The 139,710-nt window shown below is 40.9% G+C and overlaps 4 protein-coding genes across 5 annotated transcripts; all 4 read left to right on the top strand.

Moving 5' to 3' along the window:
* Positions 1-8,871: 8,871 nt before the first annotated feature.
* LOC125378835 lies at positions 8,872-11,918 on the top strand. Its single transcript, XM_048394800.1, has 3 exons — positions 8,872-9,030; positions 10,478-10,678; positions 10,966-11,918. The coding sequence occupies exons 1-3, from the start codon at positions 8,872-8,874 to the stop codon at positions 10,978-10,980; spliced, it is 375 nt and encodes a 124-aa protein (XP_048250757.1). The 3' UTR covers positions 10,981-11,918.
* A 6,345-nt stretch (positions 11,919-18,263) lies between these two features.
* Positions 18,264-22,680, top strand: LOC124152327 (ependymin-related protein 1-like). Its single transcript, XM_048394094.1, has 6 exons — positions 18,264-18,471; positions 19,249-19,353; positions 20,607-20,691; positions 21,461-21,631; positions 22,102-22,190; positions 22,528-22,680. Exons 1-6 carry the CDS (start codon positions 18,346-18,348, stop codon positions 22,576-22,578), a joined length of 627 nt encoding a protein of 208 aa, XP_048250051.1. The 5' UTR covers positions 18,264-18,345; the 3' UTR covers positions 22,579-22,680.
* A 38,782-nt stretch (positions 22,681-61,462) lies between these two features.
* Positions 61,463-70,019, top strand: LOC124152325 (mammalian ependymin-related protein 1-like). Its single transcript, XM_046525220.2, has 6 exons — positions 61,463-61,719; positions 66,038-66,163; positions 67,156-67,240; positions 67,678-67,851; positions 68,468-68,556; positions 69,085-70,019. Exons 1-6 carry the CDS (start codon positions 61,579-61,581, stop codon positions 69,139-69,141), a joined length of 672 nt encoding a protein of 223 aa, XP_046381176.1. The 5' UTR covers positions 61,463-61,578; the 3' UTR covers positions 69,142-70,019.
* A 4,496-nt stretch (positions 70,020-74,515) lies between these two features.
* Positions 74,516-132,404, top strand: LOC124152364 (kinesin-like protein KIF20B). 2 transcript variants are annotated; one of them, XM_048394093.1, is made up of 35 exons: positions 74,516-74,619; positions 76,941-77,170; positions 77,594-77,852; positions 78,718-78,905; positions 79,686-79,797; positions 80,099-80,326; positions 81,517-81,628; positions 82,532-82,603; positions 82,916-83,062; positions 84,681-84,846; positions 85,241-85,343; positions 85,986-86,080; positions 87,213-87,352; positions 88,490-88,661; positions 90,109-90,273; positions 91,055-91,144; positions 91,727-91,816; positions 92,094-92,186; positions 93,101-93,226; positions 94,748-94,877; positions 101,440-104,639; positions 105,328-105,480; positions 105,937-106,117; positions 107,257-107,382; positions 107,962-108,180; positions 109,102-109,220; positions 110,159-110,263; positions 110,530-110,658; positions 115,000-115,167; positions 119,151-119,282; positions 122,376-122,549; positions 124,384-124,473; positions 125,597-125,702; positions 126,811-126,953; positions 128,491-132,404. In XM_048394093.1, exons 2-35 carry the CDS (start codon positions 76,949-76,951, stop codon positions 128,578-128,580), a joined length of 7,845 nt encoding a protein of 2,614 aa, XP_048250050.1. In that variant the 5' UTR covers positions 74,516-74,619; positions 76,941-76,948; the 3' UTR covers positions 128,581-132,404. The 2 variants fall into 2 exon arrangements, with proteins under 2 accessions (XP_048250050.1, XP_048250049.1); XM_048394092.1 differs by having other exon boundaries at positions 126,766-126,953.
* Positions 132,405-139,710: the final 7,306 nt, after the last annotated feature.

Here is a 139,710-nt window from a genome sequence, read left to right as displayed (position 1 = left end):
GGTGTTCGGTATGTACACGTATGTTCAACTGATACAGCTGTTTGTATATCTTTACAATAAATGAAACAACAATTTCAATGAAAAGAGAAATACTGTTGATAAATCGTCACTTGCGCTGAAAAATGAATCGTGTCGCCAAGGCGCGCTAAATGCAATGTTTATTCCTAACACAGGATACATTACCATCAAAAATATACTCACGTAATAAACTCTGTTGACGCAATTTATTCATAAAGGTACGAAACAGTTATTCCGTTAGTCCACAAAGCGATCTTAACGGTAACACCCGTATTTTTACATAAAATTTACAAAAATATAGTTATTTTCCAAAGCACTCTCTTTCTTCGTGATGTGGGTGTTTTGAATGTAATGACGTCATCATGCAAGGGGTGACGTCTTATGTTTCGTCACAACTGAATCATTTTGGATTCGGAGAAGAAAAACTCTGTACGGAAGTTGTTCTGATACATATTCATTAAACCGTTTTCAAATTTGCGATCGCAAGGGAAAATGCTTATGAAGACTAGTATTCATAGACAGAACAAACCTTGAAGCTTTTCGTTTATCATCCAAAACTGGCTCCAACGGGAGATATCCTTGCGTAGATCAAGCGATATCTACTTTACATCACAATGCTTTGCAGACCATTGTGACGTCATTTGTTACCATGAGGTCACAATCAAATGACATCACTAATGGCCCTGCTACTGAAGCTGTTAGAAGCATTTTTTACACTTAAGACACTGCTTATTATTGTCTACAAACTGAAAAAGTTGGAAGAATGATGTTGGATGATAACCGAGTGTCTTTTGATATCAAATATATGAACACGAGTTGATAAAGTGGAAAAACTCCGACATCACTTTCCAACCCCCTACTCATTTCCTTTTCAATTTATCACACTATATAGCACTCAAAGGAAGTTAAAGAACACCCAATTCTTTCATGTTACTATATCAGTTAATCTGTCATGAATGACACTATCTTTCATGCTTTGACAGATTAACTATAGTACTCTGGAAGAATCGGGTGTTCTTAACGTCTTTTGAGTAGTATATATGTGGCTTAACTTCCACATTACTAAGACAATTACAGGAAAATCTATGTATGAGATGGATTTCAAAGTTTGATTATTTCTGTGTTCCATGTGTAGTCAGAAGTGTATTTTTTCACTACGTTCTAAGATTTCACATTTAGGGGAGTAATCGCATCACGAGACTCAAGCAATGATAATAATAACGTTCAATTAGTTCAACTTAATGGGGACTCAACATCTGAACAACATCATAGCCGTTTAAATATGCACATATACTTTTAATTCCCAATTCATCGTGGATTTGAGGTGAGCTAGGTATTTGAACTATTCGCCCAACTCAGTGAGGACCGCATTTGAATTCCGAAGTTTTTCTCCTCACAGAAACAGCATTCGTTTAACATACCATCTTGTTGGTTAAGTATTTTGAAGTTTTTTTTGAGAATGTCGTTGAACTTGTGTAACATGTTTTCGGTGCTCCTTTCTGTGTCAAGACGCACCTGTTTTTAACGTCTTTGGCTGAATTCCGAGACCACGTGACGGGTCAGGAAATAGACTGCTGACTCATCGTCCTGTATCCCCACACTGAACCTGTCTGACAACATGTCCGAGGATGTCCATCCCATTTATTAGACAATCACCTTTTCATTCATTTTGACCACCAACGCAAGACGGTTTCTTTGTTCTTTGGCCACTTAGTCGTGAGCCGACACGAGTGGTAGTAAGCCGACATGAATTAGTTGATCCTGCCTCTGTGTTAATACTTACTTTGAAACACATGTGCCGCTTTATATCATAGTGTGTTGTTTCAAGGAAAAAATCAGCTTGTGAGATGTGAGATAAATGAACTGGACTGAACTTTATTTACACTCAGGCCTCTGTCAGCAGAAAATATTTCAACAACATAATATATATATATATATATATAATTTTCCAAATAGGTCGTCATTAAATAACAACTTGTATACAAGAAAGGATAATTTCGATAATTTCACGGAAAGTAAGTTTGCCCCAAAACCTATCATTCTCATAGTGGCGATGTATGATAGATGGAGTCTTCCAAGTTCCCCGTATACAATGAGTGAGATTGATGTGCTCTATCATGCTTGTAGTAGTGTTATGCTGTTAGAATTAAGAAAATCGAAGTGTGGTGTCTCGCATTAATTAAGTGACCCATTTTTGTTTAGGTATCCGTGTTCGCATGATTTTCGAGACATATTACAGGTAATTTCATGGTTTAACAGTATATTTTGGTATATTACATATCAACACGATAAGTATGCATGCTGAAGAACAAGGGAAGGACCAATCCCCTGCTCCGTCCTACCATCCCGTGCATGTTGAAAAACTCGGAAGGTCAAAGTTGGCCGAATCTTTTTCTTTTCACATTTAGTTTTGAAAATGCTCTGTTACGACGTAAATTGTAATAAAAAGGTAAATTGTAATACTTGCAGCAAATTGTAATAATTTTGACGTAAATTGTAATAACAACGTAAATTGTAATAATATTTGACGTAAATTGTAATACGCAAATTGTAATAAAAAATTACGTAAATTGTAATAATCTCTACTTGCGGTAAAATGTAATAAGTTCTTACGTAAATTGTAATAACCTTACTACCGTAGTGTCCAAGACGCCAATTGACTAGAAATGATCTTTGTCAGTTGAGCTTGTGTTTCACATGTACAATTCGAGAAATACTGTGTATGATGACAAACGTACAAAACTGTTAAGTTAGGGATGGTTGGTATAGGCTTTATCGTACAATCGTCATTAAAGGGTGGTATCAACATAGTGAAAGACATTTATTGGAAGTGATGTGATGTCTGTGGCATGCTATCATCACGTAGAAGATACTACCATCTGCGTAGAAAATACTATCATCTACTTAGAAGATACTCTCATCTACGTAGAAGATACTTTCATCTACGTATATGATAGTATCTTCTACGTAGATGATAGTATGCCATCTAGATACTATCGTCCACTTACATACTTTCATCTACGTACATGATACTGTCATCTAGAGTATGTAGAAGTGCAATCATATATGTGATACCAATGACATAGAGTTCACATTTACTGTCATTACATACACACCTACATGCGCTCACACACACACACACACACACACACACACACACACACACACACACACACACACATACGTACATACGTACATGTATACACACATATAGTGTTTGTGTGGGGGTGTTTTTGTATGGGTATGTAGTGTGTGCAACACGTGTTTGTGTCTGTATCTGTGTGTGTGTATGTGTGAATGTATGTGCGTGCGTGCGTGCGTGCGTGCGTGCGTGCGTGCGTGCGTGCGTGCGTGCGTGTGTGTGTGTGTGTGTGTGTGTTTGTGTTTGTGTGTCTATGCTAATGAGGCCCAATCTGAGGTTTCTTAGATAGTTACTAGTCTTTTCATCAGAATTTTAACAAAGTATGTTGTAATTTCATTACAGTGCTTGTTGTTTGTTGGAATTACTTTAATCCTCTTAAACCCCCAGAGGAGGTTATGCTTTCAGGGGATTATTGTCCGTCTCAAATTAGTGATAAAAAATGAAAAACGTATTATCTACGAAGAATATACTTATGTCTTTGTTGGACATACTTTTGTCTACGTAGAAGATATTTGCTACATTCTAATTCGTATATCTACAGGTTTGTGTTTCTATTTTATCTTTTAAAATATCTTACTTTGTTCATTTGTAACATTTTGCATAACCTTTAACACATACACAAACATACATACATACATACATACATACATACATACATACATACATACATACATACATACATACATACATACATACATACATACATGCATAAACACATACACAAACACACACATACATTCATACATACCTATGTGTGTATGTGTTTGCATGTATGTGTGTATGTATGTGTGTGTGTGTATACTGATGAGGGCATAGTATCGGAGATAAATATAATTTGGTTTCTTAGTTAGTCACTATTCTTTTCATTGGAATGTTAAGATGGTATGCTATAACTTCAATATTGTATTACAGTGCTTGATGTTAGCTGGAATTATTTTAATCCTCTTAAACCCCGAGAGAAGATTATCCTCTGAGGTAATTTTTGTCCGTATATATGTCACAAATTAGTGATAACTTATGAAAAACGTAATTATCTGTTTCGAAAATTATGTACCGCATTATACGTGAGGTACCATATTTGGTATCAAGGTTGTTTGGCGCAATCAATCAACGATTGTCGAGTTTAATGATCTTAGAGTACTCTTCGTATAAGGTCAAAGAGAATATTTACGTTAGTGACAAAACCCTTTTCATAATAGATTTTCCATCCTTTCAATTTTGATCAAAACAAATATATTTCAGCAATAATTGATTGCAACAAATTTTATTATACATTCTGATGCTCTTTGAAACTCAACAAGACATGCCCGAAGATACCGGATATTATTTTTGTATGCTTTGAATTATGATTTCGTGCCGTTATCATGATGGATTCTGTTTTTGTTGTTGGGGCAAGGAGTTATTATCCCAGCAAAAGTTGTCAGTAAGTTGTTGTTAGTTCTTCATGACATGTGAAAGGAATCCAGACAGTTACATTTATTCATTTATTTCATTAAATATACTTCTTGTTGTGAAAGGAAATATTTTATGCTATATTAATTATCCATATGTTAATCATATTTTGCTACAAATATTGCATAAGTTAACATGGTTTGCATTTATTTATTATTATTTCTTTATCTGTGAGAAGTTCACAGAGATCGAGAATACACAATATCTAATAGTATATGCAATGTAGGTAAAAAATATCCACGCCCCTCTTTTGATATTAATAAAAACATTGTATATAATGTTATGTATTAAGTATTCTCCTTTCCCATGCATGGGAAATCTATGCTGCATTTGCTGACGACTGTTTTTTTTCATTTGACATTGCACAGGAGATTTGTCACTCATTTGATGTATTTGAATTCGTCGTCAAAATATAATACAAAACACACAGAGTATTTCTCAAATAAATAAGAAAACTAAGTTCATTCTAGTAATTAATCCTCTTCTGGACAACCATAGAAATGAAATTCCAATGCGTTTATATATACATATAATTATACAACAATTCACGATAACGACCTCAATCCTCCCCCACACCCATACTTTAATGACAATTGTACGATAAACCCTGTACCAACCCTGACAAGGATAGGTTCTAGTCATTTAACGCCTTTGACACCTAAACTTATAAGGTTATTACAATTTACGTAAAAAGTTATTACATTTTACCGCAAGTTGAGATTATTACAATTTACGTCAATTTTTATTACAATTTGCGTATTACAATTTACGTCAAATTTTATTACAATTTACGTTGTTATTACAATTTACGTCAAAATTATTACAATTTGCTGCAAGTATTACAATTTACCTTTTTATTACAATTTACGTCGTAACATGCTCCTATTTTTCAATTCATTTAGAAAAAAAACTACTTTAAATTTATCTTTGCAAGCATACATCTCCTAATGATCAATGTTATGTAATGATACCAGGTATTCGTGAAAAGGTGAACGTATCCTGTCCCACCGGTAGCACCCGTCACAAACACATGCATCAGCAAATTAAGTTTTCCCCAAGGGCCCATGCCCCCATTTCAACCCTCTTCTGTTGCATTGCTCCTTTGGTCATGTTTTCAAAGTTGGGAACTTTAAACAAAACCAGTTTTAGTTCTTAGTTGTGTGCCACGATAAAGGTATGTACCTTGTACTACAAGAGGTATGGGCCCGTGAAGACCCGGGTTAGAATTTACAACCCGTGCATGTCGTAAGATCGCGACTAACGGGATCAGGAGGTCATACTCGCTGACTTGGTTGATGCATGTCATCGTAACCCAGTTGCGGAGATTGATGCTCATGATATCAATCTCTGGATTGTCTGGCCTAGATTCGATTATTTTCAGACCGCCGTTATATAGCAGGAACATTAAGGAGTTCGGCGTTGAACAATAAACTTTCCCAACTTCCCGTGCAATGTACATACACAACTATGTAGGTAATGCGTCTACCTCCTCAACTTCCCGTGCATTGTACATACACAACTATCCAGGTAATGCGTCTACCTTCTCAACTTCCCATGTAATGTACATACACAACTATCTAGGTAATGCGTCTACCTTCTCAACTTCCCGTGCAATGTACATACACAACTATCCAGGTAATGCGTCTACCTTCTCAACTTCCCGTGCAATGTACATACACAACTATCTAGGTAATGCGTCTACCTTCTCAACTTCCCGTGCAATGTACCTACAGAATTATCCTGGTAATGCGTCTACCTTCTCAACTTCCCATGTAATGTACATACACAACTATCTAGGTAATGCGTCTACCTTCTCAACTTCCAATGTAATGTACATACACAACTATCTAGGTATGTGTCTACCTTCTCAACTTCCCGTGCAATGTACATACACAACTATCCAGGTAATGTGTCTACCTTCTCAGCTTCCCGTGCAATGTACATACATAACTATCCAGGTAATGCGTCTACCTTCTCAACTTCCCGTGCAATGTACATACATAACTATCCAGGTAATGTGTCTACCTTCTCAACTTCCCATGTAATGTACCTACATAACTATCCAGGTAATGCGTCTATCTTCTCAACTTTTCAGGTGGTTGAGTCATAAAAACTGAGACAATTACGTGACAATTACATGGTGGATTAAACGTCCCAGACAGCAGGCTAAACATGCTATAAATCAGACCAGTCTGCAATCACTATTTGGAGTTTTATCTGACATTCTTTCAAAAGAAAGGCATCGTGGCTATTCCTTGAATGGTTAAAGATTCTGAAACAAAATCTTTGAAATTATGATAAAAAATTAATTAAATGTTAAAAGAAATTAAAAGTGATACGTAACTTAAATTTAATAATAATAACAACAACAATAATAATAATCATCATCAAGTCAAGGCGATTCATTCAATTTTACATAAAAAAACTATTTTCTCTCAAAGTCTGTGTCTGTGTTCGTTACATTAAGAGACATGGCCCGCTCACGTGGTCGAATAAACTGTTTGTCACACTCGTTCTAGTTCATACCTCTACTTAAGACTATACATGTTTATCTCCGTTTGCGTCAGATTGATATGATGGGATATTTTACACGGCCCATTTATTAACTTAGAAATTCGTGGCGTTCATGCTATGTCGAGCCAATTCAACCGCCTCTCCATCCGATAACAATTGACAGTCCCTATTAACTTTATCAAAAGCCTTTAAAGCGTCAATAAAACAGACAAACGTTGGTTGTTTCGACAGTTCCCGTATGTGTAACACAGCGTATAACGTGAATATGGAACACGTTCATAAGACAAGACATCGTTGTCTTCTTTCCATTTACTGAAGCCTGTAGTTAGTTCATCTATGGCAGATTAAATGTGTTGCCGAGAAAAGGTATTAAGTCTTGAACTAAGTGTTATTCAAGATGACAGGAGGGTGCCTACACTCAGGAGGACAAAGGGTTAGCGGTCTATTTCCTGACTCGTGTCGTGATCTCATAAAAAAATCAGACAAAGGCGTTGCACCACTAAGTTGATTCACCGAGAACATTCTCGAGATTTATACTATTTTAAAAACTCTTTACCTTCATCGTAAAATTGCCTCCTTAAATACTTTATAAACCTTAAGTAACGTGTTGGTTCATTAAAACGAATGCAGCTTCTATGAGAAGAACTTGTATGGAGGTATTCGAATATTGTATTCCTCGTGCAGGGGGAATATGTTTTAATGTTTTAACCGCAGGCTACTTCCCCTCCTTATAGAATCCTAGAACGGGCATGGTTATTAAATTCATTGGAACAGTTTTACGAGGGGCATAATTGTTTAATGCGGCACGTATTAAGTTTTATGCCGATTATATTGGTCCCGCGTTAGTTTTATACCATCAGCCGGAGGCGAGTGGTTTTAAACCTTAGGAGGGACGCATAAAACCACATGTAACTCTACTGATACTGCTACAACGACTTTATTTTGCGGATATATTTCAGGATAAAAACAAATTGAAAATTGCTTTAAAATATTGGTTTGATTGAGAGTTCATTTGAGCTGTGTCACGTGACTTTCATAGCCAAGTAAACAACGTGTTTTTCATAAAGATCACTTGAGGTGAAATGGGGTTTAACAACGCGGTAGATTATTGCACTTATATAGCGACATGCATGCACGTATGTGTTAGTGTGGCTGCTGGTACAGGTCCGGACCGATGCCGATTTTATAGTGCTAGCACACTGAGATTTCATGCCGCAGTTTAACATGAATACCCCGACTCCGAGCCCACCAGTCCTTGCTTTAGCCCCTTTTTGTTGAGTTCCAGGAAGGGTAACAACAAGTACCATCTTTTAACGTCTTTTGCTATGACGCTACCGGGGACCGAACCCCGGACCTTTCGCTCTCCGGGCGGATGCTCTACCACTAAACCACGGAGGCGGTCCAAGATCACTTGAACCGATCAGATCTTAAAGGGGCACTTTAAAGCAATTCCCTGGGACTGGTTGTTGACTTTGTTATTGTTGAGTACCCGGATGATATAGAAGAAACCTAGACTAGTTCGCAACCTGTGCTGCGCAATTCGTAAGCGCATTTGTCACTTTTATTGATAGTATAAGGGCGTATGGTCACATTGAAATGAAATACAGTTTTGGTTGACGAAGTTTTGATAAGTCACTTGTTTGGTAATTGTGCGATTTTCATTTACACTATTTTGGCTTGCAACACAAAGTAAATATTTCTCCTGAGCATTGCTTATTTTATCGTGTTTATATTTTTACAGTTTTATGGTTGATACCGTGCGAGGTGGTCAGCACTTGTTTTATGAGGGGGTCAAGTTTCGTTGTAAGAAAACGGTCCGTGAGAAGAAGTATTGGAACTGCGTTGTTGCTGCCTGCAGAGTGTCGTTGATCACTGAAAACGGCATTCTTCAAGCGGCTTTGCAGGTTAGAAAATAATGCACATGATCATGATGATAATAATCTTAAAGACATAGACTAAAAAGACTTTGCTTAACAAACTATTCAGTTATTTATTTTACTTATTATTATTACTTATTTTTAGATACCACAGGTATTTGTCACATGTACGAGGGGTGTTCATTAAAGATTTCCCCTAAACCACTTAGGGTTATCATATTTGGTTGAAATTTCACATGTGTAATGATACATGTATCTATGGGTTATGTCTAAATTTGCAGCACCGAACTACTAATCTTACCACTTTTACAGATGTTATGATCGAGTAGGGTGTGACAATGGAGCCAGTAGAATACCGAGCAGTGATTAGGTTTTTATATTTGAAAGGTCGCACACCAAAAGAAACTTTCGATGAAATGAAAGCAACTTATGGGGAAGATGCCCCATCATATGACGTTGTTAAACACTGGCATCGCCAGTTCAAGTGTGGTCGGACATCTGTGGAAACAGCTGCCATTCCTGGTCGCCCCCATTCAGCCATTGATGAGGACACTATCCATCAAGTGGAGACCGCCATTTTGGCAGACCGACGTATAACTGTTCGCCAGTTAGCACAAGATGACAATTTGAACATGCATAAGGTGTCTGCACGATCGATTCCCAGGTTGCTCACACCTTTCCAAAAGCAGGAACGAGTCAATTGCTCAAAGGATCTTTTGGACATGTGCCAAAAAAACCAGGCAAACCAGACTTATCACACAGGATGAAACATGGGTCCATCACTATGATCCTGAGACTAAAGTTCAGTCGATGCAATGGAAGCATGTGAAATCACCACCCCCAAAGAAGGCACGTGTCCAACCGTCTGCAGGCAAGGTCATGCTCACGGTGTTTTGGGACCAGCACGGAGTAGTGATGATGGATTTCTTGGCAAAGGATACCACAATTACAGGAGCTTATTATACTTCACTGCTGCGGAAATCGCGGGACGCTATCAAGCTTAAGAGGCGTGGCATGCTGACCAAGGGTGTCCGTCTCCTGCAAGACAATGCTCCAGTACACAACTCTCATGTTGCCCAGACAGAAGCGCGGTCCTGTGGCTATGAAATCCTTCCACATCCTCCTTACTCTCCTGACCTTGCACCATCTGACTTCCACCTCTTTCCAACCATGAAGTCATTTTTGAAGGGAAAACGTTTCACAGATGACGAAACACTGATTTCTGAAGTCAAGCCCTGGTTTGAGACGCAAAATGAGGGCTTTTACAAGCGAGGTCTCTATAGTTGCATAAAACGATCGGAGAAGTGTGTAACTCTTGGTGGTTCCTATGTGGAAATAGACTAATACCTATGCCAAGTTTCATTCCACTAGGTCCATCGGAAGTGGGTCAGGCGAAATATTTAATGAACACCCCTCGTATGTATAAATTTTGTTTATAGTTAATATTAGTTAAAATGCAATTATTTAATTGCAGGTGAACCATACCCACCAACCTATCCCATATGAGATGGAAGTGGAATCGTTCAAGTCCAAGCTCATCCACCGTGCTAAGACGGAAACAACGCCGATTCCAACCATATACGGAGATGAGATTTCCAGACTTCGCCGCCACCACGACGTAGTTCAAGACGACCTGCTTAAGGAAATTCCTTCCTTTGCATCCCAGAGCATAAATGTAAGGTTTTATTTACCACCAGTAATGCTTTCACAATCAATAATCTTGCCAAGTTTACATTCTTTGCTCTTAAAATGAGGAGCAAGCAGTTGTCCATTATATAAACTACTAATTCTACCACCATATGTATATGGTCTCAGATACCCTTGTACGGATTAGTATTGATATTACTACATGCACTTGTGGCGCAACATGTTTGAATGCTTGAATATATATATTGTAAAATGGGCCTGTGGCCTGATTTACTGAAATAAACCACTACTACCACTTCCTTTGCATCCCTGAAGACCATTCTGTACTGACAACGCCACAAGACCCTTCCCAAACTTCCTGCTACCCGACCTGAGATTCATCTTGAAGGACAGTGGACATTGACCGAAGCAGGAGAACACTTCCTTCATCGCATCGACAACGACATTCTCATCTTCACCACAAGCAAGAACACTGAGCACCTGTGTGCAGCAGATGAAGTGTTTGGTGACGGCACCTTCTCCTCGGCTCCACGACTGTTTGAGCAGATCTACACACTGCATGCTGAATTCCAAGGCCACATGTTCCCGCTTGTGTACTGTCTGCTCCCGAACAGGTCCGAAGATACGTACACCAGGACATATGAACATTTACGTCTAATGGCTCAACAGCAGAATTATAACTTTAATCCAACGCTATTTCAAAGAGAACAATCCAACGTAGAAGTCGCCAATCAACGAATTGAAGCCCACTGGTAAGCACCTACCAGAAAGAGAAGATACCGGCTGATTGACAACCGTCTTCAGGCTCTGAAAGACAATCTCCTCAACAACGTCATCGACGAAGTTGAGTACACAGATCACGTTGGTGACCTGATCCACTTGGAGTGAATGACTTGAACACAACGTGTATGCCAGTGCAACCGCAAATTTATTATAGAATGTATTTATGTCTTTACCATTATATTTTAAGATATAAGTTATTGTTGTTTTTGTAGAAATTATAATGTACATCTATGAAATATTAAAGTATTAGAGTTATGAAATTTGTTAAATGTAAGTTAAGTACTTTTGTGCAACTATACTATACTTCAGCATCTAATAAATTACTACTGTGATTACGGTATACGCATTTCTGTGTTTTTCTTGTAATTTGAGAGTCCCGGTATAGCAATATCCCGTGTTTACTGTAGCGTTACCAGTCTTACTGTAGCTTCACGAAAGCGAAGAGATTTTAGAGTTGATTATGGCTAGGTTTCGCTCTTCCGGCCCAGAACCGTTTCAGGTGTTTCACATAGGTGTCAAGTCTGAAAGGTCGACTGAGAAAGCCCACGTGACAACTATTTACATAACGTCCACGGTTCCTAAAAAATCCATTGAGTTAGATAGCAATGAGCAAGTAATCAACGTATTATCGGTTAACCCTTTGAACAAAGTATGTTGTTTTTACATCGGCACTTCACGCAAGGATATGAGTGTATGCCCTTTGTTTTAGTAAACCTAGACATGTAGACACTCACTTTTGACATATCCACCGTGCAAGATAACAGTGATTAATCAATCAATGTATTTTCTGTTAATCCTTTGATGACTACGAACGATCCGCTGATTTAAAAAAAGTAAATCAACTGATCATTCATCTCTTGCTGGGCTGTATATTACATAACACACATTTCACCTCACTTCAAACCTGGATTTAGATTGAATAATTACCCCAGACACAATAAATGCCAAATGGGAAGCTTCCTTAGGCATTCGGAGTGATGCTACCACTTATTATACCTGTAATAAATTCATTAACTGAGCATCAAGCGAATGACGACAAATACACAAGTGTAGGGTTATACCAGGAAATGGATGACAACAAGGGAGTAGTAATCGTATTATCGCCGCAATCCGAAATCCAAAAATGCTTTCACTGCATTGATACTTTTTTTAAACTATAACAATCAGAGGTATTTCCAAATGACGACAACCGATGAGCTCCGCCGTTCTTTTTGTCTGTTTGTTTAGGCTGAAGAAATTAATTACCATGCGCCCTTTGTCGAAATCGTTATAGATCACAGTTAACCAATCAGTGTTCAAAAATGGGTAAAACCAATATTGCCTCCAAGTTTATTTTGCTGTTCTTGCAGACGGTAGCCCAGATTCTTGTCACGCTCAGTTGCGTTGCGTATCATCCGGGTACTCATGGGGGAAAAAACAATAACAAAAGTCAACAACCAGTCCCGGGGAATTGCTTTAGATCAGTGCCCCTTTAACATAGAGGTAAGGCAATGTCGCGTTCACGTCCTTACAAGAACAAGCCAAAGGAGTAAGCATAAACTACGAAACGTTGTGTTCCTCATAATAAAGAACCTGACATACATAAATCCTCTTCCATTACGAGAAAATAATTAAAAGTGCGAAAATGTAATCGAAATAACGAGAATGTTGCCTTTGTTATTGTTTTTCCCCGTGGATACGTACACAGATGATATCCTTGAAATCTCGACAAGTTCGCGACCTGAGCGCATTTGTCGTTTTTATTGAAAGTACAAGGGCGTAAAAAAACAAAAACGAAACAAGAAAAATACAGTTTTGTCAAGGAAGTATAAAGGAATTGTTGGCGTCTCTCGGGAACGCATCGGTAATAGTGACTTAGTTTGCTTGCTTGGTATTCTGCGAGTTTACACTTTTATTTTAAAACACATACTTTCACCTGAGCATGACTAATGGAAGCATGTGTTTTTGTTACAGTCAATGTGTAAAACAACTGAAATGTTCACTTTGGCAATATACAAGACGCATAAATATTACGCTTATTTTACAAATTGACTGAAATATATGTCCATTTGTTTTGTTTTAATTCATCACCTATCGACAGATAATGTTAGGATTAAAAGGAAACGAAAGTCAATGTACATTTTTATATTGTTTGGCTTCTAATCCTTGCCCAATCTAATCCTTGCATAAGTTATATGGACCTATATTTCTCTCAATTTGTAAATTAGACATTTTATAAGCCGGAGTGAATCACATTTTACACATTGAGTGTAACATATACATGTACACGTCTACAAACAAAAAGGCCTGTTGTCTGTCGCGCATCGAAGAACTTCCCTTCGATAAGGTAAAGGAACCAGAATTATTCGGTTCACTCCTACGGAAAACGAATGAAAACAAATGCAAAAATTCCAACCCAAAACGTCAGAACATCCGACCGAAAGTTATGTGTATAACATTAGGCACTTACCTTGTTCGTTTTTTTTTGCAACTGATGACGTAAGTCTGTTTCATGTCTGACACATAGGTGCCAAGTCTCCCTGGTTAAATGAGGTAGCACACGTGACAACAATTGTCATGATGTCAACGGATTATGTAAGAAATCAAAATAGACTATATAAATCTATGTATGAAACTATTTTCAGAAGACATGGGTGACCCATGCACAACCCAACAGGCCTACAGAATAAACTTGACGCAACGGCTTGACTCTTTTGTAACTTTAACAACGTGTTATGGGTGTGAAGCATGTGGCCCTGGTAATGCAACGGACATTGGAAATATTCACCTGAATGTTTTTAAAAAAGAATTGTAAATGTTATCTTATGCAGCAGTCTACGGAGAACTGAGCGGTATCATATTGGTATCGTTACAAATGTTAGAATGATAAACTACAGTTTAAAATGTTAACTACGAATTACTGTCTGTTGACATCGGCAGTACTATGAAATAGGTGTTAAAAAGTGGGCTTTCCATGTCAAGAATATTCTTTGAGCAAATGTTTTTTTATATGTATGGTTGGACTGTAAACACTTAAGCTTTCTGTTTATGGTTTAAACAACATCTGCTTGATTCCTTCGTTCGAAAATGGAGACAGAGTGTGTGATGTAAAAGAACTTGTATTGTATCGAAATTGAAAGTCACTTTAAGAGTTAAGGAGTGAGTGAGTATTGTTTAACGCCGCATTTAGCAATATTCAAGCAATATCACGGCGGGGGACACCAGAAATGAGCTTCACATATTGTACCCATGTCAGGAATCGAACCCGGGTCATCGACGTGACGAGCGAACGCTTTAACCGACCGCCCTTAAGAGTTGAGGACGCATATAACAATGTTAAGTATTTCTGGTCGTTACAGCAAAATTATCAGATATTGTAATTACTGTCACCAGTAAAAGGTAGATAAATGTAATGTTTTGTTAGTGTGTCCAACATACAGTTTTAGTAGAAATACGCACATACGTAAACATTACGTGGAGACTCCAAATGAAGCAAAATTGTTTCACCCACTCAAGATCAACTCTAAATTACATGGAATGTACATTGCTAAGTTTATAAAGTAAAATAATAAAAATATGTATTGTTATTGTGGTCAGCCTCCTCACTTTCTATACCTTGTATTACAAGACGAGTGACTCTGCCCAAATCTTATGAAGACAGACAGACAGACAGACCAGACGGACATTATTTTGACTCAAGCCATATTTGGGGCGGTGGGGTATTTAGTGGTTGAAGCATTCGCTCGTCACGCCGAAGACCCGGGATCGATCTCCACGTGGGCACAACGTGTAAAGCCCATTTCTGGTGTCCCCCGCCGTGATATTGCTTGAATATTGCTAAATGCGGCGTTAAACAATATTCACTCACTCCTTAACTCTTAAAGTGACTTTCAATTTTACAGTAGCCAGGCTGATTTAACGGTACAGGCAGACAGGGAGGGCACACGACAGGCCTAGAACCGGACGACCCCGAGTGACAACACCACTGGAAGACGGTCAGATACGGCTCATTCACCTGCGAAACAGATTTATAACGGCGACGGCGACGGCGACGGCAGCAACAACGTTGGGACATCCCATCAGCCAACGTACAGTACTACGACGACTTCGTGCTGCTGGAATCCGAGCGTATCGTCCTTTCCGAGGAATGGTGCTGACTGCTCAACATCGACGCCTGAGACTGCGATGGGCGAGGCAGGTTCGACGGTGGCAAGTAAGATATTTGCGTCGAGTGCTGCTTACTGATGAAAGTCGGTTTAACTTGTTTCGAAATGACGGGAGAGCACGAGTTTATCGACGCAGAGGGGAACGTTTGGCTCCGGCGTGTATTCGAGAGGTCCATCCATTCGGCGGGGGAGGTGTCATGGTGTGGGGCAGTATTTGCGGAGATCAGAAGACTGATTTGGTGATTATACAGGGAAACCTGAACGCTGTGCAGTACAAAAACTAAGTGTTGCAGCCAGTTGTGCTTTCGTTCTTACAAAACCAACAGCAGGGGACATTGCTTCAACACGACAATGCAAGGCCCCATACTGGAAGACTGACTCGGAACTTTCTAAACCAGCAGAACGTTGACGTTTTGCCCTGGCCTGCCAACTCACCCGATATGAATCCTATGGAACATCTGTGGGACCATCTTGACAGACAGATTAGAGCACGCCATCAGCCTCCCGTCCACAGACAGGAATTGCAGCAGGCCCTGAGAGACGAGTGGCAACGGATTCAAGTCCACGTCATCAGAAGACTCACGTCATCGATGATGCGGCGTATCACAGCATGCATTGAGGCAGTTGGAGGTCATACGCGCTATTGAAGGCAACTGTGTCGACAATGAACTTGTAGTGTGTCTGACAATTTTTTGGTGATATTTCAGACAACTTTTGAAAATGAAATTTCTTACCCCACCATTGTTTACCTTGAGCTTACATTACCTGTGATTGCACAATTTCGTTCAAACTGTGGTTGATCACTCATTTGTTACCCCTCCCTAGATTATATTATAATTCACACCAATACCTCTTCTTGTTTGTTTTTTTATCGATCATGGAACTCGACCTATACTTTCTTTTGCCGCCCAGTTTATTAAACTTAATTGCTGATTCTTAATTTTTAAGATTCACAGACATATTTGGCTCAATTTCTTTGGCAACCAATATCGTCAATACTGAACAAATTTGAAAACTGATTGGTTTACAAAACAAAATTTCTTAATATACATACATCTCAATTTTTTTTTATAGAAATTCTTCTTCCACGTCGTCAATATAACTTTATAAATATTTTCTCTCTCCTCGGTAAATCCTATTTCAACCACGTCACCCAGGTTCAACTCGTAGGGCATTAGATGATGATCTCAATCTAGTAAGCGCGACTCTATGATTATAATTTAATACATTTCTACCATATCTGCTTGAAGGATATGGTGATTCTCTCAATTGTTGAGACCCGTGAAGTTCCGGGGTAGAATAGGTCTTCAGCAACCCATGCTTGCCGTAAAAGGCGACTATGCTTGTCGTAAGAGGCGACTAACGGGATCGGGTGGTCAGGCGCGCTGACTTGGTTGATGCATGTCATCGATCTCAATCGCATGGATCGATGCTCATGATGTCAATCACTGGAATGTCTTGTCCAGATTATTTTACAGACTGCCGTCATATAGCTGGAATATTGCTGAGTGCGGCGTAAAACAACAAACAATCACAATCGATCTTAATTGTTGATAGTCACCATAGTGTTATATGATTATGTTCTTGGCACTGCCTTCGTAATTTACAAAAGGAAGAAACATTTACGTTATAAAGTAAAATCCACACATGGTAAAAAACATTCTCTGTCAATATAGACTCAACTTTACATGACAAACCTCTTCCGATGTCCCTCTGTTGTAACCCTTTATCCTCCACGCAATCCGAAGTCTGAATTTTTTTATTGCTTTCACTGCCGGGATAACCATCAGGGGTATTTCAGAAAAACGACACCCGATGAGCTTCCTGTCATGTTGGTTTGTTTAGGTTAAAGAAATAAATTATCATTCCCCCTTTGTAATCTCGAAATCTTCGTGGATCACGGGTAACAAATCAATGTTCAGAAATGCTTATAGATATTGCCGCAAAGTGGTTTCACTACGATGTAAATAAAGTGGTTTTAGTCAATAAAATTAAAATTGGCAAACATCGGAGTTTCGCGGCTAAATCTGACTAGTGTTTATATATTTAATGTCAAAACTACATTACGGTGAAATTCTATATATCTCTAAATAAATAAAAGTGACGAAACCCTTTCCACAATCATAAGAAATCTCTGCAAAAAAACTGAGTTAATTGTAAGATTCCGACTGAATCACTATCAAATAGTGATGATACCAGGTGTTCGCGAAAGAGTGAGCGTTTCCTGATCCACGGGAACAAATGTTTACTTGCTGAAAACCATTCAAACCATTTTCAGCGATAAGTACTAACACTTTATTTAGTCTTTCTGTATTGTATTCATTGTAGCGGGGAGTGTTCTTGTTTCAATTATTGTAAAAATATACGAATAGAGAATATGTATCATTTGTGTGCAGTATGGAAACGAAAAAAACCGGGGGTTTCAAATGTAAAAAAATGTGTAAGCTTGGTTATTTTCCTTCATTAACAGCAGGCTGAGGTTTCATGCTCAGCAGGTATAAAGTTGGTAGAAATGCATTTGTCACTTAAGCACAAATAGCCCATTAATTTACACGAATACATGATATAGTTTGTGGTAAGGGTTTATATAAACTGTTGATTGATTGCAGCCTTGGACACTTTCTAGGTCATCCAGGGATGTAGTGACCTTGACGGCTGCATGGCAGTGTACATAAAAAGGGACCCCGCATCCGCTCTGTCCACAACTCCAGCGTTAGAAGGCTTCCAGTGTGAAAGGGTTGGACTGAAGACTTGACGACTCCTCAACATGATGCTGCAGGCAGTTCTACTCGCCAGCATGGCGACGGTTGCCCTTGGCACCATCTGCTGCGCTCCTCTGCAATGGGAGGCGTTCAAAGACTTCACCAGAGTCGACGCCTCGGGGGGAAGGCGGGTAAGTACTTTTACACAGCAGACTTCCCCTGAGCTGAACACTCGGTAATTTAATATCACTGACATAGGACGTAGATGTCACTCTTTGACAGGAACATTATTATTTCAAAAGTAAAACATACTGCGGGCGCTCTCGTTCTCAATGCTTTCATTTATAATAATGATCTGACAGTTCTAATTTATTCTGACAAGATTAAACAAATATATTAAAGTAGACTCCCTCTCAACTGGACACTCGCTAATTCAACATTCCTGACATCGGACGTTCCTCTGAGTACGTATTACTATTTCGACGTACTACGGGTTCTATAGTACAGTCGAACTTCGTTGTGTGGACCTTGGACATGTCGAATTCCCGGTTGTCTCGAACTCTTACCGGGGCGGTCGGGTAGCCTAGTGGTTAAAGCGTTCGCTCGTCACGACGAAGACCCGGGTTCGATTGCCGACATGGGTACAATGTGTGAAGCCCATTTCTGGTGTCCCCCGCCGTGATATTGCTAACAGTGGCGTAAAACCATACTCATTCACTCAACCTTTGTTTAAGGCTATGCTTGTCGTAAGAGACGACTTATTGGAACGGGTGGTGTGACTTGAATCGTACACCTATGACGAGGATGGTTGCTCATAATCACTGGATTGTCTTGTCCAGACACCATAATGTTCAGCCCGCCAACATACAGCTGTAATATTGGTGAGTGCGACGTTAAACAACAAACAATACATCCCATCTATTCTAACCATACCTAATCATGTGTCATCGTGTCACTTCTTTGTTCAGGGCCTGGAATCCTACTCCTATGATGCCGCCAACGAAAGGTACGCCCTCAGTGGCAACTACACCGACTTCGTCAGCTCCTACAAGGAAATCAGGGACTACCGTAAGGTAAGGCACATGACTCCAAAGCAGGAAATGAGAAAGTGTGACAGTTACGACATGACAGCATGCACAGTTTAATTAGGTCTAGATACATGACAACGGATGATGTTGGTAAAATAGACCGAGGCTGTTGGTGTACGATGGCACACTAGCCCAGCCGGATCGGGAGGGCACCCAGAAAGAAGCTGCACATGCGCAAACCGATACTTTGTCGTCTATGAAGTGGTTTAAGTGGAACATTTGGTGAGGCAGGCTTATCCGACTAAAGCCCTTCGCACAACTGTCATAATTAACATACCTCAGTACATAGTGCTGATTTACGACATGACCAATTTGGGTCTGTTCAACAAAGCGAACTCAGCTAAATGACCATCTTAACTTCCATACTTCGTCACGAGTTGAGAGTTCTAAGCATGTGTGGAAAATTAATTTCCATGACACGAAGGCAAGTGCCTTACCTACACTGCAGCCTTCTGCATTACCAAGGTTGTCAGAAGGGCTGTGTTCCTGGCAACAAACCCGGGTACTTTCCCAATGTCAGTCAACCGATTGGGAGGCACCAAACCTAAGGCACTGAGTCGGACATCCTGGTACTTGGGATGAAGCGTGACATTTCGTAAGCGAGGTGCGCATATTTGCCATGTTTTTCCTAAATCTTGTCAATCACATTAGTGTCAAAGGGTCCAGAAAATTCAATTACGTAAATGATTTCATTGGATTTATAAAAAAGGACAAGGTCTGATAGGTCTGATGCAGGCGTATTCCAAAGAATTTTGTAATTATATTTTCCATGACGCCCCCGACATATTCTGGGTCGTACTATGGATTTGAGTCAAAACTACAAGCATGGCAAAGACGATAATATAAGGCTCGGGCCGCGCTATCATGTCGCTTAAGATACTGTGTTTGTGCCAAAGCTGGGCATCCACTGACAATGTGTTAGAAAATCTTATTACATTAATTGCATAATCTACATTTCACATTTACACTTTGATGCAAAATCACCCATTGACGGTTTGGAGAAGAAAGCCTTCTGTTTCACCTTTCAGGGCAGCCGATTTCACCCAAGGGAAGGACTCTGCTATACTTCTCAACACACTGAACATAAACGTGATGCAGTGGTCTTTCAGAGAGCCTTCCCTTGAAAACCCGAGCCTATTCTGATTGTGATTATGATGTCTTTCTGGAATCGCCCCTGTTTAATATTGGTCTTTGGCCAAACAGTTTTCTGAATAACAACTATTGTTTTCTGATTTCAGGGAACTGGTTACCGAATCAACCCTGAAGCGAAAACGTGCGAGACATTCGCCGTGTCGGGAAGATTCCCTGCCAATTGCATTCCCGGTGAGACTTTCCACAACCATTACATTAACCTTATAAGATAATTTTAGTGAGTGAGTGATCGAATTTAGCGCAATTGGTTGTTAATTGGCTCATCTTGCCGTTTGGTGAAACCGAGGAACATGGGTACGGCGCTGATAGAACAAAGGTCCTAAGCCAAGACCAGCAGATCCTGGCATGAATCTGGGAAGCAACTCTACACAGCGAGTTGCGACATCTTACCCGACTGGACCATCCGTGAAAAGTGACAATGAGTAAACATGTATATAGCTGGAATATTGCCATACCCAGTCGTCAAAACAAGCTCACTGACTCGCTCAGTGTTTACCTTTAGCTATATATGGACTGTTTTTCTACCAATGAATTGGGCTAACCCCAGCTAAAAGGGACCGCCTCTGTGGTCTCGCGGTGGAGCGTCTGTCATGAGAGCAGAATGTCGGGGGTTCGATTCCCGGCCGCATCATACCAAAATACGTTACGAGATGTTACCCTCACTGGCGCTCGGTTCGGAGTATACTGTGTCTGAGTGGGATATTCATGTTAAACTGTGACATGGTATCTCAGTGAGCTAGCACTTTAAAATCGGTATTTGTCCCGACTAGTACAAGCAGCCACAGATAAACACACATATAGATACTATATAGTCACTATATAGATATGTGCAATAATCTTGAACGCGACGTTTGTCCCCATTTCACCCCACCTCACCTTGCCAAACGGGAAGACAACTCCTTGTTCATTCATAGAACTGCAACGATCATTTTCACTTCAGGTGGCGCTGTCGTGGTGGGACCTCTTTATTACGGATTTGGCACGGACAGCCTTAATGGAATAGCTTACCAATTCAATGACACGAGAGGAGAGTTTAAGAACGTCATGGCCGTTGTCAGCCGCCGGGACTGCGTACCAATAGTCAGTGCAACCACCATCCTGCGCCCCGGAAGTAAGTTGACATTGGAAAGTTCAGATTGTACAGGGTTCAGTTTGCATTGGAAGGCTTAGATTGTACCGGGGTTCGTGTACATTGGTAGGTTGGGATTGTACCGGGGTTCGTGTACATTGGTAGGTTGAGATTGTACCGGGGTTCGTGTACATTGGTAGGTTGAGATTGTACCGGGGTTCGTGTACATTGGTAGGTTCATATTGTACCGGGGTTGGTGTACATTGGTAGGTTCATATTGTACCGGGGTTGGTGTACACTGTCAGGTTCAGATTGTCCTGGGGTTGGTGTACATTGGAGGGTTCAGATTTTCCCGGGGTTCGTGTACATTGGAAGGTTCAGATTGAACCAGGCTTGTTATACTTGGAAGGTTGAGATTGTGAGGGCTTGGTATAGATTCGAGTCTGTGTACATTTAAGGTTACACATATATTGTTTTCAAAACTTGAAAGTTTGATATATATTTCTTTCCAGACAACTATTTGGAAACCATGGGCTACAACAACATCTCCCCCGGCATCAGGGACATCACCGTCTTCGACCCCCCATCGTACTGCAAAAAGGTGAGAGTAACACTCCCAAATTCCCCCAACGTGTGTAAGCCGTGCAGTATTTGATTCTTCATACTATCGCAATGGTCAAATACCCATAATACTTCTCCCTTGATTTTTACTCCCTCTCTTAATAACACCAGATCTTATACTCAGTTACGATCTCTGTGAAGATCTGACACAGGGGGACGTTCTGATCAGAAGCTGAAGCTTTAGACTTCTCGAGCAGTTCCGAATGTCAATGAATAAACCTTACCATTTTATATTTGTGGATATTTTATGCACCCTGTCGTTCCTGGGCGGCCTAGATCTACGTGTTGATTTACGTTTATCCCAATTTCTTTCTCAGAGTGCAACGAATGGCGTCAACAGCATGTTCAACGAGATCCTGCGTGTCTAGAAACTTTTCACGGTGCTTGCTGATGTAATGATGTTTGAAACTCCTTCGTCGACAAATGATTTAATTGTAGTTGAGGAATTGAAATAAAAGTTTTGACTTCGTGATTGGTGTTATCATCAGATCTGTCTCAATATCATTATCCATATTACATACATAGATTGTGATCACACTGGGGATGTAGATGGGTAGAAACGTCGTTTCCAATGCTGTGACGTGCAAAGGTGCGACGACGTACCACCTGCACAAAGCCGTCTTTGACTACGGTAGACTGTCTCTCTGTTTGGTTTTGTTTGTTTGTTTGTTTGTTGTTTAACGCCGCACTCGGCAATACTCCAGCTATACGATGGCGTTCTGTAAATTATTGAGTCTGGGCCAGACAACCCAGTGATTGACATCATGAGCATCGATCTAGGCTGTTAGGTAGCCTCGTGGTCAAGACATTGGCTCGTTGACAGGAATAGTGTTTAAATACAAACATACACTTGTTTATAACTTAAAGGCTTTTACGTCCTTTGTGTTTTCTTCAGTGCAAGCAGGCAGCGACAAAACTCCAATAATTCTCGTTTTGTACCTGGGAAGAAATATATGCTTTAAATGTTGAGTGACTAAGCACAACCAAAGAACAGTGCGCCAAAATGCATCATAGAACTTCAGATTATGTCTTAGAAAACTGGACCGCCTCTGTGATCAAGTCGTAGAGCGTCCGCCCGAAGAGCGGAAGGTCCAGGGTTCGAAACCCGGTTGCGTCACACCAAAATACAGTTAAGGATTGACTGTGTATTTTTTTATGCAGGAATTTCCATGAACACAACGAAAATTTAATTATTTGAAGATGACACCTGTTGTTACCCTGTCTGGCGCTCGGCATGAAGGGGCTTAAACAAGGACTCGTCTGCTCGGATTAAGTATACAGTTTCTGAGTATGGTATTCATGTTGAAATGCAATATGGTATCTCGGCATTTGTCCGGACTCGTGCAAGCAGCTATACACACACGTGCATGCACGTCGCTATAAAAGTGCAATAATCTTGGATGCGAAACGTTAAACCCCATTTAACCTCACCTCAACTTAGAAAACGGATACCACTGGTGCAAATAGATCACTCACTCACCCATCAAGACTTAATGGTGTCGGTGACGGGTGACACCGGCGGGAAGGATACCCTCATGCCATCACAATTTGATAATGATTCGTGAACACATGCTTATGGTAGAGTCGGAATCGCATAATGGACTCTTATTCTTGGAAATGGATTTAATTGTCGCTTTTAATTTAAATAGTCCAGATTAACGAATCGTTGGTGTATATTATTGTGCAGTGTGCTGTTTAACGCTACACACAGCAATATTCCAGCTCTCTGACGGCGGACTGTAAATAATAGAATATGGACCAAACACTTCAGTGAGTGATTATCGATCTACGCAATTGGGATACGATGACATGTATCAGCCAAATCACCCAGCCAAAACACCCAACCACGTACTTATAATCTAATTATAACATTATATAACTGATAGTATTGAATTGGTATCTGATTTAAGCAATGTTAAGAATTAGTTTCTACAGTTGCTACGTCATTCAAAATGTTTTCATGTGTTTGTATTGGAGGGGCAATAAGATAAGCTACTTGCTCGTTTGCAATATATATCATCATGAAATGACTATGACTATTGTTTAAAACTCATCGTGATAAAGAAGATTGAACTTTTGAGAGGCTTTAGGACACCAATGAGTATGCAGCATCCCATTTCGTTGGACTTTAAGTTTGTGAAATAAAATATGTGAAATGAGAAAAATGTCATTGAATGTCTGTATGTGAAATATGTCAGTTAAGTGTCTGTATGTGAAATATGGAAGTTAATGGTCTTTATGTGAAAGTGAAATATTTCCAAAATGTGCCATAAATAGTGTACCAGTTCCAGTACAAGTCATTGGGAATAGGGGACACGGGAGGCCCAGTCGTCTAAGGCGCCGCGATTCGCTGTGCTTTGCGTCCCTTTGGGCACGCCAGAAACCTATGATTGTGGGTTCGAATCCCGGTTCGCCCCGATTACATTTCTAGGTTTGTCAGCACCATACCCGTGCTCGGGGGTTTCACCGAAGTGGTAAACGTCTGAGACCTGCATCACTTCGTGTTTTCCCCCGACATTAAGCTGACACACCGTGATATAACTGGAATATTGTTAAAAGCGGCGTTAAACCCATCTCACTTACTCGTTGGGAATATTGCTTAGTGCGGCGTTAAACGACAAACAATACAAGCAGTGCCCTCAAATTTGAAACTTTGTAGCATCCCTGTCCTATGCGACATCATCTCCCCGATGCAAGGGAGTTATCCGACTATAAAATTCCAGTTTTAACCCTTGCCGAAATCGCTTGGAATTATGGAATTATATTTTGGCTTGACTAACAAGTCTGTAACAGTCCAATCAAAATCGCGTTACGAAATCGACATCCGGTTCGTAAACTGCCGTACAGATTTCGGTTCATTGCAGGATTTGCAAAACATGTGTACCGCCAACTTGGCGAAAACAGATATTTTTCAAATCTCTTCGTGTTTTTAATCAAGGTGCTCATGTGATTTGGTGCACCGCGAAGAAAGACCTGTTTTATCATAATATAGATTTTCATTATCGATCAGATCGTCTTGACTGGGCGCCGCCATTTTGTTTGAAGCAAATGCAAGCTTTATGAGAAGTGGAATCTGATTTGCCAATAGTAAGGACATAGAAGGGACATAACTTGTAATAGCCACTGGTGGCGCTACGACCGATCCCAGAAATTCCAGCCTATTTCGGCAAAGGTGCAAACTGGACTTTGCGGTCAGTGAACCCCCTTGCCGCGACATCCATGAGTGATGTGTTCCACATATATGCCCCTGTGTTTCGTCGTTCAGCAGCATGGCGGTTTGTGTCGTCACCTTTCCCTGTCCGACTATAACAATATATCATGTTGTCGCCTTTCAACGGGTAACGACTGCTGCTATTTTTAACATTTATGGTATTTTTTTGGTAGTTTTTTTTATATATGTTCTTTATAATTACGCGAAGATTATAAAGTATAAAGGTGCCCGACATTAATATGTTATTTTATACCAAACTCACTCACTCACACTGACCAGTGTACATACAGATATGTGCAGAGGGTTATAAGTGTAGGATATGGTCCGAAAAGTCATAATTATACAAATATGCAACTTAAAACAAAATCCTGCCTTAATGCACGTGGACAGTTATTGGAGGGAGTTCCGGTCACCGAAAACCGATAGGAACTGTAGGCGTGCACATATGCTACATGTTGCGTCAATGTGTGTTGGCTGCGAGTATAAATGCACATATCCTACATGTTGCATCAATGTGTGTTGGCTGCGAGTATAAATGCACATATGCTACATGTTGCGTCAATGTGTGTTGGCTGCGAGTATAAATGCACATATCCTACACGTTGCATCAGTGAGGTGTTGGCTGTGATTATAAATGCATACATCCTACATGTTGCATCAATGTGTGTTTGCTGTGTGTATAAATGCATAAATCCCACATGTTGCATCAATATGTGTAGCCTGCGAGTATAAATGCACATATCCTATATGTTGCATCAATATGTGTTGGCTGCTGGTATAAATGAACATATATTTTTTCATGCATCAAAATGTGTTCGTACACATGCATATATCCTACATGTTGCATAAATACGTGCTGGCTGCTGGTATAAATGCATATATCCTATATATTGCATCAATGTGTGTTGGCTGCGTGTATAAATGCACCTATCCCACATGTTGCATCAATATGTGTAGCCTGCGAGTATAAATGCACATATCCTATATGTTGCATCAATATGTGTTGGCTGCTGGTATAAATGAACATATATTTTTTCATGCATCAAAATGTGTTCGTACACATGCATATATCCTACATGATGCATCAATTAGCGTTAGCTTTTTTACGAATGCATATATCTTACATGCCAGCTCGTTATAAATGTGTAAATCATAAATTGTAAACCAACATATGTTGGCTGTTGGCTGTTGGCTGTTGGTATATGTTTCATATTTGATGCTTTCTTAAAATAGTATGCTGCCTGTTGGTATATATGTATATCTTGTTCATGCATTGATGGACTCGTGAAGATCCGGGGGAGAATAGGTCTTCAGCAACTTCTGCTTGCCGTAAAAAGTGACCATGCTTGGCGTAAAAGGCGACTAACGAGATCGGGTGGTCAGGCTCGCTGACTTGATTGATGCATGTCCTCGTATCCCAATTGCGTAGATCGATGCTTGTGATGTCAATCACTGGATTGTCTGGTCAAGACTCGATTATTTACAGACCACCGTCATTTTACTGGAATATTGCTGAGTGCGACGTTAAACAACAAGAAGAACAAAATCATGCAGTGACTTCACGACATTTGCCTGCTGAGACCGCCCCTGTGGCATAGAATTTGCGGCATTGTCACCTGACATGGGTCAACAACCAGCCGTATAAAACTTACGCAATTCTTGATTCCATATACTGACTCTACCAGGTGAACACGGAGCACTGACCACACACAGTTCAGATGACCCTGTCCTGGCGTGTTTACATGTTTCAGTTATGTGTAAAATGACTGAAGATTTCCCTTAGGCAACTTTCATAACGCCAAAATATTGAAGTCATTTTACAATTATTTTCCCTTCAGATTAACGAAAGGTTCGTGAGAAGTTACAAACGGCTTAAAAGCATCACAATATACAAGTTATACAAAATACATACACCAACTTTCGTTGTCTTTTCATCCTATCATTATCCGTCCCTGTGATGTGAATTAGAACATAAAAATGGTTTGAATTTGTTATCATGACATAATAAAGGCAAACATAATTTGAAATTACTTAAACATTTTGGCGTTTTGTTAAGCCTAAGTGAAAATGTCAGTCACTTTACACATTGACTGTAACATACTTACATATATGTACGGGAGATGGTATTTACATGGACAATCTGTGGCGTGATACAAGCTGAGAACTGTAACATACATACATATATGTGCGGGAGATGGTATTTACATGGACACTCGGTGGCGTGATACAAGCTGAGAACTGTAACATACATACATATATGTGCGGGAGATGGTATTTACATGGACACTCGGTGGCGTGATACAAGCTGAGAACTGTAACATACATACATATATGTGCGGGAGATGGTACTTACATGGATAATCTGTGGCGTGAAACAAGCTGAGAACTGTAACATACATACATATATGTGCGGGAGATGGTATTTACATGGACAATCTGTGGTGTGATACAAGCTGAGAACTGTAACATACATACATATATGTCCGGGAGATGGTATTTACATGGACACTCGGTGGCGTGATACAAGCTGAGAACTGTAACATACATACATATATGTGCGGGAGATGGTATTTACATGGACAATCTGTGGCGTGATACAAGCTGAGAACTGTAACATACATACATATATGTGCAGGAGATGGTATTTACATGGACACTCGGTGGCGTGATATAAGCTGAGAACTGTAACATACATACATATATGTGCGGGAGATGGTATTTACATGGACACTCGGTGGCGTGATACAAGCTGAGAACTGTAACATACATACATATATGTGCGGGAGATGGTATTTACATGGACAATCTGTGGCGTGATACAAGCTGAGAACTGTAACATACATACATATATGTGCAGGAGATGGTATTTACATGGACAATCTGTGGCGTGATACAAGCTGAGAACTGTAACATACATACATATATGTGCGGGAGATGGTATTTACATGGACAATCTGTGGCGTGATACAAGCTGAGAACTGTAACATACATACATATATGTGCAGGAGATGGTATTTACATGGACACTCGGTGGCGTGATACAAGCTGAGAACTGTAACATACATACATATATGTGCAGGAGATGGTATTTACATGGACAATCTGTGGCGTGATACAAGCTGAGAACTGTAACATACATACATATATGTGCGGGAGATGGTACTTACATGGACACTCGGTGGCGTGATACAAGCTGAGAACTGTAACATACATACATATATGTGCGGGAGATGGTATTTACATGGATAATCTGTGGTGTGATACAAGCTGAGAACTGTAACATACATACATATATGTGCGGGAGATGGTATTTACATGGTCAATCTGTGGCGTGATACAAACAGAGAACTGTAACATACATACATATATGTGCGGGAGATGGTATTTACATGGTCAATCTGTGGCGTGATACAAGCTGAGAACTGTAACATACATACATATATGTGCGGGAGATGGTATTTACATGGATAATCTGTGGCGTGAAACAAGCTGAGAACTGTAACATACATACATATATGTGCGGGAGATGGTATTTACATGGACACTCGGTGGCGTGATACAAGCTGAGAACTGTAACATACATACATATATGTGCGGGAGATGGTATTTACATGGACACTCGGTGGCGTGATACAAGCTGAGAACTGTAACATACATACATATATGTGCGGGAGATGGTATTTACATGGATAATCTGTGGTGTGATACAAGCTGAGAACTGTAACATACATACATATATGTGCGGGAGATGGTATTTACATGGACAATCTGTGGCGTGATACAAGCTGAGAACTGTAACATACATACATATATGTGCGGGAGATGGTATTTACATGGACACTCGGTGGCGCGATACAAGCTGAGAACTGTAACATACATACATATATGTGCGGGAGATGGTATTTACATGGATAATCTGTGGTGTGATACAAGCTGAGAACTGTAACATACATACATATATGTGCGGGAGATGGTATTTACATGGACACTCGGTGGCGTGATACAAGCTGAGAACTGTAACATACATACATATATGTGCGGGAGATGGTATTTACATGGTCAATCTGTGGCGTGATACAAACAGAGAACTGTAACATACATACATATATGTGCGGGAGATGGTATTTACATGGTCAATCTGTGGCGTGATACAAGCTGAGAACTGTAACATACATACATATATGTGCGGGAGATGGTATTTACATGGATAATCTGTGGCGTGATACAAGCTGAGAACTGTAACATACATACATATATGTGCGGGAGATGGTATTTACATTGATAATCTGTGGCGTGAAACAAGCTGAGAACTGTAAAATATATACATATATGTGCGGGAGATGGTATTTACATGGACAGTCTGTGGTGTGATACAAGCTGAGAACTGTAACATACATACATATATGTGCGGGAGATGGTACTTACATGGTCAATCTGTGGCGTGAAACAAGCTGAGAACTGTAACATACATACATATATGTGCGGGAGATGGTATTTACATGGACACTCGGTGGCGTGATACAAGCTGAGAACTGTAACATACATACATATATGTGCGGGAGATGGTATTTACATGGACACTCGGTGGCGTGATATAAGCTGAGAACTGTAACATACATACATATATGTGCGGGAGATGGTATTTACATGGACACTCGGTTGGGTGATACAAGCTGAGAACTGTAACATACATACATATATGTGCGGGAGATGGTATTTACATGGTCAATCTGTGGCGTGATACAAACAGAGAACTGTAACATACATACATATATGTGCAGGAGATGGTACTTACATGGACACTCGGTGGCGTGATACAAGCTGAGAACTGTAACATACATACATATATGTGCGGGAGATGGTATTTACATGGTCAATCTGTGGTGTGATACAAGCTGAGAACTGTAACATACATACATATATGTGCGGGAGATGGTATTTACATGGATAATCTGTGGCGTGAAACAAGCTGAGAACTGTAACATACATACATATATGTGCGGGAGATGGTATTTACATGGACACTCGGTGGCGTGATACAAGCTGAGAACTGTAACATACATACATATATGTGCGGGAGATGGTATTTACATTGATAATCTGTGGCGTGAAACAAGCTGAGAACTGTAAAATATATACATATATGTGCGGGAGATGGTATTTACATGGACAATCTGTGGTGTGATACAAGCTGAGAACTGTAACATACATACATATATGTGCGGGAGATGGTACTTACATGGTCAATCTGTGGCGTGAAACAAGCTGAGAACTGTAACATACATACATATATGTGCGGGAGATGGTATTTACATGGACACTCGGTGGCGTGATACAAGCTGAGAACTGTAACATACATACATATATGTGCGGGAGATGGTATTTACATGGACACTCGGTGGCGTGATATAAGCTGAGAACTGTAACATACATACATATATGTGCGGGAGATGGTATTTACATGGACAATCTGTGGTGTGATACAAGCTGAGAACTGTAACATACATACATATATGTGCGGGAGATGGTATTTACATGGACACTCGGTGGCGTGATATAAGCTGAGAACTGTAACATACATACATATATGTGCGGGAGATGGTATTTACATGGACAATCTGTGGTGTGATACAAGCTGAGAACTGTAACATACATACATATATGTGCGGGAGATGGTATTTACATGGACACTCGGTGGCGTGATATAAGCTGAGAACTGTAACATACATACATATATGTGCGGGAGATGGTATTTACATGGACACTCGGTGGCGTGATATAAGCTGAGAACTGTAACATACATACATATATGTGCGGGAGATGGTATTTACATGGACAATCTGTGGTGTGATACAAGCTGAGAACTGTAACATACATACATATATGTGCGGGAGATGGTACTTACATGGTCAATCTGTGGCGTGAAACAAGCTGAGAACTGTAACATACATACATATATGTGCGGGAGATGGTATTTACATGGACACTCGGTGGCGTGATACAAGCTGAGAACTGTAACATACATACATATATGTGCGGGAGATGGTATTTACATGGACACTCGGTGGCGTGATATAAGCTGAGAACTGTAACATACATACATATATGTGCGGGAGATGGTATTTACATGGACAATCTGTGGCGTGATACAAGCTGAGAACTGTAACATACATACATATATGTGCGGGAGATGGTATTTACATGGTCAATCTGTGGCGTGATACAAGCAGAGAACTGTAACATACATACATATATGTGCGGGAGATGGTATTTACATGGTCAATCTGTGGCGTGATACAAGCTGAGAACTGTAACATACATACATATATGTGCGGGAGATGGTATTTACATGGACAATCTGTGGTGTGATACAAGCCGAGAACTGTAACATACATACATATATGTGCGGGAGATGGTATTTACATGGACACTCGGTGGCGTGATATAAGCTGAGAACTGTAACATACATACATATATGTGCGGGAGATGGTATTTACATGGACACTCGGTGGCGTGATATAAGCTGAGAACTGTAACATACATACATATATGTGCGGGAGATGGTATTTACATGGACAATCTGTGGTGTGATACAAGCTGAGAACTGTAACATACATACATATATGTGCGGGAGATGGTATTTACATGGTCAATCTGTGGCGTGATACAAGCTGAAAACTGTAACATACATACATATATGTGCGGGAGATGGTATTTACATGGACAATCTGTGGTGTGATACAAGCTGAGAACTGTAACATACATACATATATGTGCGGGAGATGGTATTTACATGGACACTCGGTGGCGTGATATAAGCTGAGAACTGTAACATACATACATATATGTGCGGGAGATGGTATTTACATGGACACTCGGTGGCGTGATATAAGCTGAGAACTGTAACATACATACATATATGTGCGGGAGATGGTATTTACATGGACACTCGGTGGCGTGATATAAGCTGAGAACTGTAACATACATACATATACGTGCGGGAGATGGTATTTACATGGACAATCTGTGGCGTGATACAAGCTGAGAACTGTAACATACATACATATATGTGCGGGAGATGGTATTTACATGGTCAATCTGTGGCGTGAAACAAGCAGAGAACTGTAACATACATACATATATGTGCGGGAGATGGTATTTACATGGTCAATCTGTGGCGTGATACAAGCTGAGAACTGTAACATACATACATATATGTGCGGGAGATGGTATTTACATGGACAATCTGTGGTGTGATACAAGCCGAGAACTGTAACATACATACATATATGTGCGGGAGATGGTATTTACATGGACACTCGGTGGCGTGATATAAGCTGAGAACTGTAACATACATACATATATGTGCGGGAGATGGTATTTACATGGACACTCGGTGGCGTGATATAAGCTGAGAACTGTAACATACATACATATATGTGCGGGAGATGGTATTTACATGGACAATCTGTGGTGTGATACAAGCTGAGAACTGTAACATACATACATATATGTGCGGGAGATGGTATTTACATGGTCAATCTGTGGCGTGATACAAGCTGAGAACTGTAACATACATACATATATGTGCGGGAGATGGTATTTACATGGACACTCGGTGGCGTGATACAAGCTGAGAACTGTAACATACATACATATATGTGCGGGAGATGGTATTTACATGGATAATCTGTGGTGTGATACAAGCTGAGAACTGTAACATACATACATATATGTGCGGGAGATGGTATTTACATGGACAATCTGTGGCGTGATACAAGCTGAGAACTGTAACATACATACATATATGTGCGGGAGATGGTATTTACATGGACACTCGGTGGCGCGATACAAGCTGAGAACTGTAACATACATACATATATGTGCGGGAGATGGTATTTACATGGATAATCTGTGGTGTGATACAAGCTGAGAACTGTAACATACATACATATATGTGCGGGAGATGGTATTTACATGGACACTCGGTGGCGTGATACAAGCTGAGAACTGTAACATACATACATATATGTGCGGGAGATGGTATTTACATGGTCAATCTGTGGCGTGATACAAACAGAGAACTGTAACATACATACATATATGTGCGGGAGATGGTATTTACATGGTCAATCTGTGGCGTGATACAAGCTGAGAACTGTAACATACATACATATATGTGCGGGAGATGGTATTTACATGGATAATCTGTGGCGTGATACAAGCTGAGAACTGTAACATACATACATATATGTGCGGGAGATGGTATTTACATTGATAATCTGTGGCGTGAAACAAGCTGAGAACTGTAAAATATATACATATATGTGCGGGAGATGGTATTTACATGGACAATCTGTGGTGTGATACAAGCTGAGAACTGTAACATACATACATATATGTGCGGGAGATGGTACTTACATGGTCAATCTGTGGCGTGAAACAAGCTGAGAACTGTAACATACATACATATATGTGCGGGAGATGGTATTTACATGGACACTCGGTGGCGTGATACAAGCTGAGAACTGTAACATACATACATATATGTGCGGGAGATGGTATTTACATGGACACTCGCTGGCGTGATATAAGCTGAGAACTGTAACATACATACATATATGTGCGGGAGATGGTATTTACATGGACACTCGGTTGGGTGATACAAGCTGAGAACTGTAACATACATACATATATGTGCGGGAGATGGTATTTACATGGTCAATCTGTGGCGTGATACAAACAGAGAACTGTAACATACATACATATATGTGCAGGAGATGGTACTTACATGGACACTCGGTGGCGTGATACAAGCTGAGAACTGTAACATACATACATATATGTGCGGGAGATGGTATTTACATGGTCAATCTGTGGTGTGATACAAGCTGAGAACTGTAACATACATACATATATGTGCGGGAGATGGTATTTACATGGATAATCTGTGGCGTGAAACAAGCTGAGAACTGTAACATACATACATATATGTGCGGGAGATGGTATTTACATGGACACTCGGTGGCGTGATACAAGCTGAGAACTGTAACATACATACATATATGTGCGGGAGATGGTATTTACATTGATAATCTGTGGCGTGAAACAAGCTGAGAACTGTAAAATATATACATATATGTGCGGGAGATGGTATTTACATGGACAATCTGTGGTGTGATACAAGCTGAGAACTGTAACATACATACATATATGTGCGGGAGATGGTATTTACATGGTCAATCTGTGGCGTGAAACAAGCTGAGAACTGTAACATACATACATATATGTGCGGGAGATGGTATTTACATGGACACTCGGTGGCGTGATACAAGCTGAGAACTGTAACATACATACATATATGTGCGGGAGATGGTATTTACATGGACACTCGGTGGCGTGATATAAGCTGAGAACTGTAACATACATACATATATGTGCGGGAGATGGTATTTACATGGACAATCTGTGGTGTGATACAAGCTGAGAACTGTAACATACATACATATATGTGCGGGAGATGGTATTTACATGGACACTCGGTGGCGTGATATAAGCTGAGAACTGTAACATACATACATATATGTGCGGGAGATGGTATTTACATGGACACTCGGTGGCGTGATATAAGCTGAGAACTGTAACATACATACATATATGTGCGGGAGATGGTATTTACATGGACAATCTGTGGTGTGATACAAGCTGAGAACTGTAACATACATACATATATGTGCGGGAGATGGTACTTACATGGTCAATCTGTGGCGTGAAACAAGCTGAGAACTGTAACATACATACATATATGTGCGGGAGATGGTATTTACATGGACACTCGGTGGCGTGATACAAGCTGAGAACTGTAACATACATACATATATGTGCGGGAGATGGTATTTACATGGACACTCGGTGGCGTGATATAAGCTGAGAACTGTAACATACATACATATATGTGCGGGAGATGGTATTTACATGGACAATCTGTGGCGTGATACAAGCTGAGAACTGTAACATACATACATATATGTGCGGGAGATGGTATTTACATGGTCAATCTGTGGCGTGATACAAGCAGAGAACTGTAACATACATACATATATGTGCGGGAGATGGTATTTACATGGTCAATCTGTGGCGTGATACAAGCTGAGAACTGTAACATACATACATATATGTGCGGGAGATGGTATTTACATGGACAATCTGTGGTGTGATACAAGCCGAGAACTGTAACATACATACATATATGTGCGGGAGATGGTATTTACATGGACACTCGGTGGCGTGATATAAGCTGAGAACTGTAACATACATACATATATGTGCGGGAGATGGTATTTACATGGACACTCGGTGGCGTGATATAAGCTGAGAACTGTAACATACATACATATATGTGCGGGAGATGGTATTTACATGGACAATCTGTGGTGTGATACAAGCTGAGAACTGTAACATACATACATATATGTGCGGGAGATGGTATTTACATGGTCAATCTGTGGCGTGATACAAGCTGAGAACTGTAACATACATACATATATGTGCGGGAGATGGTATTTACATGGACAATCTGTGGTGTGATACAAGCTGAGAACTGTAACATACATACATATATGTGCGGGAGATGGTATTTACATGGACACTCGGTGGCGTGATATAAGCTGAGAACTGTAACATACATACATATATGTGCGGGAGATGGTATTTACATGGACACTCGGTGGCGTGAAATAAGCTGAGAACTGTAACATACATACATATATGTGCGGGAGATGGTATTTACATGGACACTCGGTGGCGTGATATAAGCTGAGAACTGTAACATACATACATATATGTGCGGGAGATGGTATTTACATGGACAATCTGTGGCGTGATACAAGCTGAGAACTGTAACATACATACATATATGTGCGGGAGATGGTATTTACATGGTCAATCTGTGGCGTGATACAAGCAGAGAACTGTAACATACATACATATATGTGCGGGAGATGGTATTTACATGGTCAATCTGTGGCGTGATACAAGCTGAGAACTGTAACATACATACATATATGTGCGGGAGATGGTATTTACATGGACAATCTGTGGTGTGATACAAGCCGAGAACTGTAACATACATACATATATGTGCGGGAGATGGTATTTACATGGACACTCGGTGGCGTGATATAAGCTGAGAACTGTAACATACATACATATATGTGCGGGAGATGGTATTTACATGGACACTCGGTGGCGTGATATAAGCTGAGAACTGTAACATACATACATATATGTGCGGGAGATGGTATTTACATGGACAATCTGTGGTGTGATACAAGCTGAGAACTGTAACATACATACATATATGTGCGGGAGATGGTATTTACATGGTCAATCTGTGGCGTGATACAAGCTGAGAACTGTAACATACATACATATATGTGCGGGAGATGGTATTTACATGGACAATCTGTGGTGTGATACAAGCTGAGAACTGTAACATACATACATATATGTGCGGGAGATGGTATTTACATGGACACTCGGTGGCGTGATATAAGCTGAGAACTGAAACATACATACATATATGTGCGGGAGATGGTATTTACATGGACACTCGGTGGCGTGATATAAGCTGAGAACTGTAACATACATACATATATGTGCGGGAGATGGTATTTACATGGACAATCTGTGGTGTGATACAAGCTGAGAACTGTAACATACATACATATATGTGCGGGAGATGGTACTTACATGGTCAATCTGTGGCGTGAAACAAGCTGAGAACTGTAACATACATACATATATGTGCGGGAGATGGTATTTACATGGACACTCGGTGGCGTGATACAAGCTGAGAACTGTAACATACATACATATATGTGCGGGAGATGGTATTTACATTGATAATCTGTGGCGTGAAACAAGCTGAGAACTGTAACATACATACATATATGTGCGGGAGATGGTATTTACATTGATAATCTGTGGCGTGAAACAAGCTGAGAACTGTAAAATATATACATATATGTGCGGGAGATGGTATTTACATGGACAATCTGTGGTGTGATACAAGCAGAGAACTGTAACATACATACATATATGTGCGGGAGATGGTATTTACATTGATAATCTGTGGCGTGAAACAAGCTGAGAACTGTTAAATATATACATATATGTGCGGGAGATGGTATTTACATGGACACTCGGTGGCGTGATACAAGCTGAGAACTGTAACATACATACATATATGTGCGGGAGATGGTATTTACATGGACACTCGGTGGCGTGATACAAGCTGAGAACTGTAACATACATACATATATGTGCGGGAGATGGTATTTACATGGATAATCTGTGGCGTGATACAAGCTGAGAACTGTAACATACATACATATATGTGCGGGAGATGGTATTTACATGGACAATCTGTGGTGTGATACAAGCTGAGAACTGTAACATACATACATATATGTGCGGGAGATGGTATTTACATGGACAATCTGTGGTGTGATACAAGCTGAGAACTGTAACATACATACATATATGTGCGGGAGATGGTATTTACATGGACACTCGGTGGCGTGATATAAGCTGAGAACTGAAACATACATACATATATGTGCGGGAGATGGTATTTACATGGACACTCGGTGGCGTGATATAAGCTGAGAACTGTAACATACATACATATATGTGCGGGAGATGGTATTTACATGGACAATCTGTGGTGTGATACAAGCTGAGAACTGTAACATACATACATATATGTGCGGGAGATGGTACTTACATGGTCAATCTGTGGCGTGAAACAAGCTGAGAACTGTAACATACATACATATATGTGCGGGAGATGGTATTTACATGGACACTCGGTGGCGTGATACAAGCTGAGAACTGTAACATACATACATATATGTGCGGGAGATGGTATTTACATTGATAATCTGTGGCGTGAAACAAGCTGAGAACTGTAACATACATACATATATGTGCGGGAGATGGTATTTACATTGATAATCTGTGGCGTGAAACAAGCTGAGAACTGTAAAATATATACATATATGTGCGGGAGATGGTATTTACATGGACAATCTGTGGTGTGATACAAGCAGAGAACTGTAACATACATACATATATGTGCGGGAGATGGTATTTACATTGATAATCTGTGGCGTGAAACAAGCTGAGAACTGTTAAATATATACATATATGTGCGGGAGATGGTATTTACATGGACACTCGGTGGCGTGATACAAGCTGAGAACTGTAACATACATACATATATGTGCGGGAGATGGTATTTACATGGACACTCGGTGGCGTGATACAAGCTGAGAACTGTAACATACATACATATATGTGCGGGAGATGGTATTTACATGGATAATCTGTGGCGTGATACAAGCTGAGAACTGTAACATACATACATATATGTGCGGGAGATGGTATTTACATGGACAATCTGTGGTGTGATACAAGCTGAGAACTGTAACATACATACATATATGTGCGGGAGATGGTATTTACATGGTCAACCTGTGGTGTGATACAAGCAGAGAACTGTAACATACATACATATATGTGCGGGAGATGGTATTTACATGGACACTCGGTGGCGTGATACAAGCTGAGAACTGTAACATACATACATATATGTGCGGGAGATGGTATTTACATTGATAATCTGTGGCGTGAAACAAGCTGAGAACTGTAAAATATATACATATATGTGCGGGAGATGGTATTTACATGGACAATCTGTGGTGTGATACAAGCTGAGAACTGTAACATACATACATATATGTGCGGGAGATGGTATTTACATGGACAATCTGTGGTGTGATACAAGCTGAGAACTGTAACATACATACATATATGTGCGGGAGATGGTATTTACATGGACACTCGGTGGCGTGATACAAGCAGAGAACTGTAACATACATACATATATGTGCGGGAGATGGTATTTACATGGACACTCGGTGGCGTGATACAAGCAGAGAACTGTAACATACATACATATATGTGCGGGAGATGGTATTTACATTGATAATCTGTGGCGTGAAACAAGCTGAGAACTGTAAAATATATACATATATGTGCGGGAGATGGTATTTACATGGACACTCGGTGGCGTGATACAAGCAGAGAACTGTAACATACATACATATATGTGCGGGAGATGGTATTTACATGGACAATCTGTGGTGTGATACAAGCTGAGAACTGTAACATACATACATATATGTGCGGGAGATGGTATTTACATGGACACTCGGTGGCGTGATACAAGCAGAGAACTGTAACATACATACATATATGTGCGGGAGATGGTATTTACATGGACACTCGGTGGCGTGATACAAGCAGAGAACTGTAACATACATACATCTATGTGCGGGAGATGGTATTTAAATTGATAATCTGTGGCGTGAAACAAGCTGAGAACTGTAAAATATATACATATATGTGCGGGAGATGGTATTTACATGGACACTCGGTGGCGTGATACAAGCAGAGAACTGTAACATACATACATATATGTGCGGGAGATGGTATTTACATGGACAATCTGTGGTGTGATACAAGCTGAGAACTGTAACATACATACATATATGTGCGGGAGATGGTATTTACATGGACACTCGGTGGCGTGATACAAGCTGAGAACTGTAACATACATACATATATGTGCGGGAGATGGTATTTACATGGACACTCGGTGGCGTGATACAAGCTGAGAACTGTAACATACATACATATATGTGCGGGAGATGGTATTTACATGGACACTCGGTGGCGTGATACAAGCTGAGAACTGTAACATACATACATATATGTGCGGGAGATGGTACTTACATGGATAATCTGTGGCGTGAAACAAGCTGAGAACTGTAATATACATACATATATGTGCGGGAGATGGTATTTACATGGACACTCGGTGGCGTGATACAAGCAGAGAACTGTAACATACATACATATATGTGCGGGAGATGGTATTTACATGGATAATCTGTGGTGTGATACAAGCAGAGAACTGTAACATACATACATATATGTGCGGGAGATGGTATTTACATGGACAATCTGTGGTGTGATACAAGCTGAGAACTGTAACATACATACATATATGTGCGGGAGATGGTATTTACATGGACAATCTGTGGTGTGATACAAGCTGAGAACTGTAACATACATACATATATGTGCGGGAGATGGTATTTACATGGACAATCTGTGGTGTGATACAAGCTGAGAACTGTAACATACATACATATATGTGCGGGAGATGGTATTTACATGGACACTCGGTGGCGTGATACAAGCTGAGAACTGTAACATACATACATATATGTGCGGGAGATGGTATTTACATGGACAATCTGTGGCGTGATACAAGCTGAGAACTGTAACATACATACATATATGTGCGGGAGATGGTATTTACATGGACAATCTGTGGCGTGATATAAGCTGAGAACTGTAACATACATACATATATGTGCGGGAGATGGTATTTACATGGACAATCTGTGGCGTGATACAAGCTGAGAACTGTAACATATATACATATATGTGCGGGAGATGGTATTTACATGGACACTCGGTGGCGTGATACAAGCTGAGAACTGTAACATACATACATATATGTGCGGGAGATGGTATTTACATGGACAATCTGTGGCGTGATACAAGCTGAGAACTGTAACATACATACATATATGTGCGGGAGATGGTATTTACATGGACAATCTGTGGTGTGATACAAGCTGAGAACTGTAACATACATACATATATGTGCGGGAGATGGTATTTACATGGACACTCGGTGGCGTGATACAAGCTGAGAACTGTAACATACATACATATATGTGCGGGAGATGGTATTTACATGGATAATCTGTGGCGTGATACAAGCTGAGAACTGTAACATACATACATATATGTGCGGGAGATGGTATTTACATGGACACTCGGTGGCGTGATACAAGCAGAGAACTGTAACATACATACATATATGTGCGGGAGATGGTATTTACATGGACACTCGGTGGCGTGATACAAGCAGAGAACTGTAACATACATACATATATGTGCGGGAGATGGTATTTACATTGATAATCTGTGGCGTGAAACAAGCTGAGAACTGTAAAATATATACATATATGTGCGGGAGATGGTATTTACATGGACACTCGGTGGCGTGATACAAGCAGAGAACTGTAACATACATACATATATGTGCGGGAGATGGTATTTACATGGACAATCTGTGGCGTGATACAAGCTGAGAACTGTAACATACATACATATATGTGCGGGAGATGGTATTTACATGGACACTCGGTGGCGTGATACAAGCTGAGAACTGTAACATACATACATATATGTGCGGGAGATGGTATTTACATGGACACTCGGTGGCGTGATACAAGCTGAGAACTGTAACATACATACATATATGTGCGGGAGATGGTATTTACATGGACACTCGGTGGCGTGATACAAGCTGAGAACTGTAACATACATACATATATGTGCGGGAGATGGTACTTACATGGATAATCTGTGGCGTGAAACAAGCTGAGAACTGTAATATACATACATATATGTGCGGGAGATGGTATTTACATGGACACTCGGTGGCGTGATACAAGCAGAGAACTGTAACATACATACATATATGTGCGGGAGATGGTATTTACATGGATAATCTGTGGTGTGATACAAGCAGAGAACTGTAACATACATACATATATGTGCGGGAGATGGTATTTACATGGACAATCTGTGGTGTGATACAAGCTGAGAACTGTAACATACATACATATATGTGCGGGAGATGGTATTTACATGGACAATCTGTGGTGTGATACAAGCTGAGAACTGTAACATACATACATATATGTGCGGGAGATGGTATTTACATGGACAATCTGTGGTGTGATACAAGCTGAGAACTGTAACATACATACATATATGTCCGGGAGATGGTATTTACATGGACACTCGGTGGCGTGATACAAGCTGAGAACTGTAACATACATACATATATGTGCGGGAGATGGTATTTACATGGACAATCTGTGGCGTGATACAAGCTGAGAACTGTAACATACATACATATATGTGCGGGAGATGGTATTTACATGGACAATCTGTGGCGTGATATAAGCTGAGAACTGTAACATACATACACATATGTGCGGGAGATGGTATTTACATGGACAATCTGTGGCGTGATACAAGCTGAGAACTGTAACATACATACATATATGTGCGGGAGATGGTATTTACATGGACACTCGGTGGCGTGATACAAGCTGAGAACTGTAACATACATACATATATGTGCGGGAGATGGTATTTACATGGACAATCTGTGGCGTGATACAAGCTGAGAACTGTAACATACATACATATATGTGCAGGAGATGGTATTTACATGGACACTCGGTGGCGTGATATAAGCTGAGAACTGTAACATACATACATATATGTGCGGGAGATGGTATTTACATGGACACTCGGTGGCGTGATACAAGCTGAGAACTGTAACATACATACATATATGTGCGGGAGATGGTATTTACATGGACAATCTGTGGCGTGATACAAGCTGAGAACTGTAACATACATACATATATGTCCGGGAGATGGTATTTACATGGACACTCGGTGGCGTGATACAAGCTGAGAACTGTAACATACATACATATATGTGCGGGAGATGGTATTTACATGGACAATCTGTGGCGTGATACAAGCTGAGAACTGTAACATACATACATATATGTGCGGGAGATGGTATTTACATGGACAATCTGTGGCGTGATATAAGCTGAGAACTGTAACATACATACACATATGTGCGGGAGATGGTATTTACATGGACAATCTGTGGCGTGATACAAGCTGAGAACTGTAACATACATACATATATGTGCGGGAGATGGTATTTACATGGACACTCGGTGGCGTGATACAAGCTGAGAACTGTAACATACATACATATATGTGCGGGAGATGGTATTTACATGGACAATCTGTGGCGTGATACAAGCTGAGAACTGTAACATACATACATATATGTGCAGGAGATGGTATTTACATGGACACTCGGTGGCGTGATATAAGCTGAGAACTGTAACATACATACATATATGTGCGGGAGATGGTATTTACATGGACACTCGGTGGCGTGATACAAGCTGAGAACTGTAACATACATACATATATGTGCGGGAGATGGTATTTACATGGACAATCTGTGGCGTGATACAAGCTGAGAACTGTAACATACATACATATATGTGCAGGAGATGGTATTTACATGGACACTCGGTGGCGTGATATAAGCTGAGAACTGTAACATACATACATATATGTGCGGGAGATGGTATTTACATGGACACTCGGTGGCGTGATACAAGCTGAGAACTGTAACATACATACATATATGTGCGGGAGATGGTATTTACATGGACACTCGGTGGCGTGATACAAGCAGAGAACTGTAACATACATACATATATGTGCGGGAGATGGTATTTACATGGATAATCTGTGGCGTGATACAAGCTGAGAACTGTAACATACATACATATATGTGCGGGAGATGGTATTTACATGGACAATCTGTGGTGTGATACAAGCTGAGAACTGTAACATACATACATATATGTGCGGGAGATGGTATTTACATGGTCAACCTGTGGTGTGATACAAGCAGAGAACTGTAACATACATACATATATGTGCGGGAGATGGTATTTACATGGACACTCGGTGGCGTGATACAAGCTGAGAACTGTAACATACATACATATATGTGCGGGAGATGGTATTTACATTGATAATCTGTGGCGTGAAACAAGCTGAGAACTGTAAAATATATACATATATGTGCGGGAGATGGTATTTACATGGACAATCTGTGGTGTGATACAAGCTGAGAACTGTAACATACATACATATATGTGCGGGAGATGGTATTTACATGGACAATCTGTGGTGTGATACAAGCTGAGAACTGTAACATACATACATATATGTGCGGGAGATGGTATTTACATGGACACTCGGTGGCGTGATACAAGCTGAGAACTGTAACATACATACATATATGTGCGGGAGATGGTATTTACATGGACAATCTGTGGTGTGATACAAGCTGAGAACTGTAACATACATACATATATGTGCGGGAGATGGTATTTACATGGACAATCTGTGGTGTGATACAAGCTGAGAACTGTAACATACATACATATATGTGCGGGAGATGGTATTTACATGGATAATCTGTGGCGTGAAACAAGCTGAGAACTGTAACATACATACATATATGTGCGGGAGATGGTATTTACATGGACACTCGGTGGCGTGATACAAGCTGAGAACTGTAACATACATACATATATGTGCGGGAGATGGTATTTACATGGATAATCTGTGGCGTGAAACAAGCTGAGAACTGTAACATACATACATATATGTGCGGGAGATGGTATTTACATGGACACTCGGTGGCGTGATACAAGCTGAGAACTGTAACATACATACATATATGTGCGGGAGATGGTATTTACATTGATAATCTGTGGCGTGAAACAAGCTGAGAACTGTAAAATATATACATATATGTGCGGGAGATGGTATTTACATGGACAATCTGTGGTGTGATACAAGCTGAGAACTGTAACATACATACATATATGTGCGGGAGATGGTATTTACATGGACAATCTGTGGTGTGATACAAGCTGAGAACTGTAACATACATACATATATGTGCGGGAGATGGTATTTACATGGACACTCGGTGGCGTGATACAAGCTGAGAACTGTAACATACATACATATATGTGCGGGAGATGGTATTTACATGGATAATCTGTGGCGTGAAACAAGCTGAGAACTGTAACATACATACATATATGTGCGGGAGATGGTATTTACATGGACACTCGGTGGCGTGATACAAGCTGAGAACTGTAACATACATACATATATGTGCGGGAGATGGTATTTACATTGATAATCTGTGGCGTGAAACAAGCAGAGAACTGTAACATACATACATATATGTGCGGGAGATGGTATTTACATGGACAATCTGTGGTGTGATACAAGCTGAGAACTGTAACATACATACATATATGTGCGGGAGATGGTATTTACATGGACAATCTGTGGTGTGATACAAGCTGAGAACTGTAACATACATACATATATGTGCGGGAGATGGTATTTACATGGACAATCTGTGGCGTGATACAAGCTGAGAACTGTAACATACATACATATATGTGCGGGAGATGGTATTTACATGGACACTCGGTGGCGTGATACAAGCTGAGAACTGTAACATACATACATATATGTGCGGGAGATGGTATTTACATGGTCAATCTGTGGTGTGATACAAGCTGAGAACTGTAACATACATACATATATGTGCGGGAGATGGTATTTACATGGACAATCTGTGGTGTGATACAAGCTGAGAACTGTAACATACATACATATATGTGCGGGAGATGGTATTTACATGGACAATCTGTGGTGTGATACAAGCTGAGAACTGTAACATACATACATATATGTGCGGGAGATGGTATTTACATGGACAATCTGTGGCGTGATACAAGCTGAGAACTGTAACATACATACATATATGTGCGGGAGATGGTATTTACATGGACACTCGGTGGCGTGATACAAGCTGAGAACTGTAACATACATACATATATGTGCGGGAGATGGTATTTACATGGTCAATCTGTGGTGTGATACAAGCTGAGAACTGTAACATACATACATATATGTGCGGGAGATGGTATTTACATGGACAATCTGTGGTGTGATACAAGCAGAGAACTGTAACATACATACATATATGTGCGGGAGATGGTATTTACATGGATAATCTGTGGCGTGATACAAGCTGAGAACTGTAACATACATACATATATGTGCGGGAGATGGTATTTACATGGACACTCGGTGGCGTGATACAAACAGAGAACTGTAACATACATACATATATGTGCGGGAGATGGCATTTACATGGGAAATCTGTGGCGTGATACAAGCTGAGAACTGTAACATACATACATATATGTGCGGGAGATGGTATTTACATGGACACTCGGTGGCGTGATACAAGCTGAGAACTGTAACATACATACATATATGTGCGGGAGATGGTATTTACATGGACACTCGGTGGCGTGATACAAGCTGAGAACTGTAACATACATACATATATGTGCGGGAGATGGTATTTACATGGACAATCTGTGGTGTGATACAAGCTGAGAACTGTAACATACATACATATATGTGCGGGAGATGGTACTTACATGGACACTCGGTGGTGTGATACAAGCTGAGAACTGTAACATACATACATATATGTGCGGGAGATGGTATTTACATGGACAATCTGTGGTGTGATACAAGCTGAGAACTGTAACATACATACATATATGTGCGGGAGATGGTACTTACATGGACACTCGGTGGTGTGATACAAGCTGAGAACTGTAACATACATACATATATGTGCGGGAGATGGTATTTACATGGATAATCTGTGGCGTGAAACAAACAGAGAACTGTAACATACATACATATATGTGCGGGAGATGGTATTTACATGGGAAATCTGTGGCGTGATACAAGCTGAGAACTGTAACATACATACATATATGTGCGGGAGATGGTATTTACATGGACACTCGGTGGCGTGATACAAGCAGAGAACTGTAACATACATACATATATGTGCGGGAGATGGTATTTACATGGACACTCGGTGGCGTGATACAAGCTGAGAACTGTAACATACATACATATATGTGCGGGAGATGGTACTTACATGGACACTCGGTGGTGTGATACAAGCTGAGAACTGTAACATACATACATATATGTGCGGGAGATGGTATTTACATGGACACTCGGTGGCGTGGTAGTAGCTGAGAACTGTAACATACATACATATATGTGCGGGAGATGGTATTTACATGGACACTCGGTGGCGTGAAACAAGATGAGAACTGTAAAATATATACATATATGTGCGGGAGATGGTATTTACATGGGAAATCTGTGGCGTGATACAAGCTGAGAACTGTAACATACATACATATATGTGCGGGAGATGGTATTTACATGGACAATCTGTGGTGTGATACAAGCTGAGAACTGTAACATACATACATATATGTGCGGGAGATGGTACTTACATGGTCAATCTGTGGCGTGAAACAAGCTGAGAACTGTAACATACATACATATATGTGCGGGAGATGGTATTTACATGGACACTCGGTGGCGTGATACAAGCTGAGAACTGTAACATACATACATATATGTGCGGGAGATGGTATTTACATGGATAATCTGTGGCGTGATACAAGCTGAGAACTGTAACATACATACATATATGTGCGGGAGATGGTATTTACATGGACACTCGGTGGCGTGATACAAGCTGAGAACTGTAACATACATACATATATGTGCGGGAGATGGTATTTACATGGACACTCGGTGGCGTGATACAAGCTGAGAACTGTAACATACATACATATATGTGCGGGAGATGGTATTTACATGGACAATCTGTGGCGTGATACAAGCTGAGAACTGTAACATACATACATATATGTGCGGGAGATGGTATTTACATGGACAATCTGTGGCGTGATACAAGCTGAGAACTGTAACATACATACATATATGTGCGGGAGATGGTATTTACATGGATAATCTGTGGCGTGATACAAGCTGAGAACTGTAACATACATACATATATGTGCGGGAGATGGTATTTACATGGACAATCTGTGGCGTGATACAAGCTGAGAACTGTAACATACATACATATATGTGCGGGAGATGGTATTTACATGGACAATCTGTGGCGTGATACAAGCTGAGAACTGTAACATACATACATATATGTGCGGGAGATGGTATTTACATGGACAATCTGTGGTGTGATACAAGCTGAGAACTGTAACATACATACATATATGTGCGGGAGATGGTATTTACATGGACACTCGGTGGCGTGATACAAGCTGAGAACTGTAACATACATACATATATGTGCGGGAGATGGTATTTACATGGATAATCTGTGGCGTGATACAAGCTGAGAACTGTAACATACATACATATATGTGCGGGAGATGGTATTTACATGGACACTCGGTGGCGTGATACAAGCTGAGAACTGTAACATACATACATATATGTGCGGGAGATGGTATTTACATGGACACTCGGTGGCGTGATACAAGCTGAGAACTGTAACATACATACATATATGTGCGGGAGATGGTATTTACATGGATAATCTGTGGCGTGATACAAGCTGAGAACTGTAACATACATACATATATGTGCGGGAGATGGTATTTACATGGACAATCTGTGGTGTGATACAAGCTGAGAACTGTAACATACATACATATATGTGCGGGAGATGGTATTTACATGGATAATCTGTGGTGTGATACAAGCTGAGAACTGTAACATACATACATATATGTGCGGGAGATGGTATTTACATGGACACTCGGTGGCGTGATACAAGCTGAGAACTGTAACATACATACATATATGTGCGGGAGATTGTATTTACATGGACACTCGGTGGCGTGATACAAGCTGAGAACTGTAACATACATACATATATGTGCGGGAGATGGTATTTACATGGATAATCTGTGGCATGATACAAGCTGAGAACTGTAACATACATACATATATGTGCGGGAGATGGTATTTACATGGACACTCGGTGGCGTGATACAAGCTGAGAACTGTAACATACATACATATATGTGCGGGAGATGGTATTTACATGGACACTCGGTGGCGTGATACAAGCTGAGAACTGTAACATACATACATATATGTGCGGGAGATGGTATTTACATGGATAATCTGTGGCGTGATACAAGCTGAGAACTGTAACATACATACATATATGTGCGGGAGATGGTATTTACATGGACACTCGGTGGCGTGATACAAGCTGAGAACTGTAACATACATACATATATGTGCGGGAGATGGTATTTACATGGATAATCTGTGGCGTGATACAAGCTGACAACTGTAACATACATACATATATGTGCGGGAGATGGTATTTACATGGACACTCGGTGGCGTGATACAAGCTGAGAACTGTAACATACATACATATATGTGCGGGAGATGGTATTTACATGGACACTCGGTGGCGTGATACAAGCTGAGAACTGTAACATACATACATATATGTGCGGGAGATGGTATTTACATGGACAATCTGTGGCGTGATACAAGCTGAGAACTGTAACATACATACATATATGTGCGGGAGATGGTATTTACATGGACAATCTGTGGCGTGATACAAGCTGAGAACTGTAACATACATACATATATGTGCGGGAGATGGTATTTACATGGACAATCTGTGGCGTGATACAAGCTGAGAACTGTAACATACATACATATATGTGCGGGAGATGGTATTTACATGGACACTCGGTGGCGTGATACAAGCTGAGAACTGTAACATACATACATATATGTGCGGGAGATGGTACTTACATGGACACTCGGTGGCGTGATACAAGCTGAGAACTGTAACATACATACATATATGTACGGGAGATGGTATTTACATGGACAATCTGTGGCGTGAAACAAGCTGAGAACTGTAACATACATACATATATGTGCGGGAGATGGTATTTACATGGACAATCTGTGGCGTGATACAAGCTGAGAACTGTAACATACATACATATATGTGCGGGAGATGGTATTTACATGGACACTCGGTGGCGTGATACAAGCTGAGAACTGTAACATACATACATATATGTGCGGGAGATGGTACTTACATGGACACTCGGTGGCGTGATACAAGCTGAGAACTGTAACATACATACATATATGTCCGGGAGATGGTATTTACATGGACAATCTGTGGCGTGAAACAAGCTGAGAACTGTAACATACATACATATATGTGCGGGAGATGGTATTTACATGGACAATCTGCGGCGTGATACAAGCTGAGAACTGTAACATACTTACATATATGTGCGGGAGATGGTATTTACATGGACACTCGGTGGCGTGAAACAAGCTGAGAACTGTAACATACATACATATATTTGCGGGAGATGGTATTTACATGGATAATCTGTGGCGTGATACAAGCTGAGAACTGTAACATACATACATATATGTGCGGGAGATGGTATTTACATGGACAATCTGTGGCGTGATACAAGCTGAGAACTGTAACATACATACATATATGTGCGGGAGATGGTACTTACATGGACACTCGGTGGCGTGATACAAGCTGAGAACTGTAACATACATACATATATGTACGGGAGATGGTATTTACATGGACAATCTGTGGCGTGAAACAAGCTGAGAACTGTAACATACATACATATATGTGCGGGAGATGGTATTTACATGGACAATCTGTGGCGTGATACAAGCTGAGAACTGTAACATACTTACATATATGTGCGAGAGATGGTATTTACATGGACACTCGGTGGCGTGAAACAAGCTGAGAACTGTAACATACATACATATATGTGCGGGAGATGGTATTTACATGGATAATCTGTGGCGTGATACAAGCTGAGAACTGTAACATACATACATATATGTGCGGGAGATGGTATTTACATGGACAATCTGTGGCGTGATACAAGCTGAGAACTGTAACATACATACATATATGTGCGGGAGATGGTATTTACATGGACACTCGGTGGCGTGATACAAGCTGAGAACTGTAACATACATACATATATGTGCGGGAGATGGTATTTACATGGACACTCGGTGGCGTGATACAAGCTGAGAACTGTAACATACATACATATATGTGCGGGAGATGGTATTTACATGGACACTCGGTGGCGTGATACAAGCTGAGAACTGTAACATACATACATATATGTGCGGGAGATGGTATTTACATGGACACTCGGTGGCGTGATACAAGCTGAGAACTGTAACATACATACATATATGTGCGGGAGATGGTATTTACATGGACAATCTGTGGCGTGATACTAGCTGAGAACTTATAGTCAGTGATCAATATAAATACGTTTATATTTCTTATTTAATCTTCGTCATGGAGACGGGACATGTTGTTATTTCAGTGGTCCATAAAGTATATACTGATCTTCCGGGCGAAGACAAACAGGCCCTATTGCACGGGATGTAAACATATAACTCATGAAAACATCCCGAACAGATCGTGGTTGTTTTACCTGAGAATATATCACGGCCCACAACGCCAGGTCACATCAATGTATGGCATGGCATGACATATTAAAAACAGTACTATGAAATAATCGGGTGATCCTTAACTTCTTTTGAGTAGTATATAACACTAGAAAGAGATGACCCTGGTGTTAAGAATACCTGTATTCACTGAAATAAGTAAGCATATAAAAATCGTCAGGCATTCATAAATATTTAAGATTGGTTAAATGCACGTAAAAGGATCCTTTTGCTACAATTATAATGAATAAAAGTTTTTAAAAAGTTTCAAATTTCAGTTGAACGTTGAGACAAATATCAAATACTTGACATCCAAAACAAATATGCTACTCTGTAAGCCTCAACATAATACGAATATGTTTGTACATCGTCTTGAGTGGAGTAAAGGTTCGTCCTGACTTTACTGGGCAGAGATCATAAACCGTGGCACGGATCTCGGAAGTGTGAGACCGCGACCAAACGGCACTTTCACACGAAGGTTTCGCAAGATGACACATTAATAAATTTTGAGTTAGTTTTCTTGATTTGTTAAAGGACATTTATTACATATAAGTAACTCTAATAAGTATGTATAAGTTACATTCTTGTGAATGATTTATATGGTGTCCGTACTGGGTGAACAAAACCCCTGACAACACCGTCCCGTCTTTTCTCAAGGGTACATTGGCTGGGCAGAGTTGCGTCCCTTTGGCGTGCAAGAAAACTTTGATTGAGTGTTTGAATTCTAGATTTGTCCGGATAATGTGTCTAGGTTTATCTTCACCATACTCGTGTTCGTGTGTTTCACCAAAGTGCTAAACGTCAAGACCCGTGTCACTTCGGGATTTCGTCACACATCAAGTTGACACGCCGTGATATCACCACAATTCTCTCCGTAGCGCGTTATTTTAAACCAAACTCACTCACTCACACTGACTGGTGTACATACAGATATGTGCAGGGGGTTTTAAGTGTAGGATATGGTACGAAAAGTCATAATTAGACACATATCCAACTTAAAACAAACTCCTGCCTTTATGCACGTGGACAGATATTGGAAGGAGTTCCGGTCACCGAAAACCGATAGGAACTGTAGGCGTGCACATATCCTACATGTTGCATCAATGTTAGTTGGCTGCGAGTATAAATGCAAATATCCTACATGTTACATCAATACGTGTTGGCTACGAGTATAAATGCATATATCCTACATGTTACATCAATACGTGTTGGCTGCGAGTATAAATGCAAATATCCTACATGTTACATCAATACGTGTTGGCTGCGAGTATAAATGCACATATCCTACATGTTGCATCAATGTTAGTTGGCTGCGAGTATAAATGCACATATCCTACATGTTACATCAATACGTGTTGGCTGCGAGTATAAATGCATATATCCTACATGTTGCATCAATACGTGTTGGCTGCTGGTATAAATGCAAATATCCTACATGTTGCATCAATACGTGTTGGCTGCGAGTATAAATGCACATATCCTACATGTTGCATTAATACGTGTTGGCTGCGAGTATAAATGCATACATCCTACATGTTGCATCAATGTGTGTTGGCTGTGAGTATAAATGCACATATCCTACATGTTGCATCAATGTGTGTTGGCTGCTGGTATAAATGCATAAATCCTACATGTTGCATCAATGTGTGTTGGCTGCGAGTATAAATGCACATATCCTACATGTTGCATCAATGTGTGTTGGCTGCGAGTATAAATGCACACATCCTACATGTTGCGTCGATACGTGTTGGCTGTGAGTATAAATGCACATATCCTACATGTTGCATCAATACTAGTATGTGCTGGCTGCTGGTATAAATGCAGATATTCTTCATGTAGCATCAATGTGTGTTGGCTGCGAGTATAAATGCTATGATCCTACATGTTGCATCAATATGTGTTGGCTGCGAGTATACATGCAAATATCCTACATGTTGCATCGATACGTGTTGGCTGTGAGTTTAAATGCACATATCCTACATGTTGCATCAATGTGTGTTGGCTGCTTGTATAAATGCACATTTAAATCATGATGCATCAAAATGTGTTCGGACAAATGCATATTTCATACATGATGCATCAATTAGCATTAGCTTTTTTTATGAATGATAGGAACTGTAGGCGTGAACGCGCCAGAGTCCAAGCAAAACTATTGGAGGTCATATCGTAGAAGAACGCAAAAGCACGCGAAGAGCTTCTTTAGACAGCAGTTTGGGAAGTGTGCGGCGTGGCAGAGTACGACTCAGATAATGAATAACCATGGCGAAAGAATTCATGTGCGCCATTAAATATCACATTAACATAAAAATCGGTGTGGGTTCTTCAGAATCATGTATGATGATGTCATGTACAAACACTTCTCAGGATTACCCATGGTGACCCTGACATTGCACGTGTAACTGGTCATTGCATGCATAAACTCCCATGAGTAAGAAATTCGTCACACATTCACAATACAAGTAGGACCGAGTCCATTCAAACACAGAGCAAATCGTTTAAATGTCTTAACTGTGAAAAGCAACTTTGTTGGCAGCCAAACCTCATGAGCGTTATGTAACGTTTACCTGCAAAGAAGCGGTTACGTGCAATTGAAATGCTTGTAAACTGAACTGCACAAAACGTTCTTGCTAGGCGTTGTGGGGTTTATCGTAACATCACAGAGTCGCCTGGGGTCGGTACCAACAGACTGGCAACACCAGGGGCCGACTACTTTCTGGACGTCCATGAATAACGTCACCTTGGCAAGATAATCAATTCCGTCTGGTTCACCTGCGAAGTCGATTTCAGATTGCATATTACTACAGCATGCTTCACTTCGCTTGCATCACATCGAGCTTTCCTCCCTGACACGCCGTGATATAACTGAAATACTGTAAGAAGCCGCGTTAAACACATCCCATTCTTACCTGACACCCATAACGTCCACGAAATTTAACAGAATGTGAAGCGGTCATAAAATCAGACTTTTTTTCCCACCTTCCGGCAGAGTGATTTAATCGGACTGAAAACAACTCCGATATCCTTTCTTCTTTTTTAAGAATAAATAATGTATTCATTGTCTGCGGAATGTTTTGATAACGGACAGTGAACCGACTTTCTCGTGTTATTGTTAAGAAAATGTTAACAACCAATTAATAGTAATTACATATAAACATCGAGCTGGATAACGTGTGACTCAACTTGGTCCAAAACGTGTTACACCAAATCCCTATCGATTTGGGATCACCACTAAAAATCATTATGGGTGCTGCCGAAGCGTATGCTAAAAATGGGTCAATAGAGTTGAACCTGTCGAGTGGGAGATGTTGTCTTTGGTAGAATATACTGTCAAAGAAGAGGAAACAGAATTGTAATGGACTCATTCTGTCCCAGCAAGCTGCCATCCCAAGACTGGTGCACATGAAAAGATTGCGGTTCTTTTTTCTAACTGACAATGCCTAAAATAACATAACCATTACTATGCAAATAAAATGGACAAAACGCTTCCATTATAAAGAGAAATGTCTTGTACGATTCCGACTGTAACAGATGCATTGTGTCTATTAATCACTATCAAATAGTGACGACATCAGGTGTTGTGGAAAAGGTGAACGTGTCCTGCACCCGTCACAAATACATGCAACGACAAGTCAATTGTTCGCCTGAACACAACACGGGAACATATGGTACAAGTCAAAATAGGGAATTGCCTCAGATTGCACGTATGGTTCTTAATTCAATTCGGCGCGGTAACATCTACAGATAACCTAGCCCAGTGTATACACATCCACATCGACGGAGCTGTAAAATTGGACCTAAAACATACTTTATGGGCAAAAGATAAACACTGCCAGTTTACCAGCTGAAATGCACGTTTTTTTAATATACTTAGAGAACGACGTAAAATGCATGAAACTACCAACAAGAAAACCGTTTTTTTCCTGATCCATGTGTTGCTTCTTTCAAAAAGTTCACACACCTGCACCAACAATGCATACACCAGGACCTCAAGTACCCACACCTGACATGAAAACACCTGTACCTGGCAGACACACACCTGTACCTGACGGGCACACACCTGTACCTGGCAGACACACATCTGTACCTGACGGGCACACACCTGTACCTGACGGGCACACACACACCTGTACCTGACGGGCACACACCTGTACCTGGCAGACACACATCTGTACCTGGCAGACACACACCTGTACCTGACGGGCACACACCTGTACCTGACGGGCACACACCTGTACCTGACGGGCACACACACACCTGTACCTGACGGGCACACACCTGTACCTGGCAGACACACATCTGTACCTGACGGGCACACACCTGTACCTGACGGGCACACACACACCTGTATCTGACGGGACACACACTTTCTTCTGGCGGGGCACACACCTGCACCTGACGGGGCACGCACCTGCACCTGACGTACACACACTTACACATAACGGGGCACACACTTGCACCTGACGGACACATGTAAAGATATCTTGCCCTGATCTGCAGACCTCATTTGTACTCGTTCTTGTTGAGAACCTATTTTGAGGATGTGGGTAATATGAGAGGAGGCTACTAACAAAGTAGATTAGTCATTATGCAATTACTTTAAAAGGTGGACCTCGAACTACATTAGAATTACAATCCCTTGCACACTCGTGACAGGGTAGTTTGTGTACAATCGATAGCGGCAACTATTTCCTTATAGACCTTGACAACCATGGATGGCGAGTGAATCTGCTTCCTTTATCTTTGTCCACACATGGATTAGCTGAGAACCCTTCTATCATTTTCAATGTACCCTGCAAACACAAAAGGTACATTTCCTTGTGTTACCCGCTCTAATTGCCGAACTGTTAGCATAACATTTGCAACATACCAACCGCAATGTTGTATCTCGCGACGGCCTTCTCCGCATATTTACAATATTTTCCGAATGAAATAGATCAAGCGATTCGCCTCACAAAGGAGCGCTAACTTACAGCCGCTTGCAATCGCACCAAACGCTGGCTGGTATGGCTTCGTTCTCAAACCTAAATGGCGGCTGACTAAAATTTAAGTTTGAAATTAGAAACTAGAAATTATTGACTGGATCAGCTGCGAAATGGGCAAAGGCAGCTAACATCCCAGCATACCGAGTCTGCTACCCATATTCAAAGTAGTCATCAATTGTCAAAAACTGATCAGCTAGTCACCGAGCCTCTTCTATTACGTTGCTCATTGGGGCAAGGCAACCAAGCGCTAGTAGCGCCGCCATTTTTTGAAGAGTGCGCAAGCGCTTTAAGCTGTTGCAGAATCTGGGGTGAGCGGTTAAATTGCTTACTCGTCGCGATTCGTGGCTTGCAACGCGCATCAACAATGTTCAGCTATGATGTCATTTCTAGTGTGATGTCATTCCGACCTTACATCACAATAAGATTCGAATGACGTCAACAATGGCGTCCGGATGACGGAAACAATACACTGGTGCGCGAGAACTGATATATTGCACTGGTGCATAAACGATTTTATTAACTCGGTTATTTCTTACCCAATGCCTAATAAGGCTGTTTATCATACCTTCATGTCAGAATGATGAGATCTGATTGGTTCACTTGATCTTGATCAAATACGATGTATCCCGCCTTGGAGGGAAATTACATTTCTCAGAAGGAGAATAAATCCGCACGCTTTTTTCCGAGTCAATGATAGTCAGGTGACAAAGCACAATTTAACCTCAGCTCAACCAAACAGCTGTTTTCTATCAATTTTTAAGAATTTGTTTTATTTCTTTTACAATATCATATTAAAACATGTCGGGATGATAAGTTCGTTGTGGCATGATCACCCAGGGTACATGCCTCCAGCATATGGTATAAAACCATGCACCCCTCGTGATTCTGCTTCAACTTATGATGCCAGTACACATCATAATGTCCCATGACTGACTGCATTCGTTCAGCTGAAATACAAGACGGTGAAATCTATTTCACATGACCTCTATTAACCCAATTTATGTACTTCGTGTGGACAGCCGTTGCGCCCCATCCTTCAGCTTGAAGCTTGCTAGATGCGGCATTAAACAACTTACAAACATGTTTTAAACTGTTTTGAATTCCTAATTGATAAATATAACTTGGCCAAACGAGTTTATTAAATTTTGTGTGTTGGCGTGTATATTTGTATGCGTGTGTTCATGTGTGTGTCTGTCGCTGTGTGTGTGCATGTGTCTGTGTGTGTAAGTGCATATGTGTGTATCTGTGCGTTGATGTATGTGTGCATACATGCATGAGAGAGAGAGAAAATTTTATATGTCACCTGGGCGCTGAAGATACACATCGAACGAATCCCTTAATAACACATTGCTTGATCGAGGAAGGTGTTTAGGTTTAGCCGGAGCGCGTGTTTGTTTTCTAAATGCCATAACTAACCTTATCTGGAATCAAACTTGTTAACACTTTTATACCATGACACACAAACCGTCAGGTCTGTCGACAAACCTGTCATTAGCACAGACATTAATAAAACTTTCCCACCGTTTATAGGTTGTTGCCAGGGAAACGCTACTAATACCACCTTTGCAAACTAATATGGCAGTAGAAAAGAAATATTTGAGAAATCGTTGGAGAAGAAGACGAAAATCGTGTGACGAGGATAAGCAATCTGAATGGTTTCCCTGTTCCTTGCCGACAGTGGCTCTGAGGTGAAACCAAAGTCTTAAGGGGAACACACGGGGCAATTTATGTTGCAGATGGAAGTTGACCTCGCGTGTCATTGGCTTATTAGGGGCGACGTCACACTGAAGACGTCACACCTCTCCAAGTAGCACGTGTTATCTATGATTATAGCTAAAATGCATAGAATTATCATTAAACCGCCCGCATGTTATCAGAAATGAGCGGGCCACTGTAACTTGATAATGCCCTCATATTACTTGACGACGGGCCATTATCACGCCCGTTGTTAGGTGACGTCATAGGATAGGATCGGTGACGTCACGTTCAATAGTGACGTCATCTGATTTGTTCTATGACGTTTCCATATTTGTAAAAGTGGGTCAGTGACATTCGTGTTGATTTGCAGTAAATGTTTCAAACACGATATTGTTGTTTCTTTTTATTTGATAAAAAAATTCCATCCATTTTAGCTATAATAACGGTAACGCTATTTTTGTGGGCATTATCATTTGCAGAAGCCCTCGGTCTTTTCAACTGCCCTCCTTCGTCGGGCAGTTAATGGAAGACCTCGGGCTTCTGCAAATGATAATGCCCTGAAAAATAGCGTTACCCTTATACCAATACAGTGTTGACGCTTGAATGCTTGGGTACTGGCCGGATCGAGTGAGTGACATAGGTATAACGCCGTATTTAAATTATATCACGGCGTTTCGGAAAGGCCGAAGTGATGAGTGAGTGAGTATGGTTTTACGCCGCTTTTAGCAATATGCCAGCAATATCACGGCGGGGGACACCAGAAATGGGCTTCACACATTGTACCCATGTCGGGAATCGAACTCGGGTTTTCGGCGTGACCATCGAACGCTTTAACCACTAGGCTACCCGGTCGCCCCCCGAAGTGATGAATGTCTAAGACGTTTACCATGATGGTGAAACCAATGGACACGACGTGGTGCTGACAAATGAATAACATAATCAGGGTAAGTCTGGGATTCCAACCCACAATCGCACGTTTCTGGCACGTCTAAGGGACGAAACTCTACACAGCAAATGTCGCTGCCCATCGTAGGATTGGTTAATGCTGTCAGCATGGCAAGCTAATTCCAATATATGACCGGTATTACCCAGCGTTGTGCCTGTCTGGAGATTAAAATAGAAGATGAATATCTTATCCTTACTTAATACTCCAACTTTTAAATGTCTGTCAAAGAAGTTATTCATGGTATGTCTCCGTATTTCAGAACACGTGATATAACCGGGGCCTTGAATTTCTTCTCTTCTCTTATAGCAATATATGTATTAAACTTCCCTCGCCCCTCTTCTCTCTTCATGATATGTATCCTTATAGCTGAAATGGATAGAATTATCATTAAACCGCCCACATGTTATCAGAAACCAGCGGGACACTGTAACTTGATGATGCCCTCACATTACTTGACGACGGGCCATTATTACGCCCGTTGTTAGGTGACGTCATAGGATAGGGATAGGTGGCCGTACGTTTAATAGTGACGTCATCCGGTTTGTTCTATGACGTTTCCATATTTGTAAACGTGGGTCAGTGACATTCGTGTTGTTTGCAGTTATGCTTCAAAACCGATATTGTTGTTTATCATATAATGGGTAGGTTTCTCGGCAGGATAGAGCCAACGGATAAAAACGATATCCGTTGGGGTCATATGCGGATAGAGATGCAAATATCAAAGGTCAAGTAGGGACTACTTTCAGTGTTAATAAACAAACATGGCGTCGCCCTTGTCATTCGGCAATCGACACACTCCGTCGCTTTGGTGACTCCACACTCCGTCGCAGTGGTGACTCCACACTCCGTCGCAGTGGTGACTCCACACTCCGTCGCAGTGGTGACTCAGCATAACACCACTGCCACAGGTTAATTTGCATATAACGTGACCGGACTTTTCTCTGGTTTGTAAACAAACGCGCTTTTTCAAAAATCAGTATATAATGGACTAATGCAAGTATTTGAGGCCGCTTTGCATATTGTTTTGCATAATTAAATAGATATGCTACTACAACTGCGACAGTGAGTTGCATGATAATATATGTTTATACATCAAAGTGACCGTATCGCTAGCACTCTCCTACCCAGAGTTCCATGCGGCCGGCAGCCAGCTAGCATAGTTATGCTGAGTCACCACTGCGACGGAGTGTGTATCGCTAGCTCTCCGTTCGGCTTCGGTGACAGCACGTGGAGCCGTACAAACAATGTAAACAAAGGATAACGACGCAAAAAGTAGATTTTCGCGTAAGGGATACTTTCTTAATGAACCGTGACCATTCTTTATCATTTGTTTATGAAAATGTGCAGACTTGTCAAACATGAAACGGATGAAAAGCATATGCAATATCTTGAATGGACTGTGAAAGATGTGACGAATCGTCACATGGCGCTGGCCTGTGGCAGACGTACTATGCTGGCTGCCGGCCGCAAGGAACTCTGGGTAGGAGAGTGGGCAATCGAGACAGAATTAACCATCGGGAATCTGGATAAACTACAGAGATGATTGCTATCAAAAGAACAGTCTAGTAGTGTTTAGGCAATGTTTGTGAGAGAGGGAAAGCGATTTTCAAGCACAGAATTAAAGAATGACATTATATGATAAAGAGGTTATCACGCTTGTGTGTTTTGGGATGGTAAATATCCTGTATTTGGAATAAACACTATGTATTTAGCTCGCTAAATACAATGTTTATTCCTAATACAGGATATTTACCATCCCCAGACACACTCGCGTGATTACCTCTATTTCTTTCTATTTGATAACAAATTCCATCCATTTTAGCTATAATAACGGTAACGCTATTTTTCAGGGCATTATCATTTGCAGAAACCCTCGGTCTTTACAACTGCGCTCCTTCGTCGGGCAGTTAATGGAAGACCTCGGGCTTCTGCAAATAATAATGCCCTGAAAAATAGCGTTACCCTCATAGTATATCACAACCGGGGTCAAGTACGCCTTGAACACAGGAAAGACGATCGAACAGAAACGAACACATCCAGCGGAGGATCATTAGCGCCTGTCACGTGTTTACAACCAGTTTCATAACAGTCGGACTGCGCAGATCAGAAACAACATCCTCTTTTGTCCCCACTTCTCAGCTGTAGTCCTCGGCAATTTCGGCGTTGGAGAATTTGTCTATTTGCCATGATTCTACAAGCGATTTTAGCAGCTAGTTTCACCACTGTAGCCCTTGGAAGCATTTGTTGTACACCCAAACAATGGGAGGGTTTTCAATACGCGGCCGGTGGGTACGTGGGAAGATTCGGACGCCCCGGGGAGAAAAACGTGAGTTGCCAATGATTGTCATGCTCGTCTTGTACTCATGTGATGTGTCTAGATCATGTCTGATCTATAGCATGTACCTACAGTGTTGTCAGTTACGGTTTAGATGGGTTGACGTTTCTATCATGACAATTCTCGTTTAGGGCTTCGCTTCTTGGTTCATGGGCCTTGAAACTGGATATGTATGTTTGTTTTGCTCGTGGTCGCAAACGTGACGGGGTACATGAAAGTGGTTTCGTAATAGGCTTTTTAAAATTGAAAGAGAATAAGAAAATGGATAAGTTACATGATTGCTTTATTTGTCTGTACAGAGACAATAATTGTATATACATAGTTTCTGGTCAGTGAACAAGCTATTTTGAACATTGAAACACGCTGCAAAATCAGCAGGAGATCAGCACCGCTTTTACCATCCGACATCAACAGGTCGCTGATACAAAGCTACAATTCATTCAGCTGTAACGTTCGGACAGAGTCCATATTTCCTATGCTGATTTTGCACCGGTCCTGTTACTGTTTTCAGACACAGCGGCCGAGGTAATTAACTCGATCCATTCGTTTTTGACAAAATATATTTTCAATCGAAATATACTACTCAAAAGACGCTAAGGATAACTGATTTGTTCGTATTACGAATCGGCTGGTCCTCAACTTGTTTTGAGTTGTATATTTGGCGTAGCACATTGTGTTGTGGGAAAGAGGAAGTAAAACACAACTGAGACATGTTCTCATATCTCTTTGCCGCGTGACGCACGCCGATCAGATACTTCCTGAAACGAACAAAATTCCCCGTTTTAACTTATTGTTTTTATTTTAATCTATACGGTGTCGGATTCTATCAGAATTGATCGGCTTTATTATCTGACCTTGTCTGTGTTCTCTTGGAAATCCTTTCTTTCGCCTGGTTATTTGTATTCGATTAGTTTACGATTCTCTGAGGTTGGCTGGCTATCTTTGTGTCAAATTGTACTCGACGGGCTACCTTGATATGCCACTTGTCCGGCATGCAAAAGATGTAATGACCACCCAGTATTTCCTATCTCTGATAGAGACAGATATCAGACAGATAGCTGCCAAGAAGAAACACGCCCTTATTGATTTCTTCCTTGCCACAGACGCTGAACGTTGCTGATTGAGTAAAGTTAATGAATAATGCCCTCTGGGTAAGACTGCCGTACTTGCAATTCGTTTCGTGAGATAACTGTCACGTGAGCAGAGTTAACCAGGCCCCTAACGATCACGTGAGAATTAGTCACCCACTTTTATACGTTTTTTGTATTCTGTATGTTTCTGAAGGCATGACATGTTACATTCCGGAAATATTGATTGTTTCCTACCACGAGTGTCCATATCCGACATACTTGGCCCATCATTGCATTTATGATTAGTTTTATCTACCTATTTACCTTAACTTTCCTAAATTGATCAAACATTAATTTCGATATATCATGGGCAGTTGCACTGTAGACAGTTTATTCTAAAATTCATATATTGCAAGTGATACCATGACATTTTATTGTCTAGCCAAACAATGGTTATTGCGTTTATGTTTCCATACAACTAAAATTATACAAAGGCCACGCCAACTAGAGGGCGACTGTTTCCCGATTGGCTGATAATAGAATGGGCGGAGTTTGTGTTGCTGTTTTGGTGCTGAGCGATGTCACTGTGTCGTCATGTTGTCTACATTAAAGCAACGTTTTCCATAAGGTTCATTTGACACCATTTCTCGCATTGATAATGTCAAAAGGTTTTGAGATTGTCGGAAAAATGGCAGTTTTTGTGTCGCTTCGGACCTTCAGATTGGTCAGTCAAGATGTTTGTTTGAGCTGTAGCCAGAGATTAAGTACGGGCGTTTATTCATTGCAGCCCCGGGTGTTCTTTGTAATGAACTATACTGGTCACAAAAGGTTTGGGATCGTGACTATTTTTGGAGATATTTTTAAAGGGAAGACTGGGCAAACAATTTCATAAAGATATACATAAACATTCATGATACCTGACATGTTCTTTCAGTATATGATGCCGACGCAACCTGTATAGGTTTGTTGAAACTTTGCTGTTCAATCAATGGCGAACTTTGTTGACATTTAGATGTGGTAAACACCATTTTGCTATCGAGATGGAAAATATACCACATTTTGATGGAATCTGTAATCTCTGAAAATAAACAACGTAGGGTATGAACTCCACTTTGTTTTCACGTCTCCAGAAACACGCAAATATGTCTCACCCTAATATTACAACAGTCCAAGTATGTTTAATATGTATAACCGAAACAGCACAACAAAGTCAAGAAATTCTCAAAAATGTGCCCTCTAATACATACATACATGTTAGTCCCGCCCAACCCAAAGCGCTCTACTATACTTGAATTTGTGTCCTCCACATTTGGGACAGTATGCTCTTTATGTACAGTATATTTCAAAAGAGAGAGGCAGAGCGCGACCGTGAACATAAGTGATATTGCAACAAAACCCTTCGAGCAAGGCTGTATTAAGAGGTACATGGAGGTCATAAATATATACAGTATTCACTCATGCATGAGCAATATGGGCACATACCGCATTTCTTCTAATAAGTGCTGGTACTTAAATGGTTTTGTTGCAATTTCAAACTTATGACCTCCATGTACCTCTAAATCCAGCCTTGCTTTTAGTGATCAAAGTACTGTCAGGCCGAAATTAGCGATTGGAAGCAAGCCTTGAAACAAAAGAGGAGAGCAAGTGTCAATACATATCATTCAAAATATATTAATCCATGTACAATAATTACATTCAATGATAATAATATCCTAATACAGTTTTAATCTAAGTCTGGGAATAAAAGCAATAAATGTATGGAGTATGTACGGTAAATGCCCGAATCATTATTTAAAGGATGCAACATTAACTACGAGTAACTCCGGTGAAGATAAATAACTTGAGTTTTCAGACCAATTGCGTAGTTAATTTATTTTTGCGTAACTACGGTAAAGAATGTATGACTTAATTTGTAAAATGAAAATACATTCATAGAGCATATACGGTAAACTGCACCGAGTGCTGAGAGAGTTACTTCCGGAAATATTCAAACCTGTAGTTTTTGTAATATTTTACACGAGGTTATTATTTTGGCAATTACGGTTTGTAAAATAACAGGCTGATTGATCCGAGTAAAAACCATAGAAGATATAGCTCGAGTTTTGGTTGTGATTATTTTTGCGTTGTTGCCATAGCCTATACTGTAGGCGCGTATGGTAGGTAAATTTAGTCATATAACAAATAATCGGTGGACAAACGGATATGGTAAAATGGTTATCTCAGTATTGAGGAAAACGAGTTGATTTTAATTACGGTTTAGAAAATCGTTTAACATGCACCTGCTCAGGTGGGAATAAAGGACCGAAAGGCCGTGTCGACATGGATGAACCATGCATATCTGTCATTACGTACTTTAATGAATGGGTTTGCTTAGGGTCTGCCGCTGCGTGTATCAAGAAATATATGCACTGTTATTATATTCACCGCTCACAGTGTTATGAGCCTAATTATGTTCTGTTCTGTTGAGGGGCATTCACACGGAACAAATAGTTGTATGCAATTAGTTGTACGAACTGAAGTTGTATGCAATTCGGCATTCACAGGGCTTCGAGTAGCATACAACTCACTGACAAAAGCTTTTGATTCACAACATTACCGCAGGATCTTGGTATTGTCTACAACTAGTCATACCGCGTGAATGCCCCTTTTGTCGTGCAGCCGTTGATATCGACACTGATTAAAACCCACAAGGGTGTCCATATTCGACTGACACGACAGGTAAATAGCCATCCGATGAAAATACAATCATGAGCGAGTAATTCTGTGCAAAGTTGGTAATAAGAGAGATGGATGTTGTGGCGTGACTTTTGAAATGAAATTATGGCAGCAAAATGGATCCATGGTATTTATCATTATCTGATAAATTACGCTGAATAATCGAACATGTGCGTGATTTCAAATAACAGACACGTTCGCTGAGGAGTTCCCATTACAGGTCACGCCAGAACGACCTTTCATATCCGACCAATCAGAACGTCGCTCATGGAATCCGGAAAGTCCAATTGTGTTTTCTAATCATGCAACCTCGAAAAGGTTTCAACGGGGCATTAAAAACCTTGTTCGACTGGTTCCTTTCTTAGTCATTTCATTAGACGGTCAAAGTTCGCAAAATGTCGTTTTGACGGATCCAATGGGATTTTAATGAGCTTGTGTGGTGTCATTAGCTCTTTTTGTAGTAGTAGCGAGCACTGAGATCTGATGTCTTTGAGATTGCTAATATCCAGGTTCCACCTTTACAGGGCCTTTACCGAGTATCGTATGACGCCACTAACAAGAAGGTGGCTGTATCTGGGAACTTTACCAGACGGGACAAGGTCAGACCTTTCAAGACCATCTACGACTTCAAGGAAGATAACTCCATTGATGTAAGGGAATAACTGTTTAATTCACACCCAACCATACCAACTTAACAAACTGCCTAGTGACAAGAGATGCATGCGTTGGTTATGTGAAGATCACACGATGAGTGTCATGGGGTGTTTTTCTGTTCATTTCAAAAACACCATTCGAGTTTTTCTTTGCCAAACCAAGCATCGTTTTATAGTGGACCAAAATTATGGAAACGAAACTGGAACTCAAACCGATTTTTCCTTGGAAAAATAAATGATGAGCGGAATTAATATTGTTTTATGTTATCGTGCCCCGGTGTCGCTCATTGATCATACTATCCACCAATGGTTTGTCTTGAGCAGACTCGATTATGTCCCAGATCGCCGATATATAGCGGGAAATTTCCGTCCGTGGTGTTGATGTTTTGTTTGTTTTTTAACGCCACACATGGCAATGTACCAGCTGTATGACGGTGGTCTGTTAATATTCGAGTCTAAATCGTACAATCCTGTGATTGACATCATGAGCATCAATGTGCGAAATTGGGATACGATGACATGCGTCAAAACAAGTCAGCGAACCTCACCACCCGGCCCAGTTAGTGCCTCGTATGACAAGCGTGGGTTGCTGAAGACCTATTCTAACAGGGCCCACTTGCACAAAGCGATCTTAGCGCCAAGATGATCGTAACTCCCATACTTTAACATAGGCTTACGATAGTCTTAGCGCTAAGATTGCTTTGTGCATGTGGGCCCAACCTTGGAGCATTGTCACCCAGTCACCACAAATGAAGACTCGCGTCCTTTATTGTGCAAGGATCTACGGACTTGATTGTGATGCTTGGTTTGCTAGCACCTTACCTGTGTCTGTGTGTTTCATTCAAGGGGTAAATACTAAAACTGGCATCTCTTCGGCTTTCCTCTAACACAAAGCTGGCACGCCGTCATGTAACTGAAATAATGTTCAGTACATCGCTAAACACTGACTCACTCATACATTAAAAGTAACCTTATATTTGTTTTTCTAGGGTCGAGGACACCTCATCCTCCCTGAAGAGGAAACCTGCACATCCTTCCCACTCAGAAAAGAGTTCCGGGAAGCCTGTATTCCAGGTAAGTGTGAGGTCACAGAAACACGAACTATCAAAACTCTTTTCCTTGTAAGATTGGTGAATAGAATGGTTCCACTTCAAGCGTGTTGGTGTCCTTGGTTACCCAGTGTGGTATATATGACCTGGTTTTTTAACCCACAATGCATTGTTTTAGACTATTCAGGGAACATTTTTCAGGATTTTCGAGAACATTTTTTTCAAACGCCAAGCAATTGATTAACACTCTCGAGGCCCAGTTATTGATTCATGGGGAGTTATTTGCCACATTTCTTCTTGTTACAGACGGGGCGGTCGGGTAGCCTAATGGTTACAGCGTTCGCTCGTCACGCCGAAGACCCGGTTTCGATTCCCGCATGGGTGGATTGTCCCGCCGTGATATTGCTGCAATGTTGCTAAAAGCGGCGTAAAACCATTCTCACTCACTCACTCTTGTTACAGACACGGCAGCCTATGAACACTCCAGCTATTACGGGGTCGGTGAGAACATGCTAAATGTGAAGGCGTACAAGGTGAAGAGGAAGGGGCCTGGTGCTGATGTGTCTGCCGTCGTGTTCGTCACCAGTGACGAGTGTGTCCCCGTGGTGGAGAACGTGTGGGGGTCAGTGAGGAGAGGTGAGTCGACTTGTTCAACGCTGCAGTATTTCAATTTTCCGGGGATGTCAGCTTGATGGGGACGTTGACCACTTTGTTGTAACCTATGCACCACGAATAAGGGAACATTTTTAACAGCCTTAGAAACATTATAGTGGCGAATCTGGGAGGCGGAACTAACATAATGGATTTCTGGGACGCAACTGTACAGCGCCTTGCCCTGCCAAACAATTTGGGTTGGTTGAGTCGGTTTTAGGTGGGGCGAAGTAATGGATTTACGCAGGGCTAAAGGTGGATTCATCGTGATATTGGGTGGTTGCAGGGTGGAACTGGGATTGTCCGTAAGGTTGTGCAGGGTGGTTGTAGAATTAGGGTGGGTATGGTGGGAATAGTGAGTAAATGTTGCTTTAAGCCGCACCAGAAATATTCCAGCTCTTAGCGGCTTATGGTGGGATTAGAGTATGTATTGGATGACTGCTGCTCTGGGTATGAGATGTGTAGTGGGGTTGAGGTGTAGGGTGTGGGGGTGGAGATGGGGACTGCATGACATTTTGGGGTGGCCAGGACAAATTCTTGACATGCACAAATCAGGGGGTTTAAAGTGTACAACATGTAAGCCTTCGTCTTTTCTGTGTAGTCTCTTTCTTCGGATCCGTGAACTTCCTTCAACTCACAGCTGGCATCCAGGACCCGGCCGTCTTCTCGCCCCCGGAGTATTGTGAAGAGGTGGGTACCCAAAGACTGGGATATTTTACGAGCTCTTCAAGCTACTGCTTGATTCACTCTCGGGGTAACCGCCTTATTTATCGTGATGGGATGAGAAATGGGGGTGCATAGGGTTTGATTTAAGGATTATATGTTGTTTTAAAGTGTTGACAACTGGCTTTGAGTTTTGGAAAGAGTGTGTCCCTGTCAGTGTCTCAGAAAATTACCAAATATTTAGTAAAAAATAATTTCACTGATTATTGGCAGATATTTTTTACAAAGATTTAGGTTGGGCTTTGGCAGTTTCATCAAGTTTGATTCAAGTCATTCCAAACTTTCGTTGCTTGAAATCTCAAATTGTAATGTGCATGTATAAATCTAGCTGTAAACGATTGCACTTCGATCAGAAACAATATCTAGGTCGCAAATTACAACGTCTAGAACTTGTTTCATTTATATACTACTCACAAAAAGTTAGGGACCACCCGATTCCGTCATATTACTATAGTTAATCTGCCATGGCATTAATAAGAATGTCTTTTATTGCAGGGGACCGTGGAGATGCTTGATGAGCTGCAAGCACAGTATGGCATCCTGCAGCAATAAAACCACATCTTGAGGCAGCCAGAAGCATACTTCAGCAATGCACTTTTTATGCTTCCTATTTTTATACGGCTACATGTACTAGTTAAAAAACAGTTCAGTTTTGTCACTTCAGCTGTCTTTTTACACGAGCAATATGCATTAGCTCCGGTGGCTTGCCTCTCAATTAAGCTGACATGCAGTAATATTAATAATTTTCTAATAGAGAATTTATTCCTCCTCAATGACTAACCTCAGCATTTAACTGGCAATGATATGACGGGAATTGTGTTCAAATCGTACTTAATCCAATTGCTCCACTCTGACAACGTCTCTGTTCAACATTTTAATTCAGAAACGTTACAAAATACTAATGACCAAAACTATTGGTTTAATCGAAAATAAAACTGAAACTCATCAAGACTTAAAGTGGCTGTGTAAAGTACTAAAAGCATGTTTCAATATTTGCATATATATATGGGCTCAAGAATATTAGCCATTTGGTTTTATTTACAGATATGTATGTCAATATTTAGTGTTAGGTTATCAATATGTTTCGAGGGTCTGGAAACCTGTAACCTGGGGAAATGTATCGCCTCCTTTGTCTGTGTAGTATGAACCCCCTCATCAGTCATCATCCGGGGTACAGTTGTTCCATTCTGTTACATAGAACACTGAAGGATACAGCCTTTGCTTGCAACACTTTTTGTCGGGGTCCAGCGGTTTTCTTTTGGGAAAACATTTTATAAAAGGATTGTGGGCTCTCACCTTAACTTCATTGAGTAACATCTACAGATTTATTTTAAAAAAATTGTTTTTTGATGGGTTCAGTTGTGTATAATTGGATACTGTAAAATAATCAACTCAAATATGCTGGAAATAATAAATGTATTTTTGAAGAATATGTTTTTTGATTATTTTTTATATAAAACAAAACAACAGACGTTATGTGTTAGTCAGCTTAGTTTCGGACACAATGGGCACAATCTGCTTGTACTAGTCCGGACTGATGCCGATTTTATAGTGGTAGCTCACTGAGATACCATGCCGCAGTCTAACATGAGTACCCCACTCAGACACAGTATACTGACTCCCAGCCGACCAGTCCATGTTTTAGCCCCTTAGTGCCGAGCGCCGAGCGCCAGACAGGGTAACAAGAAGTACCATCTTTTAACGTCTTTTTGGTATAACGCTACCGGGGATCGAACCCCGGACGAGATTAGAAGGAGGCGGTCGATTTTGAAATGAGGTCGCACCATGCCTATCCTTGTCGGATTCCGGTTCAGAACAGGTCCCCATGATTCCATGCTTGTTATAAGCCGACGCATGAGGATCGAGTACTCACATCGTCTCATCACCTGAGGATTCCCGGTTAAAATTGGTCCCCATCAACCTATATGATGGTCGTAAGAAGGCGACCAAATGGCTCGGGTGGTCAGGACGGGTGACTTGTTTGAATGACCCGTGAAGATCCGGGGTAGAATAGGTCTTCAGCAACAAATGCTTGCTGTAAAAAGCGACTATGCTTGTCGTTAAAGGCGGGTGGTCAGGCTTGGTTGATGCATGTCATTGTATCCCACTTGCGTGGATCGATGTTCATGATGTCAATCACTGGATTGTCTTGTCCAGATTCGATTATTTACAGACCGCTGGAATATTGCTGAACAAACAAAAACTAACTAACCAACAAGGTATCTGCTCAGTGTTATTGATATACAAACTTTTTATCGGAAACTGTCACCTTCACGCAGTGGGATCGTATCGGGGTAAAAGATTGGACTACTCAAATTGGTCTGTTGCGGAAAGGGGCGAGGTTAGCCGAAATCTTGGTGACCAACTCTTCCCATTCGTGACCAACTCGTGTTATTCCGGGACAAGCCGAATGTAGGTTACGGAAAGATGCGAGTGTTGACGAATGCTTCTCGAGGGGCACGAGTCTCCATTCGGCTTCACCCGGAGTACAAGTTCATCACGAGTATCCGTGATATGCCTGCTTTCAATTAGGAGGGACATAATACCTCTTCTATTGACACGTAGGTTACAAACGTTTATGAAAGGTTAATTTCCATTTTGAGATTTCTTTGTGAAAAGGCTGCATTTAGACGCAATGCCAAGCTATCAGAATGTTAATCATTCACTTGCGCGGGGAAATGAATCCGGATGTTTGACATTATAGCAGGTCAACTCAACATCACCACCGTGACACCACTGCCCAATGACTTAAAAAGAGGGCTGGCTTTCTGATGCGGTGTAAACTTGTACCACATTTGGTTCGCGCTTAGGCAGACAGGATCCCAGTAGTGATCTTATTATGGGGCAGTCGTGCAGGATCCTATATCGAATTCAAGTTTTAGGGCCTTCAAGATCATTTTGAGGAGGGAATTAACAGTTCAAGGCCTAGTTGACAAAGCAATATTAGCGCTAAAACCAGCATGTATAAGTTTAAGAATGAATGTACAAGTATAAGAGTAAAAGTTTGTATGGTTTAAGGTTGCTTTTAGCGATATTCCAGCAATATGGTGGGGAACACCAGAAATGGGCTTAACACATTGTTCCCTTATGGGAAATCGAACAAAGGCTTTCGACTTGACGATCGAACGCTTTAACCTCTAGGCTACCCCACCGCACCTACGATTTTGAACTGCTGTCTAAAACAAACTGTTTAACACAGGAAAGTACTTGTTCGAAACACGTGGACGTGGAAAGTGACAGACCCTTAGTATCCTCCTCCACGTCCCGTCCGTCCTCTTCTCAAAGGGGGCAAATTGTCTCAAAAATAAATAAGTTGAGAAATGATCTTACTGGTCACCATACTAAATGAGTTAGAAAATTGGCGTCGCAAAACCATATTTTATAGAGTTAAGGCCCTTGATCCATTTTAATTCACTCGGTGCATAGTGTCTGCTTTGCTGGACAAGTTTTCTCAAAACTGCGAAAGCTACATGAATGAAACTTTGCTAGCTTATCTGGGACATCCTTATCCAGACTGAGTTGGAATATTTTTAGCGCAGTTATCCCCCTTTCTACATGATTTAATGTTTGTGCATCCTGTTTGTTGTGCATGCTATCAGAAAAATAGCATTGAGGTAAACACCTCATATTTCCATGTGTCCCATGGCGGGGGATAGTGATAACGGTCTTGTACTGTATACTTTTATAATATCTAGAACTTCCGTGTTCAGTTCGTTGTTTAACGAAATATACGGCGATACTGAAAAAATCGAATCTGGACCAGACAATCCAGTGATTGATATCATAAGCAACGATCCACACTTTGTGCTTTGCCACGCAGTTAACCAAGTCACCAAGAATGACCACTCGAGTCAGTAAGTTGCCTCGTACTTACAAAAATTGGTCGCTGGGGACCAATTATAACCCGGAATATTCGTAAGTAGGTATGAGATGTATAATGACTGACTGACTGACTGAATTTTGTTTAACGCCGCTTTCAACACTATTCCAGTTATGTCACGGCGTGTCAGCCTAATGTGGGATGAAAGCCCGAAGTGATGCAGGTCTTAGACGTTTACCACTTTGGTGAAACCCATGAGCACGGATATTGGTGCTGAGAAACCTAGAAACATAATCGGTGCGAACCAGGACTCGAACCCACGACCATAGGTTTCTGGCGTGCCCAAGGGACGCAACTCTGAACAGCGAAATGCGGCGCCTTAAACGAATGTGCCATCCGTTCCTCCCTATGATGTAAGGAAACACTTTGCTGTGCCAAAGTCCCGATCAATTACTATAGCCATGGAACATTTACCAAAAAATGTCAGACAGTGGGTTTCTGATTCTGTATTTCAATGTGTCAGAAAATTAATACAGGATACAATATTTATTAAATTTATAAAATGTCTATTTAATACAGAACTATATAGTAAACGGCGCTTAGCTTATTTTCAGTTGTATGTGAACCACAAATGTACTTCCGTACAGAAGCAGAAAAAGAAGAAGAAGATGTTTATTCTTATGAATCACCTAGGTGACATAAAGAAGTTGACAAGAGAGACATATATACAAAGAAATGAGACAATAGTTAGTGGAGCATACGCAGTCCATAGTTTACATACTGGGCTAGTCGTTAGAAGAGAGGTTTATAGGAACAAGTCATAAGAGAAACACATTTTTCAGTATTTGGATATTTACAATAATATAATGGGAGATACGTATTTCTTAAATGATCCAATTCATGGCATTCTAGTATAAAATGGAATTCATCACCAATTTTATTTTTACAAAGAGAGCAAAGCCTATCTTATATACCCTGGGGAACTGCTGTGCCAAAGTCACGGTCGGCATTATATTGATTAACATCCAACATCGAGCATCGGGCTTCACCTATGAAAGAAGATCTATGCATGTAAAACGGATATAATTAGCTCCGGTTTGCTGCGTCAATCTTGACTATGAATTAGTGCTTTGTCCAAAATTGAGACAGTGTGACTGTCACGGTGTGTTTGTTTAAAAAATTAACTGCCAGATCGATCTCTATGTATGTCACAAATAATTAATTAGCAGACACATTAAGTATAAATGACGGTTGTGACTTTCTCGGTGTGTTAGTTGTAATAAATAACAGCTTGATCGATCTCCATGTATGTAATAAATAATGTTAGCAGACACCGTAGATTTAAGTGACTGGAGCTTGCTAGATCTGCCAATTACCACAAAAACTAAAGCTGTGTAAGTGGACGGTGATTGTGCGAAAAGTTGTATTCCTTCGTTTGTAAAAGACGAAATGGTAATAAAATGACGACAAAGAGCCTCATGTTTCATAATCTTTTCCATAAAATGGAGGAATGATTTGGCGATTCCCATTTTCGGGGGAAAATAAGGAGCGAAGTAAGAAAAGAAACAAATAGCCCCACCCTCACACCTTTCTTGCAATCGTCACATATTTCCTGTTGTCACTGAAACAAACTTCAAGAAACAAGTTGAACTCCACCCCGGATCCAATCGTAATATTTCTCATTGGGTTTTCAACTGAGATATCATGTACTGATTCAGTGTCTTTGTCTCGGTTCTATAACAAATCACACAATATTAATACTGTTTACAACATTTACCAAAAGTACGCACTCAATCATGGTATAGTTATGTACAACACTGCTAGTAGAATTTAATTCAGTTAAAGGGCAAAGGCATATATACATTGATAATTGAAACACATTATATGCTGATTATGAAATTGTGTCTCCATGTTATGATTAAAGGACGTATCGGTATTTTGCGATGTTTCGTTCATTCTCAATAGCGATACTTGAATTCCCATCAAACCTAAGTTGTTTCATTGAAGCTGACGTTGAATGCGTGATCGAGAAGATAATATAATACCTATGTTGCACTTAGCGGCTATCTTCAAGAGCGCTTTTTGAGAGTTACCTCCCTTGCAATATTTTGATCCTGTGATTGGTCCATTTCAAAAGCCTAAGCGCGAAGTTGGTGTCTGATCCGAGCAAGATGTTTTCCCAAGTTTGACTGTCGGATTTCTGAAAAAAGGTAAGTGTACTGAGACGTTTTGATCCAATAAACAAAACAACCGATATATTGTAGATGAATAAGCTCTTTCTGAGTCTATTTGTTAACAGTCGATCGAGATTGTCTTTGTGGGTGTATATTCAGGTGACGTGTATGATTCGATGGACGGCGATTTGATTGTTTTCCTCGAATTTACTTTTGGAATGTGGAACGATAATGCTAACAACAACCCCGACTATAATGATTTTTTAAATTTTGTATTGCGAGTTATATCTGTGTGCATGAAAAGGACGAGTTTTCCCTTTGTTGTAATTCCTCAAGTGAAAACACTGACGATGCTGCTGCTGACAGCACTCATCCTAATTCAGTGTGCACAGCAAATGTCTGAATGTATTTATTTATAGACATTATGAAAGAAAATATTATACAAAGGTTTCATGAATTATAAAATTATGAAACCACCCACGCAGTGTCACCCTATTTATTAAATCATTCTTTAATGAAGACAGGGATGACTTGTGGATTTCATTTCTATTTTCTTTCAATGCAACGTTTTGGTGCAGGAGCTAGTTAGGCCTTGTACATTTATCAGTCAAGCGATCTTCCTAGGACATGGTTATATCAAGTATTTAGCTAAGATTACACATACACAAAGATTAACAACAACAAAGTATTAGTAACAACTGATGATAAAGGACACAGTCTTAAACAACAAGTTTGTTTGGATTACAGGAAGTTTGAAAGCATTGCACATGTTGATATCAATTATACAACCCTTTCTAAGTTGAAACAGCTTCTCCTCCATGTCATCAGAGGCATCAGGTATGCACATTAACCAAGAACAACAGCTATCGTGATACCATAGCAATATTCCAAAATGTTTGAGATTCAACTAGAAACAAACAGTTTTTGTCCACTAGTCCTTATAATAACATCCACTAGTCTTATAATAACATAGCAAAATCCTTAAATAGGGCAAATTTCTTCTAGTCCTTATGATACCTTAATCATTGGGCAGTTTGGCATGACTATAGGACTAGTGCCAGTTTCTAGTGCGGGCCCTTAGGATACCTTTAACATTAACAGCATTGGTGCAGGCTAGTGTTAATTTCCATCCTTGGACGTTTTGCCACATCAGCTAAGCTTCAGAAACTTCTTGAAAACTGTTAAAATTGAGATATATGGATTATACATGTTATATGCACTGGCACATTTGTTTGATGTACATGATGTATGGCTAGTTTTAAAAATGTTTTTGCACTTTAGTTGAAAATGGTAGACGACAATGACTTCATCATGTACATGTTACTTTGAGGGTAAACCTTATTATTTCAATTTGTTTGGGGATTTCGAGACCTTGAATCTTATTTGCAAAAGAAACATGAACAAATTTTATCAGTGTAGAATTACTTTTCCTATTCATCATGATTCATGCTGGTTGAACAGCACTACAAACCTTTCAAGGTTGTACATTTCCTCAAGACAATGTAAGTCTTACACTTTACAAGTGAGCATGTTCATGCTTACTCACTCTCTCTCATACTAGTTTTAGGTTTAATGTTAACAATATGTAATCTCACAGTGTCTATAGGATGATACAGAATCTCTCATGCTGATGCTTACAGTTGTTAGCTGCAGACTTTCAATGTTTCGATGTTATGTCTTCGGAGTGATGTCAGTCTTCATGATTTATCTGAGAAGTTTCATCATGTTCATCACATTAGATTCTCAATCCGATGATTTGGTTACTTGAACACTTTCATGCTGACAAATGACGGATATTGCTAACAATTGCTAGTGTTGTATGAACATGATTATTGGACAATGTACAGTATATTTACAAGGGTAATTTGCTCAAGATAGCAGACTACTAAGCCTTATTAGTCCTGATTCAGCATGACTAATGATCAAAGTCAGGGGGGGCGACAAATTTAAAATATAGATGATAAGGATGACCATGATGACAAGTTGCAGTCAGACATTTTGAAAACTCACTTGCTCTGAAATGAAATCTTTACCAGTCTCACTGAAAATGATAATGAATGAAGTAAACAGTAAATGCCTGCAGATGGATTCATTCAGTGTTTATTTTGATTTGACTTTGAACAAACTGAACAAAATAATGTCAAGTTGAAATCAAAACATTGTAAGCATGCTAAGTGTTAACCAAGATATATACAGGACACTATTTTCTGTGTTGTACTTGTATGTTCAATTCTTTTATTCTTCTGGCTTTAATTATGGCACATAATGATTCTTCTTTTAATTAAATCCTGGATTATCCAAATGTCCATCACAAAAGTATGTGAAGTAACAAGTAAAACAAATACAATGTTATAAAGGCACCAAGATGGCGGGGAAGAAGAGGTTGTTTTCGGAGATCATGGGTCCACCAGAAAATGTTGAGGACACAAAAGAATCGGATGTGATATTTGAAGATGCCAAAAAGAACCTGTTGGATACTTTTTCAAAAAGTCAGACTGTGCCTGCAGACTCTGCGTCAGACCACATGAAAGTGTACCTGCGAGTCCGTCCATTCTCAGTGGAAGAAAAAGACAAAGACGAGGACCAGGTGAGTTACCATAGTTACATATCCCATGCTTGCTGAAAGAGGCGACCGAGACTGATTAATGAGTGATTTTGGTAATTCCTTGCAAATTAGGTGTGTCGGAGTCCGTTAAAGCCGATTGTCAGATTAACAAGTGTTGGATTAACGAGACTGCTATAGAAGCAAACTTGGGTGCAGAAGCCTTGTGGCTAAAGCGTTTTCTAGTCACGCCAAAGACCCAGGTTCGATTCCCAACATTGGTACAATGCATGAAGCCAATTTCAGGTGTCCCCTGTCTTGATAGTGCTGGAATATTGCTGACAACCCACTCACTCACTAAATGAGCATGATGAGTGACAAATAGGCATGATGGGATCTGCCCCTGCAGATTTTAAAAGTTGAGAAATTGGCCTGATGCTGATGGAGTCTATCTTGTCTGTATTTCAGAAATGTTTGAAGTTGGAAACTGACCAGTCTGTGGTAGCACATGCACCCAAAGATTCCCACACCTTCAAGAACTATACACACGGGTTGGGGAAGACCAATTACAAGTTCACCTTTTCCAAGATCTTCAGTCAGGATACGACCCAGAAGGAATTCTTTGATGAGACAATGCTTGGTCTGGCAAGAGACTTCATTGATGGCCAGAACTGCCTTGTTTTTACCTATGGTGTCACCAGCTCTGGCAAGACATACACAATACAAGGTGGGACATGTTTATGAAGATGATGTGAATGAGTTCTGTATTAGAAATAAAGGACTCCTCTGCAGATATGCTTCATATTGAACACTGAGTTATCATGGGTTTCCTTGTAGGCTGCCCTTTTTACATGAGGGACATGACAGGTCATCATTGCAGAATAATGAATATATAAAACATATTTTGTATACTTAAGTTAAAAGCCACGAGTTTCGTAATTGTAATTCATGAGGTCCTGTCTTGTAGTCTACTCTAATGCTGCTTGTCTGTGTCTCTGCATGAAGATCTGACAATACCTCCATGGGAGGTTGCATCAGTGGACTTTTTAATCAGCACCGAAGCTTGTAAATCCTCGATATGAGTGGGCAAAACATTCAGACAAGCTTATCTGATGTTTGTATGTTGAAAACCAACTTAAAATGACCAGTTCAGAATGTAAATAATCTCTTTGGATACTTTATGCAACCTTTCGTTTCTGAGTGTCGTATTATCAACACCCAAATGGGAAGAAATGGTGGGGAAATAAAGCAGAGTTGTTTTGGGAAGGTGACAGATGATTGGCTCGGGAACCTGCGCCTCCTTCCATTAGATTGGGTGGTCAAAGTATGCTCAGGATTCACCTGATGTGACCTGCAGTCTGTGCCAAAAACATTTATTATTTTCAGTATGTTTTTGACTTAGTATTATGTGATCAAGACCAGAAGAAATTTTTCAAGACTCAGGCTTCAGACTTGTGGCTAAAGTCGCAGACTGTCTTCCCTGGTTTTTTTTGTGAGGTCTTCACGCAGAGAGGTATGAGATTAAAAGACCTGATTTTGGTGAGAATGGTATTGATCCCTGTGTTTACTGGAGTGATTGTGTATGTTTGAAGGCAAGCCCCATGATGCTGGTCTGTTGCCGCGAGCCTTGGATGTGCTGTTCAACAGCATCAGTGGCAAACAGTGGCCGGGCATGGACCTCAAGCCCAAGATGTTCACAGATGTGAGGAAACTCACTCCTGAAGAAGAGGAGAAGGAACGACGGATCAAAGAGAAGACGCTGCGCATGTGTAGTGATGATGTGAGCTCACTTATCAGGGTTTTACACAACACAGAAATGTGCATCCAGTATGCATAAATGTATAGAATGAACGTGTAAACAAATATACATATTGCATCCCAAGGGACCCATAATACTATTCATCATTCCAAATTATTGACATGATATTAAAAATTTCTGTTTTTAAAGTAATTATACATTACAGTGCACAACACCATTTCATTCCTTCACAGGACCCTCATAGATCCCGTGAGGACCCTTGCAATTAGTATTTAGGGTCCCCTGGACCCCAAGTTTTGTTTATCAAAGTGAAACCCTGCTTGTATTGTACATGTGTAGTGTTATCAATTTACATCTTTATTCATCTTAACACAGTGAAACGTTAAGTAGCCAATGCATACAATTCAGTCCATCTGTGAACTGAATATAGATAGACAAGAGCATATTCAAATAGATCTACTCTGGCACGAGCAAGAGTCAGTATGTCTGATGTTAAAGGCAGCCAAAGGGCGAGCAGCGATCCAGGCTTTAGGGGCTTTACATGTTATTGCAATTCTGAGTTATAAATGTTACAGGTTACCATAGTTACATGCATCCCTGACCCTCTGAGTAGGAGTAGTGACAGCAATCACCTTTTGATAAGGACATAATGGGTCATTCCTATTCTGTGATATGCCAAACTTATTATTTTTCTGAATTTTGAATGGGAGGAATAGATGTGTTTACTATGCATTTGGTGACAGACAGTTTTTGGCCTTGTATGTTCAGTTTGACCATGGTGTACCTGATTTGCTATCACAGGACTGCACTGTGATGACCCTGCTTGGGGAAGATGCTTCGGACATCTCCCAGGGCAACACCACCACCGCTTCCGAGGGTTCAAATGTTTCAGCAGTCACAGATCACCACAAAGGTGGGCCTCAGATCTTATAAGCCTCTTATGTTCCACAATTTTATGTTCATAATTTCTACACATTACATTACAGAGGTTTTATTCTGGTTGAAATAAAACATGTTTGTAAACGTGGATAAAGAGTCATCATAATCATATTGTTTTGTCATAAAGCATCGTTTTCTACCAGAAATGGGAAACTTTTCTTATACATCCTCATACTTCATGTAGACCTGAATTCCTTCAGCTTCATTCCATCTCACTACATTCCTGAACCTGGAATTATTGATGAAATATGTCATTCTGTCCCTCTTTTTCACAGACTCTGTAGATGGTGACCTGTTTGCGGAGCTGGAGAACCGTGTGAGGGAAGAGGCAGCCATCAACGTGGAAGATCAGGGGCAGATCAAGTTCCTGGTGTGGGTCAGTTTTGCTGAGATCTACAATGAACAGATCTTTGATCTGCTGGAACAAATTCCCAAGAAGAAAAATGCAAGACGACAGGTTCTAAAACTGAGTGAGGATGGAAATGGAAGTCCTTACATTAAAGGTAAGGGATGATTCTGGCAGTGTAGACATAAGAGCTGTAAAATCCTTTTTTTGAGCTGCCGACCAGTGAGGACCCTCAGAAGTAGACGCCATTGGTCATATCCTACTGTTCCTCTGCTCATTTTAGTCAGGGCGGTCGGGTAGCCGAGTGGTTAAAGCGTTCGCTCGTCACGCCGAAGACCAGGGTTCGATTCCCGACATGGGTACAATGTGTGAAGCCCATTTCTGGTGTCCCCCGCCGTGATATTGCTGGAATATTGCTAAAAGCGGCGTAAAACCATACTCACTCACTCACTCATTTTAGTAAATGCATTGAGGAGTAATGCAGGATAAGTTGTTACGTAAAATATCTAGATTAAGCGAAAGAAAAGTCCCTCCAGATTTTCACTTGTCTTTGGCTTGAAGGTATTGTTGACATTTTTATCAATTCAAATCATATACATATTTGTACATACATATATATATTTCAGTGTAAGTCAGGTACTTTTCAGGGTCCTAACTGGCAATATGAGGATCATGAAAAGTTATGAAATGGTGTAGTGCACTGTACGTTTTGATAATTACTTTAGAACCTGGATTGAATCAATGATTAAGTGGACAGGGGTCATGCTTGATGGAAGAAATTACAGATATCCATTTCTGCTCTTGATGTGCTGTAGATACAATGAACATTATTGTGCATCCCTTGGGACACTGTATGTTTTGTCTGCCACCAATCTCAACATTTGTGTGTCCCATAAAACCCTGTAAAAAATCACATCCTCATCCAGGTCCCCCTCCCACATGCATGAACATGATGCGGCCAGAATGAAAAAGAAAATTGTTCTTCCAACTGTGACTGAAAAATACATCTGTCTTTTTCCTTGAGACCTACACCATTCTATTTCTACTGTTAGATGTACTATAATCCTGATCTCTTGGAATATGATTGACCAATCAGAAATCCACAATTGACACTGAATTTGGCATGGTTAAGGTTATTTAAAGTGTGGAAAACATCAATATCTCCAGAAATGCAGATTACAGATGACTGATGTTTTAAATTGAAAATGCCATTATGGCTGAATGTTAAGAATGTTTTCGATTAGTCTTGTTATTATTTTGTGATGTCAGCTGTTTCCCATTGACCCTTCTGCGGTGACAAGCTAGGTGTGCCATCTGCTGTGTCTAAATGCCAGCTGGTTGTTGCAGGTTTGAAGGAGATCAATGTGACCAATGCTGATGAGGCCTACAAGCTGTTGACCATTGGGCAGAAGAATCTCAGAACAGCATGCACCAAACTTAATCATAATTCATCAAGAAGGTAACATTCTCACCTTGAGTCCTTTTACATTCTCATCTTGATTCCTTTTAAGGTCAACCAGTTTCAGATAGTTTCACCACCTGCTGACCGCCTCCATGGTTTAGGTTATAGAGTGTCTGCCAGGAGAGCGGAGAGTCAGTGGTTGATACTCTGGCCGAGGCATAGTAAAAGACATTCAGACATGGACCTTGGTACTTGTTACCCATCTGGCACTCAGACTCAAGGAAATAAAACAAGGAGTGGTTGGGTCAGTCAGTATAATGTCTGGGGTATGCAAGTCACTCTGTGATTGTAATAATCTTGACCACAGCGTTGATCCCCATGTCACCTCACCACTTGTATTATCTAATAGGTTAATCCAAACATGGGGATTTATCTAGACCTATGGACCTGTTTCACAAATGATGTTTTTTACCTCCTATACTTTAGAAATGACATGACAGTTTAGCACTAAGAGGCCGATAAATGTCTGCACCCAATGTCCGTAAAATTTCCCAAATTGGAATCAATCATTTCACAATTCATATTGTTCTAGTTATTTAACCAATGATAACTATCATATATTTAACGCATTTTATGCAAACTGACTCAGTTCGTGGGCCACTGCAAATTTGCATCCCCACCAACCTCGATGAAGTTACTTTGACCTGTAATACCGGTATGTTAAAAACATGTTAACACTACACACAATTGAAGTGATTAGTTTGACCAAACAGATGATACATGATATAACTAATCTTGAATGAAATCCATGTTGATTTCCAGCATCAGTGTGACATACCGAGGACATGCTCTGATTGGGGTGGGCAGGATTCTAATAATCTTTCATGTATATTTATGTTTTGAAATTAACGCTGGTTATGTGCATGTTCTTGTTTCTGACACTGTGATTATTCGTTTCAGTCATTGTATTTTTAACATCAAGATTCTGCGGGTTGCGGACACCAAAAAGCCTCACGTTGCACGAGTCAGCATGTGAGTTGGACAAATCTTCTTTGTGTAGCACAGAAAAGTTGCATAACTCAATCATGATCAATGCCCTTTTGCAGTACTATTCAGGTGTTAACTGATTATCATTGTTTTCAAATATTATGAAAATATTACAATAAATAATCAATTATAAAGCAGGGTTTGAAATTAATATGTCTGTTTGTCCGAGACTAGTAACATTCAGATTGGGCAGGTGCCATTTCTTTGTGGATTATCACTCTTACCATGAGGTAGATGGCATGAGTTAGATGTTGCTGCTTGCAGTTTCCTGATATTCTTGTCATTTATATTGTACAGGCTTTCTCTGTGTGATCTTGCGGGGTCGGAGAGACAGTCCAAGACACATTCTGGAGGGGACAGGCTGAAGGAGGCTGGCAACATCAACACATCTCTCATGACACTCGGGAGATGCATCGAGCTGCTCCGATATAACCAGACACACAAGTAGGCACTATTTTATATACTAAAAAATAAATTATGAGCCAAATTACATTCCCCAAGTAAATGCTCCTCAAGCTCATTGCACTACATTATTATTACTCTAGTCTTTGGGGAGTAGTCGAGGTATACCAATCAAGCTGCCATATGAGGTGCTATGTTTAGTCACGTAACCATCTCATTCTGCCGGGTACCCATTCACTGCTGGGTGAACGGAGGCATAGTAACAGTCACTCGCCTAATGGGGCACCACGTGTAACATGTTTCAGTTTGGGACAGGGCATCTTCCCGAGTGAAGGCAATTAATTGACTGCAAAAGTCCACTTTCCACCCTTGCTGAACTAGGCTGGAATTTCTGGGCACGATGGCAGCTCCACCAGTGGCTCTTACGAGTTATGTCCCTTCTTTGCCTCTCCCACTGACCAACCAGATTCCACTTCTTGTATCACTTGCATTTGCTTTAAACAAAATGTAGGTTCTCAGTCTGATTGATCTATGTTGTGATAAAACTGGTCTTACATCGCGAAGTGCATCAAATCACAAGAGCACCTTGATTAGAAACATGAAAAGATTTGGAAAATATCTGCTGACGCCGAGTTGACGGACAGTTTAAAAGCCGGAAGTCAATTTCATTTCGCAATTTTGATTGGACTATGCATAGACCCGTTAGTCCAGCCAAAATATAAGTCCATAACATCTGTCTAGTTTGGCAAGGTTGGAATGTGGACTTTTTAAGTCAGTAAACTCCTTTGCCTCAGGCAGATGGGGGCAGGGATGAAACCCTAGACACTCTCATGAGAATCCTGCTTCTGCATAAACCATTGATAGCTACAGTTGCTCAGCTGTTTTGATACAACCAGGCACAGAATTAGGCATTATAATGTACACTGTTGATGACATGTTGAGCTTTGAAAGATCATGGACCTATTGACTGGAAGAAAAAAACAATTTGTGGAAGCCTGAAGATACCACCATCATATATCATTGATAATTCTTGTTACATTTTAAAGGCTTTTTCAGACAATGTGAGAAAATATTAATTTATCTTTTCTTAGCTGTTAAATTAAAAACTGTTATAAACTAATATAAGATAACTACGCGATAAATGGCTAATGACAATTAAGAACAAGTAGGAACAAAGCATGTTTTTTTTTCACAACTTGATGACGTTATATATCAGGTAAGTTGGTCCACATAGATGTACTTTATGTAACTGGGGTACGCAGATAATCTTAGTGGTCGTTTATTTGTTAATTACAGACAATTTGTATGCTATCTTCTTATAATCTGTCACCATTTAGCTTTATTTCCCTTTCAAGTTGACTCATCTGGTAATTGTTAGAGTTGCCAGTCCACCAGGACTGTCTGTTTCATAAGCCAGCGGGAACACTGAAGTAAACTTGCTCTGAACTTTGGGGAGAAAGCCTTGAAAAGGCCTTGAATTTTGTGACTGAAATTCTGTATGAATCCTGCTTCTGTACAAACAATTACTAGCGATAGTTGCTTTGCCTCACAGGCTTCTGACTTAGGATTCAAATTACAAAACAGAATAATGTTGAATTGACAGAGAATGGATGGCAATCGTTGTAACTGGTACTCTTCAATGTGTTCTTCCTCATTCCAGAGAAAATCCACGGATGGTGCCATTCCGGGACAGTAAACTCACACGGCTCTTTCAGAATTTTTTCTCGGGTCGTGGCAAGGCTGCTATGATCGTCAATGTCAACCAGTGTGCCAGCATGTTTGATGAAACCCTCAATGTGTTCAAGTTTTCTGCCATTGCCAAACAGGTTTGTTTGTTCATTTAGTATTTTGTCGGCTGGTAAGCATTTTCACATAATAATAATAATTAATTTTGGACTCCAAACACATTTTGTTCGGTACATCCAGCAAACAATTTTTTTCATTTTCAACCCTGAGACAAAATAAGTCTTTTCTGGAACAGATTAGACACAAAACCATCCCACCACCACCCCAAAATATAAAGTGGTTCTCCCCATAGCAGACTTGACATCAAGAGTCTCACCATTTTTCAGTTGATTGGGTGATATTGAAATGGGATGATCATTATTTAAAACTTCACTGTTCATTTGAAACTTTAATAAGAGTGCTGCAAAGCATGTTAATTGACAAAAAGGATCTTGTTGATGCTTCCTTTAAGCCGAGTGTCTACTTTAACTCCAGGTGGTAGTTGTACAGAAGCCGGAGCCAAAGCCGAAGGTACAACGAGTGCATGCAAAGAAGGAGCCAGCTGGGATGAGGCCCTCCATTCCGTGGGCGTCACCAGGTACACAGGTCTTGCAGGAGCTGTTCAGAATAACAGTAACCTAGTTGACGGGTCACCGTAGGGATTTAGGGTTAGACTGGTTCCCCGCAACCTATGCTGGTTGTTAAGGTGACTTAATGGACTGGGTGGTGACTATCTGTTGTCGGTGACTTGGTTAATGTTGTGTCAACAGACACTGACTTGATTATATAAGGTGGATGTCATACAGCTGGAATACTGCTGAGTGTGACATGACACCAAACAGTTTACAGGTATCAAATGTCTACTTTGACAGTCATCATGATGAAGTAGAGCTCATTACAGATAACAGGACAATCAGCACCAAATCTGCATCAAATGTCACAAAAGATATCCAAGTGGGAATTCACATTTCATGTTAATCTAATTATCAATTAATGTAATGTGCATTGAGGTATGTTGTATTTCACATATAATAGGACCATGAAAGTGGAAGATTCTTCAATGCTCTATTTTACAATATTTGTAATGATATTGAATACAGCGTTAAAATACAATGTTATGAAACCTCTGATATTAAGAAAAATTATGTTTTTCCAATATGCCTGCCTTGGAACTTAGTTTACAATGCTTTATCATAAATCCCTGTACCAAGGAAATGAAGGCCTACGTTGTTCTGTGTAGGCACCATGATGAAGTACAGCACACTGAACACCCTGGAGGTGACGGAGGACAACGATGAGGACGAGGAGCTGGACACCAGCATGAGTCAGGTCGATGTAAGTGTCAGTACAGAGGTAAACCTTCTCTTTGAAATTGCAGGTAGTCTCACTGTAGATTAGATACCTCTTATTATACCCCCGACCTACCGGTAAATGGCTGGGGATATGTATTTATAGCAAGGAATTCTGTCGTAATATTGCTATGGGACGTTTCACAAAGTGGACAATAGTCAATGAAGTACAAATAATTTTCTGTTTGTGAAACTTTCAGAATTTGATAATTAGATAACTGTGCTCCTATGGGTAAATATAACCGTAAAATACTGGTATTATTTCTGTCTTGATCTCTGATACACCTGTGTGTCCGATGATGATACATCCTTGCTCACAAAGTGCTGTGACCACGTCTCAGCGTGCAGAAAACCCCGGCCTCCCGGTCTTGTCATGTGAGATGTAGACAGGGACTGAGGACCATCACAATAACGGAGATGAGGGCAGAATAACCATATGGTGTTTACAATTTTTATTCAAATTTACTGAACTTAAGAGGTAAAAATGTTTTGTTCAGTGTTCCGCTGAGCCCATGGAGAGCATTCACTGACATCGTGGTAATCAGGGCCACACCGTATTTCCTTGTTGCAGAATTCACAAGCATTATGGTGGAATCATGCTTTTGCTCCAAATTCTGCCAATATGATAAAGTGAAATATGTTCAGAATTTATGATAAAAAAACCATGCCTTGTGAGTTTGATTTACTTATTGATGTCACTGTGGTTTCGGTGAATGTAGAGAACTTGTTAGTATAAAACAAAAATAGAAAAAAACCGTGTTTGTTGCTTTTGTCTAAAAAGGGATTCTTTCCCCCTCTTTTGTAGTGCATGGTGATGATGGTGGAAGTAAATTATCACTGGAATTGTCACATATTTTAAGGTCTCGTGACCACATTATGAGGGGTTTGATGGTACAATTTAATACGTTTGTTTATTTTGGAACAATCATAAAGTCAATGATGCTTATGATTGTAACAATTTTTTTATTATTACCGGTACTAATTATCACACTTGTATTGGTATCTATGGTCTTGCGATAGTTGACCTCACAAAGTGACACCAAGACTCTTGCCTCCAAGTGCCCTGTGGAAGTTTGTGTGTTCAGGTTCAGTAACGTTGTATTTACTTCCCTCTTCAGGAGCTGCTGAACATCATAGAGCATCTGCAGCATGACCTGCAAAACGAGAAAAACAACAAGATCAGACATGAAGCCAAGATCCGTGAGGAAGTGTGCAAGGAGATGATGACTCAGCTGGTGCAGATAGAGAATGACTACAGGTAGGCAGATAGAGAATGACTACATGTAGGCAGATAGAGAATGACTACAGGTAGGCAGATAGAGAATGACTACATGTAGGCAGATAGAGAATGACTACAGGTGGTATACAGAGAATGACAACAGGTTGCGATACTGAAAATGACTACGGGAAGATATACAGAGAATGACCTTAGGTAGGCAGATAGAGAATGACTACATGTAGGCAGATAGAGAATGACTACAGGTAGGCATACAGAGAATGACTACAGGTAGGCAGATAGAGAATGATTACAGGTAGGCAGATAGAGAATGACTACAGGTAGGCGCAGATAGAGAATGACTACAGGTAGGTATACAGAGAATGACTACAGGTAGGTATACAGAGAATGACTACAGGTAGGTATACAGAGAATGACAACAGGTTGAGATACTGAAAATGACTACAGGTAGATATACAGAGAATGACTGTAGGTAGGCAGATAGAGAATGACTACATGTAGGCAAATACAGAATGAAAACAGATAGGCAAATAGGAAATGACTACAGGTACGTATACAGAGAATGACTACAGGTACGTATACAGAGAATGACTACAGGTACGTATACAGAGAATGACTACAGGTACCCGGGTAGGTATACAGAGTATGACTTCAGGTAGTCATACAGAAAATGACTATAGGTAAGCAGATGGAGAATGACGACAGGGAGGAAGACAGTGAATGGCAACCGATAAATCAGTGAAGGAAGGCAGAAACAAAATGACAGTTGTACAGAGAGAATGGCTACATGTAAGAATATAGAGAATGACTACATGTAAGAATATAGAGAATGACTACATGTAAGAATATAGAGAATGGCTACATGTAAGAATATAGAGAATGACTACATGTAGGCAGAATAGAACGACTACAAGTAAGCTGAAGATACTACAGGTAAGCATATAGGTGACTCATTGTGAGAAAAAATAGGCAAATAACTAAAGGTAGGTAAATAAAGACAAATAATAGGCAGGAATCTGGTTCAGATCCTGAATGATGAAAAGTAGACAAATAGAAAAGCCCTACAGGTTGGCAGATAGATGGATTACTGATGCAGTAGAGATAACTGCAGAAATGCATATAGAAAATAACTTTTAAATGTTGACCTTACACTTACAGTGAGCGCATCCGAGAGAAGGACATCTTGGCCGAGGAGATGGTGGAACAGAGGGTGAAGATCCTGATGGCACACCAGCCACCGAGTAAACGACCTCGACAAGACAAGATGATAGACGATGAGGATGAATGGGTCTCCAGCATGTTGCTGCATGCAGAGCAGGTCAAGGTCAAGGTCAGTCCACATATGGAGATCTAAGATATTTAGGCAGTGTGCTGTACGGACTGCACTTCTTGAAAACTGTGTTCTCTTGTTGGGTTTTAACAAGTCACCCAACATTCAGTGCATCACTATTCTCTGTGCCATGAGGTCATACATCGATAGAAAATGAAACATGTGTATATGAGGTTGAGATGTTTTAAAATTCATTGTGAAAATGCTGTACAAAACAGGCATGTGATATTTCCCTTTTTAACAATCAAGCTTTATTTCAAACATGCATACAATATTCTATTATCAGACACATCTTATTTGTCATTCTTCAATCACATGTCAGACAAGGTCTCAAGCCACTTTTTCAATCTCAGTATGTTTTGCTCAGTTGAGTTTTCATTTAGCATGTTGTACTACACCTGTGTTCCTCAATGCCCTTCAGCTGTTATGTTTCTTGTGCAGACCCCCTTGTAACAACGGGCATTAAAACACCAACAATTACAGGAAAACTTTTTCTCGACCTCATGACAATATCTGAAATTATAGTGATGAGTTGGTAAGGAAAAATAAACAAGTTCATTGGTGCGATATTGCAGCAAACGGACTGTAGTGTATGTATCAGCAATAAAGTTATTGCCCTGAACTCCAGTCATGCAAGGGACACAGGTGGCCCAGTGGTCTAAGGTGCTGCAATTCACTGTTTTGTGACAGTCTCCGTGGTCTAGTAGTAGAGCGTCCGCCCGGAGAGAGAAAGGTCCAGGGTTTGAGTGCTAGTTGGCTAGCACTATACATTGGCATCAGTCCGGATTAGTACAAGCAGCCACACACACAGACATGCATATAAGTGCAATAATCTTGGACGCGACGTTAAACCCAATTCCACAACACCTCACCTCACTGTTTTGTTGTGGTTCAAGGATCTGATGGTTGTAAGTTTGTCTACCAGATTCACCCTTCTGCTCTGTGGCCTTCCTCCTGCCATAATTCCTCTATTAGACATCCAGACATCCTTTAATTTATCACTGACCGTTGACCCAGTATCAATTCTGTTTAATGCTGGTCCAGTGGCAACTCTCCACCTTACCGAATCCCAAATTTTAGTCATACAACGGGTACATTTGCATGAAACAGTCATTATTTAGGTGAAAGGAGTAATCATTTCATGTTTAATGTGTCAGAGATAATTAATTTCATCAAATGATGGGCCTGGCTTCTAATTTTTTTACAAAGGGTATGGCCCAGCATCAATTAGAAAGTGGCCTTTATTGGAGTCCCAGTGTTTAGTAGAGGAAATATGATTAAACTGGCACACCAATGAGGAAGTAAAATCCTGTTAAAATCTTACTCCCTCTCTCAAATTGTCAACATATGTTATTGGTAACTTATATCCATCTATCCATCGGCTCCAATTAGTCAGTGTCAAGAATAACCCTGAAATATATCCCAACTGCACTGTCTGTTTTTTAAGGAGAAGGACGAAGAAATAAAGAAACTGAAAGGTGAAATACATCGCCTTAAGAATGACGTGATGAAAGTGAGCAAGTCTCAAGAGGGTGTGACGAAGGAGAGAACTGCCTGTGAGTTTGCCCTGGCCGACAAGACCCGACTCATCCAGGACATCAAGGCAGAGAAGGTCGGTGGGGGGTTTGGGGTGTGTGAGAGGGGGGAACTTATCTGCTGTGCAGAGTTGCTTTTATTGGGCGTACCATTATCCTCTAATTTCGAATCCCATATTTGCCTAACCTTGATCATGATCAATGGTTTATCAGCACGAACTGATCGTTGGTCTCACCGAAGTGAAATTAAAATCAGATCTTTGTACTTGCTACTGCCAAACAAAGATCTGAGGACATCTCATTACAGATCATGTCAGAACGACCTTTCATCCAGTCTCGCTATCCAGGTCAGGAAAGGGACAGTCAAGATTTGTTTTCTGATCATGCAACCTCGAAAAGGTTAACACAGGGTATTCCGAACGACAGTTATAGGCTGTATGACTGAATCTGTCAAAATCATCATCTATCTCTGGCTTTTATGGAATAAACATATGAACGGAAGACACTTTTCAAATAAGTACTGACATCCAATTGAGAGCTTTGAAGAAGTAATTAATAGTGAAGTCTGGAACTGAAGTTGCCAGTTTGAAACTAGAACCCTAGAGATCGAGAAAGTTGCTTTCTTATTGGTTAATGTCAACTTCTTGTTGGTCATTTCATTGGTCAGTCAAAGTTCGCGAAGGTCATTCTGACATGACCTGTAATGGGATATCCTCAGATCTTTCTTTAGCGGTAGTGAAAACTACGGTTTGATTTTAATGAGATCAAGACCTGCTATGCATTTCGCGTGATTATTATAATTGTTCATTTTTGCAATAATAATGATAATAATAGCAACATGTATGGCTCTGTTTCCAGACAAAGGCAGTCAGTGAGCTACAGACGGTACAGAATGAGTTAGACATCACCAAGGAATCTGTGTCAGCGCTACAGAAACAGCTCAGACAGGTACACCAGACTTATAAGATCACTCACTCACTCACCTACTCACTCAGGTTTGAATCCTGACATTCGTACAACATGTTATTTTTCATGCCAAACTGTTTTGTACAGGAGTTATCCCTTGGGTGAGATCAAGCGATATCTTCTTGGAGATATTGCTGGAATGAAAATGCATCATAATGCTTTGCAGACCATTTTGATGTGATCGGTTACAATGATGTCACAATGAAATGGCATCACTAATCTTTCTGCCACTGAAGCTGGTGAGCTATACATTTTACCCACAGGACACTACTTAGTACTGTTTACAAAGAGAGAAAGTTGGGAGAAAGATGTTGTCGTGTCTTTTGTTGTCAAATATATCAACATTTGTTAAAAGTTTTTATTGCCCTATCAAATTTACACTATAGTACAGAAACACATGGGATAAACACTCACCATGTTAGCAGTTTTGCATAAAAGTATCATGAATAGTGTTTAACTTTTCATAACATGGCCAAAACATTCACCTGTGAGAAATTTTATATATGATAATTTCTCTATGTTAATGTGCACAATTTTTAGCAAATCAAATGTGTTGTGTTTCAGAACAAACGGGAGAGTGTGGAGTACTCTCTTCAGAAAGATTTAGATGTTGCCAAAGGAACCATTGAGGAGTTGCAGGACCAACTCAAACAGGTCGGTCTCGGAGTTGCAGGACTGGAAATGTTGAATTTTATAGTTGTGTAAAACCTTGAAATATTGCTATGATAATTGTCAGACATGTATAGATAGCTGACATCTTGTCTTTGTCTCCCTAACACTTACAATATTTTCAAATAAGTGAAAAAGGCTAAAAGTATGAACAAGTCCATGAATCAACATGAAGATCTTAAGTTACATGAATGATACAAAATACTGAATACAATGATATCAATAATATAATGTGTAATAGAACAAATGCTTGTATTGTCAGGCGTTGGCTTCAAGCTCGGATGTTGGACAATCAGTTCTGCTGGAGACTCTCAGCCAGCAGCTGCAGGCAGCAAAGGAGATCCAGAAGAAGCAGGTACTATTGCAGGTTAACCTGGCGCTATGTCCTGGGAACACAGGAATAACATTTGGGGTCCCAAGCATGAAAATAGGGGTTAAAGGGTAATCCCCAGGTGACATCCACAGACAAAGTCATACAGTCCTATGACGTCACCCAATGGGGTTACACCATAAGCAATATGCGACCTGTTGTAAAATGGTCTTCAACTTTACATCCCACCCACATATAATGCCAGGGGGTTATGATATAGTCATCATCTGGTCTGTCTGTCTGTATTACTTTTTCTGGGCATAACATAAAAACGGTGAAATCTTTTTCATTGAAACTTAGTACATGTATTAACCAGGGGCCGAAATGGTGTCTTTTGCTAATGTAGGGGCCGGTGGGATTTGTCATTGTTTTGTGTATTTGACAGTTTGGTTTTTACTGTGTTTCATCACTTCATATGTCACAGACTGACTTAAAATATGTGATTGAAGGGCTCCCATAAACGGTGGCCCAATAAACAAGTGGGAGGTTGGGAGTTCGATCCCTCGATTCCAACAGACCTCAAAAGATGGTACTTGTTACCCTGCCTGGCACTTGGCATTATGGGGCTAAAACAGGACTGGTCGGCTTGGAGTATACTGTGTCTGAGTAGGGTATTCATTTTGAAATGCGACATGGTATCTCAGTGGGCCAGCACTATAAAATCGGCATTTGTCAGGACTAGTACAAGCAGTATATAAGTGCAATAATCTTGAATGCAATGTTAAACCCCATTTGACCTCACCTCACCTCTTCAATAAGGTATTGCATGTGGTCAAAAAGTGTGAGTTTATAATCAGTATTTCGAAATCGGGACTGGTGAAAAGTTGTCAGGACGGGTTGCAAATTGGAAAACATATAATGTTTATGTTCTAATTCATTTGCAACTGTGCACATAACAGGAGCATGAGATAACCGAGCTGAACGAGATGCTGACAGAGGCTGGCGAGACTTTCCAGCAGAAGGAGGCTGAGATTGACAAGCTGAAGATGGCCCTGGTCGAGGATGAGGACAAGATTAGTCAGCAGGTGACCAGATACTAGTAGACTGTTGGATTTAAAACTATCTGCCAGTGGCAGACAAATTCAATAACATTTTGAAAGGGATTTTTAAAGATGCATAGGTATTTTAATAGAACATCTTAGTTTCAATACACTGATGCAAGACTAAGAATTTTAGCCCGTTCCTTTCCGAATAAATCCCTGCTAGATAGTTCATTAATTAATAGGTCATAGTCTTCTCTATATTGCATCCAGTAGGGAAACCAGGCGACAACATGACCCATGCTTATTGTATCAGCTGGCAAATATGGGCATTTGGTGGTTACAATCTGTGACTTTGTTGATTGTGTAACACTTTACCTTGATCATTGCCCTTGCTGTGATGCAGCTGGTACATTTTGTTATATAGCTGTATATGCATACCATATGTAGATCCCCTTACAAATCAATTCTCTGTGGGGGGCACGGGTGGCGCAGTCGTCTAGGGCGCCGCGATTCGCTGTGCGGAGTAGCGTCCCTTGGGCACGCCAGAAACCTATGATTGTGGGTTCGAATCCCGGTTCTCCCCAATTATGTTTCTAGGTTTGTCAGCACCAATAAGCGTTATACCCAACTCACTCACTCACTCGCTCAAATCTTTGTGGCGATTCTGGATGAGACCAGATACCCAGCAAGCTAAGTGGCTGCTTAATGGATTGGGCTAAATACCTTGGCTCACAAACTTGGTTCCTTGTGTCATCGTTCCATGTCAATAGTTGTCAGTCACTACCTTGTCTGGTCCAGACTCAAATTATTTACAGACCATCATCTTTGGTTTTGTGGCTGGATATTAGGGATTACGATATAAAACAACTCACATACGACAAACAATATATGTATCATAGTTTAAAGGAAAATAACCTTTAAAATCTACTAAATCTATCCTATTCCAAATTTCAATGATCACCTGCTTCAGAAAGCATGAAAGTCCAGTTTACCCAAATCTTACAAATAAAGTGCACAATGTCAGTAAGCTTACTGTAGATGTAATAAACTGTTTCATTTGCATGGCCTTGAAGTTTTAGGAGACAGCCTGAACATTGAAAAGGCCTTTATTTTGTTAATGAAATTCTGTACAGATAATCGTGTTGCAATAAACAAATTTTTCATCCCAAACTGGAGATATTTCTTTGGTAAGATCATTGATGGAGATATCCCTACAATGAAATTGCATCACAATGTGTTGCTGTCCAATGTGATATCATCAGTTACCATGATGTGGGGATCAAATTACGTCACTAATCTCTCTGCTACGGAGGCTGGTCAGCTGAACACTTGAGACACTGGTTATTACTGTTTACAAGTGAAAAGGATATAAATAGAATCTCACCCTTGTGTCTTTTGATATCAAATATATCAACACTTGTCGATAAAAGTTGAAAATCCTCAGTAACCCACAGAGTTTGAAACTTTTGTTGACTCGTGTTGATATCGAAAGACACAAGGGTGAGATTCTCAATATAATCAAACATCTTGTTTAACTTGAAAACACTGTTCCAATGTTTGCAGGCTGACATCATAGAGAAGTTGCAGCAGGCTCTACAAGATAGCAAACAGGCCATGGAAGACACGGAGTTGCGACTACAACGCAAGAATGAGAGAATCACCACCCTTGTCGATGAACACAGCCAGATACAAGGTAGCAGTCTGGCTCCAGTACAGCTTGTTCCCCCTCATCCCCAATACAGTTATGACGACTCCCTCGACGATTTCTCCGAGGGATCAATATCTCCAAAGTCTAGGTCAATGTTACCAGACTATGTCATCAAACAGGACCAGAACCGTGTCCTCAGGGTCATGGTGACGCCCATCCAGAAACTGATGGCGCGACACACTAAGACTAGCCTTCTGCGACTTAAGACAACTCCTACTAAAGATGGACAGAAAGATGGGGCGGTAGTGGTTAAGAAAAAGGAGAAGGAGAATTCGTTTTTTCGTAGAAGGTTTAGGAGAGATAAGGAGGAGAAAGTGAAAGAGGTGAAGGTTAAGGAGGAGAAAGAGAAGGTTACGAAGAAGCGAATTAGTCTCGGTAGCAAACTCAGGAGAAAGTCTGGTCAGGGCGCAGGTTGCAAACAGAAATACAATCTCAGAACCAGGTTAAAATTCTAGTCCTTTTTCAGCTGGGTATGGAAAATTGAGGGATGCTACTATTTCTTGTGTGGATGCATCACAATTGCACAATAGGACATGCAGTGTTCCCATTCGCAGATAGGTCCATGAAATCTAAGAATCAGTGTTCAGCCTGGTTTAAGTGGAATTTGGGTTTGTCAAGCACTTGTATAACTTTGTATAAGTTTGAATCATGTTGCCAGGCATTTCAGAACTTGTTGCTAACAGGTGCTCACTGATGTCCAGTATATCCATGCCGTGTCACAAACCTTTGTAACCTCATTCAAACACACCTAGTTTTTACAGATGTATTTTCATAAAATGTTTTGGGTAATATGCTTTGATTCAGGAGAGAAAATAGTATGAGAATGAATGTTTTTCTGAAACAAGCATACAAACAAAGATGCCAGCAATATATGTTTGTCCTGTTGAAAAATCCAAATGTTTTCACTAGTCCCAGAACTTTGAAGGAATATGTTTTTTATGTAGTTTTGTAATGTTGTGTTATCAGGGTTCTTACAAGTTTAACTGGGCCTTGAATTTTGAGATTGCTTGGAAAGGATTGAGTTGAGATTATGTCTTGATGTGGTCTTCAAAATTGATTTTGTGCCTTGAAAGGCCTTAAGTCCCCACCTCGAGTAAATTATGCAACATTTGATACACCATTTCATTGTTTGAGAAAGTAACCACAATGTTGACCCCTTCCATGTTTACCATTATGAATTGACTGGAAGGATCTGAAACTTGCCACATTTTCATATAACAGGCCTTGCATCTTATGACTGGAATTCTGTACAAACCCTGCAAACTAATTATACTCAGTCATCTGCATTGACAATTATATGAATCAACAGAGATGATGTCCAAGCTGGTGACTTTAGAAATGAAGGACTAAGGTAGTTGCCTTAGCTTGGTTACCATACATTCTATGGTGTTTACTGATCGGCTTGCACTGGCCAGTGACTCTCAGCATATAGTGAAGGCAGTCATATCACTGGTGTCTGTGTGTGGGAACAGTTTGATATTTTTCTTTCTTTAGTCTTTAATAGTACACAGACATAACACAGGCCATCATTCAATACCGGTATATATCAAAGACTGCAACAGCTGGAAGTCTTCATTTCCTAGACTATCGAGGGGCGGTCGGCTAGCCTAGTAGTTAAAGTGTTCGCTCGTCACGCCGAAGACCCGGGTTCGAATCCCGACATGGGTACAATGTGTGAAGCCCATTTCTGGTGTCCCCCGCCGTGATATTGCTGGAATATTGCTAAAAGCGGTGTAAAACCAAACTCACTCACTCACTCCTAGACTATCGGTGGCCTCTTGAGTCTAGAAAAGTATTAGATTGTGGTCTTAGTTCATTGAGATTAGAGGATTTTTATTGACCAAAGAATATTATAGGATAGTGCTGTATTTATCATATTTATTTACAATTTTAGATAACTTGAAAAGGTACCAAAAATATATATGCTGGTTGTACAAGCAAAAACTGACGCTTGTACATATTTACATCGTCAGAATATATTTCCCAAGGTAATGTGCCTCAGGACATATTGGCTGAAGGGAGATGACTTGATATTAAACACAATTCAACATTTATGGTTATGTAAGATTTTTCAGTACACGCCAACTGCTTTTGAAGGGTTATAGAAGTGTTACAACGAATATTCACTATGCTTAGTGTAACCGTGATAAATATGCTAGCTACAACGTTAAATGTGTTTGTTATAAAATGTATTGTAGTTCATTAATCAAAGCTAAAAAAGCCTTGCAATCCTTGTGCAATACATTCCATAGTGGGGTTATTGTGATTCACTAATGTATTGATGAATAACAAATTTACACCTGACAATATATGATACGATGCAGGATACCCTTGTATCAATGCATGGTTTTATTCTGTATCAAATTCCAAAACGGAATATTACAAAGTTTTGCGATAACCCAGGATGATAACTGCTGAGTCTCTTCATTACTGCCTATCACAAAATATAATGCTGAATCTGCATAATACTATAAGAACGATCCTTGATGAAATATTCATTAAAAATTAACACAAACTGGTAATAGCTTGTCATCCATGCCAAGGCATCATTGAGAACTTTATGCAAAATAAATCGCAGTACATATTGTACCATGACTCAAGAATTGCAAAACCTATTGTATCGTATCATAATGTAGGTGTATCGTATCATAATGTAGGTGTATCGTATCATAATGTAGGTGTATCGTATCATAATGTAGGTGTATCGTATCATAATGTAGGTGTATCGTATCATAATGTAGGTGTAACATGATGCCCCTATTGCCAGGGTGTTTTGTCAAGGGTTATATCCTGTTGGACTCCTTGGAGAGTAGTTCTTTTCATGGGATTTTGTCAGGTTATTTGAGCTGGGCATTCTAGCTTCTCAGAGGACAACTTGAGTTGACAGTACTATTGTTTCATCCTCAATGTGATATTATATCTATGGCATTACTGCTGTGAATGTTTGCTCTAGTATATCATACACTCATCAACTTGAAAGTCACATACTTCAGCTGGGAATTTTCATTGCAATGCTGAGTTAAAACTATTGTTGTTGGCAAGTTTTGTTGTGAAAGGCTAACTATTTCTCCTTTTTCCTCATTTCAGTTGGAATAAACTCCCCTCTATTCTTCCTCCTCTTTCTCTCTCCCTCCCCTACCCCTGTTGTCCCTCCGTTACTTTCTTCTTTCTTTCCCTCTCCAAACTCCCTCTCCTGTCACCTCTCAGTGTGTCCGAAGACGGATATATCAATGGTTTGGTGTGACTTTAAGGTTGGCGAGTGTATATTAAAGTAAATATAGATGTGTAAATTATTTTGTATGATATATATGGATTCTAAAATAAACACTTCCATATGTGATGAACTAAAGATGAGAGTTTGTTTTCTATTCCAGACTGTGGACAGTACAAAGTATGAAAGCTGTAACTAATGGCCGCGGCCACGGTTGTTTCCATTGCAGGTAATTCACCAATCGGGACACTCCACAGCCTGGTTTCACGTAGTCAACTTTCAAAATATGAAGTAGATATGTACTGTAATATTGAAACACATTTCTTTTGTAATGATTCAGACAATTGTCAATATGTGAACAAATTGTATGTAATTATTTTGTAATTTTAAATTCCATGTTGCAATTTGCAGTGATATTAATTATTCATGTTTGAAAGTTGAAGCATGTTTGAACAAGATAGAAAAATATTCAAGGCTAAATTTGTTAGTTCATAAGTGGAGTTCCCAGGTTGATGTGAATTGTCATGCAGGGGAGACAACTGCAGCTTTCTGTCTGTCCGTTGTACTATTTCTGTGTAGTATGTAGGATGTTCTGATCTCCGTTGATACAAAATACTTGTATTGGGTATGTGAGGTGAGGTGAAATGGGGTTCAATGTCGCGTCCAAGATTATTGCACTGACATAGCGATGTGAGAGAGTGAGTGAGAGTACCTGAGTGTGTGCTGCAGTTTAACATGAATACAAACTCCGAGCCGACCAGTCCTTGTATTAGCCCCTTAATGCCGAGCATCAGGCAGGGTAACAACAAGTACCATATTTTGATGTCTTTTGGTATGACGCGACAGTGTATCGAACCTTGGACCTTCTGCACTCCAGGTGGACGCACTACCACTAGACCACAGAGGCGGTCCTTGATATGTAATTTCTGTTTTCTCATAAAGCATTAATAAGCCCAATGACTATGATTCAGATTGTGTGACTCGCAACTCACATATTTACAAACATATCATCTTCTTTCAGTTTAAAAACACACATTTCTTAATTACCCTACATGATCTAAAAAAATAATGGTTTATAACCATGAAATATGTCATAAAAATCAAATCTATAAAACAATTGTGCATATCCTACTATACCTACAAGACATACTTAAAGCTCTCAACTCTGACATAGCAAACATTCATAATCTGAAGTGTCTTTTATATATATTTTCGCACTAACTGACCAGGGTCGGTCAATCTGGCCCTAGATTTAAACATTATCGTATGACCTTCCAGATATATGTATCCCACAGAGGACAGATTGTCTGACAGTTTGAAGATAACATTACATCCATTTAAATGCCGTCATTCAATTTTCAAAAATCAGAAGTATGTAACCACAGCTTTCATACAACTCGAGACAATTCCATCTCTGAAACTAAACTAACTCTTGACTAACCAGTTAAGGCATAGTCCCATCAAAATCACATAAGGAAATAGGAATAGCCAACTGCCATGCTGGAATCTGTTCGTGTTTGTTATCAAGGTGCTCAAATGCAATCCACATGCACTGGTTGGCGCCATTCTGTTTGAAGCAAATGCAAGTGGAATCTTCTTGGTCCATAGGAGGGACATAACTCATAATAGCCACTGGTGGCGCCTTAAGGGAACGTTAAAGTCCAGCCCAGTTCAGCAAGGGTGGAAACTGGAATTGTCATTTAACTACCTTCCCTCAGGAAGAGGACTGTGCAGGACTTCATTTACTTGAGGGAGGCCCAAAGGTGTAGCATCACCTAGGTGCACCAGAACCCGCTTTAGGTTCCATACATTCCATTTCTACACTATAGGGGCATGGGTGACCCAGTCGTCTTAGGCGCCGCGATTCGCTGTGCAGAGTTACATCCCTTGGGCATGCCAGAAACCTATGATTGTGGGTTCGAATCCCGGTTCGCCCCGATTATGTTTCTAGGTTTGTCAGCACCATACCCGTGCTTGTTGGTTTCCTCCCACATTAAGCTGCCAAGCTGCGATATACTGGAATACTGTTAATAGCGGCGTTAAACCCATCTCACTCACTCAGTTATACAGAAAACCACAACTCGCCATAAATCTTGCAAATACATAAATGTTGTGTGTTTGCTGTCATCACACTATCAAATCCTTTTCAACTGAAGTTCTTTTCACTGTCAACCTTCTTCCCGAGGCAAGAGAGTTAACTTGCATTTGCTTCAAACAAAATGTTGGTGCCCAGTCTGATAACTCTCTTGCCTCAGGAAGATGCTGTCAACTGTCCATAATAAAATGTGGAAGTAACAGTACCTTGCCTCCCAAGCCTGATGCAACGTGTGACACAACGTTAATATATATAAAGGGACATTTTTAAGAACAAATGCCTAAAAGAAAGTACTACAGTTCCACAGAAACATGAATGTCCTTGTATAAGGTGAACAGGTTTGTGCAAATGGCACATTTCACTGCTGGCTCAAAATACGTGAATCCAGTTGTCTGTGCAAATCTGGAGGTAATGGTACTGTGGTGGCACTGTTGTGTAAAGTGTTTTTTGTTGGAGTAAATTATATGAGCCACTGCATCAAAGCCTCCTGCTGTGGTTCAACATACATAACCAAAAACATACACCCATGGTCCCCTTGGGAAGTTGAGATGTTAGTCAAAGAATGCTCTTCACGTATTTCCTTTAGCTCACAGATTAGAATAGGTCCAACCCTTTGGTGACGACATTGGAAGAAGTCTGTATGATGAATATTCCGTAGGGCTTCCAGGTTGAAATAGGTCCCCAGCAATAATAATCATTCTGATTGTAACTTGTATTCATGAGTCAAATAAATCGATCGAGAAGTCTGGTGTCTTGGTTGATTGTGAGGATTGTTGTTCACAATATCAATTACTGGATTGTCTGGTCCAGACTTGATTATTTACAGACCGCTGCCATGTAACTGGAATATAACTGAGTGGGGGAAAAAGAAACGATGATGAATATTGCCCTCTGCACACAGATCAGACTACTGGTATTCCTTCTTTACTCATATTTGGTTGTCTCGAACCTTGGATAACTCGAAGTATCCCTTCAACTTTGACACTACATTCTTTTACTGTATTTTTCAGGAACCAGCAAACTAATAGTCCCAGTAATATAAGTTCATCCATCTTTTAGTGGTCATTGCATAAGAATTTCTATTTAATATTTCTGCATTAGAAACATAAACCTATCAACCCTGCACTAATTATGATAATTGCTTACTTCTTCAGGGAGGTATTAATATGTTTGAAATACAACCTGTGAAATATTGTGTATTTTTTTTGTCCTACAAATAGCAGACTTGATTCATGTTACAGGTGAAAATGATGAGCTTGTGAAGAAAGTTGAAGAACTACAGGCTCTGCTTGACTCCAGCACCTCTGAAGGTGGTAGCCATGAATCAGATATCAGTGTCCTTCTGGCCAAGAAAGATGCCGAAGTTGACACATTGAAGGCAAGACTGAAGAGGGAGGAAGACGATGCCACTAAACGTGACCAGGCACTCATCCATGGTTACAATGCAGAAATAGCCTCATATAAAGCCCAGATGACTGAACTGAAGGCACAACTCCGAGAATCCAGAGGATTATCACCACAGAAGTCTCCAAGGAAGACACCCAAAAAGACACCACAGAAGAAAACAGAAGATGATCAGGGCTTCAAGAACCATCTTCTTCGTCAGATCAAAGACCTGCAGGATGAGCTGGACAAGAACAGCTTGGCCGTGTGTGAGTTGACCCAGACTCTGGACATTGCACATGAATCAGTGTCTGACCTTGAGAAGAAGCTGGAGGTGGAGTGTGGTCATCATGTGGAGACGAAGATCATTGTGACGGAGCTGAAGGCGGAGCTAAAAACAACTCTGAAGGAGAAGGAAGACATGATGAAGGAACTTACTGAAAGCTCTGTAAATGTGAAAATGGAGAAAGAGGAACTTGTCCAGGAAATGAAAGAGAAGAAAGAAAGTGTGATACAGCTTACTAGCTCTCTGGAAGTAGTTAAATCAAAACTTCAAACAGTAACAGAGCAGAAAGACTCGTTATCTTTGGAGAAGGAAAACTTACTTGAAGTTGTTGCAGCAAAGGACTCACTAATTGTTGGCCATGTGGAAGGGAAGGAATCTATGGTTGAGAAAGTCAAGGAATTGGATCATGAATTAAAGCAGAAAATTGAAGAGATTGAAAAGCTGGAGCAGTCTGTTGAGGAACTTGAAATGGTGAACTCCGAACTGAAGCAGATGCTGAATGCCTCCACAGATAAGCAAGAGAAGATGCTTGTGCAGAAGTTGTCGGACATGGAGGAGGAAAAGCAGAATAAACTAATTGCTCAGCGGAAACAGTTGGAACAGGTAATTTCTGAAAAAGACCAGGAGCTAAATCGTATGCAAAATCAGTTGTCTGCCATGAAAAAAGAACTTAATGAGTTGAACATGCAGAAAGAGAAAGATGCTCAAAAGACTGAAGACATGCTGGCAGCTCAGAGGGAAGAGGTCAGTGGAATTATGACACAGAAGGATGGAGAACTGAAAAGCAAAGTGGACAAGATAAGTGAACTTGTAGCAGAGATTGAAGCTTTGAAGAAAGACACAGTTGAAAGAAGTGCTAGTTGTCAGAATGTTGAGGACATGATGGTAAACCTAAAGGCGGACCTGGAGTCAAGAGAAAATGTGATAGAGGATTTGAAAAAGAAGACTGATTCATCAGAGACAGAAGTGTCAGAACTGAAGGGACAACTTCAGAAGATGGCAAATGAGAATAAGGATCTAACTTCATCCCTCAAAGAAATGAAGTCATCACAAGAGTTGAAAGATGCTGAACATGAAGCAACTCTGTTGCAAGTGAGAGGTGAATTAGACGATGCTCGGCAACAACTCGGGGACAGAGAGAAGGTTGTGGAGGAAATGGAACACCAAACTTTAGACATACAAGATGCTGTGAAGGCTCAAGGTGAGCAAATCAGGACTATTCAGAAGTGTCTGGATGAGAAGACTGCCGAGACATCAGTGCTAGAGAAGAGACTACTTGAGGCCAAGGAGGCTCTGAGTCAGAAGGATGAGGAAATCTTTTCCATGTCTGAAACAATGGTGAGTCATGAAGAAAAGTCAAAGCAGCAACTCAAGGATATGAAGATACAAATATCCGAACTTCAGACTGAACTGAGCGCTAAAGAACATGAACTGGAACTGGTTCGTCAGTCCTATAAAAACATGCAGGAACAAATCATATCAAATGATGCAAAGCTGTCCCAGCTCAGTGAGGCATCGATAGACATTGCAGAACTTAAGTCAGCTTTACACATGGAGAAGACTCTTCACTTGAAGTATAAGGATGACCTGCATAATGCAGAGGAAGAACAGGAAGAGATGAAAGCTCGCTTAAAACAGTGTCAAGATGACCTGAAAGGATCTGAGAAAACAAGGGGTGAAACAGAAACGGCCCTCAAACAATGCCAAGTTGACCTGAAAAGCGCAGAGACAGCTAGAGTGGAAGCGGAGAACTGCCTGATGGAGAAACAAAGTGCCCTGAAGGAAGTGCAAACTGACCTGATTGAGAAACAAAGTGCTCTGAAGGATGCTGAGGAAAAGAAGAAGGTAATGGAGGTCGACTTGAAACAACTCCAGGATGAGGTGGAACAGTCACAGAATGGGAAACAGACTCTGGATGAAGAGATGAAGGTGGCTGAGGAAGAAATTCAAAAGGAAAAAAAAGAGTGTGACCAATTGAAAGAAACCCTTCAAATTTGTGAGAAAGACTTGAGAGCGGTTAGGTTGGAGAAGAATGGTCTGGAAGAGAAAATGAAGTCAATGGAAGTCAGAAACGAGCAGCTACAGAATGAGTTACAGTCTGCTAAAGAGAAGGGCGAGCAGTTAAAGATGGAGCTAGCTTCAGTTAAGGAGAAGGTAGCTAGTCTGGAAAAGGAAGTTCTAAGACTAAGTAGTCAAGTCAGAGACAAATGTGACTCAGTGTGTTCGAACTCCACAACAAAGACTGTCACAAATGACCAAACATCTTCTGATATTCTGATGGAACTTGATGAAGAACGCAAGAAGAACCAGGAGATGCAGCATCTGGTGGGATCCATGAAAACAGATGATGACCTTGCCCCTGGTAGTGCTCGCAGGCTCAGAAAGGAGAAGATTGAGGTTGAGTGTGCGTTGGTGAACGCCAAGTACGAGATCAAAGGGTTGAAGAGACAAATTGAGCGGAGTCAAGGAGGGAATATTGTGTTAAGTCCAACTAAGACAACTGACAGAGATCTGGTTAGGAGGTTAGAGGACTCTGAAAATAAATATGAGGCATTGCAAAATAAACATGCACAGTGTGTGCATGAGTTTAGTGAATGTCAGTCTAAGGTTGTGACTCTTGAAGCAGAGGTGAAGAACATTAGTTGTGAACTTACCAAGAAAAAGCAAGAACTTCACAATCTTGACAAGTCTCTGGAAAACAGTTCCCGAGAGAGGATGTCATCTTCTTCAACAGCATCGACTGACTCATTGGTCCACGATGAACTACAAAGGGTAATGCTACATATACATTTCATAACTTTCAGTCAGTATTCTTAAAGGAAATGATAGTTGGCTCTTTTTCCATATTATATTAGTGACATGTAAAATAAGCTTTGTATAAGTGTGGAAAGTACGGTGAGTGTTTGAGGGAGGCTCAGATGGTCAGGCTCAATGATTTGGTTGATTGCGTGTTATCATACCCTGATGGTGTGGGACATTGCTTTTGAAATCAGTAACTGGTTTGCCTGGTCCATACTCGATTATTTACAGGCCATTGTCATATAGATGGAAGAGTGTGATAGAATGCGAATGTTGATGTTTAGTTGCACATGTGCATGAGTTATTGGTCCTTTTATAAAATACTGGTCGAACAGAAAGAAGTTCACTGAATATACACAAGATACAAGATGCAGTGATTTTGCTAGGAACAAATGGCAATTGGACATTTTCATGATGTTATGAACTTTTGATAGGCTATTGAAAAAAAATCTTCAGGCCATTTTGGATGACATTCAGAATTTACCAATCTGAAATCCTGTAGATGTCTGTGGAAGCTGAACATGGCATCAGCCCATATGCTCTTGGTCTGGTCTTATTTTTCAATCACATAAGACATGTTTTCCCTGTATTAAGAAGTATGGGAATTAAAAAAGATTTTACTTTGAAGTATTCTATAGGTATTTATCAATGTTGTGTGTAGAGTCAGGATCGAGAGAGGAATCTCCGCCAACAGCTGCAGCAGGCTAGCAACTCCATGAAGGAGAACATTGAGAAGATCTCTGAGCTGGAGGAACAACTGACATCTACTCAGCAGACCCTTCTGGAGGCTCAGGACATGGTCGCCATGATGAAGGTGAGTGGTCTGTGAGAGTTGAGCAGGATCTCAGGTTATTGAAGGCATGTCTCTCTCCACCCTGGCTGTGTTTGCAATGTGTCGGCATCCAGGGGCAGATTTGGTTCTCGGTACCCATGCTTTTTGTATTGTAAAAGCAGCAATTAAAACTGGTACCTGTCCTTTTGACCTTGCCAAACTGCAGTTTTAAAGGTTTTGCTGTATGTTATCATAATATGGACTTCTGGACTGAAACTGTTTCTGTCGCTGAAGAGACAACTAAAGAGGATCAAATAGTAATAGAATGTGACATGGATGTGTCTCTCCATCAGCCCCAATGGCGTGGGTGGTTGCTCATGCTATCCACCATTAGTAAGCCTGGCCCAAATATGATTATTAACAAGCCCTGATCCTGCCGGAATATTGCACACTGCATCATAAAACGAACATTCACTCACTCCTATGATTGTTCTTTAGAGAGAGAATGAGAAGCTGTCACGAGAGCAGACGACCACGAGTGACCTCAAGGAGGAGATCAAGCAGCTGAAGCTTGACCTTGGACGGAAGACGGAGAAGCTTGAGGTCAGAAGTTTGTCCTTGAAGGACCTGAGGAGAGGCCAAGATGCTGAGAGAGAGAAGTTTGATGTGGTGCTTCGAGGTGTGTATTGTGCCAGTTGTGTGATTCCCCATGTTCTTTGACTGGTGTTAGGGATACAATATTCTTTTTGCAGTGATATCACTAACATACCAATGTTTATTTCATTAAAGGCCCAGATAACAGGTTTTACAATCATTGTAATTTCTAACAAGAAACTATTATGGTTGGCAATAAATTAAAAGTTAGAATTATCAAAACATGGTGGGAGCCTTTTTCTTTTTCATTTTTTTTTTTAAAACAATGTTCAAGGTGTCTGTGTAGCACGGGTGGCCCAGTCGTCTAAGGTGCCCTGATTCTCTGTGCAAAGTTGTGTCCCTTTGGGCACGCCAGAAACCTATGATTGTAGGTTCGAATCCCGGTTCGCCCTGATTATGCTTCTAGGTTTGTCAGCACCATGCTCGTGGGTTTCACCAAAGTGATAAACTTCTGAGACCTGCATCACTTCGGGCTTTCCTCCAACATTAAGCTGACACGCCACGATGTAACTGTAATACTGTTAAAAGCGTCGTTAAACCCATCTCACCCACTCACTCACTCTATGTAGATTAAGTGTCAAGGGAAGTGATTCACATCATCCATGAACGTTTGGTAATTGATTGGTCAGAGACTCAGTTAGTTACAGACCCCTGTCATCAGGGTCATATAGCTGGCATATTGCTGAGTGCAGTGTTAACAACAAACAAACCAAACAAGAAGTGGAAGTTTGGTTTGGACTACGTACATGTATATGGTAAATTTCATCAAAGAAATTCGCTGTGCAGAGTTGCGTCCCTTGGGCACGCCAGAAACCTATGATTGTGGGTTCGAATCCCGGTTCGCCCCGATTATGTTTCTAGGTTTGTCAGCACCATACCCGTGCTCGTGGGTTTCACCGAAGTGATTAACGACTGAGACCTGCATCACTTCGGGCTTTTCTCCCACATTAAGCTTACACGCCGCGATATAACTGGAATACTGTTAAAAGCGGCGTTAAACCCAACTCACTCACTCACTCACTCACTCACTCACTCACTCATCAAAGAAAGAAGGGACACACATTGTAGTTTTCTTGATAAATGAGGCGGAGTGTTTGGTATTGAGGTGGGCTGGGATGAAAATCTAAAGATGAATTCATGATGCCCTTATTACTATTGCTGCAGATGCCCGGGCCAATGAGCATGTGATAGAGCAGCTGAAGGTGGCGCTGACGGACCAGGAGGAGACGATGGCCGCCCAGGACAAGGTACTCAACAACAAGGATGCTGAGATCAAGACACTATCAGAGGGTATGTTCACAGTAGACACTCATCCCATCTCTTTCAATTGGGTGAAGATTTGTCAGTCGTGATAGTTGTGACCCATTTTCAGTTCAGAAGTGGAATAAATAATAATTCCAGTTGGAGGGATCTCATTTACACCCAGCCTTGTTATGACACAAAATAAGTCAGACAAGTTGTAAATGCTCAATGACCCATAAAATACTGTCCTCAGCTTCACCCGTTCTTCAAGAATAATGAGAAACAGTCCTGTCCAATAACAATATATTGGACAACAAGATTCATGCAAGATCAGGTTGTGTGATCAGTATGGCACAGGTGGTGACACAATTCGCTGTTCAGATCACCCAGATTGGTTCTGGGTTTGTCAGCACCTTACAAGTGCTTGTTGGTTTCACACAGGTGGTAAACATTTGAGACCTGCATCACTTCAGGCTTTCCTCCCATATTAAGCTGACACGCTGTGATATAACTGAAATACTGTTCAAGCCAACTAACTCACACTTGTCCTAAATGTGCATTTGGTTTACCACTCAACTTCAGTGTGGCATCATGCTTATTATAGTTTGTCATATACTATCCCCACAGAGCTAGATAAGATGACGGAGCGGTACCGAAAGATGCTGGATCAGCGAGGAGACTCAAGTCGGGAGTTGAGGGATGTTATGAAGTCGTTGACCAAGGCCGAGGTGGAGAGAGATGAGGTGAAGCGACAGGTGGACAAACTGACATCCGAGAAGAATCAGAAGGACATCATCATCAAAGAGAACAACCTTGAGATTAAGGACCTGGAACGCTCCCTTGCAGGTAACTCCTTTTGTCTACAACACTGGAACATTATCAGAGTGGGTGGGAATGAGAAGACGTGCCTGCCAGTCCACAAGTCACTTGATGAATCATACTTCCTCTTCCTGTGACCACCCTTCCCCAACTTCCTCCCCTTACCCCCATGGTCAAATGGAGAGAGGAAGGTCGGTGGTTCCTGTCATTCTAAAGACCTTAAAAGATGGCACTTATTGATACTCTGCCTGGAGCGCAGCATTAAGGGGATGAAACAAATACTAGTCGGCTGTTCTGTATTCTGTATCTGTGTGGGGTAAACATGTTAAACCGCGGATCGGTATCTCAGTTGGCTAGCAACTATAAAACCGGCATTAGTCAGGACTAGTACAAGTCGCCACACACACGTACATGCAGTACGCTATATACGTGCAATAATCTTCAGTGTGACGTTACACCCTATTTCACATCACCCTTGCTCACCACTGACACCCATCGGTTGTCACTGTTTTAGGGATCATATGAACGTTGAGAATACTTGATGGTGAGCTGTGCGATATTTTACAACCTCTGCTTGAGTACAGATCTCTGTGGAGTATGAATACAGGAATCAGTGCATGAAATTGTGCTGGCAAATATATTTTATTTTTCTCAAGCAGGATAATATACTAGAACCACTCAACATTTGCTGAGGACCAAAATACTATTTTGAAAATAGTCATCTTTAGTCAGAGGTGTGCTCGTATTTGTCATCTTTACAGAATACATGTGTATTCCAATATTTCATGGTGAGGCCAGAGCAGGACATGTTTGTCTGTATGCCAATAAATATCATACACATGTAGACATGTAGAGAATATTCCCAAACATTTCCTGAACTCTCGTCTACTGTAGAGTCATAAACAAGAGATCCTGTAACACTGTCTCCCTTGTTCCTGTGTTTTGTAGAGAAGCGTCAGGGTATCGTGGATCTGAAGAGCTCTCATGACAAGGATGTTCAGAAGCATGTGGATGATAAGAAGGCTGAGACGAGTGCTGTGATAGACGACCTCAAGCTGAAGCTTAGGGTGAGATAGATGTCTCTTACATTTTGGATGAACATAAGTAAGTCAGTAGTTTGATATCTACCATTGATATCATCAAGTTGAAGTTGGAATGCTGAAGTTTACAATTTGAAACTTAAAATAACATTACAGACATTTTCTGGAATACTGTATTTTACCAATTTACCAAATAGATATTATGATCATATAAAAGATAGCTATTGATATATCGCAAAGAACAAAGAAGAACGAAGCTTGGTTCATTTCACCATAAAACAGTGTTTTATCATGACATCCTTTCTGGAGATTCGAACATGTGTCATAAATTGGATGGTGTTTTTCTTTAGAGGGAAGTGTGCAGGTTGTTCCCCATAGACGTAGCTGGGCAACGTAGATAAACAATCACACTCCAAAGTGGGAGAGATATGACAATCAGTATTGTGAGAAAAAAGTTCAGATAATGGATGTGAAAATTATGAGAAAATCCGAGAGATATCAAACTAAACCCCCTTGTTAACGAAATGAAATTATCTGACTTTGCCGAGTATTTAAGTAGTCATTGTTATCTAAATATGGGTCAATATTTGTAAAGCCTGTAGATTTTTTGAACATCCTTGAAGGGGCTGTACATAATGGTTTATTATCCCTGCAGTGTTTTATTGTAGGATATGGAGAAGGGGTAAACTCCTTTGGTAATCTGCAGCTAATTTCACACAAGTGGCTAATGAAAAATAATTAGATTTTGGGAGAAACTGACTAGTCCCTCCAAAGTGTTACTAGTCTTGGACTAACAGACTACTAGCCGTGTCTGTCCCTCAGATGACATTTTACTTGCAACTTGCTGTCATAGGACACATCAGCGTTTGTGTCAGGGGTCTGTGGAATTTGCACTTCAATAGGATGCCCCTTTGTGATCCTAATCCTCAAGTTCAGTAAGTGCATGTTTTGCTGTATTCATGCAGGAAAAAGACCGTGATTTACGGAAGGTTGAGAAAGAAATCCAGAAGTATGAAGATCAGCTGAAAGATATGAGGAAACATGTTACCGACAAGGACCATGAGATGGAGGTGAGTTATGTCCCTTTTCATGCCAGGCAAGCCAAATCTAAATACAATTTGGAGATGATAGCTTTATTTCAAGGAAACTGCTGTTCATTAATCTCTTTCAATAAAATGGGAAACAAATTCAGGTGTTGACATTCTGAAGAGTCCACAGGTCACAGGTCACAGGTCACATGGCACTGTTTGTTTGCCTTATAGAGAAGTAGCCAAACTCACGAAACTGCCTGATAAGTATCCTTGTCTGACCAAGTGATTGTCTGTGCCATGAGCAGGCATGGCGAGAACAGCGAGACAAGCTGGTTGGCAGTCTGGAGACACTCATGAAGCAACAGGCAGCGGAGATCAAACAACTCAAGCAGGACAAGCAGGACAAGCAGGACAAGCAGACGGTCACCATCAAGGTATTAACCTGCAGAAACATGGTCTTGTTATTACTGGGCAAATTGACAAATAAGTTGGTATTTGTCACTCGCTCTTTCACCCATATGTTGCCATATGTTGCCCCAAGATACTGTACCCACTCGCCCCACTTTTCTGTCCCCAATCAGCATCCCCTCCTTGTATGTCCCCCAGGATGAGGTCCTGTCCCAACTCACCGCACTTGTATGTCCCCCAGGATGAGGTGCTGTCCCAACTCACCACACTTGTATGTTCCCCAGGATGAGGTGCTGTCCCAACTCACCACACTTGTATGTCCCCCAAAATGCTGTCCCCACTCACCACACTTGTATGTCCCCCAAGATGCTGTCCCCACTCACCACACTTGTATGTACCCACTCACCACACTTGTATGTACCCACTCACCACACTTGTATGTCCCCCAAGATGCTGTCCCCACTCACCACACTTGTATGTCCCCCAAAATGCTGTCCCCACTCACCACACTTGTATGTCCCCCAAGATGCTGTCCCCACTCACCACACTTGTATGTACCCACTCACCACACTTGTATGTACCCACTCACCACACTTGTATGTCCCCCAAGATGCTGTCCCCACTCACCACACTTGTATATCCCCCAAGATGCTGTCCCAACTCACCACACTTGTATGTACCCACTCACCACACTTGTATGTCCCCCAAGATGCTGTCCCCACTCACCACACTTGTATGTCCCCCAAAATGCTGTCCCCACTCACCACACTTGTATGTCCCCCAAGATGCTGTCCCCACTCACCACACTTGTATGTCCCCTAAGATTCTGTCCCCACTCACCACACTTGTATGTCCCCCAAAATGCTGTCCCCACTCACCACACTTGTATGTCCCCCAAGATGCTGTCCCCACTCACCACACTTGTATGTCCCCTAAGATTCTGTCCCCACTCACCACACTTGTATGTCCCCTAAGATTCTGTCCCCACTCACCACACTTGTATGTCCCCTAAGATTCTGTCCCCACTCACCACACTTGTATGTCCCCCAAGATGCTGTCCCCACTCACCACACTTGTATGTCCCCTAAGATTCTGTCCCCACTCACCACACTTGTATGTCCCCCAAGATGCTGTCCCCACTCACCACACTTGTATGTCCCCCAAGATGCTGTCCCTACTCACCACACTTGTATGTCCCCACTCACCACACTTGTATGTCCCCCAAGATGCTGTCCACTCACCACACTTGTATGTCCCCCAAGATGCTGTCCCCACTCACCACACTTGTATGTCCCCCAAGATGCTGTCCCCACTCACCACACTTGTATGTCCCCCAAGATGCTGTCCCCACTCACCACACTTGTATGTCCCCCAAGATGCTGTCCCCACTCACCACACTTGTATGTCCCCCAAGATGCTGTCCCCACTCACCACACATGTATGTCCCCACTCACCACACTTGTATGTCCCCACTCACCACACTTGTATGTCCCCCAAGATGCTGTCCCCGCTCACCACACATGTATGTCCCCACTCACCACACTTGTATGTCCCCCAAGATGCTGTCCCCACTCACCACACTTGTATGTCCCCACTCACCACACTTGTATGTCCCCACTCACCACACTTGTATGTCCCCCAAGATGCTGTCCACTCACCACACTTGTATGTCCCCCAAGATGCTGTCCCCACTCACCACACTTGTATGTCCCCCAAGATGCTGTCCACTCACCACACTTGTATGTCCCCCAAGATGCTGTCCCCACTCACCACACTTGTATGTCCCCACTCACCACACTTGTATGTCCCCACTCACCACACTTGTATGTACCCACTCACCACACTTGTATGTCCCCCAAGATGCTGTCCCCACTCACCACACTTGTATGTACCCACTCACCACACTTGTATGTCCCCACTCACCACACTTGTATGTACCCACTCACCACACTTGTATGTCCCCCAAGATGCTGTCCACTCACCACACTTGTATGTCCCCCAAGATGCTGTCCCCACTCACCACACTTGTATGTCCCCACTCACCACACTTGTATGTCCCCACTCACCACACTTGTATGTCCCCACTCACCACACTTGTATGTCCCCACTCACCACACTTGTATGTCCCCACTCACCACACTTGTATGTACCCACTCACCACACTTGTATGTCCCCCAAGATGCTGTCCCCACTCACCACACTTGTATGTCCCCACTCACCACACTTGTATGTCCCCACTCACCACACTTGTATGTACCCACTCACCACACTTGTATATCCCCCAAGATGCTGTCCCCACTCACCACACTTGTATGTCCCCCAAGATGCTGTCCCCACTCACCACACTTGTATGTCCCCACTCACCACACTTGTATGTCCCCACTCACCACACTTGTATGTACCCACTCACCACACTTGTATGTCCCCCAAGATGCTGTCCCCACTCACCACACTTGTATGTCCCCACTCACCACACTTGTATGTACCCACTCACCACACTTGTATGTACCCACTCACCACACTTGTATATCCCCCAAGATGCTGTCCCCACTCACCACACTTGTATGTCCCCCAAGATGCTGTCCCCACTCACCACACTTGTATGTCTCCACTCACCACAGTTGTATGTACCCACTCACCACACTTGTATGTCCCCCAAGATGCTGTCCCCACTCACCACACTTGTATGTCCCCCAAGATGCTGTCCCCACTCACCACACTTGTATGTCCCCCAAGATGCTGTCCCCACTCACCACACTTGTATGTACCCACTCACCACACTTGTATGTCCCCACTCACCACACTTGTATGTACCCACTCACCACACTTGTATGTCCCCCAAGATGCTGTCCACTCACCACACTTGTATGTCCCCCAAGATGCTGTCCCCACTCACCACACTTGTATGTCCCCACTCACCACACTTGTATGTCCCCACTCACCACACTTGTATGTCCCCACTCACCACACTTGTATGTCCCCACTCACCACACTTGTATGTACCCACTCACCACACTTGTATGTCCCCCAAGATGCTGTCCCCACTCACCACACTTGTATGTCCCCACTCACCACAGTTGTATGTACCCACTCACCACACTTGTATGTCCCCCAAGATGCTGTCCCCACTCACCACACTTGTATGTCCCCCAAGATGCTGTCCCCACTCACCACACTTGTATGTCCCCCAAGATGCTGTCCCCACTCACCACACTTGTATGTACCCACTCACCACACTTGTATGTCCCCACTCACCACACTTGTATGTCCCCCAAGATGCTGTCCCCACTCACCACACTTGTATGTCCCCCAAGATGCTGTCCCCACTCACCACACTTGTATGTCCCCCAAGATGCTGTCCCCACTCACCACACTTGTATGTCCCCCAAGATGCTGTCCCCACTCACCACACTTGTATGTCCCCACTTACCACACTTGTATGTACCCACTCACCACACTTGTATGTCCCCCAAGATGCTGTCCACTCACCACAATTGTATGTCCCCCAAGATGCTGTCCCCACTCACCACACTTGTATGTCCCCACTCACCACACTTGTATGTCCCCACTCACCACACTTGTATGTCCCCCAAGATGCTGTCCCCACTCACCACACTTGTATGTCCCCACTCACCACAGTTGTATGTACCCACTCACCACACTTGTATGTCCCCCAAGATGCTGTCCCCACTCACCACACTTGTATGTCCCCCAAGATGCTGTCCCCACTCACCACACTTGTATGTCCCCCAAGATGCTGTCCCCACTCACCACACTTGTATGTACCCACTCACCACACTTGTATGTCCCCACTCACCACACTTGTATGTCCCCACTCACCACACTTGTATGTCCCCACTCACCAAACTTGTATGTCCCCCAAGATGTTGTCCCCACTCACCACACTTGTATGTCCCCCAAGATGCTGTCCCCACTCACCACACTTGTATGTCCCCCAAGATGCTGTCCCCACTCACCACACTTGTATGTACCCACTCACCACACTTGTATGTCCCCCAAGATGCTGTCCACTCACCACACTTGTATGTCCCCCAAGATGCTGTCCCCACTCACCACACTTGTATGTCCCCACTCACCACAGTTGTATGTACCCACTCACCACACTTGTATGTCCCCCAAGATGCTGTCCCCGCTCACCACACTTGTATGTCCCCCAGGATGAGGTGCTGTCCCCACTCACCACACTTGTATGTCCCCCAAGATGCTGTCCCCACTCACCACACTTGTATGTCCCCCAAGATGCTGTCCCCACTCACCACACTTGTATGTACCCACTCACCACAGTTGTATGTACCCACTCACCACACTTGTATGTCCCCACTCACCATACTTGTATGTCTCCCCAGGATGAGGTGCTGTCCCAGATGGAGGAGAAGGAGTTGAAGATCGTGGAGTTGGAGGAGAAGCTCCTCAATCTGGAGCACATGATGACCCCACAGAACAAGAGCGGCAGCCGAGGTCGCAAGAGATCCACTGTCACCTCCCACCCTGACTTGGAGCTGCTCAGGAAACAGGTTTGATAGCCTTTCTCAGACCTCCAGATGAGATGGGTGATTGCGTAAAATTCATAAAATATATCACCATCACCCAACTTATTTTTACTTGATTGCATGAAATTGTTTTAAAAGAGTATAGTATAACAATACTCTGTAACACAATGTAACCTGCATCCCTCTACAAATCTCTATTTTCCGATCAAATGCCGGAATAACACTTACATGAAGTCACTTATTTATAATTTAACATATCTATACCTTTAAAAGAAGGAAGTTGTTGGAAAGGTAAATGTCACTTGTCATTGAAAGATCCCAACCTTGCTCACTACTGTTATGGTGTTCGTGAGACTCGATGTAGTGATTCAACCATTCATGCATTTACTTAGTTTGCAAAATTACTTCGTTATCTTGTACAATGCTCACTGCATGCCTGCTGGTTAAACTTGATAGCCTGTCAGTGATGTTGAGGATGTTGTCTATGATGTTGAGGATGTCTGTGATGTTGAGGATGTCTGTGATGTTGAGGATGTCAGTGATGTTGAGGATGTTGTCAGTGATGTTGAGGATGTCAGTGATGTTGAGGATGTCTATGATGTTGAGGATGTTGTCAGTGATGTTGAGGATGTCAGTGATGTTGAGGATGTCAGTGATGTTGACGATGTTGTCAGTGATGTTGACGATGTCTGATGTTGAGGATGTCTGTGATGTTGAGGATGTCTATGATGTTGAGGATGTTGTCTGTGATGTTGAGGATGTCAGTGATGTTGAGGATGTCAGTGATGTTGACGATGTTGTCAGTGATGTTGACGATGTCTGATGTTGAGGATGTCTGTGATGTTGAGGATGTCAGTGATGTTGAGGATGTCTGATGTTGAGGATGTCTGTGATGTTGAGGATGTTGTCTGTGATGTTGAGGATGTTGTCAGTGATGTTGAGGATGTTGTCTATGATGTTGAGGATGTCTGTGATGTTGAGGATGTCTGTGATGTTGAGGATGTCAGTGATGTTGAGGATGTTGTCAGTGATGTTGAGGATGTCTATGATGTTGAGGATGTCAGTGATGTTGAGGATGTCAGTGATGTTGAGGATGTTGTCAGTGATGTTGAGGATGTTGTCAGTGAAGTTGAGGATGTCTGTGATGTTGAGGATGTCTGTGATGTTGAGGATGTCTGTGATGTTGAGGATGTCTGTGATGTTGAGGATGTCAGTGATGTTGAGGATGTTGTCAGTGATGTTGAGGATGTCTATGATGTTGAGGATGTCAGTGATGTTGAGGATGTCAGTGATGTTGAGGATGTCAGTGATGTTGAGGATGTCTATGATGTTGAGGATGTCAGTGATGTTGAGGATGTCAGTGATGTTGAGGATGTTGTCAGTGATGTTGAGGATGTTGTCAGTGAAGTTGAGGATGTCTGTGATGTTGAGGATGTCTGTGATGTTGAGGATGTCAGTGATGTTGAGGATGTCAGTGATGTTGAGGATGTCAGTGATGTTGAGGATGTCAGTGATGTTGAGGATGTTGTCAGTGATGTTGAGGATGTTGTCAGTGAAGTTGAGGATGTCTGTGATGTTGAGGATGTCTGTGATGTTGAGGATGTCTGTGATGTTGAGGATGTCTGTGATGTTGAGGATGTCAGTGATGTTGAGGATGTTGTCAGTGATGTTGAGGATGTCTATGATGTTGAGGATGTCAGTGATGTTGAGGATGTCAGTGATGTTGAGGATGTCAGTGATGTTGAGGATGTCAGTGATGTTGAGGATGTCTGTGATGTTGAGGATGTCGTCAGTGATGTTGAGGATGTTGTCAGTGATGTTGAGGATGTCTATGATGTTGAGGATGTCTATGATGTTGAGGATGTCAGTGATGTTGAGGATGTCAGTGATGTTGAGGATGTTGTCAGTGATGTTGAGGATGTTGTCAGTGAAGTTGAGGATGTCTGTGATGTTGAGGATGTCTGTGATGTTGAGGATGTCTGTGATGTTGAGGATGTCTGTGATGTTGAGGATGTCAGTGATGTTTGGATGTTGTCAGTGATGTTGTCAGTGATGTTTGGATGTTGTCAGTGATGTTTGGATGTTGTCAGTAATGTTGAGGATGTTGTCAGTAATGTTGAGGATGTTGTCAGTGATGTTGAGGATGTCTGTGATGTTGAGGATGTCTGTGATGTTGAGGATGTCGTCAGTGATGTTGAGGATGTTGTCAGTGATGTTGAGGATGTCTATGATGTTGAGGATGTCTGTGATGTTGAGGATGTCAGTGATGTTGAGGATGTCAGTGATGTTGAGGATGTTGTCAGTGATGTTGAGGATGTCTATGATGTTGAGGATGTCTGTGATGTTGAGGATGTCAGTGATGTTGAGGATGTCTATGATGTTGAGGATGTTGTCAGTGATGTTGAGGATGTTGTCAGTGATGTTGAGGATGTCAGTGATGTTGAGGATGTCAGTGATGTTGAGGATGTCAGTGATGTTTGGATGTTGTCATTGATGTTGTCATTGATGTTGTCAGTAATGTTGAGGATGTTGTCAGTGATGTTGAGGATGTTGTCAGTGATGTTGAGGATGTTGTCAGTGATGTTGAGGATGTTGTCAGTGATGTTGAGGATTTTGTCTGTGATGTTGAGGACTTCAGTGATGTTTGGATGGTGTCAGTGATGTTGGGGATGTCAATGATGTTACGTGACACTGGGGGTGTTGCCAGTGATGCTAAGGATGTCAGTGATGTTGCGGATTGAGTCAGTGATGTTGGGGATGTCAATGATGTTACGTGACACTGGGGGTGTTGCCAGTGATGCTAAGGATGTCAGTGATGTTGTGGATTGAGTCAGTGATGTTGAGGATGTCAATGATGTTAAGGATGTCAGTGATGTAAAGGATGTCAGTGATGTTGAAGATTTAGCCAGTGATGCTAAGGATGTTGTCAGTGATGTTGAAGATTTAGCCAGTGATGCTAAGGATGTTGTCAGTGATGCTAAAGATGTCAGTGATGCTAAAGATGTTGTCAGTGATGCAAAGGATGTTGCCAGTGATGCTAAGGATGTTGTCAGTGATGCTAAAGATGTTGTCAGTGATGCTAAAGATGTTGTCAGTGATGCTAAGGATGTCAGTGATGTTAAAGATTTTGTCATTTGTGCTCAGGATTGTAGTCAGCGATGTGAAAGATGTCATAGGTATAAGGATGTTGTCAGTGATGCTAAAGATGTTGTCAGTGATGCAAAAGATGTTGTCAGTGATGTTAAAGATGTCAGTGATGCTAAAGATGTTGTCAGTGATGTTGAAGATTTAGCCAGTGATGCTAAGGATGTTGACAGTGACGCTAAAGATGTTGTCAGTGATGCTAAAGATGTTGTCAGTGATGCTAAGGATGTTGTCAGTGATGCTAAAGATGTTGTCAGTGATGCTAAAGATGTTGTCAGTGATGCTAAAGATGTTGTCAGTGATGCTAAGGATGTCAGTGATGTTTAAGATTTTGTCATTTGTGCTCAGGATTGTAGTCAGCGATGTGAAAGATGTCATAGGTATAAGGATGTTGTCAGTGATGCTAAAGATGTTGTCAGTGATGCAAAAGATGTTGTCAGTGATGTTAAAGATGTCAGTGATGCTAAAGATGTTGTCAGTGATGCTAAAGATGTTGTCAGTGATGCTAAGGATGTTGTCAGTGATGTTAAGGATGTTGTCAGTGATGCTAAAAATGTTGTCAGTGATGCTAAAGAATTTGTCAGTGATGCTAAAAATGTTGTCAGTGATGCTAAAAATGTTGTCAGTGATGCTAAGGATGTTGCCAGTGATGTTAAGGATGTCAGCGATGTTAAAGATTTTGTCATTTGTGCTCAGGATTGTAGTCAGTTAAAGATGTCACAGGTATAAGGATGGTGTCAGTGTCAATCACGTTTGAATTTTGCCAGTTATCTTAATGATGTCACTGACGTTGAGGATGTCTATGGTGTTGAGAATGTTGCCACTGATGTTAACGATGTTACATTATGCCCCCGATGTTCCAGCTGGAGCAGGAGCGTGAGGACAAGCTGGAGCTCCAGAGACAGATGCGGCTGCTGCAGAAGGCCAGTGACCAGATCGTGGCGGACCTCAAGTGTTCCAACAATCGCCTACAGGTACAGGTGGCAGCACTGCAGGTACTCATGGCATGGCCACACCCACCTACTCACGCGTTACGTTGGGCACTGCAGCTTGTGTCATGCTTGTCACAACTCTTTTCCTGTTGTCAAGGAAATGTGGCGTTTTATCTTCATGGTGATTTGTCGTTCATGGGTCACATGATGTTGATACTGCACAGGGATGTCCACCTTGTCACATGACACGTTATGGGTGTGAGTACTTGCAACACGGCAGGTGACGTGCAGAGATGAGAATGGTCAGCATTTTGTTTTAGAGGCTTGTTTCTTTGTCGACAGCTAGTCTAATCATTTATATACGTCATGGAAATGTCAACATTTCTCATAGAAAATGATTTTTAAAGTATGAAAGTCATCTTTGTCTTTTTATTTTCTCAAAAGATTTGTGGCGCTTTGGTAATTGTGACAAAATAGTGAATTAAATTTTATGAACAGTTTGTTTTTTTATATTTCGAGCCTTCTGAGGAATGTTCATTATCTTAAGGTCTTCTCACATTAAAATCAAATGACCATATTTTCTCAGCCTTGCTTACGTTAACCTTGTATGTCTGCATGCAGCAAAGATGTTTGTGTTGTTTGATTTCAAAAGTAGCTGGTGAAGGTTTGGAAAGTTAACTTAATACAAATATCAAATAGCTTATTATATACTTGGCAAAGTTCAGAGACGTCTGCTTTTTAAACCACTGGCTTGTTTTGCATGTCATAGAGGCCATTGTCCCTTCAGGGATTTTTCTAGACCTGCTCTTAGGCTCCAAGTCGGCAGCAAATGTCAATAAAAATTCCCAAATTCGAATTACAAATTTCCAATTCATGTCATATTGTAAACTTTAATGTTATTACTTTGTACAGGTGACATGTATTTCACTGACCAATTGGAGCAAAGTAATCTTTTTCCAAAATTGCCAGTCAATGGCTCTTTGATAAATCGCTGCTCTTGAAAAACATGCATGATGTATTTTGTTGTTGCCTATTGTAATGGTTGCTGCATGTTGCATGAGTGAAAGTGTTATGCCATCTCAAGCTGACAGTCTTAGGAGACTCTTAACTTCATATTCCTTCAAACTGATAATTGTTTGAATTATAAGATGCACTGTGGATGAAAGGCTTTGATATAAGCTTTGAGCAGGGTTTAACCTGACTCAAATTATTGCTTCCATATTTCCCTTATTTGACGCCAGGGCCTCTATTCATTTTGTGCAAGCCTTTGACATGGCGTCTATTAGAGGCCCGGCATCTATTCTGTTTAATGCTGACACAGTGGCAACTCACTTCCTTAATGCTGAATCCCAAATTCTTCAGTCATACAAAGGTACATTTGCAGGAAATTATTATTAATCACCAGCACATCACAGTATATAATAGAAAAATATAATATATATAATTGTTGGTTTCAACAACCTGTATCTGGGTACCTGGCTTCTATTTTTTGTAACGGGCGGTCGGGTAGCCTAGTGGTTAAAGCGTTCGCTCGTCACTCCGAAGACCCGGGTTCGATTCCCGACATGGGTACAATGTGTGAAGCCCATTTCTGGCGTCCCCCGCCGTGATATTGCTGGAATATTGCTAAAAGCGGCGTAAAACCTCACTCACTCACTCACTCTATTTTTTGTGCAAATGACCCGGTACGTATTACATCCCAGCATCTAATAGGGAGAATACGGTATATGTTAATAATGGCTCCAATCATATGTACTGTTAGCACTATTGGAAGAAAAGGAGGATGACTGTTGGAATTGTTGAAACTTATTCAACTGTTCATGCTTGTTAAGATAAGAACTGAAACCAAAGTGGACTGTTCATGTCCAGACTTTGTAACTCAAGCCCTTCACCGAGTTTTGTGTATCACCATTATTCACCAGATAACATCAGAGAAACGCTTCAGATCATGCCCAATACTATGACAGGGGTAACAGTTTATCTTGGCTTTCTCAGAGGCCAACAAATGAGCCCAAGTCTGCAGCAAATGTCAGTAATAATTCACAAATTGGAATAAAATTTTCCAGTTCATGTCAAGATGTTATGGCTTTGTGGAGGTGACTGCACAGCACAGATAACAGGACTTAAAAACAGGAAGAGTCTTTGAAGCTTACTTTACATTATTGCACTGAATGCAATGTTAAAATGTCTCAGAATTTAGGAAGATTGGAACTAGAAAAAAAAATCCCATTTTTGTAACAATTTGGTAAATTTCGTCTATGCTTGGTTAACCCCAGATGACAATTCTGTTTCTTTGGGTTAAATATGCTTTCCTGTTGCTTCAGGCGAAGTCTTTGCTGGCAAAATGGGAGAGAACAATCATATGCACAATGTCAAAATAATTGTAAATTTTGAGATTAAAGGTTACGAGACATACATGTAATTATTTTCAAGATGGAATTCAGAAATTCATCAAATAATGGTAAAGGAGAATTTGTCAGCATAAGGAATACAAAGTATACGGAGATCGGACAACCAGATCTAAATGTTGATCTCAGTCAGATGTTTATAAAGATGAAGGAATTATTGGTGTTGTCTTCTCCAACCACTGTATTCTTGCATGCAGACTAGTGCATCAGATAACCCTGTGTATGCTGTACATGGTGATTCTATCTGTGTTTTCCATGTTGCCTTGTTCTACATGCATCTGGCCTTCCTTCAGGACACTTCTGGATATATATCTCAGCTTATGTTCCTTGACTGGCACATACAATCCTCAGACAATAGCTGTTACTATTTTGTGGGAATGGAGTGTGTATTTGCAGAAGAAATTAAAGTGATCAAATGATTAAATTTAAAAAAAACCCTTGTTATTAAATGTCAATTGAGTGAGTATTAGTGTAAGAATTTGAAGTAGTCAATATATTATTTATTATCCTCTGAAAAGAGCTCTTATTGTTTCCTCATATTCCAAAACACTGTAGTTTTATTTTCTGAAAGTCAGTATCTGCAGATCAAATATTAATGGTTTAGAACCCCAAACATAGCTCCTTTTTGGATTTGAAGGGAGTAAATATTAACAGAAAAATTCAACTGATTTACTGACAAATTCAGTTTTCAAAGTTTGACTGAAGAATCTTGGTTAGCTGTGATTATAATGACTGACTTGCCTTACAGGGAGTCCCCCCTCCCCCCAAACCCCCACGAATGGACCCCAGCTTCGTGAATGACAATGAACCCACACATGGCCACCAGGAGATGGATGCCACGCCCCCAATAGCTGCCAAGGCCATCAAGAAGTCGGGGAGGAAACGAGCGCCGGCACAAGAGGAATCTCCTGCTCCAGAACAGGTAGGGCTGCAAATAGTATATTTACTCTTTTGATTTATGTCTTGTTAAGTGCAGAGTTGGTTGTGATTTGATTTTTCACACTATATTATCTTTGTAAAATGAAATCTTGCCCATGAAAAAAAAGAAAGGATTTACAAGTTCATATTTTTGTCCAAATTGATGTATCAACCTTTTCCCTTTTATTCAAAACTGATTTTCACTTGGACTTTGATATTCGAGAGTATTCATGACTCTATGTTCAGAATATTTCTGACTTTGGCGGAAAGTCCATACCGGAAGCAAAGGTACTGTTAGTCCCCATGGACCCTAGCATGGTGATCTACCTTCAGCTGCTGGCGATCTGTAGCCCTTTGTTATTATGTATTGTTAGATATGGTGATATCTTTTTATGGTTGTATGCTAGTATGCATCAAATTAATCTAAATATATTATATATGTATTCTTAATGTATAACTTCCCCTCACGTTATGGCTGAAATATTGCCGATGTGACGTTAATATTAACTCACTCACTCACTCACTTTGGCATAAAACTTCACAGATTTTGTACACACTGTGATCCTCAACTTGTTGTTACATACGGCCAATGACTGCCTCCGTGGCCTTGTTGCAAGATCATCTGCCCAGAAGGTCTGTGGTTTGATCAAGGGTCGTGTCAAATTAAAAGACTTTAAAAGATGGTTACCTGACCTCGAGCTCGGCATTAAGGGGATAAAACAAGAACTGGTTTGCTCGGAGTCAGTATTCTATCCCTGAATGGTGTATCTATGTTAAACTGTGGCATGGTACCTCTGGGGTAGCACTATAAAACCAGCATATGTTCAGACTAGCACAAGACACCACACATATGCATACACCTAGCAATATAAGTGCATTAGTCTTGAATGCGATATTAAACCTCACATGACATACGGATGTAGTCGCTATTTTTAACCATGAAATGGGATATATCAAGATATGCTTAGCCCTAAGACCGTTTTGTACAATAGCACCCAGGCTATGATAGAGGTTTGCCCAGTTCATGCACAGGGTCATTTTTCTAAACAGTCTTCTATCATTGGCTGGGGGCACGGGTGGCCCAGTCATCTAAGGCGCCGTGATTCGCTGTGCAGAGTTGCACCCCTTGGGCACACCAGAAACCTATGATTGTGGGTTTGGATCCCGGTTTGCCCCGATTATGTTTCTAGGTTTGTCAGCATCATACCCGTGCTCGTGGGTTTCACTGAAGTGATAAACATCTGAGACCTGCATCACTTCGGGCTTTCTCCCACATTAAGCTGACACACCTCAATATAACTGGAATACTGTTAAAAGCGGCGTTAAACCCAACTCACTCTCTCACTCTTTCATGAGCTGACTGACACTACTACACCACAAATCTTCCACATGTATTCATGGGTTCTGAAGGAGTGAGTGAATACAGACCTGAAGTATTGACAATGGGCTAATATAATATATTATCATATACCATGAGGCATTTTGCATGTGCGATGGAGCCAACACAGAGACCGTCATTTCACATTGTAATAACCAGACCTGTATTACACCCCTGCTAAGCTGATATGGCTGATATGATATCTGTTAGGCCAGCTTTCCCGTGACAATGTCTTCCAAACAAATTGAAAATGTATTGCATTCACTTGCAAATATCTACATTTGACAATTTGATGTTGTGTTATATGATAAAAAGGTTAGTATATGGCAGGCTGATATGGGGATCTCGGGCTGATATGGGGGTCTCGGTTTGATATGGGGTATATGAAAACTGCCATGTAATAACCTTGAAGACTCATTTGGAGAAACTTGCATTGATTAATATACTGCTTCTCTTCCAGACGCCTAAGTCCAAACGGGGTCGAGGTCGACCTGCTCAAGTTAAAAAAGAACCAGAGCCTCTGCCTACTGACAATCTCATGGCAATAGCTGTAAGTCAAACATGTAGAACTGATTATGTTTATTGTAAATCCTTATGAAGATCTGGGTTAGAATTGGCCATCAGCAACCCATGTACCATGGTACAAAACAACTTCAGACCCATGAAGATCTGGGTTTAAAATAGGTCTTCAGCAACCTAGTAACCCAGCAAGCTTGCTGTATGGCGACTGTATGTAACGGGACCGGGTGGTCATGCTCGCCGACTTGGTTGATGCATGTCATCGTATCCCAATTGCGTAGATCGATGTTCATGATGTCAGTCACTGTATTGTCTGGTTCAGACTTGATTATTTACAGACTGCTGTCATATAGCAAGCATATTGCTGAGTGCGGCGTTAAACAACAAACAAACAAAACAATCTCAGCGCTACGACTTTCGTAAGTCTGTGAGGCGACTCACAGGATTGGGTGGTAAGGCTCACTGATTTTGTTGATACATGTCCCAATTGTGTTGATTGATACTCATGATGTCAATTTCTGGATTGTCAGGATTGGACTTGGTCATTTACAGACTGTCGTCATGTAGCTGGAATATTGCTGTCTGTGGGGTTAAACAAACAATCATTATGTTAAATTGATATAATATAATGCAACCACAAAAATGACAAAATATTAAACCATATTATTCCTGGTGCAATAATACATGTAGTTTCACATTGAATTTCTTCTCATCCGTTCATTTAGATTCTATTGATTTTTTTGCATTATTTGGGTATTTTCTGACTGAATCACTTGTAGATCCTGTGAGCTTATTAAATTGCAGCTTTTAGCTTATTTCACGAAATAATTACATGCTGCAGTCATAATCTTTGTGTATAAAACATGCCTTGCTTAACAGGAAAGACAAATGCAATTGTAAATCATCATGTCATAAATTTTCATTACGGTTTATCTCCTGTTCGTTTGTGTACCTGAATGGATACAATGTTGTTTTTCATTGCGCTTTATATACAAGACAGCAGTTTTCCTGAAACAAGTACCAAAGAATGGGAAATATGATGGTCCTGATAGAGTGGTTTGTCTGTGTGAGTCTTGATATTACTACAACATAGCTGAGACCTGTGTTAAGCAACACTCACTCAGTATCATTACCTCACTTCTGCTGACTTTCAGGAGGAAGAGGAAGGTGGCCGGCCATCCCGAAGAGCGAAGAAAGTCGCGAAGGGAAAGATTGGAGACATTGTCACTGCAATTGCCAACTCTCCTGTCACCAGATCAGGTTTGTTACCATAGCTACCCCATCCCACATCTCGCATCCAGCTTTCTCCTGTTTAATCTTCATAATGAAAGACAACACTGCAGAAATCTGGGCCAGAGTATGTCCACAGTAGCAATGCTTGTTGTAAGCGCAGACTTATGATGGTCAAGCTCTGTCATTTGACTGATTGCATGCTGTGGTGCTATGATCATGTGGGACGATTATTATCTGACTGACCACTGGTTTGCCTGGCCCAGACTTCCAGGCTGCTACATAGCTGGAATATTACGGACTGCAGATGCAGAATACATCCAACAAACATTCAACACCCCTGCTTCAGCTTCCATATGCTTTAGCTTCACAAACATTTTGGGTAATTGTGGATTTTTCTCCCATGTACACCCGGGAGGATTCCAATTGATAATAGATCCTCATGATGGTTGTAAATTCATGTTTGTTTTAAAGGCCTTTTGGAAGTGATTTCCTAATAAAAACTGTACGGGCATTAAAAAAATTCATTTTGAGTCACAGATTTAATCTGAAAGATAAAAAAGGCTAGTTGTCAGCCATTTAAACATCTGTGATAAGTTTTATAGCAATATTTTTGCAACTTTAAAATTTGGCATAACCAGTGAGCCAAAAGGGGCCCTTATCCTACCCTGTCCTTTCCATCTTAGAAAAAAGTACTGTGGCATCTTAATACTCCTATCCTATTGACCAATACATCAATGGTTAAAACTAAATAAACCTTGGTAACAAGACAATAAATATGTTGATATCTGATGTTAATTTATTGTAACAATTGTTTGTTTTTTCTTTTTCCCCCTCTTTCCTTCTTCCCTTTGATGTTGCTAATTACCCTCACCTGCATCTAACCTACCTGCACACACCTGTTCAACATCTCACCTGTAACACCTGTCAACGATGGACTGATTCCATATTTGATGGACCTTGTGATTTTGGTCTACCATCATGGACTGCGCATCGATGTTCAACATCCCTGGCGTACTGGATCTCTCATCCATCTTGCTCTGTAACACCTGGCTAATACCTCTTTGCTGGTGATGGTGAATATGTATGACAGACTGGGAAAAAATAACACGCTTATCGTCTAAAACATTCGCTGCAGCTAAGAAATTCATAGGCACGATGGGAGACAGCGGGGAACCTCATACCCAGGAGCCGGAGCCATCCAGCAAGAAGGGGAAGCGAGGGAGGAGGAATCTATACAAGGAGGAGGTGTCTGCACCCTTTGCTTGTGCACCTTTTGTTGTGAGTATACCAACCAAGTTGATTAGTTAACTGCCAGTGTTTCCATTCTTTGTGGTGGCATGTGGTCCTGTGCACAGCACACAGGTCACAAAACAGTGCAGTTAAGCAATGTGGGTTGCAGAGAACAGTTGGATGGGTGACCACGTTCAGCAGCTGGACTCCTGAGAGTTTCTAGGGTTTCCGTCCTGCCCTACACTGAAGCACATGTAGAACATGTGGCCTCTCATTAGCACGGGACTTGGTTTGAAATGTGCCTCTGTTCACCCTGTAGTGACTGGGTACCCGGTAGAATGAGATGGTAATGTGGCTGTTAACCTTCCAGCAACTAAAAGGCAGCTTCCCCAGGAAGCTGAGAATGAAAACTTGAGTGCACACTGATCCATTGACCGGGTTAATAATGTTTGCATTTTGAGCATGCACCTTGTGTAAGGAGTTTAGGGCAGTATAAGTACACCCATTATCATTATTCATGGCAGTCTGTGATTCTAGCCACCAGTTGAAAGCCCCAGCCTAGTTTAATTCTGTTCCGCCCTGTCAGTTCAGTTAATAATAGCCCAACTGCACTAAATGTTACTCAAAATGATACCAAGAGCCATGTTTGGGATTGTAGACTTGAAACATTTTGGAATTGATCTTCGGCTACCCATGCTTGTCGTAAGAGGCTACTATGCATGTCGTAAGAGGCGACTAACGGGATCAGGTGGTCAGGCTCGCTGACTTGGTTGATGCTTGTCATTGTTTCCCAATAGCATAGATCGATGCTCATGATGTCAATGACTGCACAGCATTGTCTGGTCCAGATTGAATTTTTACTGACCCCCTGTCATATAGCTGTAATATTGCTTTTGCACAGAGAGCCATATACAGATTTAAGTTTTATGCATCTTCCTAAGGCCAGGGAGTGTAAGTGACTGTAAAAATCAAGTTTCCACCCTTGCCAAACTAGGCTGGCAAGGGTGGAAACTGGACTTTTCTAGTCAGTTAACGCCCTTAATTCAGGAAGATTTGTTCAGTAAACCTGAAATTACCAGCCCTTCTAACATAATTAGGAAAAATGATGCAAACCAAATTAGCTTCACAGAGATGGAATTGCCAAGAGAAGTATGAAAGCTGTGGTTGCTGTCAGTTCACTCCCTTGAGTTTTATGAGAAATTTTGCTTTTCTTGACAGATGACATGTATATCTCATCGAATGACCTGACAAACTTGACATTTTTATGCATGGTGCAGCCACAAGTCACGAAGTGAAAATGTCAGTTTTTCATATTATGAATTCTATGATCAGGGGTTTGAATCCCAGATTCACACTGATCATGTTTCTAGGTTTGTCAGCCCCGTACCCGTGCTTGTGAATTTCACTTAAGTGGTAAAAGTCTGAGATATGCATCACTTCAGAATTTCCTCCCACATTGAGCTTACACACCATGATATAACTAAAATTACTCACTTAATTAATGACCAGCTGAGGTCTCTGCGATGCTTGCCGGTCCAGCTGAACTACACTTCTGCAATTGTCTGATTCTGTGTTTGTGTTTCAGCCGCCGATGTCTGAAAAGGTTGATGTCCACAACGTCGTCCAGAGACAGCTGCGTGGGCGGAGGAAGATGTCCCACTCCACTGACTGCTGAGGGGTCTACACCACCTGTATATGGCTGGGACTATACCGTATAGCTGGGATATAACTAGGACATACCGACAGCATGCAAACCAGAGAGCTGGTTCACAAGAAGCCATGACAGTGCCATAGACTTAAACCGACTCCGCTTCTTCTGCAGCAGTTGGCTTGGCCTTCACAGGAAGCAACAGGGAGTAGAGACCGTGGTAGATGCAAGTTGTGTTGGCCTTCACAGGAAGCAACAGGGAGTAGAGACTGTGGTAGATGCAAGTTGTGTTGACCTTCACAGGGAGTAGAGACCGTGGTAGATGCAAGTTGTGTTGGCCTTCACAGGGAGTAGAGACTGTGGTAGATGCAAGTTGTGTTGGCCTTCACAGGAAGCAACAGGGAGTAGAGACCGTGGTAGATGCAAGTTGTGTTGGCCTTCACAGGAAGCAACAGGGAGTAGAGACTGTGGTAGATGCAAGTTGTGTTGGTCTTGACAGCAAGAAGAAATTGAAAATGAGCCTGATGACAGTAAGAGTGCAAGTTAATTAAAATCAGGCCCTTGTTCCACAGAGCGATCTTAGCACTAGCAACTAAGCCTATGTGAAAGTAGGGAGTTTCGATCATCTGTTTTTGCTTTGTAGAATGGGTCCATGTCTATTACTTGTATTCTGTATCTGTCTGTATTAAGATCTGACAAACTTGAGCTATGTCACAACAGAGGACCTCTGAGTGAACTTTGATGGCAAACTCAAAATGAAAGATACGTGGGTTTATGAGCCAATCAAATGTAAGCTTTCCATAAGGATTTGTTCACAAATGTTCATTTGATAGGGCTTTCATTGGTTGCTAAGAAAAGAAGACGGGGTGTTAAACTCTTTTCATTATTCTATTCTCGAAATAGGCAGCTATCCTTTCCACATTTTCACTTGTCTGTACCCAACTCTGTAACATGAAGGTTAAAAAGATCCAGGACAACAACATGTATTTACAGATGCGATAAAAAATTGAGTTTTGCCAGTAAGATAATGTGTCCACCACAAAGGTGACCAGAAACATGAACACTTTTGGTACTGTCCTTGTGTAGAGATAGGCATTGCAAATAAGATATATCTTTTTCACCTAAAGAACTTTGTCATGTCAGTTTTAAGTAGATGTATTCAAATCAAGTTTATAACCTATGAGGAATTAAGTAAATATATTCTGTATAAAATTATTCTCTTTATGGGGTAATTTAATAACTGATTTTGTATCTTCTTGTACAATATGTTTTGAAGAATTTTACTTTTAGGATATCATTAATTACATGTAAAATGTGATAGTTGTCCTTGTGAGCCAAAGAGACACGATCACGTTTCACAAGATGAATACAGAAGTGTGTTGATTTGTTGTGACAATGCCCGTTGAATGTAGGTGTGTGATTGGACAGTGCTAGATGTTGGTAGTCTGATTGGACCATGGTAGATGTCGGGAGTGTGTATATATGTACATAGTGTACAGGCCATTGTAAATAGTGTACTGGTATTCTGTGTTGTGTCTCTATCTGAAGAGCTCAAGGCTATCCTTCCATCTGCTCAACCTCTCTCCAGCTGTATTTTAGTTGTGCTTGGCAGGGGCCAAGCTGCATGAGAACATTACTTCTTCTGATCAGCTCAAATCTATTCTTCTGTCTCAGCTCAATGTCTGCCCTCAGCATGTAATCAAGTTATACAAGACTGGGGTCGGAAGTGCAGAACTTCATTGCACAACATTATCAGACAGGGATGGTAGAACGTCGTCTCTTGTAAGAATCTGATTGGTTCTTTCATGAAGTAGCTCTATCATATTCTCAAGAAGTGGCAAGGCATTATATATATTTTTGGCATTATATATTTTTATTCTTTTAACAAAGCAGATTATGTTCCTTCGTGTTATTTGTTTTGTTTCAATAACTTGCAGTAACCTAGATCAATTTGTTCTTTAATCACATTGCCACAGTAGAAAGCTCTAATAATACTTTGGGCAGGACAATGTTAGACCTGATGTATTATTACATGTACACAGGTGCTTGTGCATGGTGTTGGTGTTCACAATATATAAGTGGGAGTTCTCTCCCCTGGTTAGCCTTCACATGAATGTAATTCACAGACAACACCAAGTCAGGTACAGATCTGTCAGGTTATATCATGCTCTGCCTGACCTCACCAAGGACCTGTGGCACACATCCATGGCTGTCATTTATGTGGAAATAGCAGCATTCCTGCGAATGCGGTACCTCTATTATGTCATTGCCATACATTTCAACAGAAGTCCTCTTCACCGTCAGCTGTACCTAATTAGTTGTGTGGATAATAGTTTTCCTCCGCCATTGCACAGGGCATGCCCCAGGGAGAAAAACCTCACAACCTTCCAGAGATCCTAAGAATGGTATATTTGGGTGATTAAGTGTGGCTTTGTCACTTAAAAGTAGGGGGCACGGGTGGTCCAGTCGTCTGAGGCGCCGAGATTGGGCACGCCAGAAACCTATGATTGTTGGTTAGAATTCTGGTTCGCCCCGATTTTGTTTCTAGGTTTGTCAGCACCATACCCGTGCTCATGGGTTTTACCAAAGTCACTTCGGGCTTTCATCCCACATTAAGCAGACACGCCGTGATATAACTGGAATAATGTTAAACCCAACTCACTCACTCACTCACTATTAAGTATATTTAGTGTCGTGCTGTGACGATAGAATCCTCCTCACCACTTGCGACTAGTGTGTGCTGGGACTGACTGTCTGTTATTTTCAAGTATGTTTCGTTGCGTCGACAATGCTTTCAAGGGGAGCTGACCAAAAACGGTCGTTGACGATATATTTCATTTTTAAGAAACAATAAAACGACAATGAACATGATGGTTCTGGTAGTAGGCAACGATGTCACTCAAAACATAAAATGGTGTTTATTAGAGCATACATTCTTCATGTCACGTGTCCTAGAATGTGAGAGGTTTGTAGGATACACGCAAGTAAAGTAAAGAAAGATATCTCCGATTTTTCTGAACATAATTCTGAATGATGACAACGTTTATGAACAGAGTTTATCATACGTGACCATTTCCCCATAACTCATATCGTATTGCCCACAGCCAACCTGAAAATAGATACCACTCGCAGCTTAGTTTGGCGTGGCATTGACTTGACTGTCGCCCCGCCATCAGCTCCTGCACGCCTATTTAACAATATGTTGATATCAGCTTTTCCCAGAGCTACATTGTGTAGAATAAGTATCAAAAAGTATCCACTGATGCAGTGCCAAGAACATTATTTATTGCTTTTGTATTAGCAGTTTCGTTTCTTTCATTTTATGCTTCTTGATCCAGAGTCCGTTTCACAAAACGGTCGCAGCGGTTCACATGTCGTAACAACGTCGTACTTACGACAGTCGTAACGTTAAGATTAACCGAACGGAAATGAATGAATGGCAGCGAATAAGTATTACTATTTGTGATTTGGATTGCTCAAAGAATATGTGCGAGCTCTTGTTGACATGTTGCTCCATTTGTATGTAAAGTATTTAAATGCATTTAAAAGAGAACTACTTTAATATTTCTTATGATTGCTGTTTTATGTCATATGGTATATTATTTAATATAGTAGAACGATGTCATTAACTGGACAATTATAGCGTATGACTCGAAATATTTTTCTTTTCATCGAGAAGAAATGTCATTCATTACTATGAATCTTTTTCTCACACTTGTCTCCGACTATTTACCCAACAACTGCTGATCAGTGTGTTAAACTCTCCACCTGTTTCTTTCCCTCGCTTCTGTTATATGTATCATGTTCGTGTTGAAACCACCATGAAACAAATAAATAATGAATTTATATAATCCGTGTTTCTTATTATCTCTACATTAACAAGATTAAGTAATTTGCGATGATGGATAGCCCAGTCGTCGGAGGTGACGCAATTTGTTGTGCAGCGATGCGTCTCTTTGATACGCCTGAAACCTATGATCGTGGGTTCGAATTCAGGTTTGTTTCTAGGTTGGTCGGCACCATACCCGAGCTCCCTGGTTTCAAATCCCGAATACTGCTCAAAATGGCGCAGTATAACAGTATAGAGTGTGCAGTATAACGGTGCCTTGAAGAATTTTGAAGAAATATGGTCAGCACCATACGGCGTTAAACAACAAAGAAACGCTGAAGGTCATTAATGTACACGTATTCCAGCCCGAGTATAAGATGACATCGTGTGTGCTTCCAGCTATGATATGACTCTCATTACGTCATGTTCGCCTTCTTGTTCGTCCACCTTGCCGTCTATTCCTTGCAGAAGTTGGCCAGTGTGGAACACAAGGTCAAGCGGCAGATGGATGCCAAGAGGGGGAACATGCGCCCGCCTTCCAGGTGGGCAGATAACTCACGCTAGAATATAGGCTGTAATACTCCAACGGGGAGACAACTTTGTTGATTTACATTGCAAGCTACTGTGAACCTATGGGATATCTTCCCATTATGGCGACTGTTTTAATACAAATACATCTTGATTCAGTGACTGCTAATTTCTTCCTATCACACCAGTTGTCAAAATGGGAAAAAGTCTGTATTTATTCATTTATTTATGAATTCAACTCAATTTTGAGAAGACGGTAATATACATTTTGAGGTGAGAAGATACTTTTCAGAAGATAAAGTGTCTTTAAATTCTTTGAAGTACAAACCCTTTGAACTTTATATTACAGATATTGTGTAAATATGTCTTCTTCCTTTGAAGCCAGTCATTGTGAAGAATATATAAATATAAACGGAATGTCAAACAAATCAGTATATCTACAATCTTTTCTATTCTTTTCACATAACCAACCCCATTCGAAACATCGGGTCCATTAAGTGTGAATAACTGGTATATTGTTTTGGGATTTCCTTGTTAGTTGCAATTTTATGCCAAAATATGATAACGCGTTAAAACATTTCAATAGACAGTGGTTTTCTTCCAACTTAACCATAGACCATGAAATTTGGTGTTGAGTTCCGAAGACCAGGTTCGGAAAATTTAAGTGTACTCTTTCAATAATGTTTGTATTTTCAAATCCACAAATTTCTCAGTAGGGTATTCCCTGTGATTATAAAAGTAAAGACTATAAGAACAAATGATAGATAAAAACAAGAATTATTTTTTTTCCTGTATATATGATTTAAATCAGGTAATGATATACCAAGTATATATACAACGTAGTTTTAACAAGTTAGTATTCGAACCTACATTCATGAAAGACAACTTTTGTCACCACCAAGCTTTTACAGTATTGATATCTTAAGACAATTCACAAATCGTACTTTTCCGCAAGCCATTCTGTAAAATAAATGCATAATTGATGCTTTATTAACATTAAATAACCACATAAGATTCAAGATAGACAATCGTAGTGCTTCCCCTGCACATATTCTGTTTTGTCTGATCCTTGTTATTGTTAGATACCTTTATTATACTCATATCGGATGACAGATCGAAAGTGATGTTTATGGTTATATTAATACCTTTTTTCACTCAAGAAACATTATAACTTATTTGTTGTTGAAATATCTAAATTTATTCCGAAGATAGCTTCACAATTGGAAACAATAATTTTGATCGTTTAATTACAAATGTGTACGTGTATTGGGGCTTATTCTTTTTATTTATTTCAAGCAAAAACAACCAAAATCTCATCACATTTACAATTCTTACTTGTTGATGAAATCAGAGGAAATACATTTAAATGTTTTTAAAAACCTATAAGATAACTGTGAGCTCTTAGTTTTCTTAATTTTTATCGTGTATAGATATATACATTTGGAAATAAAATATTGCTGATTGCGGCGTTAAAAAAACAAACCAAAAAAAGATAATAAACACAACAATAAGTTAGAACCTGCTTACAACGGCTGAAAACAAAGCTCTAAGGAAACTTCGTCAAAAGCGTCCTTGTCAAAGTCCAAACTCACAACGAGGCCGGGGCACTCATCGACAGTGACTGGGTCCGTGCTGCACCCGTTGCTCAACACATTCCGCCAATCAGAAGCCAGCTTATTCATGGTAGAGGCAACGAACAGGGCATTCATGACCAACTCGTGTTATTCCGGGACAAGCCGAATAGCTGGTTACGGAAAGGGGCGAGTGGTGACGAATGCGAACAGGGATCAGTCACCACAGGAGCGGATATCGCAACTTCACTTCGTGTGGAAAAGTCAGTTCAACAAATGGCTATGGGATGAACCAGGATATGTTGACATTTATAAGTTGAGTATTCAACTGATTTTGATTATATGGGCTATTCACAAATATCTAAACTGCACCAGAACGTTATCCATCTATCGCAAACAAAACAAAACAAAATGAAAAGACTGGGATCTAAGTGCAGTGCTTTTTGTCATGTTACCAGACAGCTGTGTCACGAAGTCGTCTTTGATTCTCTATTTCGTCTTTTCAAGAAATGACATGGCATTATTATGTATGTATGTTTGCATTACATCTTTTAACAAAGCAGATTTTTTTTCATTTGTTTTGATTCATTAATTTACAGAAATGTAGTTAAATTTGCTCTTCAATCAAATTTGTACAGAAGAAATCTCTCCTAAAACGATGGACATTATTACGTGTAAGTCGTGCTCTTAGATATTGTTTGATCTAGAAATGATTTAGCAACGACACAAGGGCATGTGCTCTCACCCAGATTGTAACCAATTGGTCACAACTCGATGTTTATCACTAGCAAAATGGATATTTCTTGAAAACCCACTTTGTAATTTTTGTCATTAGAGTAAGTAATGTTCCTTATCGCCGGAATAGCATGTTTTTCACTTTTTATCACACGGAAAGGGGTAGGAATCGGTCCAAAATGATGTTCAAATGATTTGGTTGATAATTCCGACGATAATCAACGTGCTACTGCTGCTGAAAACAAAGCTCTCGGGGAAATGTCGTCAAAAGCGTGCTCGTCCAAGTCCAGGGCGCTCAACGACAGTCACTGGGCCCGTGCTGCTCCTGCAGCTCAACACATTCGGCCAATCAGAAGCCAGCTTGCCAGTGGCAGAGGCAGGAAACGGGGATCATGCTTGGCGTGTGGCGAGTTCAGTCACGACGGGAGAGACTGACCCTAATACACAGCCTCAGGAAAGATAGTTCAACAAATGACTTCGGAGAGAATGACGCTGTGTAGAAATTTGTCAGTTAAGTATTCAAACAATTTTGAACATAGACTATTATCAAAGATTTACTAATTGTTTAGAGTATGAGCAGAGCAAACCTGAAATAAATGATGGGTCTTCTGAAAAGATTTTTGAAATTTTGGCGTGACATTGGTGATCTGATTTTGTCCTGGGTGATAAATTTAATTTAACATGCCTCCAACCATCTTTACTAGAAACAACCTATCGGCTTAAAACAGTGTGCTATAAAGCTTTTCAGTATATAATATATTGCATAAAAATACAATATTTCTGCCTCCTACTGACAAATTGTGTAAGGTATTTTGTAAATAATTGGCATGTTTCAAATGGAGAATACGACCCCCGCCGTGGTCTTGTGGAAGACCGTCTGCCCGGAGAGTTGAGGTGGGCATTCGATCCCCCGCCCGCGTCATAACAAAAGACGTTAAAAGATGGAACTTGTTGTTACCCTGCCTGGCGCTTGGCATTAAGGGGCTAAAACAAGGACTGGTCGGACAAAATATTACTTCACATGCTTACAAGTTAATAGGGGCTCCGAGTGACCCAGTGTCTAGATTTGTTTGTACCAACCCAAGTCACTCAATGTCAATGTACTCTTTTATACTGTTCGATTCAGTATGGTGTTTTGAAATTCTCCAAGCGATATGTAGCTGCATCATGGATTATCTCCCCTTGATAGGGAGATTTGTATGCTTGGGAAACATACTGTTTTAAATCATTCTGTTGCAAAAAGGACATGCTGTCACCCTTGTTCTATTTATTTTAAGATTGTATGTAGACTTTTATGAATTTAACAATAAACATTGTAACATATTTTAATGTTTCAGATTCTGCTTCCGGTTGATGTGAAATGGGTCATGTTCCTGGGTCAGAATCAACTGGAACAATAGCGTGACGTCGTCATAATGATTCTTTGAAGAGCCATTATAATATTACATTAAATGTATACATTTCTTTTCCCCATTTTTCTTTGATTTTTTAATTCAGTTTTAATTCAATATTACATAACTGTAAAACCTGAATTGTTTCGTTGCATTCGTTGAGGGTTTCTCCCCAAGTCGGTCTGCAGCAAGTTGCTTGTTTGTTGAACGCCGCACTCAGCAATATTACAGCTGCATGACCACCCCCTGTAAATATTCGAGTCTGGACCAGACAATCCAGTGATTGATGTCATGAGCATCGACCCACGGAATTGGGTTACGATGACATGCACCGAGCTTGACTACCCGATCCAGTTAGTCGCCTCTTACAAGCATAGTCGCCTTTTACGGCACGCATGGGTTGCTGAAAAACAATTGTGTATGTATTGTGTATGGTGTAACAATAAATGACCGTCGATGTGATTCAGTGTTTTGGTTGGATTTTCAATAGACGTGGTCGTCACTTCTATCCTGGAGTAATGCAACTGCGCAAGGCGAAAATACGTCACTTCTTTCCAATCGTAATCCCAGAGAGCTTCCCCGTGAAGATTCCGGGGTAGAATAGGTCTTCAGCAACCCATGCTTGCCGTAAAAGGCGACTATGCTTGTCGTAAAAGGCTACTAACGGGATCGGGTGGTCAGGCTCGTTGATGCATGTCATCGATCCCTATTGCGTGTATCGATGCTCATGATGTCAATCACTGGATTGTCTGGTCCAGACATGATTATTTACAGACAGCCGTCATATAGCTGGAATATTGCTGAGTGCGGCGTAAAACAACAAACCAACCAACCAAAATCATGTGAACGTGCGCTTGCCGTTTCCTCGTGTGCTTGCAGGTACAGTGCCCTGCCCTTCACCTACCTGGAGCTGTAGAACAACATCCCCAGCCTCAACAACGTCAACATCAGCAGCTGTGTCGGCACCGTCCTCGCCATCAACGGCTCCCGCAAATACTACTACATCTTCCACCCGAAGAAGGCGCGGCAGTGGATGAAGGAACACAATAATCTCTCACGGGCCATCGGTTTCCTTGACGACTTCGATTCCGACAAGAACAGAACAATATAGACTTCAGAAAGAAATATCTCAGTGGGTTGGCCATGTGGATGGATCGTTTATTTGATGGCTCTGTTAAGTTCCGACAAGATTACTGGCCTGTGATGTGTTCATGATGTTTTTGATGTGTACTAGTTTATGCTATTTATTTATGTGAACAAGCATTTATCATTTGTTTATTGCTCAAAAGACAGTAGATATTCAAATCTTTCGTTTACCTTTTTATATTTCTTAAATATATATTGTGCTCTTTAAGACGAAAGTGTAAAGGGATTATTCTACGTATACAGATCAGGCTTAAATATTCCTAATTTGTTTGAGCTTCTGAGTGCAATTTCTTTGACAGACAATCCACATCATGTCATAATGTTCTCCTTAAGAATGGTAAGACGTGTGAAAAAAATATATTCAATATCTTTCAGTTGTTACATCTATTTCAAGAGATCTGGAGTGTTTTCTTGGAAAGTGAACAGCTGGATCTTCGTTCTTTTCACAGCAAGTTGCAATGCTTGTAGTTGAGAGAACGTTCTTGTTCTAGGATGATCCTTTCGCCCTTATGTCTGTAGGACGTCTGTTCTTGTCCTCGTATGTTCCTAGTGCCCTGGTGTCTACAGGATATTCCTGTCCTTGTATGACACTTGTGCCATTGTGTCTACAGGACATGTAGGACATGGCTATTCTTGTCATAGTATGTTTGTTTGTTGTTCAACGCCGCACTCAGCAATATTCCAGCTATATGACGGCACTCTGGACCAGGCAATCCAGTGACTGATATCATGAGCATCGATCTACGCAACTGGGACACGATGATAACCAAGTTAGCGAGCCCTACCTCCAGACCCCGTCAGTCGCCTCTTACGACAACCACAGGCGCCTGTAACTGCAAGCATGGGTTGCTGAAGACCAATTCCTACCCGGACACGGTCCTAGTATGACCCTTGTGTCTACAGGACATGTAGGACATGGCTATTCTTGTCCTTATATGATCCCTGTGTCTGTAGGGCATGGTTATTCTTGTCCTAGTATGACCCTTGCGCCCTTGTGTCTGTAGGACATGACTATTCTTGTCCTAGTATGACCCTTGTGTCTGTAGGACATGGCTATTCTTGTCCTAGTATGACCCTTGTGTCCCTGTGTCTGTAGGACATGGCTATTCTTGTCCTAGTATGACCCTTGTGTCCTTGTGTCTGTAGGACCTGGCTATTCTTGTCCTAGTATGACCTTTGTGTCCCTGTGTCTGTAGGACATGGCTATTCTTGTCCTAGTATGACCCTTGTGTCTGTAGGACATGGCTATTCTTGTCCTAGTATGACCCTTGTGTCCCTGTGTCTGTAGGACATGGCTATTCTTGTCCTAGTATGACCCTTGTGTCCTTGTGTCTGTAGGACCTGGCTATTCTTGTCCTAGTATGACCTTTGTGTCCCTGTGTCTGTAGGACATGGCTATTCTTGTCCTAGTATGACCCTTGTGTCTGTAGGACATGGCTATTCTTGTCCTAGTATGACCCTTGTGTCCCTGTGTCTGTAGGACATGGCTATTCTTGTCCTAGTATGACCCTTGTGTCCTTGTGTCTGTAGGACCTGGCTATTCTTGTCCTAGTATGACCTTTGTGTCCCTGTGTCTGTAGGACATGGCTATTCTTGTCCTAGTATGACCCTTGTGTCTGTAGGACATGGCTATTCTTGTCCTAGTATGACCCTTGTGTCCCTGTGTCTGTAGGACATGGCTATTCTTGTCCTAGTATGACCCTTGTGTCCTTGTGTCTGTAGGACCTGGCTATTCTTGTCCTAGTATGACCTTTGTGCCCTTGTGTCTACAGGACACATAGGACTTCGATATTTGGTCCTATTATGACCCCTGTGCCCTTGTGTCTACAGGATATGTAGGACATGGTCATTCTTGTCCTAGTATCACCATTGTGCCCTTGTGTCTGTAGGAAATGGATATTTTTGTCCTGTTTTTTTGTGTGTGTTCCACTCCTTCCTTATATTCATGGTTTGTTTA

This window comes from Haliotis rufescens, unplaced genomic scaffold (genome assembly GCF_023055435.1).
Source record: "Haliotis rufescens isolate VD_foot unplaced genomic scaffold, xgHalRufe1.0.p SCAF_13, whole genome shotgun sequence".
In the NCBI taxonomy this organism is placed as follows: domain Eukaryota; kingdom Metazoa; phylum Mollusca; class Gastropoda; order Lepetellida; family Haliotidae; genus Haliotis; species Haliotis rufescens.
This window is presented reverse-complemented; position numbering and strand designations above follow the sequence as displayed.

Bases quoted from the DNA above. Each gene is read 5' to 3' on its own strand.
- LOC125378835 (XM_048394800.1), top strand. From the start codon at position 8,872: ATGGTTGATACCGTGCGAGGTGGTCAGCACTTGTTTTATGAGGGGGTC. The intron at 9,031-10,477 runs GTTAGAAAATAA...ATTTAATTGCAG, and splicing joins TTCTTCAAGCGGCTTTGCAG to GTGAACCATACCCACCAACC.
- LOC124152327 (XM_048394094.1), top strand. From the start codon at position 18,346: ATGATGCTGCAGGCAGTTCTACTCGCCAGCATGGCGACGGTTGCCCTT. The intron at 18,472-19,248 runs GTAAGTACTTTT...TTCTTTGTTCAG, and splicing joins ACGCCTCGGGGGGAAGGCGG to GGCCTGGAATCCTACTCCTA. The intron at 22,191-22,527 runs GTGAGAGTAACA...TTTCTTTCTCAG, and splicing joins CCCCATCGTACTGCAAAAAG to AGTGCAACGAATGGCGTCAA.
- LOC124152325 (XM_046525220.2), top strand. From the start codon at position 61,579: ATGATTCTACAAGCGATTTTAGCAGCTAGTTTCACCACTGTAGCCCTT. The intron at 61,720-66,037 runs GTGAGTTGCCAA...CCACCTTTACAG, and splicing joins GACGCCCCGGGGAGAAAAAC to GGCCTTTACCGAGTATCGTA. The intron at 67,241-67,677 runs GTAAGTGTGAGG...CTCTTGTTACAG, and splicing joins CCGGGAAGCCTGTATTCCAG to ACACGGCAGCCTATGAACAC.
- LOC124152364 (XM_048394092.1), top strand. From the start codon at position 76,949: ATGGCGGGGAAGAAGAGGTTGTTTTCGGAGATCATGGGTCCACCAGAA. The intron at 79,798-80,098 runs GTGGGCCTCAGA...TCTTTTTCACAG, and splicing joins AGTCACAGATCACCACAAAG to ACTCTGTAGATGGTGACCTG. The intron at 87,353-88,489 runs GTAGGCAGATAG...TTACACTTACAG, and splicing joins CAGATAGAGAATGACTACAG to TGAGCGCATCCGAGAGAAGG.